Source organism: Oculina patagonica, chromosome 2, assembly GCF_052425735.1.
Source record: "Oculina patagonica isolate OP01 chromosome 2, crgOcupat, whole genome shotgun sequence".
NCBI lineage: Eukaryota > Metazoa > Cnidaria > Anthozoa > Scleractinia > Oculinidae > Oculina > Oculina patagonica.
The window spans coordinates 22,221,329-22,345,784 of NC_135759.1; the positions used below are offsets into that span (position 1 = coordinate 22,221,329).

The following is a 124,456-nucleotide window of genomic DNA, read 5'->3' on the forward strand; positions in this document are numbered from 1 at the left end:
ACACTGAAATGTTTGCAATCCACACCTCGGAAGTCCCCCTTCTCTTCGCTCTTCGTTGGTGAGGAGGAGGGGGGGGGGGGGGGGAGCTAAAACATTTTGAATTGGATTTGGACCCATGACCTTTAGTGCGCATGTCACTTCCTCTCGCAGAGGTCACGGGTTCAAATCCCGTTCAAGCTGGATTTTTTTCAAGCTTTCTTTTCGCAACTGCCTTAGTTGCGTGCATAACTGTAATGGTCATTCGTTGATCGAATTTGAAATTACAAATAAATTAATAAGCGGGGAAGGAGGAGGTAAAACCAGAGTATAAAAAAAGCATCCATTTGGCGCGAAAATATGCACTGATATCTGTACGTGGACATTATCTGTTCAATATTAATATCAAAGGAAAAAATAACCCTGTATATTTTTGAAGCCAAATGGAGGCTATTGTTTTTATTATCCTTCAAATCTTTTTATACAAGGCCGCTTACTTTGGGAGACCTTCTCTGACAGCTTTAAACATTACAAAAAATTCTGTTGGCGCGTTAAAATATTGTTAGACTGTTGATAATGTTTCGTTCTTTTCAATTTAACAATTTTCTCGGGCTGAAAACTGAACGCGCGAACATGAATCCCAAAGTTTGAAAACTGGGGAATATCACTTGGGAAATATCACTCGGATATTCCCCAATTTTATGAGTCGGGACATACTGTGTCACGTGAAGCTTTTTAACCAATTGCGCGGGCGAAAATATTTGATGGGTTATAATCACAGTTGTTGAACCAATAGCTCACCCCAGGTCTCTCGGCTAAGGAGAATCACGTGATTTTTGGTACACTCCCTGACCCTTCGTCTTTGCACGAAGTTCTTAACCACACGTACACAGCATTCATATCAAGTCAGCAGTTCATTATATTTATTCATCATTAAAGAAAATATCTCGCCAGGTAATAAAATAAACATTAAACAAAGCATCATCTTGATAAGTTACGGAGTTCTTTCTGCGAAGCAGCTTAAAATATAACACTGTTTCTACTAAGCTCTTTTCTTGCTCGTCCTAAGTGATAAAGACGCGCCAGTAAAGAGTCTTGCTAAACCAAATATTGGAAGCAAGAAGATAATAAAAGCCATCATGATAACATAATGACTGATGCTTGTTCCGATATCCAGCCAGCTACCGCTATCCTGCACGAGGTAAAAGAAATGCAGTCCCATAAGATCCGTCATGGCAAGAACGACCAACACTAGGCTTTGAACTGGGATCGATAAAACTACGTGTATAGCGTCGAACGCGCACGCTACAATCACAAACGGAATGAGGACTTTACAAAGCAGTAAAGCGCCCATGACAAATGGTGAAAATACTGTTAAGAAGCAGTAAACGGACGCAGGGTCAAAACTGTTAATGCTTGCAATGTTTCCTGTTCCGAAGAACGCCACCACGATGAAGAACACGAAGAAATATGCGCAACGAAGGTCTTCTAAAGTGAGCTTTCTAATGAGCGGGGTGTCGATGCCTTTTGTGAGAACCTTCCAAGCCGGCTGGTGGGTTGTCGTGGCATCTTCGTTGCTAAGTTGCGTTTCTAACAGTGCATTGAGTGTTTTTCCAGATAGTTTATGTTCAGATAACAGCCACGCACCCATCAGCAGTGAGAGAACTAAGAGAAACAGACCCTCATAAGCAGTACTCATCAGCAAATACACCGAGGAAAATGCGATGGCAATGCTTGACAGCCTGATGGTTAAATTACTAGAGTTGATTAGCGGAAGCAAAAACGACGAGAGGAAAATTGTCCAACTTCCAAGTTGGTTCACCACTGGAAGACCAAGTTTACGCTGCAGACTTGATGCAGTGCTGTTTACAATATAAACCGCGAAGCCCGTAAGTAGCGCTTGAGGAAGCAGTATTTTACATGATTTTGTTATTTCCGTCTTGAGCAGTTGTGAAATATTAGAGGCATAAAGCAGCAAAGATGCAAAAGCAAGCAACGTTAAAACTCCTGCAGCGGTCACTAAGAAGTAGTTCGCCTCGCGTCCGACCACGGGAAGAACAGGAAATACAGAGAGAGCGAAGCTAAGAACCATCCAACACACCACCGTCCATTTGCAGTTTGTGTACAGTGGAGTGCTGAACGGCCACAAAGCAAGGCACAAAAGACCAACAGACAGAATCTCTCGCCTGAAGAAGCTCATCACAAGAATCTCTAACGAAAATACACCAAACAAGACCGTAAATAACACTCGACGTTGCAACTGCTTTGCACGGATATAGTCCAACACGGCACGAATCACGTGAAGTCTCTTCGCAATGCGGTTCCAAAACACCAACGGCATCAAGCAGTAACTGTAATACATCCACGGTGCTTTCTGAATCAATAACAAAAGAACAAAAAGAAAAGCGAAGGCACAAGATGTAGTGTCTATTAATGAAGCCTTTACCAAGGGATTGAAGCCTCTTTTGCTGAGTTTAGACGCCTCTTTCATAACGTCGCTGTGCTCTTCAATAATCTGAAGCACAATACAAAATACCCATCCAAGAAAGCCAAGAGTAACCACTAGATTCAAGAACACTCTGTCATAGTTTTGATAGTAATTGAGTCCTTGTAACGCAAGGTTTATTAGATCTCTGCTGAGGCTGTCTGCTTCTTTATACTTCTTGGCTCGCATGAACTCCTTGATGTCACGAATCATTCCTGTTTTCTTTGCACCTAAAGAGTAAACAACAGAAAAACAACGGAAAATTGTCTTAGTTTTGACCACTTTACAGGGCTGACTCACAACAATCATTCCTTTTATTTTCCTTTGCTGTTCGTTTATTTTGCTTGTTCCACCATTCTCTGTAAACTGCTTAATATAATGCAGTCTGGTCTAAGTCCCCCGCAAAGTGTTGTAAAGCGCATTAAGCGTGTGGATTTGCGCCACATAAATACCGTTATTATTATTAATTTTTTTAATATGAGGGGAGTCTAGAGCAGACTAGAAGTGGGAACTACTGTTTTAAGTAACCTTCCCACCCCCCACCTCTCCGCTGAGGCTCCCCTGAGGAGCAGAGAGATCGAAATCGGAGAAAGAGCAAATATGGGAAGAAGATCCCTTGCGCAATTGCTTTTTCTCCCTCCCCAGCCTCCACGGGCTTTATATTTCTCTCTCCCCAATCTCCCTACAATTTAATCTTGAAAGTACGCTTACAAAGAAAACTCTCCTCCATGTATCCCGGTTGGGGGGGGGGGAGGGGGTACTCAAAAAAGTTTTATACGGGGAGGCTCTGCCCCGAGGTCCAGCCCCATACCATTTTCTATACCATTTTAACAGAAAAGGCACTTCTTTCATATACATTTTATTGAAAAAAAGGTACCCCTTTCATATACCTACATGATACGACATACATGTATACTTAAAACAGGACGTTTTCTTGACATTTTTATGTAGCGCTTAAAAAATTAACACGATAGAGCCATAAGTTGCGTCTGTTCGAAATCTTTAATCTAAAGGCCCCTTAAAATATCTTCATGACAGAATTTCCTACCCTTTCATATACCTAAACTTGTGAAATTCCTACCCTTTTATATACCTTATTACATGAAATTTTCGCGACACGTTAATTTCGCGATTTTGAGGTGTGCATATTTCGCGACACTTAAATTGCGCGATTTTGCGACAATTTTGATTTTGAATCACTTAAATTTCGCGTTTTTGGGTAAGACACAATTTACATTTCCTTGGCAATATTAATTAACATGCCCTTGAATTAAATAAAACGACTTCATCAATGGAACAATAACGTCAAAATAAACAAAAACGTAAGGGCGTGACTAAATCTCGGCAATAGCAACAACAGAGCAGTTCTCACAATGTCTACATGTAGGTCATGCTTAATGCATGCTTGTACGTGCATGAGTTATTGTTCTTGAGTCATTGATGACAACATCCATTTACATTGAAAATTCCTCCCTTCAGTGGTACTAAACACCTCCCACCAATGTGGCCCTGGGTTCGATTCCGGTCTGGTGTCATATGTGGGTTGAGTTTGTTGTTGGTTCTCGTCCTTGCTCAGAGGGTTTTTCCCCGGGTCTCCGGTTTTCCTCCCTCCACAAAAAACCAACACTCTAAATTCCAAGCGATCTTCGATCACAATTACAAGTCTTTAATATCACAATTTTTTGAAATCGCGAAATTCGCGAAATAAATGTGTCGCAAAAATTTCATGAAATAAGGGACTTGACGCCTAAAAAAGGTACACCTTTCAGGCAGAGCCTCCCCGTATAGGCCATCATAGGGAGTGCACCCCCCCCCCCCCTTGGCCATGTATCTACTTTAAAATGATACATTTTGAGAGCCCTTTCCTGTGTTTTTTTTTTTCTCGGCAGAGGAGAGACCTCTAAATAAGGTGCAAATACAAACTAGAGTGCAAACATACCTGACAACGAAGTGAAAGGCCGAAACCATAGGGAGGTTTCTTTTCTGAACAATTCTTTGACGTCATATTGAGCAAGAATCTCTTGTGAATTCATAAAGAGGTTTTCTGCAATGTAATGCTCGGTGTTGTTCAGATATTCTGCTGGTAAAATGCCCACAGAGTTCAGGGGGAATGGTACACCTGAGGAACAAAAAAAGTTATTTTTTTTAGCAATAACAAAGTGTAAGCATAAAGAAATGAAAATATTTATTTCAACTCATTTCAACCCTGTCCTGTCTGGGCAGGTGTGGGGTAGAAATTTTCACACCCTTTATCAGAGATGTTGTAACGAGGTTTGTATGGTGCGTAAATCATCCTAAAGTATTTATTTTAAATTACTTGCTGTCGAGTAATATAAATCATATTGTGCCAATTGAAAATGATGTCATACATTTCAGAAATCAGCAATTCGGACTTTTCAATTAAGACTCAAAATCTCCAAAAATTATTTTATTTAAAAAGATAGGCAAAATATAAGGATGCAAACTGTAAAGATTCTATTTTAAAAGTTGCAGCCTATCAGAACATGGTTGCCATGTGTGGAATCTGGTGACTAGTAGTTTAGACCGCGTTGCGCGGAAACAGTGTGAGTTGAAGAACGTGCTACACTGCACAAGACAAGACTGAACCGCCATTGAACGTGTTATGTACTCATTGTGTTGTCGTTACCGCGTTTATTTCTGTCACTGTTAGAAGTTTGATCAAGTATTCGTCGATTAAAGTCAAATAATTCAGTCTTGTGGTTTACACATCATGGTAACATCACGCAATGTTAGATAATTTTTAGGAAAAAATGTGCAATGTAACTGAGTTTGCTTATCATTGCCTCGATGCATTTTAAGTTACAAAGTTGAAAATCAGCACTGGCCAGCACATTCTGTCCCACCCCAGGCAGAAAAGGGTTCAAAAGGGACACTTTTTACAGTAAAACTTTCTGCTGAAGTTCTGTCAAGCCTCAGTCCATTGATGTGAAAGTCGGGGTTCATTTATTTAATACAATAAAAACATAAGAATAACAGCACTGTGCAATTTCAGATTATCTGTCACTTGTTTAGCTGTTATTGCTTGATATTCAACTTTTCCTTTTGCTAAAATCTCTTGCCTCATAGAAAAACTCCAGAAAAAAGGGACTACAGATAATCACACAAACTCACCAATCAGAGAGGTCATCAGTGCTGCAATATCAGCTTGATTGACATCAGTTCTCCTCAGATGAGCAAGGTTCCATTCAAGTGTGTCAGTTGGAATATCAGCTCCATGGATGGGGGCCATGGGTCCCTGTACCCCCGCTCCCCAAGCCACTAAGGGTGTCAGCGTCTCATGGGGATGCCCTGCACCATGCGAGCCCCAGTTGGTCATACCATGATCAGCTGTCATCACATATGCTGTTTGACCATCATGATTATAAAATTCCTCGAATAATTTTTCCATTTCTTTTATTCCCTCATCGACCACAGCAATGTTCCTAAGATATTCTTGTGAGGTTGGTCTGTGGGCATGACCATTGGTGTCAATTCCTGGTTACAAAAAGGCACATTAAGATAGTGTACCTGACATATTCACTGGTCTTAAAATCAATTGATACCTCAAAAATGTAAACAATTACATTTCTTCATAATTATTTTTCTTAATTATATTTATTAGGGAGTCTAAGCAGCCATGATAGCGAGGGTCATGCTGATGACAATGTCAATTAAAAAATAAAATATATTTTACTTATTAAGAATCTTGCGATAATCTAGATCAATCTAGCTTGTCTTTTGATGTTAGAACTATCCACAGGTTGATATGTAAAGGCAGCATCTTATGCTGCCGGAGCTTATCCCGGTTTCTGAAGCATTAAGCGGCTAGGAATATTTATACTCCCCCTTGAATGGGATGCTAGTCCATCGCAAGGTATCCCCCCAGCATTATGTCGCCGGTACCCATTTATACACCTGGGTGGAGAGAGGCACTATAAGAGTAAAGTGTCTTGCCCAAGACACTTTACAGTCAACTCTCGTTAAAGCGGACACGCTCGGGGCATCGTTTAGTGTCCGTAATAGCAGGAGTCATTTCCAGTCAAACCTTATTTGCCGGGGATCTGGATTTTGTCTGTAATAGCGTGCATCCGCAATAGCGGGGTGTCCGCAAGGCAAGAGTTGACTGTAAGTGGTCAACCCAGTGACCCCGGCCAGGGCTCGAACCCAGACTACTCGATCGGGAGTCCAGCGCACTGACCATTAGGCCACTGCGCCTCCCATAGTAACTACAGTACATGTACACAAATTTTGTAAGGTGTCAACACAATTAAAAGTAGTTTAAAAGGTAAGAATCACCCATTATGGTGTGTCCTAGTCCAATGCATAATTTATGAGTATAGACACCAAATCAGTGATTCAAATCTGTGTATTACTAACAAAATCCTTTCACTATTTACTTTTTGGTAGTGCAGTTGTTCGCATGAAAACCCACTAAAAACACTCCATGCCATAGCAACAGAAACAGTTGATTGATATCTAAGAAAAACAAAGTAAGGTCAAGCTACTTTAGATGGATCTAAAATATTCACTCACTGATCTTAGAAACAAATGTCACTTCTTAGTAATAATTGTTTGTCCTAGTGTTGCAGAGGAAAACAAAAGAAATGCTTTCCATTCAAGGCCTTGAATCATCATTGAGGATGCTTCCTGGATTTTAACTTTCTACACAACCCAGTACAGTGGAACCTCGATATAACGAAGGGCCAAGGGACTGGCAAAATATGTTTTCTATAACGAAGTTTCGTTATATCGAGGTTCTTTTCCATATGTTTTTCTATTATTGGGGCTAAGAATATTGTTCATTATATTGAGGACTTCGCTATGTAGAGGTTTGTTAAATCAAGGTTCCACTGTATTAAGAGATCTTACCTAGAAGGTGAAGAAAAAACACTATTTGTCCTTCATGAAGCATCTTCTTCAATGTCTCATTTTTCCCTGCAGTATCAAAGAACCCTCTGACTTCATTAAACACCCAAGTGTCAAGTTTAGCAGCATCTTCATTTCCAAAGTCTTCCTCAACATCTTTATACATGGAAGTGAAGACATGGCCCCCACTGGCCCCCTTGGCAAACATGGGCAGGATATCAGGGCTTCCCCATGCCCATGTGTAGCGACTTTCATTGAAGGTAGAATCAAACTCCACTGGATTTTCTTTCCAACCTAGAAAGAGGGGCATTTGTGAAGAAAAGCGTCCATATTAGACTGTAGGTAAGTTGTCGGCTGACTGTTAGTTGACACATTACCTACATATTACCAACAGTCTACCAACAGGTCAACAACAGTTGGCCCACAGATATCTAACAATCTGATGGTAAAATCGTGGAATTCATGGAAGCTTTCAGCAGACATACTGCAAGATGAGACAATATGAATAAACTAAATTAAAAATCAAGGACTGATCATAAGTTTTTAACCTCAGCACCCTACAGCAAAACTAATCTGAGAGACTCAAAAGATAGGGGAAGCAATGGGACAGATCAATAATATTGACAGTAATTTTTTTCATGATTATTAGCTTCAGTTTATTTCCAGTAAGATGTCAAAGCACAAAACTTGATACAATTTTCTTTACGACCGTAACACCGTTCATTTGTAACACAATACAGTCGAAGCTCTCGTAACCGGGGGACACCCTCGGGACGCAAAAAAAAGTGTCCGTAGCTGGAGCTGACCGCTTACGTGAACTGGTTCTCGTAAGTGGCCACTAGAGGTGTAGGGAAAAGATGGCCACTTACGGAAGCTTGCTCAGCTAACAATAACCGGACGGACGTGGATGACGACAAAACAAACACTGAAATATGGTACTGTAATTACTTTAAAATCATTGTGACGAATGGTGATGTGAAGTTGATTTATAAAAACAACGGGGAGAGTTAAAAAATGGGGAGATTGAAAAAAAAAAAACGTGGGTGGGGGGGGGAGTGTGGCGGGGCAGAAAAAATAGGGACTCCCCCCCCCCACCCACATTTTTTTTTCACTCTCCCCATTTTTTGCTCGCATTCGTAAACCAAGATGGCGGCCCGTCGGACTGAACGATCCATTTCTACGACTTCACGGAAAAATAGGGGACTGTGAACAGTCTATTTCAAGGGAAAATGTGCTGCCATTTCATATAAAAAAAATCTTCTTTCAGACACATGAAACACAGTGATATTTCATGAAACAACAGACATGTAAGGTTAATAAAGGGTATTCTGAAATTTAACCAAACAAAATGCACTGTTTTCAAAAAAAGGATTCATGTTACAGTGTTACTGATCGCACAACACACTTTAGAACAACTCATTATGTATGATGTTATGGTTTAAATCATCTTTGGTTTAAAATTTTTCAAACCAGTTACATTTTTATTTTTCTTTGCCTCATATTCATTACCATAATCTGAGACAGAGGGATATAAAAATCAAATGTAACTGGTTGGAAAAATTTTGAACCATAAATAAAGATAGTCCATAGCATAATATACAGATTTTATCTTTGCCTACAACATGTTAATGACAATTTTGCTTGCTGACATTTCACAGATTCAAACCATTTGCTTAAAACTGTAATTTTCTCACAAGCCTGTTATTTCTGTTAAATTTGTCATTATTTTGTTTGACCACTCTTCTTTCAAATCATTTGCATAGCTTTGTTAATTATGCATCAGCTTGCTATTTTTGTCTTGTGCATTTCAGTTATTTTTTGTTCCCAAGGGGGGTACTTGGGAAAAGCTTCCAGATGGGGATGATCGAATAGGAGCAAAAATCAGGACCCAAAAGAATCCCTAGGGCTTCCAACAAAACCCCAAAAAATCCCTGGACCAAAAATGCATCATCTGAATCCTTTATTTCTCCTCTGGGAGAATAGGGCTTTTGATCGAAAATTAACCCCCCAAAAATCCCATGCTAAATTTCTGACCCTTAAATTTTCAGAAAGGGGGAATGAACACTTGTGTTTGTTTATTCATCGATCATACCATCTGAATTTATCTTTCCCTCATCTGGTTGTCATCCTAACAATGCTAGAGACATCCAAGAAAACTTCTGTTTCAACAATAGCATTATGAATGACTACAAAAAAATACTTGGCAATTTATCCTACCCAAAAAGTCCAAAACAATTCTAGAATCGAAAATTTCTTACCCAAAAATTCCTTCGACCATCCCTGTCACTTCAGGTTTTTGTTTCATTGGTTCCCCTTGGTTTTTGTTTTGTTTCATTGGTGAACTTATCTTCCTTTAATGAATTTGCACAAATACTGTGGAGGGGGACAGGGGGGCGGGAGCCCGGGAGAAAAGGGGCGGGAAGCGGGAGGAGAGAGGGCGGGAAGCGGGATTCTTAAGGTGGCGGGAACCGGGAGAAAACGAGTGAAATTTTGTAACATTTCATTATATTTCGCAATAGACATGGAGCAAACAGGAAAGAACAGCTACGAAAAGGGGCGGGAGGCAGGAGTAGAAGGTACGGGAAGCGGGAGTAAAAGGTACGGGAGGCGGGAGGTTCAGACCCCCCTGTCCCCCCCCCCAATACTATGTAATTTGTTATTTTCATGCAAGTCTCTTATTTTCGTTATATATTTGCTATTTTTCAGTTATTACATCTGGCCCGCCTTTTTCAAGTCATGGAGTCATTTGAATTACTAAAATCCACGAGACCTTATTATTTTCGTTATCTTTGCGATCGTCATACAATTCTGGACATAATTGTCATTTGTTATGTTTGGATGCTTCGTTTTCGAGTCTTTTGTTCGTTTTCAATACTGTCCATGTGGCATGATGTGAGTAACACGGAAATTCAAACAAAGCAAATTCACCAACTTGCTCACCTTTAGCCACAGCGCTAACGTCCTCATAAAATCCAGCGATAAGAGCAACATGTCCAGGGCGAGACTCTGTAGGAACTCGTGTATGTGACACGCCCCAGCTACCTTTTTTCTCGATTATTTCTCTGAAAAACGGCGCGCGCGTCATTCCGTGTTCATAAAATTTGTCCGCTCTCAAACCATCAGCGACGAACAAAACCAGCCTCTTTGCAGGCGGTTTGAGGGTCGATTTAAAAGGAGTCATACCATGAACAAGAGGAGAAGTAAAATAAATATCGAATATAGAGGCTAGATAGATGACATGAACTAATATTCCAAGAACGAACAAGGACAACTTCGCGGCCGCCATATTGAATTCAAAGTATAGCCGCTGAGCTGACATACTCTGACAAGAGGCTCAAAACAAGACCGAGAGAGATTGGTGCCCAAAAACTCGAGACCCACGTGGATTGTGCGAGTTCCTAAAACGGGGACATTCTACTAGAATGTAGCAGCGACCAGTAAACTAAAATAAAAGCAATTTTATTGGCGGAGCGCAATGAAGGTCAATCAAAGATCATTGGTATTAATTAATCAAAATGAAGTCAGCATTTTTTTTAATTTTAGAAATCTGATGTAATGTATTTTTGGGAAAGGGGTATAAAACAGGCCATTTTAACGACGCAGTTAAATTTTGCCGAAACTAAAAGTTTACTCAGCAAGAAGAAAGAAACGAAGATTTTCATCAGAAGCAACCAAAGATGTCAAAGTTAGCTCCCGCAATTGGAATCGACCTTGGAACAACTTATTCCTGTGTTGGAGTATTTCAACATGGCAAAGTTGAAATCATCGCCAACGACCAAGGCAACCGAACGACTCCAAGCTATGTCGCCTTCACCGAGTCGGAACGTTTGATCGGCGACGCTGCCAAGAATCAAGCAACATTAAACCCAAGCAACACGATCTTTGATGCCAAGAGGCTGATTGGGCGGAAGTTCGACGATCCGTCAGTACAATCTGACAGAGAGAACTGGCCTTTCCAAGTCATCAATGAGGCTGGGAAACCTAAGCTCCGCGTGGAGACCAAGGGAGCGTGGAAAACTTTTACCCCCGAGGAAATCAGCTCCATGGTTCTGACCAGGATGAAAGAGACAGCTGAGAATTACCTAGGCGAGACAGTCAAAGATGCAGTGATCACAGTGCCAGCTTACTTCAACGATTCTCAGCGACAGGCCACGAAAGACGCTGGACTGATAGCAGGGCTGAATGTCAAGAGAATCATCAATGAACCAACCGCTGCCGCCCTCGCTTACGGCTTGGAGAAGAACCTCAGCGGAGAAAAGAACGTGTTGATTTTCGACCTCGGTGGAGGAACTTTTGACGTCTCTGTGCTGACAATAGACGAAGGATCGTTCTTTGAAGTACGCTCCACGGCTGGAAACACACATCTCGGCGGTGAAGATTTCGACAGTCGCGTCGTGGATCACTTCGTGGAAGAATTCAAGCGCAAGTACAAGAAGGACCTCAAAAGCAACCCGAGAGCCTTGCGTCGCCTGAGGACCGCTTGTGAACGAGCCAAGAGGACCCTGTCTTCTAGTACTCAGGCCAATATAGAGATCGACTCATTGTCCGACGGAATTGATTTCTACTCCAGGATTACCCGCGCGAAATTTGAAGAACTGTGTATAGATCTCTTCCGTTCATGCCTAGAACCAGTGGAAAACGCACTAAAAGATTCAAAGCTTGAGAAATCTCAAATCCATGAAGTGGTTCTGGTTGGAGGCTCTACAAGAATCCCAAAAGTACAGCAACTGCTAGAAGACTTCTTCAGTGGCAAACAGTTGAGCAAGTCAATCAACCCAGATGAGGCGGTGGCATATGGGGCCGCAATCCAGGCAGCAGTTTTGTCCGGTGATCAGAGTTCCGAAATCAGAGATATCTTGTTGCTCGATGTTACACCGCTAAGCCTCGGGATTGAAACCGCTGGCGGAATGATGACCAATCTAATCGAACGCAATACCCGAATTCCAGCTTCCGTTTCAAAATCAGAGTTCTCAACCTACTCGGATAACCAAACAGCAGTCACCGTTCAGGTGTTTGAAGGCGAGCGGGTCATGACCAAAAACAACAATCTGCTGGGGCGATTTGATCTGACTGGAATCCCCCCTGCACCGCGCGGCGTGCCGAAGATCGAAGTCACCTTCGACATCGATGCTAACGGAATCTTGAACGTTTCCGCCAAGGATGCGAGCACTGGAAAAACCAACACTATCACCATCACCAACGACAAGGGAAGGCTGTCTAAAGCGGACATTGAGCGCATGGTAGCTGATGCTGAGAAGTATAAGGAAGAAGACGAGAGGCAACGTGAGACGATCGCTGCAAGAAACAGCTTGGAGAACTATGCATTCAGCGTCAAACATGCGGTAGAAGATCCAAACGTTGAGGACAAGCTGAATACTGACGATATAGAGATGGCGAAGAGCAAGGCACAAGAAGTGATCGATTGGTTGGACAGGAATTCAATGGCAGACAAAGAAGAATATCAAGAAAAGGAGAGAGACATGCAAAAAGTGTGTTCGCCAATCATGAGCAAGTTACATGGGCAGCAACAGAACACAGACAGCGCTTGCAATGGACCCACGCTTGAAGAAATTGAATAACTGTAAAATTTGGACAGTTTATAGCAATGTTGTAAAGTAAGAAAATATATTATAAATGATTTCATTTTTATTATTGATTACTATTTTATTTATTTTATTTTATCCCTCTTTCTCGGAGAAATTAGCTTTTCTTGTAGCTTCTCTTGTAATCCGAGGTTAAATAAAGGTGGTGTATGTATAATGTATGTAGTTTGAAAGAAATGTCAAAGGCATGAAAAATTTCTTTTTCGTATTATTCATAAGATTATATTTTGGCAAAGTATTTGCAATAACTAAGTAAATAATAAGCTGAGAGTTTAAGCGCACATGAAAAGTGAAATTTTTTACACGATTTACATATCCCTAGTTGTTAGGTAAGATTGTATTTTAGTTACACTTTCGAATGTCCGCGATGTTATCGCTAATTAAAGATTTTGATACCTTAATTCACGCCTGCATTGTGCTTTTGTCGTTTGAATAACCTTATTAGCCAAGCTGATCCAGGTTATATTAGCAAAGTCACTAGGTTTTTTCAAGTTAACCTAAACAGGTTCTTATATAAATGGTATTTAGTGTAAAATTAGGCTTACTAGGTTCTTTATTAGGTTCTTAACTTTTGTTCAAGAAATAAAGTAGAATTTTAAAATGATCTGGTCTTTAATGTCCAATAACTGTATTCTTGGAGGCTTCGGTAAGCAAAATACTATATACTATTTTAATCTGATTCTGTTAAAATCAAACCTATAAACCTTCACTATAATTCCCAACAAAAACTGGAGCTAAGCATAAGCGACATCTCACTTGCGGAATCATGATGTTTAAATATTTTTATTTCTGAAGTGGAACTCATAAAACCCCATGTGGTTGTGTGTGACTTGACGGTCCGGTTGGGATTTATGATTGATCAGACAGTAACATTGAAATCAGCATGATTGGCACATAATTTGTATACTCATAATCGAACGCACCCAGGAGAGAGGTTTGCGTGCAGTCTTCAGAGATAGCAAATCTACATATGAGCAACTACTGAAGAAAGCTAACTTTAAATCCGGCTCTTTATGAAAGAAGGCTACAGGATATAGCCTGTATGATGTTCAAAGTGAAACATGATCTGTGCCCCCCGAACGTCAAAAATTTGTTTTCATTGAAAAGTTCTACTTACAACCTTAGAGGCGCAGATTTCCACATTCCCAGATTTAATACAGTCACCTATGGGTAACACTCGCTAAGATATATCGGGCCTATGCTGTGGAATCGACTCCCAACTAACTTAAAAAACTTACCGTCTCTGCAATCTTTTAAAAGACAGATCACTTTAACTAACCTTTCACTGAAAATTGAACATGGATGTCACAACTGCGTTTTATGTAGTACATGATTTATTTTAAATGCGAATTAACTTATTTTAAAATTGTTATTGAAATTATTTGTAAATAGCGTAGTTAAATTTTAGTCTGTTTTTATTGTAAATATCAATTTTAAGTCTTTTTATTATTATTATTTTTATTTATTTTATGTGTCCCCTATTAGTAGAGAGTGTTTCACTCTCGGCTAGAATTCCTTTGACACATTAATAAAGTTGTTGATTGATTGATTGATCTCGTTCCCACATCTCGCAGGTAGACAAGCCGGACACGAGATCTGGGAACGAGATTAGTATACTCAGTCTGGTACTTATCGCGCAATTCAAAAACGTTCCTGAATATCTCATAGCGACCACCGTTCTTATTCGCAACCGAGTTTTGGACGAATTTTGTGAGCCAATACTTTAAAGACAGACTATCCAGGTCCTCCAACTTCTCTTCGAGACTTTGCACGCGATGAACATGACCAGCCTTGAACACACTTCCCAGGTCACATGAGGTCAAGAAAAAGGAATTTTTGCTCGCGTGCTGATTGGCAAGTACTCAAAACCTCAACGGCTCACTTGTCTTTGTACTGTGTACTTCTACGGTTGGACTGTGCAAGCAAGAAATCTTCTTGCACACTTTTGGGTGGCCGAAACCAGCGAGATTCATCCTCAGCTAACCCGTCCAGGTTTCAAAACTAGCAGGACGCTACTGCATGCAAATTGTGGCGGCTTTAGGTAAACAAGCTTAGTTGTGAAAAACACGGATCTTACATAATCATCACCAAGTATGCGCTAATTAAACTAAAGATGGTACCAATTAAATGTTAACGTGAATAATTTCCTTTGTTTGCAATAAGGCCCCGATTTCAAACTGTACGCCATCCTCGGAGACCCAGGGGCAGTTAGTGGGGGCGGGGGAAAGTCTATACGGGCGAAAAAAGTCAAGAAAACGAAAAGTCAAGAAAAGAAAAGTCAAGAACGAAAACTTGACTTTTCTTCGCTGATTTTTTTTTTCGCCCGTATAGACTTTTCCCCGCCCCCACTAACTGCCCCTGGGTCTCCGAGGATGACTGTACGCTTATTAAACCAAAGAAATCAAGAATTAAGTTTTCGTGAATAATATCTTTTGTTTGCAATAGCACATTTGCACGATGTCGTCATTTGACTACAAATACCAGAATTCATTTCGCCTTTCCTTTGTTATTCAAATTTTGAATTCCCAGTGGGGTTTGAAAAACAATTGCTCTAATTAGAATGACAAAAAGACAAAGCGGAGGATTCTGGTAGTTGTAGTCAAGTGACGCCATCATGCAAATCGCCTATTAGGCGCCGATTGAGAAGCTATTTAAAAAACTCGTGCTTCGTGTTTCATCGGGGTTTCCAAACACTCGAAAACAATAAAAGCACTAGGCCTACGGCCTCGTGCTTTCATCAGTTTTCTCGTGTTTGGAAACCCCGATGAAACACTCGCACTCGTTTTTGAAATGGTATTACGTACAGTACTGGATAGCACCCATGCATAAATTATGGAAACTTCTGGTTGCCAATCTGGAAGGTGCTTTTGTTCTACATGGATGCAGATTTATTTTTGAATCCATGTACTGTGATTTCATAAGGTTCATCTGTTCATCTCAGTTAATAATTATATTCAAGGAGGACAAGTTTTATGTAACTATGCTGTAACAATAATTTGTACAGACTGTGTTATAAACATATTTTTGAGAAGATTTTTTGAATTCTATATTTTTGAGAAGATTATTTTTTCTTTTTTGAAAATAAGAACCTGTTTTAGAATTTTAGCCTAAAACGGTTCTTATGTGAAGGGTGCTTAAAAATGAAATTTTAGCCTAACAGGTTCTTACATGTTAGGTTCTTATACGCGGGTTTTTACTGTATTAAAAGACCTGTTTATATGGAGAAAAGGTGTCGTTTAGGAGGGTTACCCTCATCCCGAGCCATCGCATTTTTATAGCAGAAGTTGTGTTCCTGCTAACGGAGTCAAAACTTTGCCCAATCTCATTCCCAGAGTCCACGGTCAAGGGGAACGTGGACTCTGGGAATGAGATTGAACGACGATTGAACTTTGCCCTCCCGTTTTCGCGCATGCTCGATGTCTCTGGTATGCGATTCAAACAAAGTCCGAACATATCCAAAGTATAAAAACACCCTTTCTATAAACTGGCCTTAAGTTGAAGTTAACACTGACTTAAGAGTTTGAAGGGATGACAACACTAAAATGTGCCCTTTTTGTGGCTGCCGCTTTTTCTTCTAAATTTACCAGGCTTTCTTTGAATCATTTCTACCTTCGTTTTCCAGAAACGAAAATACCATGTTGCGTACAATAATTATTTTTGCTACAAGTTTGTTAATTTTTGCCAGTTTGCAGTTCCCAGGGGGGGTACTCCGACTTGTAAATGACGGGGATGATCGAATGAAGGCAAAACTCAGGACCCAAAAAATCCTTAAGTCTTCCGACATTACCCAAAAAATCCCGGGACCAAAAATAACCCCCCAAAAAAATCCCTTGTCAAATTACCCCAGGAGGGACAATAACGCTCGCGTTTGATTATTCATCATACCATAAATACGCCAAGACCGTGCCAAAGCACTTAAGTTTGTTTCTAATACCCCCAAAAAGCCCTTTTTTGAATCAAGTCACCCCAAAAAATACTTGCCAAATCTTCCTGCCCAAAAAAATCCCAGAATCGATCATCCCCGTCATTTACAAGCCGGAGTACCCCCCCCCCCCCCTGGGTTGCAGTTTCCCAAACCGGAAGTATTGCAATTTTAAAGGTAGCCTGCAGAACAGGCGGTTTATTTTTGTGGGGTTATCGCGACGACCGCGAAGCGTTCTGCAGGCTATTTTAAAGGGTGTAGGTATTGATTATGTTAAATTGAACAAAATGCAAAAGAAAGTGTTGACAAAAAAATGCTTTTATTTATTTCACCAACCACTTCAAAAACAATCATCAACGTAACCTCGTTCGCAAACGTTCACTTTGGCCATGACGCTGTCTTTCGTCAAGAGCCAACATGAGGTTTGCAAGGCAGGGTAGTGTCAAAGGCCGCATACAGCTTGAAATTATAACAGTGCATGTCACCATCTCTTTCCGACAGCCTTCTCTCCTACTGCTTAGCACAAGGGTGCAAGAGGACCAATAGAAGACAAGGGTGTAGGAAAGAGATTGACTGCCGTCTTCATTGTTTAGGTCATCGTTCCTTAATTCCCTCAGTAGTACAAGTTTGTCGAAAATTCAATCAAGCCCGGCAAAATTAAAGAGAAAATAAATTGATAGCAACCGTGCCATTGACAAAGTGTGGCAAATGAAAGAGTGATTCCTTAAAATATAAAACGAAATAACATTACATTTTTTCAGGCTTAGTAGATTTCTAACATTTTCTTTCACACTTGGCGCGATCACTGAATGCTTCTCTTTCTAGTTATAAACGTATATTACCTATTACATATATGATATAACGTATATTACTACGAGAAAAAGACAGAAGTGTAGCAGCTCTCGTAAGCTTGCAATTCTACTGGTGCTCTAGTTTATCAGTTGCTTCTGTTTTCGGGGCTAGGGACATTGTTCCTGTTGTTTGTCCTGTTGTTCTCTCGAAAGGTAGCCAGTCATTCATGCGATACCTTCCGAGAGCTGCTACCCGACCCGAAAAAGAAAGAAAAATAGTGTTATTGCAGTGGTTGACAACTTTATACAGCACTGGAATTTCTGTATTTCTAACCTGCGATCAGGCGTTACTTTCATTTTTTTCTCTTTCCTACCGCCGCAAAAAAAGAACGCCTGATCGCAGGTTACTCCATTTCTTCAAACGTAACCTTTCGTAAAATGTAATAAACGAAATCGAAGACACTTTTTAAACCGATGGTTTGTATAAACTGGCTCAGAAGTCCAGCAGAACTGGTTCAATCGTTTTCATAAGTTTAATTAATATTACCTTTTTTCTCAAAAATGACTACATAAATAATATCTTTTTTTTGGTTCTCAATTTGTCCTGAGCTTCTATCAACTATATTTAAATTGAATTAGGTCACCAGGTCAGTTGTTCACCCGAATATTTCCGCTTTTCTACCGAAAATCTTCGCAGAGTGAGAATTGGGCGCAACTATTGATGAGCAAATTCCCGAGTAGCCTGATCTAGGCTCTCGGTAGTTGGGGGAGAGCAAAAACACGGGAAAACCAGGAAAAAAAACAAGGCGAAAAGCCTTCTTCCCTCCTCGTTTTTCAACGCTCGCCCGCGTTTTCGCTCTACCCAAACTACCGAGAGCCTGGAACAGGCTAATTCCCGAGATATTGGCTGGGTTTTTGTTTACCACGGAGAAGCTCCATTCCCTATTTTCACCGTTCCCATAATACAGCCTGTTAACCCCCCAAACTTTTTGCATAAGCATTGTTTTCAATTTCTCTTGGGATTTGCAGTGACCTACAATCGTCCAAACAGAAATTGAAAAGAATGCCTAAGCAAAAATTTTGGGGGTGAACAAGATGTATTATGGGATCGTGAAAACAGCGAATACAGCCATTCTTGGAGACCAATCATAAAAAAAAAATACAAAATAAGCAGACACTAAACTCACTCATGCATTTTTCTCTGCCTGATTATTAGTCAGTTACACATCATGTACCAGGATCTTCAAACTTAAGTCGGCATGATTTTAAAATCATTAAATTAAATACTTTATACTTTTTTTGTAAAAGAGTAACTTTTTAAAAATTTCTCTCCATGCAAGTCGTGAACGGCATCATTAGATTCGAATCGCTCGAGCAATGACCCGATATTTTTAAAATTTTTCTCTGCCTATTTCCTTTTTTCAATAATACAGTGGACAGTATCTCTTACTGTACAAAACTCAGCACTGCGCTTCTGTAAAACAATAAATTGCCACTTACATAAGCCTAACATTTAACAACGTACAAAATTGGGCTGAACATTATTACTGCAACAAACACGTAAGCAAAACATAAAACAACAAAAAAGGCTTACTAAACCACAACAGCACGTTTTTAACTGACAGTTTTGTACTGAAAACAACGCAATCTTAATCCAGCAAGAAGCCCAACCCTTTAAATACAGCACTGGAGATTCACTAATCTTTATATAAGAAGATCACAGTGATTAACTAGAGGAACATTTGTTTAAAATGTTCTGCCGAAGATGACTGTATCCGGAGGTGCTGGTTCCTTGAGAGGAATATTATAGAATCCTAATTTGGTGTAGAAGTCCAGAGCGTTGTTGTTGGTGGTTGCTATCTCACAGTGCACTCCCGTGCATTCTTCAGCCTTCAGTGCTGACAGAACACAGGCTAACAGCCGGTTGCCAAGCCCAAGGTCCTGTCAGTAAAGCACAGAAATGAACGCATGAACAAACAGGCAAACAAACAAAACATGAACAACAAACAGAGGAACACATCAACAACTAACTTATTTGTAACCACTGAATTAAAATGTGTTTCTTCGTTGATAAGTTCTACAAACAAGTACCTTAACGTGATAACAGCTACAGTGATTGCGCAATGTAGTGTATCAACATTAGCATAAGTAGTTAGCAGTAAGTAAAAATTACATCAAAGTAACACATCCGACATAATGGTAGATGTTTTATTTATTCCAGACAGCACAACCGACGGCTTCAATTTATATCGTGTATAAATTAGCCTGTGTACACCCCCCCCCTTTTCAACGTTTTTTTGGGCGGGGGGGGAAAGAAAAAGGAGAAAAAATGTTATCATTGTATTGTGTTGTCATGCGTTTTATATATGAGTCCCTATATCAGCATGTGAGGGTAACCTCGTCCCACGCATGACGTGAGATTGATTGACCTTACACCTGTTTTACAGGCTGTGAAAGGCTATACATAGGCTATCCACAATCTTATCAACACAAGCCTTCCACCTTTAATCACTAGCTGTGATAAACATTAAAAATAGTGCTTTATTGAAAAACAGTGTATTCAAACCTGTGCACGAGGAAGAAGGTAGATCTGTACATGAGCACTAAACTTTAAAGCCAAGTCTTCAGGGAGAAATATCTTTGGACTGTGAAAACTGCTGGCAAGTTGTTCAGCATAGGTCCACTCTGATGAATTTCCCTTCGGCTTTTGGTATTTCTTGCATACCTAAGAAAACAAATTTAATTTCAAAAAATACATTTCTTACTGACCAAGCATGCAGGCTGTACTGGAGAGTGAAAAGGCAGCAGGGAGACCCAGAACAACCTGGAGGAGGAGAGAATGCAGTTGGGATGGTGTGGCTGGAGTACTAAGAGCGGTAACCTGGCTGAGGAGGAGTGAAACAGAATGTTGCGACATTATGCACCTACAGGCACAAGGGAAAACATTTCGATGATAATGATGATAAACTATAGTACTGCACAAGAGATTTCAAACGGTGTATGTAAAAAATGTAACAGCTCAGATTAGCGTATATATTTGTAATCATATTTAATATTCCGGACAGAATTTCATCACTGCTGTTACAGACATGTCACTCAATAAGTAATTACTTACATGCATATACATATTTCTTACTGACCAAGCATGCTGGCTGTACTGGCCCTAGGTTTTAACAATACGGATATAATGCAGCATGGTCCATACATAAAAGACTTTGGGCCAATATTCTCCCATGGTCCCAAGCAGCTGGTCCAATAGTTGAAGGGCTCGGTGGAAAAAGAGCAGTTGTGATTTTTGGCTGAAAACTAACATCGCCGAAACAACTCCAAATTTCACACGTAGGTTTGTTTACGTCTACAAAACATTGTCCTGTTTTTATTTCCGCTGGGTTTTGCTTATAAATTTTTTTGAGAAATATCGTATGCAAAATACCCGGTTTGTCCAGTCTGCGTCTTTGGAGTTCCTTTGTTAATGGCACTTAAACAAACAGGGCTGCAAATAATTTTTTACACTTGAAAGGAGATATGTCCTACTAAGGCTCCATCTTGATCGGACAAAACAAAATTTTGGTCAGACATCACCAAAAACAAAAGGTTGAATTTTATTCATTGTTGCCGTAAAATGATTTATGATTAAAAAATTGTTTGGACATCATGTCCGATCACACTTGGGATTTTGTCTGACATGAGCAAATTTTGGTCGGCCAATGTCTGATGACCGACTGTTATTTGCAGCCCTGAACAAAGGAATTCCTAAAGATGCAAGTTGCTTGCAAATGTTATTCCTAGGAAATGAAACAGAAGCCAGCAAAAAATAAATATAGTCACATGATTAACACATGTCAACAAACCTGAACGCAAAATTTGGAGTTTCTTTCGAAATGTTCATTTTTTACAATTGCCAAAAATCACTAACACCCTTTTTCCACCAGAATCCTTCAGTTAGAGAATATTGGGCTGGCAATAAAGCATTTTGATTGGCTGATTATAGTCATTCGTTCTCTCAACTGTTTTAGTCAAGTAATAAGTACACTCAATGGCAAGGCTCCAATGTAAGATCAGAATTATGTAAACTACTACTGAAAATCAGTAATAGGTAAGTTTTTTTTGTACAATATACCTCTGGAAGCCAGTGTTTCTTGAACTGCTCATAAAAGTGTTTTGAATCAGGAGCTGCTACTGCATAGCCACAGATGCCATCCCCATCCTCCACCACAAACACATGTTCAGGACAGATCTTCAGATAGGGACCAACAAACCTAAATAATCGATTTATAAACAGTAGACAATCACTAACGTTCTCATCCCCCCCCCCCCCCACCAAAAAAAAAAAGGAAACCTCGAGCCATGCAGCCTAAACTGCCAGAGCTTATCCCTGTTTCTGTAGCATTAAGCAGCTAGGAATATTTCTTGTCCCCCCTGAATGGGATGCTATTCAATCGTAGGGATTCCCCCCCCCAGCATTATGTTGCCGATACCCATTTACACACCTGGGTGGAGAGGGGCACTATGAGAGTTAACTGTCTTGCCCAAAAACACAACACAAGTGACCTTGGCCAGGGTTTGAACCTGGACCGCTCAATCCAGAGTGCAATGCACTAACCATTAGGCCACCATGCCTCCAATTCCCCTCAAAAAGGTAAGCTGTAAATGTTACATGTAATGTACCAAATAGCATGCAGTAGAAACTCAGTTACTGCAGAGTCAGTTATTGATACTAATGACTAACCTGTCTCCTGCCATGTTGAATTGTTTGCAAGGAAATAAGTCATGTCCATCTTCCCAGTCATCACATGTTGAAACACAAATTTCATACAAGGATTTCTGCAAAAAAAAGGCACAAAAACAGGCATGAATGATGATTTGTAGTTCCACTGCTTAAGTTTTGTTTTTCGGGTGATGAGACGATCCTTGCACAATCTACACGTACTTGTGAGTAAGACACCACTGTGCAGAAAAACTTACAGATCATGTAAAAGAAAAGTACTTTCCTAAACAAAGGACACCAACTAGGTGGATAATTGCATACATATTTTACATTACCATCCAAAGTATAGTGACTTATAGTGGCTGTTACAGTGCCAAAAGTTGCTTTTGAACAAAGTACTTCTAGATGTACTTTACTACAAACAATCTGTACCTCGTCTTCTGTTTGGTACGGTCTGATTGTGTAGATACATGTTGTGGGAATTTCAGGAGCTCTTAAGTTGAACACTTCATGCCCTCCATCTATAGGTAAGAGTCTCTGCAAGCACAATACACACTAACAATCAAAACACTTGACAGTGATACATGCACTCACTCTCTCAACATAATTTTTTCAACATTTTGGATGAACTTTCTCAACATCAATCAAGACTAAATTACTTTCACTGATTTTTACTATGGTCACTAATCAACAAGAATGTCTCTAGTGTTCATGTTTTCATGTTTTTAGTTTATAAGAGTGCAGGATAAACAAAATTTAATCTTATAGCTCAGGGCTTATGTTCTTTCTTCCTTAGGGGCACATCCTACACAGATTATCTATTGTAGGAAATTAACACTCCATAAAATTAACATGATTTATTAAAAATTGCGTTTATTTAAGGAAACAATATCCTTCTCTTCTCTATGCACCATTTTTCAGTCTTTAAGATGTAAAAGCCTTAAAGATTGTCATCTGCAATTTTTTCCAGTTTATTCTTGCTTTCAGAAGAGTGGTACAGCAGCGAAAATATCTTTAGAGTCATCACAAATCGTGCTAATTTACTTCATTTAAAGAAATTTTCCCTCCAATTCGCATTAATTTAAGTCGCATTTGTTTCAAAGACCTTAATTTAGGGAAATATAAATCTCTTTTAATAAAGTATAAAATCTAGTAAACAAAACGTTTTCTACAATTCATACTGCAGCAAAACATGCAACATACCTGCAGTTCTCCACATAAACCTCCTCTAAACACCCAAGGTTCTGGATCTTCTGGGAAAAAACTTTGCCCTTTTTGTTTCTTCCTCTTGTTTTTTGTGCTAAGCCAATTCACAAACGTGTCCAGCAACTGCAAGACTTCCTTAACATCCCACACATACGGATAAAGATCATACAACAATGCTCTGTTGGAAGTCTCAGTTAGTCTCACAAACATCTCTCCTACAGACCGACAGATCTCATGGAATTTCTCAGCTCTGTCATTCCACTCGGTTATCTGGAATACAGCAAAATAATAACCTTGATAAGTATGTTTACCATGATCCATCACATCACTGGGAAATTAAATTTTTGTGACCATTTGCTAGCCCAAAAGTCATTTTCACTAGCCCAAAAAATCCTCATAAGCATGATAAATTTCCTCCAAAAAAAAATTCCCGAAGATTTTCACTTGCCCGTCAGGTAAGTGAAGGATAAAAATATTAATACACTAGCTTGACTGCAAAATCCACTAGCCCCGGGCTATCGGACTAATACTTCTTTGCATGCTGCTACAGTACAAGAGACCAGATGTAACTGCACCGTGATGGAGGTGGTTGGATGGTGGTTGGGGAGTAAAAAGGCAGCAGGGATACCCAAAACAACCTTGAGAAGGAGAGAATGCAGGTGGGATGATGTGGCTGGAGTACTAAGAGTGGTAACCTGGCAGAGGAAGAGTGAAACAGAATGTTGTGGCCTTGTGGATCTATTGGCACAAGGAAAAACAGTGATGATAATGATGATGAACTGTAGTGCTGTACAAGAGATTTCAAACGGTGTATGTAAAAAATGTAACAGCTCAGATTAGCGTATATATTTGTAATCATATTTAATATTCCAGAAACAAACTCATCATTGCTATTACAGACACATCACTCACCTAAGTACTTACTAACATGCAAACTAACTTACAAGCTTGGGTCTGAAAGGGTTTGAAACCATACCTTAGATTTCTGCTCTTGTTCAGTAAGTTCCATAAACTCTTGTGAATCCTCTTTGATTGCATTGAACTTGAGCCATTTGAAATCAGATATGATCTGTTTGGCTTTCTGACCATGGTTGTATGGTAGATAGAATAAATCCACCAGCAACAGAAGGTCTTCAACACTCAGTGGTGTCATGGCAGGTTTTTCCTTCAGTTCACTTATCTCCATTGGCATCTCTTGCTCTTTCTTTGCTGTGTTTTCATCTTTCTTTTCTAAAATTGCAAAGAAACTAGTCATCATAATGGTATTTCAATGTACAAGAAAAGTAGTTTTCTGACAAGTTTGTAAAACCAAAACAAAAACAGCCACATCTTGCCCCCAGGGGGGTACTACGGCTTGTAAATGACAACGATGATCAAAGGATTTTTTTGGGTTAGAAATTTTTGATTCTGGGATTTTTTTGGGTAAGAAGATTTGGCAAGTATTTTTTTGGGTGACTTGATTCAAATAGGGGATCTCTTTGGGTATTAAAAACAAACTAAAGTGATTTGGCACGGCCTTGGCATATTTATGGTATGATGAATAAACAAACACGAGCATTATTGCCCCTCCTAGCAATATAGGGGTAATTTGGCAAGGGATTTTTTTAGGAGTTATTTTTGGTCCAGGGATTTTTTGGGGTAATGTCGGAAGAGTTAGGGATTTTTTTGGGACCTGAGTTTTGCCTTCATTCGATCATCCCCGTCATTTACAAGTCGGAGTACCCCCCTGGGATCTTGCCATGCACGACACAAACACAAACTTAAGAAGAATCACTGTTTTGTTGTTTTTGACGCAACAGTTTGTCTGCTCTGACTGGCTATGGCATTTGGCACAATTTCACAATGCAAAACCATAGCAAATAGAATTTAAGTGTGTATAATAATTTTTACTATCAAGTGCATGTACCTCCCTCCCATCTATTCCTTGCCATACCCGTCCCCCTAAAAGAGCTGAATTAGAGCCACTTTCAAAACAGAACTTTAACAAAAACCTGTTTTACAAGTGATCTTTCTTTAACAGCTTTAGTTATTACAATGTTTAACCAGAACTGGCCAATACATGCATGTCTTATGAGCATCATTCTCATATCCTTGGTACTGAATCTGTACATTGTGAGACAGCTCACAAAAATAAAATAAAATCAGCAACTATACCCTGATGCACCACTAAATTCAAAGAAAAACAACAACAAATAAAAGATATGCCTGGCAATTATTAAGGGGCATTTTCAGCTTAAGACCTGTCTAACTGGTGAATATGTAATATGTGAACATATAACTTAGAGTGAGTGACTTCTACCTCTTACCTGAGGATTCAGAAGAAGAGGTACTAAGCTTTTTCCTACTGTTTTCCTTTGCAACCTTTATTGGCGAAGGAGTCACTACAGGTGAACACACAGAGGTAGTGACATTTGTATGTGATGTTCCCATGGGAGCTTGCACAGGAATTGGCATAGCCTCAGGTACCATACTGTAGGCACCACTCTTGGCATAGGTTCTGGATGTAGCATGCTTTACTTTAGAAAATTCTTCCAACCAGGCAGACACAGCCTCTCGCAGTGCATTCTGTGGATTATAGTTTGTGCGAATAGTAGCACTCTTAGATTCACTCAGTGATGCACCACTTTCTGTCTCCATTTCACCTTCGACCTTGACACTTTCACTGTCTGTTTCACTAGACATACTGTCTGGAGAGACTTCTTGATCAGCTTCTTTTGCAGCATTGCTACTACCATTACTCTCAGTACTAGCAAGCAGATCCTCTTCCATGGGCTCACCTGAATTACTTAACTTCTCAGCTTTTAGATCAATGCTCATTGGTTCTTCTACAGTGGTCAGTGAGGAATCTCTTAGCCATGAACCAAGAGTGTGGACAGCAATAAAATTACTTTCAAACTCACAATTAGGGTTTGTCAGCACACCATTTAGCATGGGGAAAAGCTCGCCTGGCCTCCCATCATAAGGCCCCAAGAAGACTCGCCGCTGATCATAGTCATTTGCATGAATGTTGTCCCAAATAACAGGTTTCCGTTTAAGCACAGTTGTTAGGGCCTCAATAGTTTGCGTGGTAATCACTTTGGAGACTACCTTTGGACCTAAAATGAGTGAAGTAGCAACATAAGAATGATGTTGTGTCAAGTGTGACAACACATAGTACACAGACACATGGGCTGCTATATACAGGCACGTCTAGTCTTTCTTTCCCAAAGCCAGCATTTATATTTAACACTCTGTTTTCAAAAAACTGAATTGCTAATTGCCAAGAATAAGAAACTAACCAACTCAATTTAATCCATGCAATCAGAAGTAAAGGATAAATCCAGTGAAGCTTAAGATCACTGTAATATAATTTTCCAAAAGTAGATCTGTTTTCTGTGGCATTGAGAATTGCATAGCCGCAGTGCAGTAAGCGGCTAAAGTGGGCTCTTAACCTTCACTGAACTTAGCCCCTACCCTGCAGATGTTTCAAAAAGGCAAATATCATTTTATTGAATATATTCAAAGTTAGGTCTGTTACAGTACAGTCAATCAATTTTGAGTCTAATCAATAATTTTACATCTCACAATATTCATCAATCAGCAAGGTAGTTTTTGTACAGGAATCATTGCCAAAACTTTTGTTCCATATTAAAGATTGAAAAGGACAAAACCTTTACTCTTTCATAATCTGGATTTCTCTTTTACACAACAGCTAGTTCTTTTCACACAAACATTCACAACACAAAATAAAACATGTTCACTGGTCACTCACTATGACAACAACTACTACTACAATCACAGAAAACACAATTAAGACACACAAAGAGATTTTTATAAGGCCATTTTGCATAATAAATTGACTCTGGCACAAGTGGGTAAATTGACTCTTGTTCAAATTGTTTTCTTCCAAATATCTGTTTTTCCACTTTTCAATTGGGCCGGAGCCTGTTATGATGAGAATGGTCTTATGTAAAAAAATTCTGTTTTCAATAGTATTGTTCTTTCTTTTAAAGTGGAAACTAAACAAAGTTCACAAGAATTTTGAACTTTCCTTGTTTTAGTAATTTTGAGGAGGGTAATTTTAGAATTGCATTTGTCTCTGCAAATTTTTATCCAAGAATACTTTTTGCAAGAGGTGAATTAAACACCTGACTGTATTTCCAACTTTTTTAGAAAGAACAAAAAGTGAAAACAGGATTATGCTGCAGGTTGCTCATAAAACTTAGACAGCCATTCTTTGCCACTAAATAAAACCACTCTATAACAAATTAACTGATAAAAGCATTTTTATAGTGTTTCCACCGATAACCATAGAAACAGTTAATGCTGGAGATCCAGATTCTTCTGTAGCTGTAGCAATAGGTTCTTAAACAGATTATTGCCTTCTTTTTAGGTCAATTGGAGAGTGTTTTAATTCATTGTACCAAGGATATGCCATTTAAATGTTACAAGCAACCAATTTTGACTGTTGATAGTTGTTTCTTTGCAGTAACGTGTTTTTAGAAAAAAAAGAAAAGAAAAGAATCCAAACATTTAGGGCAGCACATATGAAAAGCAGGGGGTGCGAGACTGCAAAGGCGCCAAGACTCAGTCATTACTAACATTAAAGGTGCCAGTAAATGATTTCTCATGGAAACTGCAAAGAACACTGCTCAACAGTTCTTTACGCCGAAATGGATGCAGTGAGCAAGAAACATTTAGGTTTATGTTTCTTGTCGGGAATAATTCATGGAGTTTATTTAGCTGTATAAACCTGACAGAGTTCCAGAAAAAGTGAAGGTTTTGTGCAACAAAGGTATATTGTTACAAACTGTTTTTGTTGTTGTTTTTTTTGCAAAATGGTGATAATGTAAATGCAATGAATTTTCTTATTAGAAAAGATATTGTTCAGTACACGAAAATTTATGTTTTATTTTTCATGACTGCAAAATACAAACCAAACCTGGAATATACAATATTATTGTTCATTGTGCACATTTATCAAGCACATTCACAACATGCTCACAAGATTACATTTCCTGCTATTCAAGGAAAATATTTTGTTATATTTTGACAAACTTGTGGCAAATCTGTTTCTTTCTAGAGTTTCCCGAATTACATTTTCTCTCTCATTTGCACACAATATTTCAAAGGCTGCAGCTGCCCCATGAAAAACTTAAAAAGGTTGTTAACTTGAAATTTTAAATCATTTTTCATGTTTTCACTGCCAATCAAACAATCACTGTTGTTCACATTGATATGCACTCCAGAACTTAATAAAAATCTATTTAACAAAACAGGGGGTTGATCCTGTAAGCACGTTGTAGGTTTAGTAATGTTTATTTTATGAACAAGAATTTTTCTGAGTTGGTTAATTTGTTTACATTTTTAGTTTGATCATATGCTTGAGCTGTTTATTTTGGTGATATTTATAGATCAAACTTCTTCTGATCATCATAATCATCAAGTGTCAGAAGAACTTTGATCTGCTGGATTATGAACCCTACACATGAAACCATGGATATCTGAAGATTGCTCGATCCTGAAAGGCTGGCTGGCTGGCAGGAAAGGAAAAACTAAGATGCAACTGTACCTTCAACCAAGCATAGAAGAAGCAGGCTAGGATTTGTCCCTCACCACACTGCTAAATGAAACAGGACATGTTGACAACAAAACCAGCATTCATCAATGATAAATCAAATCAAAAGTCAAATTCACAAAATAAAAAAATTAAAATAACAATATTTACCTGTCCACATAATGTTTATCTTCGGGTTAAGCTTATTCCCCAAGGTAATAAGGTAGTCTGAAGTCTCTACAGTTGGAACAGCTCTAGTACCACAGTACTCTACACACATGAAAGATCAAATCAGTTTACTAGGTGAAATACCAAAAATGATCTAATAAATGCCCGGGGCATCTATTTAATTTTAGGGGTCCGAGGAGGGGCATTAAATATGAGACGTTTATTAGAGAGAGGCGTTTAATTCACTTTAACTGTAACAACATCAAAGAAACAAATAAGATGTGTAGCTTGCTTGCGGAGTAAAATAGAAAACAGAGTTTGCGAGTAGGAGACTAATCTATTCTTCGCTAATGCAAGAGATGTCGTTCATAGTTAATTGATATCGATGTCTTCATCGTCATCAGGGTCAACCATATTGGCATTGTTGGCGTCTTCAATGTCCGATTCAAGCAAGAAACTAAATAAATTGCGTGATTTTACTCTATGGCTTGGAGCATTGCCTTGGTTTTTGAGGAGATTCTTGGAAGGGGCGTTATTATACACAAGGCGATTATTAGGGGGGGCTAGTACAAACTTAACAGCAAAGAGGGGGCATTTATTAGATACAAGGTGTTTATTTGAGAGTGGGCGTTTATTAGATCATTTACGGTACACTATATTACAAGTAACTGTGGTGCTCAAGGTTGACTAAAACAGGTGTTTCTGTAGCATGACATCTCCTTCCAAGCATTATCTTACATTGCAAAAACCTCTGTTAAAAATGTTTCTATTTGTAACATTATTCAGAGGTGTGTTATATTCAACTACACAAATAAAATACTTATTCTCTATTGTACAAAACAATGACCTTGCAGAATGTGTATAGAAGTACTGCATGGCAAGTTTACAATGAAAGGGAATTTACCTGTTGGACAAAAGAGAAAGCTTGGACATCCCAAGTGTTTGTATACGTTATTGGTGATTTCCACCTGAGCATCGCCAAATGTACTAAATGCTTCAAGATCAGCACCATGTAGCTGTGGATCAATGTCATCAAATAACAAGGCAAATGCCGCACAACCAAGCTTTTGAACCTGAGAAGGGACCATCAAATTAATACAGTTTGCATTCACTGATAGTACTGAGACTGTACAAGCCAAAATAAAAATGCTACACTTCCAGTAGAAATGACCTGCACATAATAATTGTTGATGATAAAAAATTAAGTAATGACTTCTAAAGGACATCGGAACATTTGTGTACATTTTAGTGAATACATGTATATGCGTTGTAGGTCATATTGGTTTTCAAGTTAAATGTTTCTAACCTAAAGAAAACACTCTTTCAAACACTTAATGCAATTTACATTTATTTACTAGGGTTTTCTTTTTAATGAATTCAAATTGTTTTATGTTATTCTTAATGTTTCACCTTCAGATTAAAACATCTTAAACAAAGCTAGAAAACTTGGAAAACAATTTGATCTACAAGTCATGTGAATGAACTACATATATAAACTAATGACTTGATCAGGGTTGTCGCTAAGAGCCGGTTGCTGGCTAATTTCACTGGCTGAAAGAGAACCTAAAATCCGGATAAAATTCACATTAAAACAAAGACTTACCGGTAGGTAAACTTTTAGAGCTGCCAATGCCATAAAGGCCAGCTGGGCTTGTTAATGACCCGGCTCAGCGTTTTCTTACCTACATCCTTGCTTGATTATAGCACAAATTACAATGAAAAAGAAAATATATATATTACCTGGTCCATCTTCTTTTTGAGCAGCTGAATGTCTCTTGAGTTTGAAAACAAAATATCAAGACCAGGAGATAAGGCATAGTAGAATGTTATCCCACATTCCTTTGATGATGCAATAAGCTGCTTCAAATTTTCTGTTGAGATATAAATTAAATAATTCAGAGAAAGTGAGACACTAAATAAGAGGAGTTGTGTCTCACTGCATGGCTTGATTATCAGACCCAAAACACACAGTCAAATGTTTGGCATATATGTACATTTCACAATCATTCTGCAAATCATGTGGAATATCATGCAACACTTAGTAACAAGGGCGCAGGCCGAGTGAGCTAAAATCAGTCGATATTCTGCAAGATTGAACAGGATTATTGTTTCATAATTCAACATATTTTCAACAAAATGCATTTATCAGCTAGATAAACCATGCTTATGCAGCGATTACACAATGTCAGTTCAATCTTGGCAAGCTACATATATCACAGGATACCTATTATGGAGAGATAACACATAACAAGGACATTCTGAGCATACATTGTGAAAATTTATTGAATAATAAGTAAGTTTATTTTTCCTTGCACTGCAAAATGCCTTCATGCATCCATCAGCTACCATAAAGATAGAAAAATGATACCAGAAACCAATAGTCTCTACATTACGTAACCATGTTTCAACATAGAGCAGTTTTCAATTGACACATTTGCTTTGGTTTTGCATTACAACGATTATTGATTGGTTTAAAAATCTTGCGCCACTTTCTTTACCAATCAGGAGTAAAAACATCACACATGTCACATGTTTCCTGCACTTCGCATTGGCTACATGTATTTACTTTGAGTTTAAATTGGAATTTGGTTCACTGAATCATCTGCGTCTTTTGTGATTAGCCAGAATGATTACTTTGGTTTTGGTTTTACGACACTCAAATAAAAACTGCTCTATGAGCTCATAATTAAGGGATTTCACACCAACTTAGTTGGTGATTACTGCAACACCTTGGTCTAATTTACCTGTTTCCTCTGGGCTGTAAAGATCCCTCCACAGAGCTCTGTGTTTGAGATCATCTTTGGGAGCATACAAATAAGTATTCATTCCCAGACTCTTTAACCTAGTACAACGATATGAAAAGTAGTCCTGTTACATAAATCTGGTATACTGAAGCCCCATACTATATGACTTAATTTTTTAATACATTGAAATCCCAGATAAAGAAGTGTCAAGATACTGGAAAAATGCATTCATTATAATGGGGCTGGTTATACTGGGGACCTGTTATAACTTTGGCCAGGCTGAAGAATATCCTTCATTACACTGAGGAGTTCATTATTCATATAGGGGCTCCACTGTAAATAGGGTGGCAAAGGGTTTGTGCGTGACACTTGATGGCCCCTAAATTTAGCAGCGTGATGTGTGATGGAGCCAAAATAAGTCATATGACGTGGGACTGGACATTATAACATGATGTTGGACATTGTAACGTGATGCTTTATTTTACAAGCTTGAGACACTTGATTTAGATTTTTGCAATAAGTGAACTTCCTTTAACTTGCAGAAGAATATCCTTCAAAGTAAAATACAGTCTAAATGGAGGTCAATAAACTGTAGCAGCCCCAACCCCTTTTTCTGGTTTTTCAGGGTACATTCAGTAGCGATTCCAACAAACAGTAAGTTGCGTTAGACGTGTATGTCTAACAAAAACTGTCTGCCGTTTGGGGCAATAAGACAAGTAAAATTAATAATTAACACCCAAACAATCCAAGTTCCCACCAAAAAAGTGAACAGGAAGGTACATACCTATTTTAAAGTGGTGCATGAGTTAATTTGAAACTTCAATGTGATGCATGCCCCCCCCCCCCCCCCCCCCCTTGCCACCCTCTGTAAACAATACCCAACACATTTCTAGGGTTTATTGGCTCAATCAACAGCATATTAAATATGAAAGAAGTTTGAATACTACAGGCTAAACTTGCTGAAACTGGAAAGTGATCTGCAAGATTTTTAAACAACATAAATGTCTTGTCTGATACTTATATCAAATTCTTACGATGACTACAAGAGTCTGGAAAGTAGTCTTCTTGAAAAAAAAAGTTTGTTTCACGACCCATTTGATAAAAATTATTATACAAAAGTATAGTACTTCTATTGTTCATACATGGTACACTTGATTGAAATGGTTTTTATCCTGCGAGACAAACCATGAAAAGGCAAAACACCATAACACAGGTTTGGCCATACATGAACTAAGCTTATTAAGCTTACCTCATCACAAACATAGCTGTGAAAAGCAGATTACTCAAACTCTAGACAAGTAGACAATTAAATTCACGCTTATCTTTTTAAAACCAGTCTATGCGTGTCAAATTGTACCAAAACACATATATTTTATATCTCACTTCTAGAAGTCATTATTGCCCAACAAAACACATCCCCAGGCTTAAAATTAACAACTTATTAACTTATAATAAAATAAAAAAAACCTTGCAAGTATAAGCTTAAGTTTAATTTTGACGTCGACATTAAAGACGACTCAAAATATATAAGCTTGAGCTTGAAGTTAAACTTGAATGTGTAATTTTTTACCTCACAAACAACTCTTTTCGCTGTTCGAACGTCCACGGTCTTCCATAGAAACCTATTACAAACAAAAGTAAAAAGAAAAACCATTTAATCTTCATAAAAACAGCCATCGATATCGGGGAAAATAGCTTGACTCGGCGTAAGAAAGTTGCTGGGCCTTTTCGTTCAAGATCGTTTCATCAACGCACAAAAGAAATCCGTTGACCTTCAACAACTCCGCTGAGAAACTCCTCAGTCTTATCTTTAGACGTATCAGAAGTCATTGCAACTCTTTTCTTGAATCCTACGGGGAGTTTAAGCTTTGAATTCTTGAGAATACGAACTCGACCAGATAACGCCTTCATTGGTACCCGCTCATGAAGACGCTCATGAACTGAGTTGAGAGCAAAATTCGGATTATGCGCAGTTTCACCGCAAATCACGTTTTTCCGGTTTTCACAAATATCCCCGCGAAATACGCGCGTCACGCGAGACCTGTCTAGTGTCTAGTTGAGTTGTTGCTGTCTGCGTTCTGCCTTTGCTCTGCCCGAGTAATATGGTGGCAGTTCAGTACTTCTCGAGTTTTCTGCTTGGTAATGTGTTGGAGATTACTTACAATAGTCGTTGAAGAAAATGTTATAAAGCTGTTTGATTATAAATGTAACCCAAGGTCGCTTCAAGATTTATGCCGAAGTTGTGTTCGGAAAACAATTTGTTCGGGATACCTTGATAAAGTGAACAGCTTGGAAATTCCACATACGTTGAAAAACTACCTTTTGTTCAAATAAACCAAGCCAGAGATTTATTCAACATGTTCAATGCACTTCAAAAAAATTGTGTGAATCTTTCATCACAGCAAGAAGATAGATAGACAGGGACCAGCACATTATAGGGGAAAATGCTCAACTTGATATCTCGGAGCCCACCTGTCAAAATTTGGAAAAGAAAGCTGTCTGTAACAATTTGTTCGGGATACGTTGATAAAGTAAACAGTTTGGAAATTCCATCTATGCTGAAAAATTACCTGTTGTTCAAGTAAACCATGCCAAAAATTCATCTAAAAGAAACTATTAATCACTCATGAAAATGAGAAGGTAGATAAACAGGGACTGGCACAAAAAGGGGTCCAAGACCCACTTTATATCCAGGTGCCTTGTCTAGGATCATTTTATGTGTAAATATAAAAAGGACTTACAGATTGTCATGTGGAATGTAAGAAAAGACATTAACAATTTATTAACAATAGATAACTTATTATCTATTATTAAAAAGCACTCACTAAGAAAATAATAGGAAAGATTTCACCTGGCTGCCAATTTTGTTTTTTTTTGTTTTGGGGAGGAGTTATTTAATACAGGACCAGAGTTGTATGTTAGGGCCTCCAGTCCTTGCATTACCCAGAAGCAAAGCTAGCCGAAGCATCTACCAGTACACTAGTCCCAGCGTATCCAATCGAACAAAATCGAACCAAAAATCAATCGAACCCAATCGAACACCAATCGTTCGATTGGGTTCGGTAATCGAGCAAAATCAAACATCTATTTTGCTGTGAGTTCGATTTTCGAACCAATCGGACGCAATTGAACTCAATCCGATTCGATTTTGTTTGGAATCCGCCTCTTGATAAGTAAATCACGCAGGACTAACTAGGGGGACAGTGCACCGTACAAAATGCCCGCATTATAAACAAACAGGAGTTCGGTAATTGAACCTTCGATTGAGTTCGATTGTCGAATGTTCGGTAATCGAACGTTCGATTTTGTTGGATTGTCGACTGTTTGTTAATCGAACGTTCGATTTTGTTTGATTGACCAAATTTTATTGTGAGTTTTATTATGTTCGATTACCGAACCCAATCGATACAATTGATGTTTGATTAAGTCCGATTACTGAACGTTCGATTGGATACGCCGGGACTAGTACCTAGTATATATTCACACAAACAAGGCCATGATGTTTATCCTCTCTCACTGGTTGAAATTTCAAAAATGGTGTTGTATCATGAAATCATGATGTCATGGCATGAAAGCAAGAAAATGCTTGCCAAGGTACTTGGTGTCCCCCTTTACTTCTTGCATAACAGATAATGTCAAAATAATACCTTATGTGAAAGAGTGATTAATCTCTTCTTTACTACCTATGTTTTACAATTAACTGTCCAGAGGTGGCGGAGCATTTTGAAACATGGGTGGGGGCTCGTACTCCAAGCCAAGCGTATAACCGGCCTGTTGGGGTGGGTCGCATCCCCCTATTTGAATTACCCAAAATGTCTTTAACAGTGTCCGGTGTGTCCGTAATCGTTTTGTGACAATATAACTAGGCAGTTCAGATGATCTTGCTTGATGGTGTTAACTGTACTTATCTGGAACATGTCTCTTTTTTTGCTTAAATACCGGTAGTCGAAAAAATGTTAAACACATACGACAATGCAGCGTGCAAACTAGTACCTAATTTGATTGGCTATCATGGTTATATTTAGCAAATCAAATCGACCGTTTTAAAACCCCTTTGCTGAATTAAGCCTAGGGGGGGGGGGGGGGCACTTCCTATAAATGGGCTAATGGGGATGTGCCGCTGGATGGGGTCGCATTTTCACGACTGGTCTGACTATAATGGGGTCGCCTTTTCAAGCATTTTTTATAGGGTGACTAGAATGGGGTCACACTTTTCCGTGATTTTGAGAGGAAGAAAGTTCTGGCAAGTTTAGTTGTGATTTATAAACGGAAAGATTCCCGAACAAAAATTGACCCAAGTACCCGCCCGAGGCTGTAAGGGATTTTACAATAGTTGATTTGATTGGCTAGTTTTAAATTCTCTTTTTTAAAAATCTAGCCAATCAAATCAATCAAATCATGTGTCCCCAGAGCCACTTGTTACTCGTGCCCCAGGCTCAGTCGGCTATAAAGTGGGACAGCCGGACAGGGGACAGGCGACTCTGGGACGAGAGGATCCTGGGAACAAGGTTACAGAACTCGCACCAGCTCGCCGCGTCTAAAACTATTTAAAATGGCCGAACACGCGAAGGTTATTCCCAACAACTGTGTTTCAGAGATTAAAATCCCAAGAAGTGTGGGAAGAGCACACGGAGTTGATTACAACCCAGTTTTGGACTTGTATGCGACTTTCGATTACGATGAAAGAGTTTCCCTCTGGAATCCTGTGAGTGGATCAGTGGTAGCTGAATTAAGAGGCTTCGGCGCGCTCCATGACCCGTTGTTTGTACCAGGTAATCGTATTGCAGTAAGCTCATCAGATTTATATGCTCAAAGAGATATAAAGATCTTTGACCTTGGACAAGTCATACCTAATTCAGCCGAATTTGTAAAAGGAGACAATGACAGTGACAGAGAGGACGAAGGCGACGAAGAGGAGGACGAGGACGAAGATTCCACACCTGAAATAGTAATAGAAGACAAAGATTTTCTCATGGCGGATATGCCTGGAGCGATTGCTTTGTCACCAGCTCCAGGAAGGAATCTTCTTGTCACAGATACACATGGAGGGTGTGTTTATGAAATATTCATTGACTGGGACACTTTAAAGGTCCTCAAATGGAGAGAAGTTTTTCCAGAAGACGAGGAAGTTGAATGTGGAATTCATCTGCTATGCTGTTCTGCGGATTTCAAGGTTACAATTTTTTCTTTTGACCTGCCCTTTATATCTACTGTAAAAGTGTGCTTGAACTCTGAAGGGAAGGTAGAGTTGCAGGAACAAGAGAAAATCACATATTACATGCTAAATGGTGAGGAAAAACGGATTGACAAGAATGTAACTGGACTTGTTCATGATGGAGAAAACCTGATCATTGCAAATGAAGGTGAAATTGTGTTGCTGGAGTCAACGACAGAAGGCAGCAATGCACATCTGATTGCATCAGATGTTAAACCTACAGGGCAAATAAGACTAAACCATGAGGGCCAGTTAATTGTCTGTGAAGAAAAGGTTATAAAGCTGTTTGAGTATAAATGTAACCCAAGGTCCCTTCAAGATTTATGCCGTTGTCTTGTTCGAAAAGCAATTTGTTCTGGATACATTGATAAAGTAAACAGTTTGGTAATTCCATCCCTTCTAAGAAACTACCTCTTGTTCAAGTAAACCATTCCAAAAATTAATTCAATTAATCTAATAGAAAATATTAAATATATATTACAATGAGAAGGTTGATAGACAGGAACCGGCACAAAAAGGGGTCCAAGGTCCACTATATATCCAGGTGCCTTTTGTAGGATCATAAGACTTCTGGCGTTTTTGACAGATGAATTGGCAGAGCCCTTTTTTGTTTCAAAGATATTGTCTATGTACTAGTAGTACCAACGTATGTATGGTCGGTAAGGGGCATGTCTTAGGGAGTCTTTTTGAAATTTTGTTTAGAAAAGATTGGCATATGAAGGAGCCATCCTTGTACCCATAGCAATGGGTTCAAGAATGGCTCATTGTGTGCTTCATAGACGATATCTTTATGATATGGAGGCTCACAGTACAGGATCTCAACACTTTTATAACTTTTCTCAAAGGCATTCACCCCACCATTAGATTCACTTGTAATCATTCCTGATTGAAGAAAACGTGGCTTGGGAATTGCCAGAGGCCAGCAACTCCCTGAGCCTTCCCCTTCCCTCCCCCTGTGGGGTTTAAAAGAGCCCAGGGACACTGCTAGAAAGCCTCCCGTCACAGCTAACCTTTCAGAGGCCTCAAGGCTGCTGAGCCCAGAGACAACGATTTCAAATAACTTCACTAAACAGCGTCAGAATGGCTTTAAAATCAGCACAAGAGAAAATTACATGACTCATTTGAGGTAGGAAAACTTTATTTTAAATTAGTAGTTATTTACGCAATTTTTTTTACGATTGGTGACTTTCCCGTACAATTCTTTATATACACAAGCGCAGACGCGAATTTTGAGTTTGGGGAGCCTGTAGGCCAATGCACTTTTTGCGAATCCTTTCTCAAAGTGACGCGTGGATCACGAATCCTAAAAATCGGGATTTAGATATCTGATGTCTCCACTTGGAGTGTGGATTCTTCAGATCACTAATCCATGATTAATCCATTTTCATATTAAAGTAAAGAAACGAAAAATCTGTTTTTGGATACAATAATCTGAATCTGGATCTTCCACAAAAAACGCACCCTCAGGCTTTCCCTCGCCCCCACGGGATACAGGACAAATCTCGAACCAGCACACCCCGTTCAAGGATGGGCGGATACAGGTTTTTCAAAACGATACAATATCTATACGATATTTGCCTTTTTTCTCAATATTGATTTTGATATCAATATTATGACGTCATTTCCGTCCTGGCGTCATTGGTTTGTCACGTGAATTGTCTAGGACAGTCCTGGCATCATAAATTTAGCCATGAATGTTGATTTTTGGTTATTTTATTCACTGTTGCATCAGCAACGTGTGGACATCAAATCAAGGAAGAAAAAATTCAAATATTGACAAGAAGATCGATATTTGTTTGAGCAAAATTGCATTTTTAAACCTCAGGTGCTGACCAGAAGACCGCAGGCTCAGGTCACGTGTGCAGTTTCGAAAACGTATCGAAAGTGCGATATTTTTCAAAAGTATGGAGACTTTTCAAAATTGTCAAAATATCGGTGTGTCGAATATTTGGTATCGAATATCGGCCCATCACGGTCTTTTTTCGAGCCGGGTCGAAAATAGAGTCTGAAAAAGATATGGTCAGCGGCCAAATCCTTTATACTTCATGTAGAGAGAAATCAATTGTAGTTCCCATTAACACACGCGTTGTAAAGTCCGAAAATTGCCAAAATATGTCGCCAAATATAAATGAAAGCAATTCTTAAAAGAACTTTGACTGCCCAAATGATTGATACTGCTACAATAAGCAACAGAAGCAGGGAGAAAGGGATCGAGAAATGATTTATACGGTTTGTCGCTTGCTGCGTGACGGAAATATGCATTTCTCTTCCGGTTATCAATAACATCAATCATATTTGGCGCGCTTTTTGCTTGTTTTTAGGCTTTTGTACATTATGCTAGCATTTTTTCGAGCATTTTAGTGACGCAAAAGCATTGAGCATTATTCAAGCATTTTAGTGGCATTTTCCCGGAAAATTGATTTTTTCCCGAGAAAATAAATAAAGAAACTATTTTTTTTTTTAGAGAAAATGAAGACTAAAACTCAAAATTCAACTACAAATAACTTTCTAGGGATAGTCAACTACTTTCTGTACTTCGCCTCGTAGATGATTTCGAGGATTATGTTTTTTTTTTTTTTGCTGTATTTATGAACTTGTATACACTGTAATTGCTACTTACAACAGTTGTACGTTTTTGTAAGTGTTTACAGTTAACACCATGTTAAAAATTTTGAAGTTAATTTAACTGAAAAAACCGTTTGTATAATGAGCATTATCCGAGCATTTTAGTGACTTGTTTGGGGGAGACCGAGCATTTTAGTGGCAAAAATGGAGCATTAAGGTGGAGCATTTTAGTGGGGAAACAAAAGCATAATGTACAAAAGCCTACTTGTTTTTCGCAATGTAAGTGTCGTGTTTTCGCAATGTGGATGTCTTTACCGGCAGATTTGTCATGGAAGAAAGCGAGAACTCTACTTCGTTGAAAGATTTAGAGATCGATTTTTTTAAGCTCAGTAGCTTTTCCGTTGAGGGGCATTATTGTTTTGGATATTTAGATGGAAACAGAGCAGAAGTGGACGATCTTTTGGATTCATTTCAAGCGTTGCCTCCACGTGTTACGTTAGCTTACGTTCTTACAGAGAGTCATTCAAAAGAGAAAAAACACAAAAGATTTTCCCAAACGGGTATGTAATATTTTTTCATTCTTTCATTAATTTAAAGTATAGAGTACCCAGTTTAATATCGGTGATTCTCTTAATCCCGATTCGGGATATTTTATATAAGCAAGGTTATAGGTTAGTTCTCGATTTGATGACTTTGATGTCACACGCAATGTTCGTGGTCAGATATTAGCCAAAAGATTACCGCTAAGTCCTAATAAGTTTTTTTCAAACCAAGCTACCAAGCTGAAAGGCGGATTTGGTCTTAGAGGAGCGGACAGAAGAAGAAAAAAAAGATCTTTGATGTCAAGTTGTATTTGCAGTAAGGGAAAGTTCCCATTGTGACCTTTGCAACTAAACCGGAATTAAGACTTGTTATCTAAAGAGCTCTTCTGTTTTAATTTGCCAGCACCACCTGTATTTGAAAACAATCGTGGAAATGTCCCTATTTTGGCAATCCATTTTCAATTTCAAGCAGTGAAACTCGGCATTGTCTTCAAGGATCTACAAAGGTTGGTTCAAGTGTAAGAATTAAGTATATAAAAAAGTAAATAGACAAATATTAAAATGACAAGCTGACAAAACGGGGAAACAATGACAGCATGACGGGTCAGGCCGCTAAGTATTTACCTACCTATGTCATTTGAAGTAAATTTTTTGAACTTAGGACGTATTAGCCGTTTCGTAAAGTGTGATGGTTCGGGTGAGGGCTGACTGATGTTTCGACAACCTGTCAGTAAGTAGTCTCAGAGTCAAGAGGACGGGTGGTGTCCCCCACCCTGGTGTCCCGGGTGCAGGGTGCGGGACACCTGCCAGATCTCCCAACCTTATTTCCCTGGATCAGAGAAGAACCTGGGAACAAGGTTACAGATCTCGCAGCACAATCAAAATGGCCGAATCGAAGGTTATTCCCAACAACTGTGTTTCAGAGATTAAAATCCCAAATATAGAGGAAAGCGCAGAAGGAGGCGATTACAGCCCAGTTTTGAATTTGTATGCGACTTTCAATAACGATAAAGGAATTTCCGTCTGGAATCCAGTGAGTGGAAAAGTTGTAGCTGAATTCAGAGGCTTCGGCGAGTGCTTCGACGAAATCACCTGCGATGACACGTTATTTGTACCAGGTAGTAATCATATTGCAGTAAGCGTGACTGACTCACATAATGGGGGAATTATACATATCTTAAACCTTGGAAAAATCAAATCTAATTCAGCTGACAGCGAAGACAACGACGACGAAGATGAGGACGATTCCTCAGACGATTCCTCAGAAGATTCCGATTCCTCAGACAATTCCACAGAAGATTCCACAGCTGACATAGAAATAACAAACAAAGATCTTCCAATGTTGACTTACCCTGTAGCGATCGCTTTGTCTCCAGGGGGGAATCTTCTTGTTGCAGATGCATTAAATGGTGGCACGGGTGTTTATGAAATCTTCATAGATTGGGATAATTTAAAGGTCCTCAAATCTAGGAAAATTATTCCCGGAAACGAGGAAGCTGAAACTGGAATTATGCTGCTATGCTGTTCTCCGGATTTCAAGGTTACAACGTTTACTTATCACCCGCCCTGTTTATCAAGTGCAAAAGTTTGCTTGAACTCTGAAGGAGAGGTAGAGATCCAGGAACAAGACAAAATCACATATTACGTACTTAATGGCGAAGAAAAACACATTGACGCTGATGGCATAACTGGACTTGTTCATGATGGAGAAAACCTGATCATTGCAAATGAAGGTGAAATTGTGTTGTTGGAGTCAACAACAGAAGGCAGCAATGCACATCTTATTGCATCAGGGGTAAAATATCCAGGGCAAATTAGACTGAACCATGAAGGCCAGTTAATGGTCATTGAAAAAAAAGTTATAAAGTTGTTTGATTATAAATGTAATCCGAGGTCCCTTAAAGATTTATGCCGAAGTCATGTTCGGAAAACAATTTGTACTGGTTATATTGATAAAGTAAACAGCTTGGAAATTCCATATACATTGAAAAACTACCTGTTGTTTAAGTAAAACCCATCCTCGGAGACCCAGGGGCAGTTTGTGGGGGCGACGGGCAGCTTATCAGGACGACAGGATTTTCGGGCAAAAATTACGCTCTTGTTGTAAACTTTCGCCGAAAATCCTGTCGTCCCGATAAGCTGCCCATTGCCCCCACAAACTGCCCCTAGGTCTCCGAGGATGGTAAAACCAGGTCAGGCTGATAGAAATATTAAAACACATACAACAATAACAGGAAAAACAGAGTGAGAAAAAACCATTAAGTGCCCAAGGCCCTTTTGAGGGTCATTCCTGACTTCTTAGAACAACAACAACAACAACAACAACAATGATAATAATAATAATAATTATAAAAATTAAGTCATAAAATAAAAATTAAGTAATAATAATAATTATAAAAATTAAGTCATATCATAAAAATTAAGTCAGCTCAGAAAGATTCATATTTTAGACAATAATTTTTCGATTGAGATATTGTAGTAATAACTTTTGGATTAACATTGTAGCTTAGCTTAAAGAAGATTTTTAACTTTTAGTACATTTAAGAGGGCCACAAATTTACTAGTTGAAAAACTTTTTCGTGTCACCCTCGTAAAATAAAGTTTTGATTGATTGATTGAAGAGATTTGGTACAGCATAATTATACCTGCAAAAATAACAGTTAAAGGTTGAGGTTTCAGCATCATCTAGACACCATTCTCAAGACTAACAATAAAATGAAATATGTCATGTGGTTAAAGTAACAAAGTTTTTAAATTTGCATAAAGCAAAAATACCTAGATAAATACTTTCGCACAGACAGAGTTTAACAATAATTAAACATCTCAGAAAAATAACAAACATTTTAGGTTTTGAAAACATTTCACAGATATCTCAGTATCCATGATCAGTTCAAGGATGTACAAGAGTAATCAACGAGAAGAATAAATACAATAAAAAATGTGACTATTTAGTCAGCAAGAAAAAATTACATAATACACAGGAATGATTTAAAGAACTTAAAGTAGAAGTGTTAAATTAATATGTAAGTTTTAACAAGGGACGTACCTAGTTGAATGTGATATAGGCTTCTTTAGTCTTTCGTTCCTCATTATTGAACTCCGGAACTTAATTTACTCATTAATAGGAACAAATTGTTTAAAGGAGAACACTCGATAAAATCGGAACCATTCAAAATGGTCCATTCGTTCCTAAAAAGATCAAAACAGAACAAAGAGTTCCCTTTATTCTAAATAAAAAGGAACTTTGTGTTCACATTTATGACAAAAGGAACCCTTTGTTCCCAATTCAGACATGTTGTTCCTATTTTTGATTTCGGCCTAAATAAAAGTTCCTTTAGGTGTATTCACAGTTTGTTCCTAAAGCAATTAGAGGAACAAATAAAACAGTAAACTCGCGGAACAGTACCTTTTACAGAAATCCATTATTATTCGAGTTGCATCAGTTAAAATCATAATTTGAAAACTTGTTTATTTTAAAAACAATGTCAAAACGAGGCAGGCAAAAAAAATTATGACGAAAAACGATGTCTTTAGAGCCAAAAATTCTGCTATCATCGATTTTGGGGAATGTATATGAATATTTACATGACAAATGACCAATGTCATTAAAGTGTATCTAAAAATGACCTAATCTTATTCCTAAAAACGGAAACATTGATGACCTTTCAATCATTATCGGGTAAACCGTGCCATTAACATACCATGTGAAAAAATTAGTGTATGGCGAGGCTTAGCCTAATGGCTGCAAGGTTTAAACCCTTACCCTTTCATATACCATTTTTAACAGAAAAGGTAACCCTTTTGTATACATTTGTTAAGGAAATGGTTCACCTTCACATCCCTACAGAAGGGACACTCCATGATGCACCTCTTTTCTTAATTTTTTACTTGAATGAACCAACAAAATACTTAAATGAATCAACCATTGGTTGGGTCTGTTCGAGATATTTTGAAATATCCTTTCAAATATCTAAAATAGGACTATTGACAAAACGTATGACTCTTGCCAAGGGTAAATGTCATGCAATACGTAGTTAAGGCAGAAAAAGGCACTATAAAAGTAATGGCCCTCCCTAAAATGGCACTTAAAAAATAGTGAAGTGACCCTCTCCTCCCCCGGCCCCCTGCTAAATAATGACAGGTCCCTACCCTTTTGTAACCTCTTACACATGAAATCCCTTCCCTTCAATATATAAGTACAGGCTGTGTACCTCTTTGAGGGTGGAGCCTGTACCCCTCCCCACTCATCTCCTTCCCCTCAACAACCGGCCTCATCACAAATCAAGTTTTTCCAGTTTTCGCAATAGACCCTTCCGCGGTTTCTGACGCCATCTTGGTTGGGGGGCAAACACGGCAAAATTTACAGTAAATGTATGGGACAAGTCGAGAGTTTGATGCTCGATAATTGAAATTCGAGGACCGTTGACATTGATTGATCATTCTGAAACTTTTGTGAATTGCAAACTAAAGATACTAGCTAAAAGAGTTAACCGATTAAATTTAAAGGGGGTCAGTTTACTTAGAAGCGAGAAATCGTACTTTTAGTTTTTCATCAATGCTTCTAAATTTTTCCGCGAACGGCGGCTCCATTTTACAGACAAATATATGAAAAATGAAAATCTTATTTTGCGGCTTTCTTAGTGAGAGTATAAATTCTCCAATTTGAACGGTCAACTCTTTCAGCTAGCATTTTCAGTTTGTAATTCATATGTACATTGAAAAACTACCTGTTGTTCAAATAAACCAAGCCAGGAATTTATTCAAAAACACTCCAAAAATATTGCAGATCTCTTATCTTAATAAGAAGATAGACAGGGACCAGCACGAGTCTTACATATGTGCAAGGCGAAGCAGTGAGGGATTCGAGGCATGCAAGACAGAAACCCCTAACCCTAAACTCCAAATAAAAAAGCTAACCGCAAGTTAACCTAGCTTAGGCTAACAGGAGTGCTATTTAGGCTACCGTAGTACCATTAAGGCTAACCAAAGTGCAATTAAGGCTAACCAGAATAAATGGATCACACTCCTCGCTGCCTCATACTTTGTGACAACCCACCAGCACATTTTATGCGGCAAACGCTCCACTTTATATCTCAGAGCCCACCTCTCAAGAATTGGAAAAGAAAGCTGTCAGTATTGTCTATCCAAAATAGTCGGGTCATCAAGAGAGTAAATTGCAAGAAAATTTAGTGCAACAGGTACCTCTCCTTTAGAGTTGCCTCAGTGTACATGCGCCAATTGTGAATTACAGTGAGGATGCACATACAGGTCAAACAATTAGCGCAAGGGTAAGGGATTTTGAAATGGTTGATTAGGTTGGCTAGATTTTAAAACTCCTGACCTTTTGTTGAAAATCTGGCCCCAGATAACACTATATCCACTGGATAAATTGCTATCCAATGGATTTTAAAATGTTGACAAAACAACTTGAACTACGCTATCCACCGGATAGGGGTTTATCCAGTGTAAGCGCCATGTGTCAGTCAATTCCAAGCAAGATCATCCATCTCCTGGGCATTTGACCCCTATTCTTGCCCAAATGGTGGGGCGAATTTGACGCAAACAACCCAGACGGTCGGGTATTTGACCAACGACTTTATGTTGATCAGCAGTAAAGGTTAAAAAGTGTCTTGTCCTTCACAACATGCATGTCATAACCCCACATGGTCTGTGATCAGGTTAGGTGTATAAATTATTCTGAAGTGTTTGAAAGGACGTAAGGAAAGGTGTTGTGGCGATAGCTCTCAAGGATTTTTTTTCATCAAAAGGTCTTTTTGTTTTTAATAGCGGAAGCACAACGCTCAGCAGGTTTAGTAGTAAAAAGCTATATATTATACTTCAATGCTTTTGCAGATCATTTTGTTAGTCCTTCGTTAGATTAAATGGATAGCTTATGAAACATTTTAAAATTTCTAAGGGTTTATTGTTTACCAAAAATGTAATAATATAAGCGCCAAGAGTATAGTCAAATCAATTATAAGGCTGCATTCATTATGTATCCTACAGGGGGGTGCAGAGGATTTTAGGGGGGGGGGGGTTCTCCAATTTTTAGAGCAAAAATAGGGTGGATGTGAAAATTGTTTATATATTTCCTGGGGGGATGCTTATTTTCTGTAAGATTCTGTCTAGCTTTTGTAATAGTTTTGTAAGCAACAAGGGTACCTCTATTATTCTAAGAGACTATAGTACCTATTTTGAAGTTCTTCAAGTAGTGTGCCTGGCCTGTAGATGTAATGTTTCGATACAGTATAGAAAGTAAAACATCTAAAATGGAAACATTTAATGCAACCTCAGTCTAAGCAGTGCAACTTTATTGAATCAATGAATGCAAACGGAAGACAATGTAATTCAGTGCACAGTTTTATGAAATTGAACAACAAATGTGCACTTAAACGTTCAATGAAAGGATACGAACAATATGACTGGAAAACTACCGCGTCCACGTTTGAAAATATGAACAAGGTATACGTCGAAGAACTTAACAAATATTTAGACCATCATAAACTTTCTCTCCTTGGGAAGAAAAATGATAAGATAAGGATAATAATGGCACATGTCGCACTGGAGAGGAATGATGCTAAATGGCCGGAAAACGAGGGTGAAGAGGATGGCAACAGCGGGGCATATACTAAAACCCGAAACAACGAAACGAAACCACCGAAACGAAATGACCGAAACCGCCGAATTGAAACGAGCGAAACGAAACCGCCGAAACAACCGAAACGGCCGAAACGAGCGAAACGAAACGAAATATCCGAAACAAGCAAAACTTCAAGATTTCCACGCCACCGTTTAGCCTACTATACACTCCTGTTAGCCTACTTCACACTCCCGGTTAGCCTACTATTCACTTAGGTTAATAGCATACTATGCACTCCGGTTAGCTTGTTTACGGTTAGCTCTCAATAATTGTAATGGGTTTTGCTTGTTTCGGTGATTTCGTCTCGTTTCGGCCGTTTCGGTTGTTTCGGCGGTTTCGTTTCGCTCGTTTGGGCGGTTTCGTTCGTTTCGTTTCGGTGGTTTCGTTTCGTTGTTTCGGGTTTTAGTACATGCCCAACAGCGGAGATGAATCCGTGGATGAGTGTGATAGTGAGAGTGATGATGATGATGAGGTTGTTGCTTTTGTCGACGAGAGTGACAGTGAAACGGAGGTTCCTGTCAATACTCCTGGTAGTGCTCGTACACGAGCTGGCAGGCTATCTATACCTAATTTGCGCTACTTAGACTGGCTGGCATAGGTATGACATAAACAGTCAAAGCTCTCTTGATGTTGTTATTAAACATGTCTCTCGAAATTTCAAACATATATAGTGTACTATTATACAGATATTTATTTTGATATTTTTTTTTTGAGGGAGGTATTCATTTTTTGGCTGATTGCTTGGGGGATTATGAAAATTTGTATGGACCTTGGGGGGATATTAAAAAACGAGCCGCTGAAAAAAAAATCCTCTGCCCCCCCCCCCCCCCTGTAACATACATAATGAATGCAGCCTAAAATGCCAGCGAGCGTGTGAAGTTAGTATTTGTTTAAGTTAATGTGACTGAGTAGGTTCAACATATCTCTTCTTATTGTGCAGTTCCAAAAAATATCCATAACCACCTCATGGAAGGTCATTGGAAATTCCAAGGTGGGGGGTCTCAAAAGCCATAATGTAAAAAGGAAAGTATGGGACTTAAGTGGAATTTCCAGAGGGGTGGGGGGATTCAAACCAAAAACCTTCTGTGGGAGGGGTATGGATATTGATTGTTCGTTAATTTTGTAAAGATTTAGTGTAAACACGAAAACTGTGGGGCACCGAGTCCCCCATAGAAAACCCCAACTCACGATGCCATTTAATCCCGGCATTTAAGCCCCGACCAGTGTGGCATGCCTCGTTTGACCATGCAACTGAAAAATAGCGGGGAATTTGACCAGACAATGGTCTCAAATGCCCTGGTTAAGGGGGATTACCTCGCTTAAAATTGACTGATATACTATCTAAACTTTTGTCGGATTACTTTGAACAACGGGAGCCTCAGAGTCTGGCCAATCAAATCATGCGTACCGGCTCATAGCGACAGGCGTCTCCGGGAAAATGCCTAATTCTCAGCGAGGATCCTGGGAACAAGGTTTCGGAACTCGCACCAACTCACTAAGGATGGGCCGATACTGGTTTTTCAAAACGATACGATATCGATACGATATTTGCCTTTTTTCTCGATATCGATCTCGATATCGATATTATGACGTCATTTCCGTCCTGATGTCATTGGTTTGTCACGTGACCATACAAAGGACAGACCTGCCATTATAAATGTTAGCCAAGAATGCTGATTTTGGTCTTTTTGTTTTACTGTTGCATCAGCAATGTGTGGACATAAAGTCAAGGCAAGAAAAATTCAATTATTGACAAGAACATCAATATTTCTTTGAGCAAAATTGTATTTTTCAACCGCAGGTGCTGACCAGAAGACCGCAGGCTCAGGTCACGTGTGCAGTATCGAAATCGTATCGAAAGTGCGATATTTTTCGAAAGTATCGATACTTTTCAAAATTGTCAAAATATCGATGTATCGAATATTTGGTATCGAGTATCGGCCCATCCTTACAACTCACCGCATTTAAAAAAATCAAAATGGCCGCACACACGAAGGTTATTCCCAACAACTGTGTTTCAGAGATTAAAATCCCAAGAAGAGTGGAAAGTGCGAACGGAGTTGATTACAACCCAGTTTTGGATTTGTTTGTGACTTTCAGTTACGATTACGGAGTTTCCCTCTGGAATCCTGTGAGTGGAAAAGTGGTAGCTGAATTCAATGGCTTCGGCGAAAACTTCCGTGACACGATGTTTGTACCAGGTAATCGCATTGCAGTAAGTTCATCAGAAGCACATCATGGGGGAAGTGTAGAAATTTTTAACCTTGGAAAAGACAAATATAATTCAGCTGAATTTGTAAAAGAAGACGAAGACAGCGGCACAGATGACGAAGAAGGCGAAGACGAAGACGAAGACGAAGATTCCACAGCTGATTTTGTAATAGAAGACAAAGATCTTCCGATGACTTACCCTGGAGCGATCGCTTTGTCTCCAGGGGGAAATTTACTTGTGACAGATGCATTTAATGGTGGCGAGGGTGTTTATGAAATTTTCGTAGACTGGGACAATTTAAAGGTCCTCAAATCTAGAGAAATAATGTTTGAAGAAGAGGAAGCTGAAAGTGGAAATATACTGTTATGTTGTTCTCCGGATTTCAAGGTTACAACGTGTACCGATTACCCACCCATTTTATCAAGTGCAAAAGTGTGCTTAAACACTGAAGAGGAGCTACAGATCCAGAAACTAGAGAAAATCACGTACTATATGCTTAATGGGGAAGAAAAACACATTAGTCAGGATAATTGGGGCGTAACTGGACTTGTTCATGATGGACAAAACCTGATCATTGCAAATGAGGATGAAATTGTGTTACTGGAGTCAATGACGGAAGGCAGCATTGCACATCTGATTGCATCAGATGTTAAACCTTCAGGGCAAATACGACTGAACCATGAAGGCCAGTTGATGGTCTGCGAAGAAAAGGTTATAAAGCTGTTTGAGTATAAATGTAACCCAAGGTCCCTTCAAGATTTATGCCGAAGTCATGTTCGGAATACAATTTGTACTGGATACATTGATAAAGTAAACAGCTTGGAAATTCCATCCATGCTGAAAAAATACCTGTTGTTCAAGTAAAGCAAGCCAAAAATTTGTTCAATTCATCATCAAAAAAGGGAGATAGACGGGGACCAGCATAAAAAAGGGGTTTAAGCTCCACTTTATGTCCTGGTGGCCTCCTGTAGGGTCCTTTTGGTGTAAATATAAAAAAGGCTTAACAGATTGTCATGTTAAATGTAGGAAAAGACATTTACAAATAATTAACTAGTAATAATATAATCGTAGATTAGTGGAGTGCGTTCGAGTCAATTTTGTGTGCCTTAAATGGTCTTAAATCTGCCTGCTTTTAATACGCGATTGACCTTCACAATTCGCTTGGCATGTGTCAGAATCACACATGATGTAATGGCGTAAGGGCCACGCACCGAGACTGAAAACAATTCAATAGATTAGTGTGGCAAATGTGGCACACATGCCACCGAGCTAAGCAACTCAGTAGATTTCTTTTGTGGCACAATAATTGCTGCGGAGATAAACAACTCACTATATTTATTTTGTGGCACAATTGTCGCCAAGTTAAACAACTTGGTAGATTTCTTTTGTGGCACACTTGCAGCTAGGCTTTTGTACATTATGCTAGCATTTTTTGGAGCATTTTAGTGAGGCAAAAGCATTGAGCATTATTCGAGCATTTTAGTGGCATTTTCCAGGAAAATTGATTTTTTTTCCCAGAAAATAAAAAAAGAAATTATTTTTTTTTGGAGAAAATGAAGACTAAAACTCAAAATTCAACAACAAATAACTTTCTGGAGATAGTCAACTACTTTCTGTGCTTAGCCTCGTAGATGATTTTGAGGATTATGATTTTTGGCTGTATTTATGAACTTGTATACGTTGTTGTTGTTACTTGCAACACTTGTACATTTTTGTAAGTGTTACAGCAAGACGCCCAAAAGTGTGACCACTTTTAATTTATTCACATTCTTTCGTGCAGATTTAATCCAATCAAAAGCCGTGGATAGCTTGCAGTTGACTTCTGATTGGATTAAATCTGCACGAAAGAATGTGAATAAATTAAAAGTGGTCACACTTTTGGGCGCCTTGCTGTAACAGTTAACACCATGTTAAAAACTTTGAAATTAATTAAAAAAAAACGGTTGTATAATGAGCATTATCCGAGCATTTTAGTGACTTTTTTGTGGGAGTCTGAGCATTTTAGTGGGAAAAATTGAGCATTAAGGTGAAGCATTTTAGTGGGGAAACAAAAGCATAATGTACAAAAGCCTACTTGCAGCCGATATAAACAATTCGGCAGATATGTTTTGAGGCACACTTGCCGCCAACTCGGTAGATTTGTTTTGTGACCACAGGCTGTGACATGGTCATGTAATGACTGTTGACAACAATGGCTGATCAGCACGCGCTTTCTTTGACATGACTCACTGAAACAGCATTAGTCATTGAAGGTGAGAAGGTTGTCAACAAAACGACAATTTGCCATTTGATGCATTAACCAGATGTTGTACACACCTCCCTATTTCCTATTTCCCTATTTTTTCAACAACATTACGAATAAATTGAAAGGAGAGTTACTAAAATTTAATTTGGTAGGGTTTACAAATCATAGCGCCAGTGAAGGTCCACGTTGTTATGTGGGATTTCGTGGGCGCTAAGTCCAATGGTGTACGTGCATTAAATCAAGGTTGATAACATGAAAGCGAGGTATTTTTGCTAACTCCAAAATTCCCCTGGTATATGCAGGACACCCAGTATTGCACAGGACACCACACAAAATAAGGAATGCATTCTCCTTCGTCGAACACAATTAATAATAGGTAATTTATTATCCCTATGTGGCTGAGTAAATAATAAAAATTTATAGTGACCAAAAGCATTACTACCATTTTCGAGCGCCGTGAAAGGCAAACATTTTTTTGCTTTTTTCCGTTTAAACTTTTTTTTTTCTGACTCTCGCTTTTTACTTAACCCTTTATTTTTTAATAAAAAAATACTCAAAAATAAAAAAAAATAATAAAACCCCCCACATCCCCCTGATTTGAAAAAAAGGTATTCGGGGCCTTGAAGGGGTTGTTCCAAAAAAAAAGGAATTCGTAACTAAGATTATAACCAGAAAAAATGACCCTGGCTGGCAGTGTTTATTTTGTTTTGGGGAAGAGTTATTTAAGAAAGGACCAGAGTGTTTTTTCAATTTTTTATTGCAACACACAAACAAAACGGTTCTTACAAAGCCAGACGTTCACTAATAATTACTAAACAAAGCTTTTTCTACTTACAGTACAATACAGTACTTATGCCACTTACAACACAACACCTAAACTATTTACAACAAAATACTTACAATACAGTACCTATGTTACTTGCATTACAATGTTTATAGTCTGCTTCTTACAATGTAATACTTATGCTTATTACTCAGGGGGGGGGGGGGGGGGTACTCCGGCTTGTAAATGACGGGAATGATCGAATGGAGGCAAAACTCAGGACCCAAAAAAATCTCTAAGTCTTCCGACATTACCCAAAAAAATCCCTGGCCCAAAAATAACCCCCCAAAAAATTCCTTGTCAAATTACCCCTAAATTGCCAGGAGGGGCAATAATATAACACAAAGAAAACCATAAAAAATTGAACTCTCATGTTTGTTTATTCATCATACCATAAATACGCCAAGGCCGCGCCAAGTCACTAAAGTTCGTTTTTAATACCCAAAAAAATCCCCTATTTAAATCAAGTCACCAAAAAAAATACTTGCCAAATTTTCAAACCCAAAAAAATCCCGGAATCGAAAATGTCAACCCCAAAAAAATCCTTCGATCATCCCCGTCATTTACAAGCCGGAGTACCCCCCTGGGGCTTATTACAGTGCAAATAATGTACTATTTTTATGCTTTCAATACATGTACAGTACTACAACTACTAAAAATACTAAAATTGCAGTCAGGAGAAGACATTAAAGTTCTTTAAAAGTTCTGACGCTGACTTGTGCTGAACTTAAACAACGCTCATAATAAAGATATGTTTTAATAAGTTTATTATGAGCGTTGTTTTACGTTCAACACAAGTCAGCATCAGAACTTTTAAAGAACTTTAATTACTTATTACTTATTAACAATGAATTAGAAAGAAAATAATGACATATAAAACTGAATCAACTTACGCTATTTTATATGTTGCCGACACTTTTTTCAAAAACTTTCAGCTGTTTGTGTCAGTCATTGAAAGGGGCTTAGAAAAGTGTTGAAGGAATTACCTATATTCCAGGGACCTAAGAGACTTATATGATGCATATATCTGACAAGGGAGGAGACAGGACCAGAGTTGTATGTTAGGGCTTGCAGCTGTTGCATTACCCAGAAGTAAAGCTAGATTTATTTCCGGGCGATGGGTGCTTCTATTTCTAAGATTATACTTCGTTTTTTTCTTATATATAGTGCACACAAACAAGGCCATGATGTTTATCCTCTCTCACTAGCTGACATTTTGAAAATGGTGTCATAGCATGACATCATGATGAAGGAGTACTTGATGAACCCTGTTCTAGAAACAGTTCAATTTTTTAACACCCCATTTCGGCTGCTGATAATTTGAAACTTTCTGCATTCAAAATATCATACCCTCTTCTAGAAATTGTCTGTAAAATGGATACCCCGTTTAAAAGATCCGGAGCCCGAAATCACGACCTGTTGGACGGCACATACCCGCATAAGTATTTTTGGGAGTCGCCCCCCCTCCCCCCCCCCGCCGCACCCCCGGAACAGATCTCCCAGGGACAGGCCTGGGAACAAGGTTACAAAACTCGCACCAGCTCGCCCCGACTTTAAAATGGCCGCACACACGAAGGTTATTCCAAACAATTGCGTTTCAGAAATTAAAGTCCCAAGAATAGTTGAAAGCGCGTACGGAGTTGATTACAACCCAGTGTTGGGTTTGTATGCGACTTTCAATTACGATTTCGATAAAGGAATTTCCGTCTGGGATCCCACGAGTGGGAAAGTAGTGGCTGAAAATATCGGAGGTGTGGGCGAAGCATTCCGTGATGTGTTATTTGTTCCAGGTGATCGTATTCTAGTAAGCTCAGCGCATTTTGGTCAATCGCGATCGGGATCTTTAGAAATCTTTAACCTTGATAAAGACAAATCTGATTCAGCTGAATTTGTAAAAGAAGACGAAGACAAAGACGAAGACGAAGATGAAGGCGGATATAAAGACGAAGGCGTCGTTTTAGCTAACTTTTTAACAGAAAACGAAGATCTAGATCTTCCCTCGCCTTGCCCCGGTGCGTTGGCTTGGTCTCCTGCAAGGAATCTTCTTCTCGCAGGTGAACATAATAAATATAGTGGCGGGGGTGTTTATGAAATCTTCATAGACTGGGATAATTTAAAGGTCCTGAAATCTAGAGAAATTATTCCCGAAGTCGAGGACGATGATAGTAACATTATATTGCTATGCTGTTCTCCGGATTACAAGGTTACAACGTTTTCTTATGATCAGGCCATTTTATCAAGTGCAAAGGTGTCTTTCAACTCTGAAGGGGAGGCTGAGATCCAGGCACAAGAGAAAATCACGTACTACGTGCTTAATGGGGAAGAAAAACACATTGGTGAGGGTTTAGCTGGACTTGTTCATGATGGAAAAAACCTGATCATTGCAAATGAGGATGAAATTGTGTTACTGGAGTCAATGACGGAAGGCAGCATTGCACATCTGATTGCATCAGGGGTAAAATATCCAGGGCAAATTAGACTGAACCATGAAGGCCAGTTAATGGTTTGCGAAGGAGAAGTTATAAAGCTGTTTGATTATAAATGTAACCTGAGGTCGCTTCAAGATATATGCCGGTGCCATATCAGGAAAACAATTCATGCAGATTATATGGATAAAGTTAATGGCTTGGAAATTCCATCCATGCTGAAAAATTACCTATTGTTCAAGTATTGACCCAGGCCAGAAATTCATAAAATTCTAGTTCAGTCCAAAAAATAGATACAAATATCACACGTAAGAGGATCGACAGAGGGGTACAGCTGTAAAGTACCCAAGGCACCTTTTAAGGGTCACTGCCTGTTTGCAGTAAAAAAGACATTAAAAAATAATAATAACAAAACAATAGGCTCTGCAAATGTTTCTTAAAGTCGTCAATCATACATAATGTAAAGTAAAGTCTGCATACAACCCTAGTAGCCCATCAGGCCAGAGCTTATCGTGGTTTCGATAGCATGAGGCGACTAGGTATATTGCTAGTCTCCCCTGGATGGGATGCCAGCATTAAATTTGCTTGCACCCTCTTATACGTGTGGGTGAAGAGAGGCAAAAGAACACAACACAGTGCTCTGGCCAGGACTCGAACCCAGACTGCTCAATCTGGAGTCCAGCACACTAACCATTAGGCCACAGTGCCTCACAACAATAAAATATGTGACCCCAATAATCCGATTGCAATAATAGAAAGTTTGTAAACCATTTTGCATCACAAACCAGCTCCCCTGGCACCTGAATCATATGATATATGAAGGTGCAATAAGCTTTGAATATAAATTAGTTTGGTTTCCTGGAAACACTAGTCCCACAGAAAGAATCTCCCAAGTCATGGCAATAGAATACACTGGATTGCCATGTCTTGGAATGTATAAAGTGGCAAGACTTAGGATATCTATACAGCAGAATCCTAATTTCTCAACAGCGGTGGTATTTTGTGGAATGCAGAACGCAGAATGATGGTGACGGAACGGCAATAGTATAGTGCCCTAACCAACTAATAAAAGCTACCCGCAAGCAAACCGGCGTGAAAGCTAACTGCAAGCAAACCAGGATGAAGCTAGATACAAGCAAACTGGAGCAAAAGCTAACTGCGAGCAACTGGCTGACCATCATTCTGCAACCTGCAGTCTGCATTCTAGCTGAAAAATTCCCCTCCTGATTTCTCAAACCCTTAATTTCTTGAACCTCCTAAAACAATAGTTGTTTCCCTTGGATTGTCGAATGCTGTAATTTTATTCCAGCTTTCTTGAACTCCTTGTTTTCTTGAACCAATTTTCATTTCGCTTGGAGGTTTGAGTAATTGGGTTTCCAGTGTATAAATGAAGATTAGCTATAGAATTATAGAGTTTAAGCTGAGGGTTGAACAATAGGCTACTTCCCAGTTTTCACTTTTACTGAATCCAAGCACAAAGGACCTCTTATTGCAATCACATAACAAAGACCAACTAAGTAAAGTGACTTTCTTCAAAGGAACTTTTACAAAGAAGGGCATTAAAAAAATATTTATTTTTAATTAATGATTTTTAGGTTATAATAGGTCCACATCAGCTGTATTGTTGCCATAGTTTGACCTGCGTACGTATCAAATAAAACAGCAACTGGTTGTTCAAGGAGTATTTATCCAGTAGTTGAATCTTGGGTGCAGGGTTATGGGGGAAGGGGTGCTCAACAAAGCTAAATTCTTTGTGGAGGCACATTTAGGCAAAATCGTGAGAACCAGTCGTCAAGCAAAGCAAGCTGGCAGGTAGCCAGCCAGATAGTGCACTTCCTTGCTGGCTCCCTGCTGGCTTGCTTTGCTTGCTGACTTGTTCTTGTGGCTTCGCCACTCATGTGTGTGACCCGAAAGGCTATGTCCCTTTTACAGCAAGGCGCCCAAAAGTGTGACCACCTTTAATTAATTCACATTCTTCCGTGCAGATTTAATCCAATCAGAAGTCAACTGAGACCTGTCCTTGGCTTCTGATTGGATGGTGGTTGCACGAAAGAATGTGAATTAATTAAAGGTGGTCACACTTTTGGGCGCCTTGCTGTAAATACCATATTTGCCAGAAATAGAGATAACCCTTTCCTATACCTTCCATTGAAAATGGTACCCCTTTCACAAAACCATAGTGTAGATATAATTGCATTCATCTTCTAAACTTTTCCTTAAAATGTTTTGATCAATACCACAAGCTAAGGTTCATCTTTCTGAAATGTTCTGAAAGACCGTTTTAAATACCCAGACGTCACTTTTTCCTTCTTTTTCCAATACTTTCCAATCAGCCTTAACTTTATTTTTACTTCAACTGATGAACCTCTTACTTGGTATACTTCCAGCCTGAAAAAAGTATTGCTTTGGGCCATAGCCTTCCTGTATAGTCCATAATAGGGAGTGCCCTCCCCCTCCCCCCCCCCCCAAAAGGGAAAAACCTGTCCCACATATAACATGGGCATGTTTAAGCAACAAAAGATATTTGACCCTGCAGCGAGGCTTGGAGGGCCATTTGCATGGGGTGTCTACAAAACGAAGACCAAGCCTGGAATTTGAAAGGCCTAAAATTAATGAAGTTTCATTTTTCTGTCTTCCATCTCGGTTTCCGTTCATCGGTCTTAAGTCTTCGGTCTTCATTTTGCAAACAACCTTCACAAAAGAATAACAAGTAGGCTACAAAAGGTCTATTCCCCTGTCAGACCTTGACTTCCCTACCCAACCCCACTCCCCGAGAAAAAACAAACCTCCCGCTTTTTTTTTTCTACACGTAGGCTAGATCTAGAGGCTTAATAAAAAAGACATACGTACAAGACGGTTTTTAGTGAATCTCTACATTTCAACAGAGCTATCGCGGTTTGTTTCATGTAGGGCTACATGCCTTTCAGTCTCCAGATTTCTCAGATTTCTTCTTCCTTGCTTTTATTCAAGCGGTACTTTGAATAATCCATCACCGTGGTGACGTCACTAGCGCTAATTATGCTTGCGGCTGCCAAGCCAATATGGCGACAAGAGAAAGAAGGCCTCTTCATGAGAGCCATAGTAGCCATAGCTTTGATGCGGAAACAAGCGAAGGGGGAAGAGAACTGTTCGAGGCTTGTAGAAATGGCGACGTTACAAAAGTTCGAAGAATAGTAAACGTTAATTCTAATGTAAATCTGAGAGATACCGCCGGCAGAAAGTCATCTCCGCTTCACTTTGCAGCAGGTAAGCTAACTCGATAAAAACAAAAATTATACAAATGGCGCTGTCGATGTCAACATTTGTGAAAGAAAGTCAGTCGTTTTCCTCAAGTATGGAACTTGTACTTTTATGTTTTTCGATCTAAAATTTCCTGCTCTGTTAAACCCTTGTTAAATTGAAGATACTCGTGTTGTAAATATCGAGTTCTACAAATGTCAAGAGTGTTGACAATGTACACCATTTCCTCGATCTGTGCTGAAGAACTCGTTCTTTTCACTGATTCTTATCTTCTTTTTTACGTAAAAAATTTCATTGTAGGCTTCTTCGCCTAAAGAGTAACCTTTTATTTCGTATTTCCCTGTTTGCTCTAAAAAACTAAGAAATACAAGTAGAAAATCGCATCTTTAACAAGCTTAAACTGTGATAGCACTGCGTGAGATATGTGGCTAAAATTTTACGAGATCCTCAAATGTTTTCCCAAGCCAGTCGCATTTCTGAAGACGTGTCTTAATTGCAAAACTTTGCTGTTAACCTTTCATTGATTCTACAGTTTTTCAGATATCACCATAAACTAGGACTTGAGACTCGTTTAATAATTGTATTGAATGCATGCGAGCACTTTTTAAAGCACCACCATTGTGACTTTAAAACACGAAATCAAACAATACATCGCTTATATATCCCGCTGAGAGAGACATTTCACATGGCAAAATCAACACTAGATTCCTAGTGCAATGTAGTAGTTTGCCCTTATATGATTCATGATCAGAAGCCCTCAAGGAAGTAGAGTGTTTCCACTGGTATTTTTAAAATACTGTCAAGATTAAAGTTAGGCTAATGGTCCACATATATACACCTACGTTTTAAGTGTTTTTATGATTTCTTACATACAGCTAATTCGAGAAAGGTTGTCGGAAAAAAGCACAAAATTGGACGCGACAAGACCGAAAGGTGGTCTGGGTATTCAATGGAATTTTGCATATTGGCCTAGAGGAAATGTACAAGTTTCTCAGTATTTTTGCAAGTGAAGATTTTGTTTTTCCAATCAGGAGACCTTTTTCTGTAGCTTTACTTTTACTGCCGCATGTCTTTGAGTTTTGAAAATTCTTCTAAAATTCAGGGGTCTAAAAGTACCTTGTGTCGACATGTCTGAGGATAAAGAAAATGTACTGAAATTCGCGTTTGTCATGTCGCCATCTTATTATTATTCAGCATGTGCAGTAGCTCTCTACTTCTACACATACTGCCTCTCGGTCTTGTCGCATGCACTTTTGTGCTTTTTTTCCGACAACCTTTCTCGAATTAGCTGTACATCGTTCTCCTGTGGACAGGCATATTAAAGCAATCAGTAAACAATCGCCCAATTCATGGGGACAAATAATTTTTATAAAGCTGATCCTTTCCTCTCCTCATAAATCAGGCTTTGGTAGAAAAGAGGTTGTAGAATACTTGCTGCAATATGGAGCTGATGTCCATGCTAAAGACGATGGTGAGATTTTGTTATTTTTCCCTAAGAAAAAAATTAGTTACTTCTATGTTGTGCTCAAGAACAGTATAATCCATATGATACTGGTTCCCCATATGAAAGGGACAGGAATGCTTCAAATTTTCCGATGAGCATCACCATCTCTTCCTGGGGAGTACCCAAAAAAGTTTTGTACCAGGAGGCTCTGCCCCGAGCTCTTACCCCTTACCCTTTTATATACCATTTTGCCAGAAATTGTACCCCTTTCGTATACCTTTTAATGAAAAAGGGTACCCCTTTCACATACCTGAAAGTCATGATATACACTTAAAACATGATATTTTCTTGTCATTTTCAAGTAGCGCTTAATAAATTGAAATAATACAGCCATAAATTGGATCTGATCGAAATATTTTAATTACAGCAAGGCGCCCAAAGTGTGACCACCAAATTCACATTCCGGCAACCACCACCAACAGAAGCCAAGGACAGGTCCAGTGACCTGATGGAAAACGCACGGAAGAAGGAAAAAAGTGGTCACCGGGCGCCGCTGTAAAGGCCCTTTCAAAAACCTAAATGACAGATTCCCATACCCTTCTATATACCTAAACTTGTGAAATCCCTGCTCTTTTATATACCTGAAGCCTAAAAAAGGTACCCCTTTTGGGTGGAGCCTCCCCGTATAGGCCAATATAGGGAGTACCCCCCCCCCGGCATCTCTTTCACATGAGAGTCCCCTCCTACCTCCTGGGCCCTGTCTATACTAAAGCTACATTGAGCAAATAGATGTTCCAATTATCCCCAGCAAAATTTTTTAAACTATTTTTGGATTTGATTTTTTGTCATTTTCCAACTAGCAAGTTGGCTCTTTTACATTCATACTTTCGATTAATCTGGCAGTGCTAATGAGGCCCTGTTAGGGGAAAATTCCGATGGGCGACATGGCTCTGAAACGGCGACATGAAGAAGCTGAAATGACGACGAACACAAGGTTCTCCCGTGAAATTACAACAGCGACAAAGAAAAAAGCAAAATCAACAGCAACATTGGCACTCTTTTAAGCGGCTTTTAGGCCAAATAGCCTTTGCCAATTTACCCTTTTGTGTGAACTCCCATCTTGTACATTGTAAAAACCATTCTCATGCATTGAACGGATGCAATCTTACGCTCTAACAGTTCATTTTTGAGGTAGAAAATTGCTGCTTTAGTTGAGTAATACAAAATGATCCATCATTCTGAAAAATTCTCGCCATGTTCTCTTTGTACCTGCTCAGAATAAAGGAAAACACTTCTTAGCTACTTCAGTTTTCCAAAATCTTCTGAGGCAGCCTATGGATGAATTCGAAACTCCAACAGTGGCATGCGAACCTTTTGAAAAAGTGATGTGGAAAGATTTGAAATTCTGACGGGGGACATAAAGACTCCCCCTAACAGGACCTCGCTAATGATATTCTGTTATCCAGACTGTCTTAGTTTGGTGACATGACAAATTGAACCAACATCACTTTTAAAATTGCCATCCATCCTTTTTTTAGGAGGCTTAATTCCACTACATAATGCCTGTTCCTTTGGCCATGCGGAAGTTGTCAGATTACTGTTGCGGCAGGGTGCTGACCCTAATTCAAGAGACAACTGGAATTATACCCCTTTACATGAGGCTGCAGTAAAAGGGAAAGTGGATGTTTGTGTTGGTAAGTAGCTCTCTCGGTTGTACCATATCACTTGTTGCAAATCATTTTGTAGATTTGGCCTTTCTGTCTGGTCTCTATGGTGATATGAGTCCATGCATGTGCATGCTCTTCATGATTGAAGTTATTAAATTTACTGAATTTAAGAAAAAATGTAAGGAAAAGTCTATACATGTACATGTTTCAGTAGCCCACAAATTTGGGCTTATCCTTGTTTCTGTAAAGGGAGGCGCGGTGGCCTAATGGTTAGAGCGCCAGACTCCGGATCGAGCGGTCCGAGTTCGAGCCCCGGCCGGGGTCACTGGTGTTGTGTTCTTGGGCAAGACACTTTACTCTCATAGTGCCTCTCTCTACCCAGGTGTATAAATGGGTACTGGTGACATAATGCTGGGGGGGAACCCTGCAATGGACTAGCATCCCATTCAGGGGGGAGTAGAAATATTCCTAGCCGCTTAATGCTACAGATACCGGGATAAGCTCCGGCAGTGTGGGCCACTTGGCTCGTGGCTTCTCCTTTTGTTTCTGTAACATGTAAAGGAATTACTGGTACTACTCCTCTTTAGATTGGATACACTATACATGTAGTCCTTCTCATATTATCCCAAGAACATGTATAACACATTAACTATTACACCTTGTAGTACACATTAGTTTTGACCAAAAAACAAAAAAACAAAAAAATAGTACTTTTAAAGTGTTTTAAGTACAATGATATTGAATTCATTAATAATATTTACCTTATTTATAGCTTCATCGTATTGGTTTATTATCTTTGAGTTTCTTTTACTTTTACTCTTCAGTTTTGTGTCTTGTAGCTCTCCAATTTATTTTGGTACAATTTTTCAATTTCCTTTACGGTAGTCCTTCTGCAACATGGTGCGGACCCTAACATTCGAAATACAGATGGGAAGACAGCATTAGATGTTGCTGAAACATCTGCTAAATTAGTTTTAACAGGTAGGAGTTCTCACAAAACATTTAATTCTTGTTTTATGGCTTGAAAGTGCCTTACGTTGTAGGCTGAGTGGGGGGGGGGGGGGGCACTCCCTTGTACGAGCTATGTACTGCTGTTAAGGGTATGGTTTTCAAGCAGTTTATTCTGGGATATGGTATAGAAATCAGAGAGTTTGGGTCTAGAATAGGGTATCATTTGTCAGGAAACTGATAACTCGAAATGTTGTTGACAGATGGTTTTCCATTTAAAGCACTATTTAGTGATACAGTTCTAAAAAAAGCAAGTCTGAGATAGGGTAGCGGTTTTTGGTGTCTAGTCTAGTATACGGTGGCAAAATCAGCTGAACATTGTCTGGTTCAGGCTTAGGGTTTCAGAGTCCCAGCCGCACACCCCCACCTACCAACTATCACCCAATATCCTTTATACTGTCTACTAGAACAATTACAATATTACAATTAAAGTACATCGTATACTAGTAGCTGTTAATATTCCCTGTTGATACAAATTTGGCTTTCATAATCTCTTTCAGGGGAGTACAAGAAGGATGAGTTACTGGAGGCAGCAAGGTATTCTTGGTTTTCATGTGACGTCATCAAAATTCTAAAATCCAGAATCGCAAGGCCCCTGAGTTTTTATCCTTCACTGGCTATTAGAAGTCCTTAATACATATCTTGTTGAAGGTTTTTAGCTCGATAGCATCCGCCTTCTTCAAGATAGAGCATTTTGAATTTCGGAGTTTCACGCCACACGACATCAAGATGGCCGCCAGAAGGCTGTCACGTATGCTTGAAAAAAAAATGCCTAATCCTGTTATTTTTAACAATCTGAACAGTTGAGGTTTTGCGAGAAGTGTTCATCTGAATGTTTACTTGTTCATGATGGTGATTTGACCGCTTTTTGTAGCCGAAGCGAATGCCAGATGTTTTCGTTGATTTCCGGCCGCCATGTTGGAGCCCAAGCAGTTGGGCTCCAACATGGCGTCTCCATACTGTGCTCTCAAAATTTGCGTGAAGCATTTTGATGGATAACTCGAGTACGGAATACCATACAGACATGAGACTTAGACAAGTACTTGATATAGTAGTTTTCTACAACCTGTAATATTCTTGATTTTTTTTTTTGACTCAATAGTTTTAGATTTATTTTTTCGCGGCGTGACAGTGAAAACCACCTATACAGTCACTGAGTTGGTTTTACATGTAACTGTCAAGAATTGAGACATTTTGAGGATTGAAACATTTATAAATTATTGTCTTATTGCAATGCAAGTTTTAATTTGCTTTATTATACTGGTAATTTGTTTTTGTAGAAGCGGCAATGAAGAAAAGCTTATGTCACTTCTTACTCCTTTGAATGTGAATTGCCATGCGAGTGATGGAAGAAAGGTTGGTTTAAAGCCTAAAAGAAAAAAATCCTTATAAATTACTTTTTGAAAGGAAATGAGCATTTTGTGTGCAATTATATAAATCATTTCTAATTTGATTTTGTTTACTGTCAGTCAACTCCACTGCACCTAGCTGCTGGATACAACAGAGTCAGAGTGGTTCAGCTATTATTACAGCATGGTGCAGATGTACATGCTAAAGACAAAGGGTAAGTGATCAGTGCATGAAGTGAACATTTTTGCCTACTGTTTAGCACTAGTTAACAGGGTCGTTACCAGACTTTTGACATCATAGACAAGGCAAAAGTTGTGAGTGTCAAAGGCACGAGCCGCAACCGGTGCCTGGAAAGAAAATTTTGAAATCTAAAAGCTCTGAAACACTGTATTCAGCATTTTTCATGAGGTATTTCTTTAGAAAAATCAATCAAAAGACAGTCAAATGGGGATTATTTTCCCACCTTAACGTACGGTATGTTTTGGGAAAAAATCTAGACCAGGCAAGTGCCTCCTCTTGCCTCTTACTAACTACGGCCCTAGTGTATTTAAATGTATTCTTGATCAGTCTGATCTCAGCATTTTATTGTTGAGGAAGGTGGCAAAGAGGTTTTGCATGGCACATGAAAACCAGTGTGTGACTTGTTTGGAAGAAGAGGGGTTACACTTGTTTGTGTACATGTATGTGAAACAAGATCAAGGACCTTTTCTTCTCCCCTCCTTTGCCACTATTATCAATTGGCAACACATTATCACATGATCGTGGCCTGATATTTGATTAAATGTGCATTATTTGGTTTTGTTTCAGGGGTTTGGTCCCACTACACAATGCTTGCTCATATGGGCATTACGATGTCACAGAATTGTTGATAAAGGTAATGAACTGAAACAGGAACCATTCATGTTTTGGTTAATTAATCAGAAGCATAAATGAATGTCAACCTTAGCCCTGGCTTCCTTAAGACTATCTTTTGTATATGTTGTGGTTTAATTTTATATTATCTTTGAAAAATGTCTGGTGGCTATTTGATATTGAGGAGTTTGTTTGAGAGCTAATCTAAAAGAAAGTATTTTATTTTTCTCTGTAGCATGGTGCAAGTGTAAATGCCATGGACTTATGGCAGTTCACCCCTCTTCACGAGGCAGCTTCCAAAGCGAGGTGAATTTAATTACTTATCAGATTAAACCTACAAAAGAACAGCATTAATTGGAGCCAAGGAATTCTGTGTTCTCATGGAATTCTGTAGACAATACCATCTTGTTTGTCTGGTTTTAGGGCATCTTTCAGTCGCACCAAGTAAGACCGAAGAGTTGTGTCAAACAGGCAAACAAGACGGCAAAGAAAATGCGGCAAAGTATATATAGGGGAAACAGGGAGAGCGATACAAGACAGGTTAAAAGAACACGACAAAGACATACGGCTTGCTCATGACAGAGACATACGGCTTGTACATACACAAACCTCCGCATTTTCCTGGCATGCAATCAAGTCAAGTTTATCAGTTGTGTCTCTCACCGATACCCATGCAGGGTCGAAGAGGCTATCCAAATAAGACTTCATCCTAATAACATCAATAGAGACAGCAGAATTGAAATTCCTGAAGCGTGGATACCTACAATCAGAAAATGCAACAGCCGTTCAACTACAAGTTGGACCTCTGAGGGAACAACATCTGTTAGTCCAAATAATAATGGGGATCGAAATGCACCAATAGCAGCAAACCAACGTGCATAAATGGTGACACACAAACAATCGACCTCATCGCCTGATGAAGACTAGCAGTATTGCAGTCGAAACGTCGCAATCAACATCATATAGCGATTCTATCATGAGACAAATGAATAAACGTTCATTCCTAATTAAAAATTTTCACTATAAATTAATGTCTGAATAATTCACAACACCCTTGCATTGAATGGCAGTTAACATGTACCTGTTGATCAAAACATACAAAGTACTAGGCTGTTCTCCTGTCATGGAAGCAGCATTACACTCCACATAGTGAATACCGGTAGATTGCTGGTGCGATTAAGCAATGTTTCATTTTTTCTCTTACACCAGGGTGGAGGTGTGTTCATTGCTACTGGCTCATGGTGCTGATCCCACATTACTCAACTGTCATTCCAAAGCTGCTGTTGATGCTGCTCCTACAAGAGAACTTCAGGATAAGCTTTCCTGTATGTACAAACAGAAAAAAATAATGTAAAAAATGTCTTGTGTAGCTGTCTTTAAAAGATGAGAAAATGTTTTCTGGTAATATTATTATTTTCAACCCCTACATGTACTAGATGTCTGAGAGCTTATTGATGATATCCATTGCTATTATTGTTTTTATATTTTACTTTTCTTTCTTATCAGTTGAGTTTAAGGGCCATCAATTGTTGGAAGCAGCCAAATCATGCGACTGCACAAAACTGAAGAAGCATATCACACCAGACATCATTAACTTCCAGCACCCCCTTACTTTGGAAAGTTCAATGGTATGCAGTGCTTGTTAATTGTAGCAGATCATTCAAACTGATTGTGACAACATTTTTTGGTCATTTTAATTACTTGAACTTGCAGTTGCAGCATTGGTTTTTTTTGCAACTAAGATTTTTACATGGCCAACCCAAACTCAAATTCAAATGTGTGCACAGTTGAATAAATTATGTACCATTATTTTTGTCTAAATTTATCTTTAATTTAGATATACCAAATTAACACTCCTGACAGTAATTTGGACAGTTTCACGCAAAATATAGACTGTATATCCATTCAAGTGAGAGTTTTTTGAGCAGTACTTTTGTGTAGTGTTGTTTCATTTTAAATATCTTATAATTATTCTTTCCCATGAACCCTGAGTTCAGTCTGCATACAGTCATTGTTAATCAATGATTGAACTTGTTTCTCTTTTTTTTTAAATATTTACCAATTAAAATTGAAAAATTCACATGCTGCGTCTGACACTATCAAGTATTAATGAAATCTAAAAGTGGCAATTTTGATTTAATAATGCACATTTCTCTTGTCATTAGCACCTTGCAGTGAGTTCTGTTTGTCAAAAGAGGAAAGCTGCCATTGAATTACTGCTAAAGAAAGGAGCAGATACCAACTTACAAAATAAAGAGTAAGAACTTGACTAACAATATACAGTATTCTTTTACTCCAAAAATACCACATCTGACATCTGTTAGTAATGGTGTTTTTCAATTTATTGCAGTTCCCTGACACCACTTCATATTGCCTCAGAAAAAGCACATCTTGATGCAATGGAACTGTTAATCAAAAGTGGAGCCAAAGTAGGGGGTATTCTGTAACTTGGTTTATATGATTTCTCACTTAGTATGCTGAGTTATTTTGAGTTCTATGGGTTCTATTTAAACTCAAATTTCATATAAGAGAAAACCTTAGCAATCACCTTGTATAATGTGTCTAGTGTTCTTTTGTTGTTGGGACCATGATTCTCTGTCCTCTACAGTATATAGCAGGTGCCTCTTACATAAGGTATTTTAAAGCAGAGGTTTTAATTTGACTAGTAGAAATTGAGCAGCGTTTAATTTATTTTTTGGAGTCTGTGACTGTGGTATAACAGTTATTCTTTCAGTTTTCAGTGATCTGTGAACTCTGAAATTCAATCCTCAATCCTCCAACAGTTTACACTTTTGTATAAATGGGTACCGGCGAATTTACTGCTGGGGGGTAACCCTGCGATGGACTAGCATCCCATCCAGGGGGGAGTAGCAATACTCCTAGTCGCTTAATGCTACGGAAACCGGGATAAGCTCCGGCCTGTATGGGCCACTAGGCTCGAAGCAGACTTTTCCTACCACTTGAAGTGAATTCGGGAAAGACTTAGAGAAATATACAACCAGGTCAACTCTATGCGGGTGTATTGGACAACCTTCATCACTGATATGGCAAGCTACCTGGGTTTGAAATTAATTAATTTATAAATGTTTTTAATTCTATTTTACTACAGGTCAATGCTTTGGATGCATTAGGGGAGACAGCATTACATCGCTCTGCAGCAGCTGGGCAGGTTTCAGCTTGTCGTGTTCTGCTTGCACATGGAGCAGACATTACTTTGCGATCATTTCAAGGCCACACTGCAGCAGAAATGGCATCTGAACCTGTTCAAAAAATTCTGCAAGGTACCTAGGAACTGCATTTTTTCCAGTTAGTTAGTGGAAGATAACTTGCAAGTAGTGGGGAGGGGGGGGGGGTGCATGGCTTCCCTTTCATTTCTCCCCCTGTTGTCTTGGTTGGAGTACCTTACGATAAGATATGACATAACTCAAATATTTGTCTGTCACTGACTAATACCAAATGTTTTAAACAACGTTTGTTTGAAACTCTTATAAAGACGTTTCGGCCAAGAATCTTCGGCCTTCCTCGGTTTTGAAAAAAAGCCAACGGCTTACAACGGTTACATTATGCGCGTGCGAGAGTGTCTCACAGAACACGCGTGACATGGTGAAAGCACGCGATCACTGCGCGAGACTTTAAATGTCACACTAGCGACTTGTAAATGTCGGGAATGTCAATTTGTTCATTTCCCGCGTTCTGGTCCCTTAGAGAATGCCATGCCTCAAGGAAGAGCCTCTTGTGATAGTCCGTCATCCTAGCCACGATGGTTGCCTGGTCGAAATCCATGTTGTGGTTGAATTCATTCGCGTGTTGGGCCACTTTTGAGTTGCTGTCACAAACATTTAGACATTTTAAAATTATTATCAACTAACTACCAACCTAATTACAAGTATAACAATAAAATTCAAAACAGTAGACACTGCTTTTCTTAGCTTGGAGGCCATGTTTACACGTTTTTCTTAAAACTGTGGTGACTCAGTTGCTGTAAAATGGCTTAAAGAAGTTGCTTGCCGTAATTCTGGGGGTTAGTTGTCCTGCAACTGAGCTCCACTCCATGAAAAACTCCTCTTTAGATAATCAATGCTTGGTTGTGGAAGAGCTAGTTTGTTTTCAGTGTCCCTTAAACAATAAGCATTCAGGTTGTTGCCAAAAACAAATCTGGAGTACTCAAGTTCAGGCATTTTTCTTGCAGAGGATCCACCGTCAACGGGTTCTGATGTGGAGAAGCAGTTGCTTGAGGCTGCAAGAGCTGGAGATATGGAAGTTGTCAAGGTAAAAGGCAATGATCTTGCGACATGCATGCGACCAGCTTTTGTTAAATCTGAAACTCGTCAAAAGCATGGGCAATCTTTTCAGTGTATGTTTATTCAGCCGTTTGTTTTTTTCATCTTTGTTACAGAAACTGTGCACACCACAGACAGTGAACTGTAGGGATCTTGAGGGACGGCATAGCACACCTCTTCATTTTGCTGCAGGTTACAACAGAGTTGCAGTTGTAGAGTACTTACTGCAGAATGGAGCTGATGTACATGCCAAGGACAAGGGGTATTAAACTGCTTATTATTTTTTAAAATTATAGAACAATTAACCCCAGTCTTCTAATTATCACTTGTGTAGGTGTGTAGAAATGAGCTGAGCATCTTCCGACCAGAATTTTTCCTTTAAACTCTGCTTGTTGATGCAAATATTTGATAGTACAGCATAAAATATTTGTAAAGTTAAATTTTGTGCTTTAAAATTTGACACTCATGGAAGTTATACTTCACAAGTAATGCTTAGTCTGAAAGCAAACTTTACCCAGGATCGACACCAAAAATACCAAACATATTTCTTTCTCTTTGTTGTGTCATCATTATCTGTTCTTCAAGTTGTTTTTGTTGTTGTTATCAGTATGGAATGCAAAATTGCTTTAATTTGTTGTTGTTTTTTTTCAGAGGATTGGTTCCTCTTCATAATGCCTGTTCGTATGGTCATTATGAAGTTGCTGAACTTCTTGTAAAGGTAATGCAATGAAGCCTGTTGTTTAGAGATGTGCCTGGAGCAGTAACCACTGATTTTTTTCAGCAACTCCAGGGTCATTGTTTACTGACAAATTGCTACCTAGTTTGTCTATCTTCGACACCTTTATAAGCTTACGCTTATAAATGGAGGGGCTTATATCCAGGAGGGCGGGCTTTTAAGCGGAATGAAAAAAAAAAATGTTTCAAAACGAGCCATGGCAGTGTTGACCAAAATAGGTTTTTAAGTTAAAAAGTCATAATAAAGCAACATGTAGAACTGTTCAGTGCTGTCATCCAGTAGAGGGGGGCTTATATCCTAAGGAGCTTATAAGATGTTTTTTTTTTATTCCAGTTTATTTTGTTTCCTTAAAATTGTTGTAAAGGTATTGTAGTATAATAAGCTTCATGTTGCAAGTAGTTCTGAAAATTATAAATGTAAATTATAAATGATTTTAAAGATTAGTAAACAAATTTTGCATTTTACAATATTTATAGCATGGTGCTGTGGTAAATGTAGCTGATCTGTGGAAATTCACTCCACTTCATGAAGCCTCGGCAAAAGGAAAGTTTGAAATCTGCCGGCTTTTACTGAAGGTGGGTAGCGTTGTTGCCTGTTTTATTTATGAATATTGAAGATACCCTGTTAAAATTGTTCTGTTAACTTTTTAGATTGTTTAATAGTTTTATTTTTATCTTTCCTTTTGTTTTATTATTCATTTGTTTTCTTATTTGTGGGCTTCCTGTAAAGTAGCTTTTAGCTAAGTGGAGTGCCACGTTAAATAAAGTTCTTTTATTACACGACTAAGGCGGTCCGAGGGCCAATAACTGAATCAACCAATCAGATTGCTTTATTTCCAGTCCCGCGAGGGCCAATATTTTCCAAGTATCGGACCGGGTTTTGTCCCGGATGATCCCGCGATAATTCCAGCGTGATTAAGCGCAAGATTTTTTTTTGCAAGATTTTGTTGGAGTGTTTACTGCTTTGAAAATGAAATGACTTTAAACACAGAAATAAATTATAACTTCTATTTAATAGCGCGCGGAAAAGTTTTACCGCACATTGTTTTCCAGGACATCTACCGGGTAGCAATTGTCACTACACAAAGTTTCCAGTCGTGTAATAAATCTCTTATTAACCAAGCATGCTCGGGACCGTACTGGGCGAATATTGGCCTTCGGCCTTTTTTGTACGGACCTCGCTGCGCTCAATCCGTACTGTCAAGACCTCGGGCCAATATTCGCCCAGTACGGCCCTCGCGGTTAACAAGATATATATCTTTTCTTATCTTATCTTCAGCAGAACACCAAATCATATCCTGATAACATATTCTTAGTTTCCCCTTGCCTTATACTCATTCAAGTGATCATTAATGACGTCCTTGTAACTGACTTCATCTCAGTGTCTTCCTCTGGGGCTTTACCACTAAATTTCTTTAATTCTGATTGGTTTAAATTGATCACGTGACACAAGAGTGTTCATCGGTGGAGGGCACAATTAGCCCGTAGTGCCTGTGCAAGTAAAATACCCGGATGGATAGTATGCGTCTGTAAAAGTTTTTGGTAAACAAGCTGGCCTACAGACAGAAAAACCCCACTAAAATTCACTGCATTTATTGGGTTTCCTCTCTGTTCTTTTTTTTTTGTTTGATAAATTTCGGCTTTCAAACCTTTCATCTAAGGGTAAAAAATAATTCAAGATGCTTGTTTTTGAATTGGCATGCAGAAGAAAATTTGGCGGTGAACAATAAAAACGATAGCTTGTTTTTGTCTCATTTACTATCGGTCTGAAAGGTGCTCCTTGGAAGTTTGACGTTCTTAAAAACTAGCATATTAGCCCTGGAAGAATACATTGTTTCAAGAACATCAAATATCCGCAGGGCAATTATCAGCTGATAGTTCCTCAACAGAAACGCTCAACTGTTAAAATAGTAACATCAGTTTAAGCTGGTATGACAATGAGAGGAGGTGATTGTTCTTGTTCAAGAAGTGTAATACAGTCAACTCTCTCTTAACGGACACCAATAGAAGACGGACACTTCTTTAAGATGGACACCTTGTGTTGGTCCCGTCCCTGCCATTTGTCAGTCATTTTACTGTCACTAAACTCCCTATAAGACGGACACCTCTCTAAAACGGATAGTTGGAGCCGGTACCGACCATTTTAGAGAGAGTTGACTGTACCCTGTTATTCGAGGAAGGGATTTCTTGCGCAGAAATACAGTGTACAAACAGTTTGTGCCACTGCCTAACTTTTCTTGTTTGGATTTCTGCAGCATGGAGCTGATCCTCTGAAGAAGACTCGTGATGGTCAAACTCCCTTGGATCTTGTGAAGGAAGGAGATAATGATGTAGCAGACTTACTGAGAGGTTATTTTTTTTAAATGTACTACGGATATTGGTGTCCAAAAGTATACAATCTGTGCCTCACTTCGGAACTCAAGGTTGTCACTCAATAATTTCCAATTTGTTCATTTTAAATTATTTTGAAATGTTTGTTCTTTGGTAGGCGACGCTGCTTTACTTGATGCAGCAAAGAAGGGCAATTTAACTAGGGTAAGTTGTAGATACCAACTGGTGTATACTGATTTTCATAAAATTTCCCACTATATTCTAGTGAGATTTGAATAATTAATGAAAAGAGGCAATGATTTACTTCCTACAGGTCATGAAACTGTCCACACCAGAAAACATCAACTGTAGAGATACACAAGGACGCAACTCAACTCCCTTGCATCTTGCTGGTGAGTGACAATAATAATATTGGCCAGTATTAGAGCGATTTTCGATTAAGTCTCGTTAAACCAAAACCAAAGCTATCGGTCTGACCAACGATAACAAAGGATGCGGACAATCCAGTAAACCAAACAAAACTTGAAGCAAATACTTGTAGCCATGTGAAGCACAGGAAAACATATGTGAGCGAATCACGATTGGTTTTGTTTTTACTTCTGATTGGCTGGGAAAGTGGCTCGAGTTTTTTAAACAAGTCACTAAGCATAGTAATGCAAAACCAAAGTAAACGCGAATTACTTTTGACACTCAAGTGAAAATCGCACTTTAAGCACGCAGTGCACGTACCTCTTTGAAAAGGTAATCAAATACATGTAAGGTAACTTCCTGTGTATTCTCTAAAGGCATATTGACAGTATGTGACATAACTTTGTATCTTTAGTTAGTGAGTTGTCAGGCTGTTTAAGAGCCTTTACAAACAAGGCAGAAGAGCCTCTAGAAGGTTATTAGTCAAATAAAGTTGTTAAAATGCAAGTGGCTGATTATTATTTCGTTATATGCAGCTGGTTATAACCATTTTGAAGTAGCTGAGCATCTGTTGGAGAATGGAGCTGATGTGAATGCCCAGGATAAAGGAGGATTAATTCCATTACACAATGCATCCTCATATGGGGTAAGTGTATTGTTGTATTCTTTTGTAGCTTGTTCCAGACGTTCGGTTTGCTGGGGAGCAGTGCAGCATGAAAAACAGGATTAGCGCGAAGAACGGCAAGTGGAAAAATGGCAAGGGGTTTGGGGCCATTCTCAACGAGTCCATGGTCCTTCTTTTCTGGGCCAGGGATTGAGAGCTTTGGCCGGCTCCAACACCGGAAGTCCACGGTTCACAGATTTATTGTCGAATCTGATAAATCTAATTGGCTAAAAACACAGAACGAGTACTCTGCGCATGGTCACAAATTGGGACCAGCCAGAGGTCTCGATCCCTGGCGCAGACCAGAAGGATCATAGACTCTGAGGACGAGAATGGGTATTAGCATATGTTTTGCTAGGGGCCTAGCCAGCCCCCGTCAGCTCCGAGGGTAAATAAATTTTATTGATTGATTGATTGATTGGGGCCAAACACCCCTCCCCTTGTTCATGTTTTTTGCACTGCTCTCTAACTAACCGAACGCCCGGAACAAGCTAATTCTTTTGCAACCATTATAACCAGGTTGGGTTTGTTTGGGTTTTCGTGTTTTATTGGTAATCGTCGATTTTTCTTTATTTAATCATTTCGTTGGTCAACTTTTTTGGCTGACTTCAAATTCAGGTCAAGTTATCAACGTTGAAGGCATTGTTTATTTGTTATCAACTGTTGAAACCGAAAAAACTGTTACGATCGTCTTCTATTGGGACACTCCAACTTAATTTGCGTCTTGGCATAAAACCAATAATTTTGTTATGAACTGACTTTGGGAAACGATATTTTGTTTAATTTTCTTTGCTTTCTGCGCGGGAAGTCTGATTAGTTGTCATCCATCTTCATGTTTATTTTAGCACGTGGATATTGCATCTCTTCTGATAAAGCACAACACAGATGTAAATGCCACAGACCGTTGGCTCTTCACACCATTACATGAAGCTGCTCAGAAGGGAAGAACTCAGCTATGTGCTCTACTGGTTAGTATACTTGACGATTCCAATTAAGTTTGACTTCTTCTTTAGTGTAAAATTGACTTGTGTTGGACATATGGCACGCCACGCAAAAAGGACAGCGAATGAACCAACACATTGGCAGCCCAGATCCAGAAAACGCATTGGGGCCTACAATCTACCGAGATGGATGGGTTATATTGCAAAGTTTGAGGGAGCAAAATCTGGAAAAAAAATCGCCAGGAAATGACATATTGCGGGTGCTTGAAGAGGGCTTCATCTTGCAGTGGTTGGACATTGAAAAAAATGTTTTTTATTTAAGAGTTCTTGTCAGATATTTAGACTGGGCAGTTGCTAAATTCTCATAATGCGCATACCTGATTTGTATTGTTATTTTGATAAATTTTGTGTTGATCACCAGACGTTTTTTTGTCTTCTCAGCTGGCTCATGGTGCAGATCCTACTATGAAGAATCAGGAAGCACAGACAGCACTGGATCTCGCTACTGTAAGGAACTACAAAACATATTATAACTAACGAGTCACTCTGCTCTTGCAGTAATGTCAAATCCTCTATGACCTTTTACCCATCCTCACACCATAGGCAGACCACCCTATGTGTTCGTGGTTAATTATTGTTGTTGACATGAGACGAACAAAGGAAATTTTGAAATCTATGAGGGTTACTGAAATAAAGTTCTGGAAATGACATATCTAAACTACATTTCGCTCTAAATATCTCAATAAAGTTTAATGAAACGTTTATCGACTCATGTGTTGTATTTCTTCGCCTGCGCGGGCCGTTTTAAGCGCCTTTGTTACAAAACGGCCCGCGCAGGCGAAGAAATACGTTTCATTAAACTTTATCGAGATATTTAGAGCGAAATGTAGTTTAGGTATGTCATTTCCAGAGCTTTATTTCAGTAACCCTTATAGATTTCAAAATTTCCTTTGTTCGTCTCATGTCAACAACAATAATTAACCACGAACACATAGGGTGGTCTGCCTGTGCTCACACTTAATATACCGTGCCATTCGTATGTAGTTGTGTTCCAACAACGTTGTTTTTCCACTATTTTCAAAGAGGTGCAAACATATCGCCAAACACAGTGTTTATGTATAGGAATCCGTTGTCCAAATTTTTCGGGATGTCGCTTTCAATTTTCGGGATGTTGTTTTCAATTTTCAGAACTTCTGTCTGTAGTCTGTCCAGTTTGGCTAATGCGCGTAATTTTGGGTTAGAAAGGCCTCATTGGCCTTTCAATTAAAGTTAAGCGCCGGCTAAACGATCAACAATTTCATCCAACATCATGTTGGAAGAGCATGTTTGACCGTTTAGCCACCTCTCTCAACATTGCATTTAAATGGTTTCCCATGTTTGGTCAAGATCAAACATTATCATCCAACATTTTGCTTCACGCGCAAAAGTTTGATCGTTTAGCCACCTCTGCAAACAAAGCAAGCCTTAGCGGGAAAAAGTAACCAATCAGAAACCGAATCTATGTGACGTCGCGACATAATTTCAGCGGTAATACGCACAAAGCGTTATGTGGGCTCACTTTGGTAAATGTTTGATCAAACATTGTTTGCTCATTTAGCCACTCCATGTTGTGTGAGAGAAACACGATGTTGGACGAAAATGTTTGATCGTTTAGCCGAGGCTTTACAGGACCTAATCACAATGTTTTTGTTTTCATTCACAGGCTGAGGACGTGAAATGTTTATTGAGTGACGCCATGCTGGCGCATACAGCTAACAACCCGCCCAGTGCTCCAGCCACACCGTCCAGCAGCAGTGCATCACCTTCTTCTCCAAATAACAGCTCCAGCTTGCCACTGTCTCAAGCCAATGCTAGTCTGCTGGCCAACAGCCCTGCGGGTTCAGGCGATGGAGCCGTCAATAAGAGATCTATAACAGAAGCTCAGGGATCTGGGGAGACAAGGTTTATGGTGCCAGGTAAGGAGCACTGAGGAGCAGTTGCGAGTACGCTGTTTAATGATTGGAGAGTTATTATTTTGTAGTGCTTTCGTAAAGATTTACCAGAAACGGCAATTGCCCCCCCCCCCTCCCAGTAAGACCTGTAGCGGGAACCCGGAGGGAGAAGATGCGCCGTCGAGTGGTAATCGCGGGGAAAGTTGTGTTAGGCTCGAGCCAAATGAGTGCGAGAGCTGCGAAAAGTTAAATAGCACGTGGAAGTTTTCTTTAATTCGCAGTGACCATTATCAGCCCGAGCCAAGCGTCTCAACAACTTTGAAGGAAAATTTTGAGCAGGTTCAAATTCGATGAGAGCGTACGAGAGTCGCCGAGAGCGCACGAGCGTCACCGAGAGGGCACGAGAATCGCGAGGGCGCATGAGAGTTTCAGGCGAAACGAGAGCGAGTGTTTTCATTCTCCTTTGTCGTGGGCTTGAGGTAAACTGCGCCAGGTTTCGTTTTGTATCTGGTTAAAAAAAGATTGGCTTGATTGCGTGGTGGTCCAAACTTGTCACTATTAAAGCGCGTTAAACATTAAGAGTGCGAGTACATTGAGTGATACGCTCTCCAGACGGTCTCCAATTATCGCTAACGTTTTTGTTTTTTTCAAGGCCACCCTGGTTTGGATCTTGATGTGGGAGAGTTCCTTGACAGTTTGCAGCTCAATAATCTCAAGGACATATTTGAAAAGGAGCAGGTTAGAGACTGTGAAAAGTATTCTAGATAGACGGTGAATATTTAGCGTGGGAAAGTATTGTTTATCCTTATCGTTTGTAACATATTTTTACCCAGATCTCTTGGGATGTGCTGGTCGATATGGGCCACGAAGAGTTGAAAGAGATTGGAATTCACGCCTTTGGGCATAGGCACAAAATCCTGAAGGCCGTAAAGGAAAAAATATCAGGTCTACCGGAACTTGGTGAGTTGCTCATTCAGGTCGCGGTATACAGTGGAACCCCCATATAACGATCCTCGATATAACGATATTCCCGGTATAACGATGAATACCGTAGAATTCCGGTTATAAGCCCTGGGCTTATACAACTTCGTAAGGGGTTTTGGGTGGGCTTATAAACGGAGGGGCTTATATCCGGGAGGGCTTATAAGCGGAATAAAAAAAAACGTTTCAAAACGAGCCAAGGGAGTGTTGATGACAATACGTTTTTAAGTTAAAAGCACATAATAAAGCAACATTTAGCCCTATTCAGTACTGTCATCTGGTAGAGGGGGGCTTATATCCGGGCGGGCTTATAACCGGATGTATTTTTTTGTTTCCAGGATGATGGGCCTATAACCGGGGGGGGCCTATAAGCGGGGGGGCTTATATCCGGAATTCTACGGTATTCTATGTCCCGGCAAAAGTTACAGTAAAAAGACTTAGACATATCTATATATGACGAGCTTAAGCCGAGTCGTAGGGGGCTAAGCCAGTGGGAAAATCTTCACTTTTGAGCTCTTAAATACTAACAGTGGTCGCTTTCCAAATTTTCTTCAAATGACTTTTCGCCCTGGGACAAAGAATAAACATATCATCAGGATTTTCCCTGATTTGTCTTGTAACTCAGCTTTTATTTGGAATAATACCGTATTTATTCGATTTAGCGCCCACCCCCACCTCCCACTTGACTAAGAGGCTTACGCAAAGAACAAGTTTTCTTAGTATCTTACAACCCCCCCCAACGAACTGTTAAAGTCTTGCTTTGGTTCATCTTTGCGTTTTATTGTTATTCATTGTTCACTACAAAATAAACTAACTACTTGCTAAAAACGGTGAAAATGTAAAAAGGGCCCAGGGTCGAGAAAGCGCCCACCTCGAATAAGCGCCCACTCTCAAGGTCCAAAAATTTAATAAGCGCCTGGGGCGCTTAATCGAATAAATACGGTACTTCCAAGTAGTTGGCACTAGTAAAGTGTTTGTGTAGGTTTGGTTCGGCTAGCGTTTAAAATATATGGAAATAAGTTTGGTTCAAGGCCAACCAGTTCTACTACGAGAGAAAAGTATGGGTTCCTCCAACAGAATCTGTAAGGTAGTTAACATCAACAGTTGTGCTACGGTTAGTGATTTTAGTGCGTTATTTAATTTTAATGTTGTACTCTTTTGTTTCAGGTGGTGGTCCCTTCACCTTCTCTAACCAACAGGGAACAGTTGTCCATGACCTGTCTGTGGATGATAAAGACTACATTTCCGTAGCAGAGGAGGTAATGTAGTAATCATGCAATGGGGCAGTATTTAGTGAGGTGTCGAAACTACTCTCGAATTGCTACGGTTTTGTTAACTTCCTCTTGTGATTGATGTCGTCATACCTATTTGACCAATCAAACGTCGTGCTACCTTTTGAACCAATCAGATGTAAAAAGCCAAACCAGTCGCAACGTGGTCAAGTGCATTTTCCCGCGCTTGGCGCTGGTCACGTGTATGTTGTGAGCAAACGCGTATTTGTGTATCTGGGTGCAGATGTGCTAAACTACATCCGTGTTTCATCCTAGTCTACTTGTAGTTAGAACTGACTTGTTTTATTGTTAGTTATTCGTTGTTATATTTCTCTTGCTTGCAGATGCTGAGTACTGTTGTGAAACACAAGAAGGATGGCGGGCAGTCTGGGGGAGTCTTTGATTCTTACAATATTATCAGGGTAAGGGCTAGTTAAAAGTTAAGGCGATACAACAGGTTTTTGGGAAAGGATCAAAGACGTAACGTCAGGCATTCAGACTATTGTCTTATGAGTGAACTGTATTGCAAAAAGTTTCTAAGAAGTAGCATAATGTATACGAGAAACTTTCTCATGTACAAGAAAGTATTCCGTGTAAGGTGATCGTCCGTAAAGCCTATGGTCAGGTGGTGACTGAAACTTGACCGGTTTGGGAAAATACTACTTTGTCGCTTTCATTAAAATAGTTACACATTAGGATTTCATTTACAGAGTCAAAAGTTACAATCATTGTATGGCCTGAGGTTTGACCCTAAAAGGAAAAGACGTACTTGGCTTTGTTGTTGTTGTTGTTTTGACAATAATAAGCATGTTCACGTTTCTTTTGTTTAGATTCAGAGGGTTATAAACAAAAAACTGTGGGATAAATACGTCTACAGGAGGAGAGAGGTGAGAACTGTCTTATGCATTTAAATAGCTGTGTACTTTATGCTCTTTAGTTCAGAGTTGGTCCTAATTTGTTGATCGACTCTTTACAGGTTGCCGAAGCCAATCACAACCACAGCAACGAGAGAATGCTATTTCATGGTATGTACTGTAAACAATTATACATTCAATTTATTGGCTGATTATTCGAACGTAGATGGTTTATGGCTGGATGTCAAGGTTTGCATGGGTCTTCGTTAACCGCTCGAAGGCAGAGGCTTCCTACAAGGTGGATAAGCCGCAGATCATCAAGATTATCAAGTGTAGCTATTGGTTTAGACCGTGAATATCTTAAGCACTGTCTAAAGAAAAGGAAATAGTGCGTACCTCTATTCTGATCCTGCTAGTTTTGTTCAAGCTTATGTGATCACGTTTTTCGATTGTACAGCTAAAATTAAAATTATCGGGTCCGGTGGGTTTTACACGAGAATTCGTTCAAAGAATCGATGACCCACATTCCCACAGGCGTTTAATAGTCCAGAAACTCGACCGCGCAAGCGCTCATGGGATCGTTCGGGCAGACGCGTCAAACGATCCCAGATATCCCCGCGCGCTTAGCTGGTGCTCATTCTCCCCGACGTTGAACAAATAACATTATCACGTTGAGTACATAATCCTCGTGTTCTTTTTTGTGTACAGGTTCGGCATTTATTCACGCTATTCTACAGAAGGGATTCGACGAGCGCCATGCTTATATCGGAGGAATGTTTGGAGCTGGTAAGTTTTCTGTCGATATCACCCAGTTAAGGTGTACTATCATGTGAGCCGTAAAATATTAAAGAAAACACAACAAATGGCGAGGAAGGGTCATACAAACACGTGGTCTTTATCAAGCGCAGGAAAAGGGGCGTCACTAAATCACCATGACCTTTATAATATTTGTCACCTGATTGGCTCGTAAAGTACCGTCTTCGCTCGGAGTGGATAGAACTTGTTCCACAGGTTACCTCAACAAGTTAACGGATGAACAACTGACCACCTAGGGAAAAAAAGCTGGGTGTAAAGACAAAGTGTTGCAGGAGTAGAGGAACGCCAATGGATAAACATGCCCTAGTTAGTTCTGAAAAGGATTGTCGGTGTTCTCTTTGTCCTCGCAGTCATGCCTAAAATCTATGACAGTATATGCGTCTTCATTAAACAAACTAACACTGCCATCTGTACAGGTATTTACTTTGCTGAAAACTCTTCCAAGAGCAATCAATATGTATACGGCATTGGTGGAGGATCTGGCTGTGCGCTGCACAAGGACAAGTCTTGCTACTTGTGCGAAAGGTAACTGTGGATCTCATTTGTTTGTGTCTCTTAATGGTCTCTTGTATAAAGTGCCAGCTCTCGGTCGCCTCGGAGCTCGTCACGCAATCCTTTCTCGGAAAATTGCGTGACTCGTCACGCATTCTTTTCGAAAGATTGCGTGACGAGGTAAACGAGCGACCGACTGAGGAGGCTGAGCTCTCGGTAGCATGTGCACAAGCTCGTCAAGGCAATGTAGAGATTGTCACTGATAGAGGAGGCTCGACGGCTTAAAATCTAATAAATTGTTTTTATTTAAATTCCCAGGCAACTGCTGTTATGTCGCGTGGCCCTTGGTAAGCCGTTTTACCAGTTCTCCGCGGTGAAGATGGCACATTCCCCACCGGGACACCACTCAGTAATCGGTCGCCCCAGCTCAGAAGGGCTGTCATTTGCTGAATATGTGGTGTACAGAGGAGAACAAGTAAGCCACCATGCCTTCAGGCTTATAACCTTTTGCCTCGTTGGCACTAATACGTTTTCTGCCGAAAAAGCAACTTTTTGTTATGTATTATCGCGAATGCGCAACTTTTTGTTACGATTTTCCGTGTTTAAATAAAGTTTTACATTACATTACATTACATTACATTACATTACATAACATTTTTTCAACTTCTTGTATTTTTGCCCAACTACAATGGTTTGAATCCAGGTCGGATTGACCGCGAGAACTTTGACTCATGCCAAATTGCAGGCTCCATCCAACGTTTTCTTTCCGGTGTCGCTACGAAATCGCTATAGTATAGTCTCAAGTATTTTGCTATGTTTTCGGCCAAATGAATGTATTAGTTCATGTGACGTTTACTGAATTTCAACTTGATTTTCACTAAACTGACATTTTCCTTGATATACCTGCCAATATATTTGCTGTTTTTTCTTTCTGTTTGCAGGCTTATCCAGAGTACCTGATTACTTATAGGATCGTCAAATCCTCGGGCGGTGAAGGCTCCCCGTAGTCAACAAAGCGTGTAAATAGCGACTAGAAATCTTACAGTGTACAGAAAACTATCAACTGTAGTATCACGAAAGGAACTGAATGAAGTCAAGCAATTATTTTAGAGGATTGGCAATAACAGGGAGACGGAGAACGTATTTAACGGACGAGCGAAGGCCGTTACCCATCAAGTCGACTGGGAAGAAAGTGTACAACGCAATAATATAGTCTACAGTACAGTGTAATAAAAATTTTTAATATATCTTACATGAAGTAGAGCATGAAGCTGTCCGTGGCTATAGAGACAAAGCACATTTCATTCCGACCAATTTATTTTAGCAGCATTCCTAAGGCGTGACGAACAATGAGTCCGTGTATCGAAGTTTTGCATTGAGAACTTCAGCATTTTACGCAGAGTAGAAAAAAAGTTGTTTGTATTCTTGTTGACCTTTAAAGTATTTTCAGAGCATTGCCAGAGACCCTCAGAATGCGTGGCGAAGGTAAATTTTTGCTAAACAAAGGCTTTAGGGTGTTGTGCCGTGCTCTATGATTTGTAATTTAGATATTTGCCAATTGTGGGCTCTATATCACCTTCGTCTCGTCCTTTCTGAGTCATCCTTATACGCCACCGTTGCCCACAGTACTGTTCATAAAATAAGTGTAAAGTTAGACGCGTAAAATATCATACCAAATGTTACTATAGAATAAATGTTGACGTGAGGACAATGTGTGCATCACATCGCTTTTTCTTTTCCGTTTTTATAAATTATTATTAGAACTTGTTGTAAATAACTTAGATCTGTAGTAATATAACCAATTCAACTCAGTGCAGTGTCGTACAAATTTTTTCAACCAAATTTTTAATTACAGTCGAACTTACCGACAACCTCGTTTCCAGGGTCCCCCCCCCCCCCCCCGAGCTTTGGGGAGCGGGGAGAGCGAGACCCTGGGCACGAGGTTGACTTCCCGAAAGCACTGAGACACCTAGAGCAGGTGTTACTCCATGGGAAAATGATCCAAAAATGTCATATTGCTTTCCCGTGAGCTTAAAGTCGGTTCTCGGAACTCACCCGAAGAACGTCGCATTACTAGGCTATCAAATTCTATAAGCTGTAATATAGACGTTCCTGCTCGCGATTGTAAGCAAACGATAGACTTGTTAAATAAATGTTATTTTTTTGTTTATATGAAGTTTATTGCCCTGGAAGTGATACGCTTCTTTTTTGTTTTGCGGGTCAGCGTCACAGCCCTCGCTCTATTCCCAGTCCTCTGAACCCTTTGAATATAACTAATACCTGTCGTATTGGCTCCGGAGCTCTTGCTCTCTCTCAAATCCGGAGTCGCCTCGTTCCCATAACATAACTCCCTCTTTGAATTCATGTTTTTTTTTAAAAAAAAATTGAATTTGAATAAACATGTACTATAGCGTAACAAAAGCCGGGTGGTTGAGAGTGAGGGCTCCGGTGGAAATTAGTTACAATTCTTGGTGAGGGAACTGCGGATTTTGTCCGCCGTTGATTTGGTCTCCCTAAACCAAATCCGCTAGAAGATTTTGGACGAAGGATCATATCCGCTAGGGAGTCTGGTGTGGGGAGACCACATAATCCGCGGAGGGACCAAATCCACTATACTGTGCCAAATTTTTAAGTTTTTGCCGGCGAGGAAATACAGGAGAAGGGGGATGTGAGGGGAGGCTATTTAATAGGGAACGTTTGACTGGAGACCCTACAACTTCGAAAAACCCGTTCGCCCATGAACAGGTCTTCTTATTGGCGCAGCGTGGTAATTTTGATTGACAAGTATATCAAATTTGCGAAAATGATTTGCTAAATTATTATTATATTTGGTTGAACCCTAAAGTAATGGGTGTTCTCGCTCGTTAGTTGGCACACGAGCCAGGAGCCATATCTAGTATATGGGCCACCGTAGCCGAGACAGAAATCATTTCTTGACAACTACCAGTTCTTGTTTCTTTGTTGTTTTTTTTTGGGGGGGGGAGGGGTAGGGTTTCTTTCTCCTGCTGGAGGGAGAAATGTAATTGAGAGCGAAGGAACTGGGAACGAAAGTGAAGTTCTCGGTGAAGGCTGGGACCGAGATTAGAGCGAAAGGCGCTCAAATTACAAAATGGAGAAAATGTCAGATGAATTGGAACCTTCTTACTCGATTGTAAACAAACAACTTCAAGACGTAATACGGTTCCAGCACACAGCTTTAGCCAGAACGAAAGCCAAGGTAAGAGAGAGCATTAGTTTCTCCTATAAATACAAGTTCTCCTAGGAATACAGCTATCATCATTTAATGGATAAAGCTTTGGGTTCCATCAAAATACAGTTAAACACTTAGCTTGAAGACTTTTTGTTTTGTTGGAGAATTTATTGTTTGGAGGGCATTTTAGCTATTACGATGGCGTGGCTGATTAGTTTATGAAGAAATGAGTAAACAGTGGAACAACTTTCCCGTGTTCAGACAATTTCTTGTTTTTGTATTAAAACTTTAACATCAAGATACTGAAAACAGAGAATCAAGTTTTCATGTCTTTGTTTTTTATTCAATGACATGCAAATAAGTGGCTCTGTATTCTGTAGTTTAGCCAAAGTTTATTATAAGCTTATAAGCGTACTAAATAATTCAGTTTAATTTCGTTCAGATGATAGTAGAACTGCTAAAATGAAATTTTGGAGTTTTTATGGAATTTTGAAATCAGGACTATGTAGTTAATGTTTATTATACACCTTTTGTAAAATATATTGTCTCAGATGTCAAGGACAGATGACCGTGTGCCACGTGAAGAGTATGAGAAGTTGGTCAGGGAACTTGAGGTTGTATTCCTTTTCAATTGTTGATCATTTCATTTTTTGTAACCAACCTTAATTAATACAGTGGTTGTTATAATACAGCCAGGTTTGTCACAAAGTTTTGAAGTGTATGTGGCTTTGTTGTTGGAGTAGGTAGCCAATTTTACCATCTTTTTCTAAAGGCTAAGGCACACCAGGTGACAAGTCTCTGCAACATGACGCTTGGTGTGACATGGTTCATTTTGTGGAAATCTTTGTCACTACGACAGAACAAGTTTGTAGCCATGAACAGTTGCAGGAATTTAAACTACATGTAGTTTGAATTTATGCGACTGATCACAGCGACAAAATGAGCGAAAGCAACAAAATATAAAATTAATCAATTAGAGATCGTCATATATCTTCCCACGATCCCTTAGAAACTCATTCAAGATGGCTTCTGAACATGTGGCAGATGAAAAATCTGAGCAATCCAAGGACTTTTCCCTGTCAGCATGGAATGTAACCAGAACTTAACTGCTAAATAATCCAGTTCTATAAAGAAAAAAGTCCGTAGGAGAAAGCTACTCCAAATTCGCTGAGTGTGCACTGAACAACTCAACAAGCATTCTGTCGCGGCAACTTGTTTTGGAAGCAGTACACACAGGTGACTTGCCGCAAAGTCCTGTCACTGCGACCTGTCATCTAGTGTGCCCAGGTCTTAAAGAATCAGAAGAAGAACCCAGCAGAGTAGTTGGCCAAGATAACAAAGTAGATGGTGATTTTGGCCTGCTACCGGCTACTTTTATCAACCCTGTACAGTGCAACCCCTTTATGTGAAGTCCCATATATAACAAATGCAGACCTCTCAAGTCTCACGATTTTGGCGTGAGACTCACGTAGCTCAATCTCACGGTCTCACGATGAGACTAAAAAATCTCACGATAAACTGAGTCACGCGCTGTAAGGATACAATTTCCATGTGTAATGTTATTTTTGGCTTACTAAGGCGATTGTCTTGTGCCAATTTTGTTTAAATCCGTAGTCAGTAAAGGTATTTCATTAGTTTGTTCGCTAGACACATTACCGAAAACCATATATAGAAGACACAAGCCGCAAAAATAACGTTAGTTTTTGTGCTGGTATAACAGGAAACAAACACTTTCTCTTGATAAGCACCTGGTCAGCCTGATTTTAGTTTTTTTTGTCAGTCAGTTGATCAATCTCCCGGATTTTACTGAAATCTCCCGATTTTTTGGCCTCGATCTCCAGATTTCCGGTTCTTTGAGGTTGAGAGGTCTGCAAATGGTATTCTTCATCTCAGATGGGACTTTTTTCAAGCCCTGTTTGTTATTAACCCAGTGACACAAGGTTCAACTTTTGTTGAGCAACAAATGTTGCGATTTCTGTTAAACAAATGTTGAACAGTGTATCATGATGTTAAAATTTGCTATTTAACATGTTGAACGTTGTTGAATAGAATCGTTCCTGGCTCTATTCCATTCAACAAGCTGTCGCAACATTATTTTTGTTGCTCAACAAATAATGAACTTTGTATCATTGGCTTAACTGTTTTTTGATTTTTCTCTTTGTCTTGTTCATTATTATTCTTAGGAAGAAAAACTTGAACATGTGAGAACAAAAGCAAAACTTGCCAGTGAGAGTGAAAAATTACAGTTTGCATTGGGAGAAATAGACATTTTAAACAAGCAGCTTCAGAGAGAAAAGTTATCATTTGAAAATGCGTATGTATGCTTACATGAACTATTTTACAGGCTGATGATAACTAACAGTCTTACTGTGTGTCCTAGTGATATTTTTTTGTTGTGATTGTTTTGCAATATTGTTTAAAATGAAACTTTCTTTGACTGAGAGTAAAGTTATTATGAGTCAAATGAGTCAATGAGTTGTGAGTCAAAGAGTCAGTGATTCAAATCTTTAATTAGAGTTATAAATTTGAAAATAGTGCTACCCTTACTAACAAACTAATGCTAACTGCAAGCAATCCAGAGTGAAACTAACCACAAGCAAACCGGAGTGGAACTAACCGCAAGCAAACCAAACCTTTTTCAGGACACATGGAATCCTACTTTGTGTAAAAATCAGCTTGACTAATGACTCATGACTCATTTGACTCATAAAACAGGGGACCTTTGACTACAGTCAACTCTCTCTTAACAGCACCTCTATAAAACGGACACCTCTGTAAGACGGACACATGGTGTTGGTCCCGTCTCTACCATTTTTCAGTCACTTTACTGTAACTAAACTCCCTATAAGACGGACACCTTCTAAGACGGAAACTTGTAGCTGGTCCCAATGGTGTCCGTCTTTGAGAGAGTTGACTGTATTCAGATATCATTTGATTGAAGATCACAATCTGTCATACCCGTCCACAATAATTCTACATCCATATAATATAAGTAAAGAGTTACATGCACATGGGACTCTTCATCATTTGTTTTCAAGGTGTCTTGCTTGAGACCTTTAACGTGAGGCACATAACGACAACAAAACCAAGTATTTTGAAGGGTTAATTACTGATAAGTGAAAAGGTTAATAACAGTTTCAAGGGAACCATTTTGCAATGATGGTATATGAAAGGGTTACCAGAGGGCGATGCGCATCATTTTTCCGTTTTTTAGGTATGAAGAAGCGCTCGACAAGGCAAGTCTAGTATCTCTGTCAGGTCGAGGACAAGCCCTGACGGACAAATTGTGTAACAATATTTTAGAGAACACTGACAGTAGGCTGAGGAATTTACTGCCCCCACAGAATTTTAGTAGTTGTAATCTCAGAAAGTCACTCCAGTTTAACCCTGTTTTTAAGACTAATAGATTTAGAAATAGTTTTATTGTCTCTGATGTACTTAAGTTTGGATTTTAATCACTCTTGTATAGTTCTTAAATATTTTTAACTGCGCTGCGCAGTTCTTGCTCTGCACGGAGTTTATTATTATTATTTTTCGTTTTGTCGGTGACCTGTCCCAAGCCTCCACTCGGTCAAGCTCATGTCACGCGATGTTTAGAAGCTACAAATCAGTAACAAATGGAAATTTTTTTCTTATTTTTGTCTTTACAAAGAATGTTTTGTGTGAGATATTCGACTTTAAAGCATTTGACTCATGGAAAATACTAAATTTCCACGCTTTTAAAGAGAAATATAATTCAGTGGGCCAGAATCTGTAAATAAATGCCATTACGTTGGTGTCAAAGAATGTGCTGACATGACAAGTTTCACTTTCGATCGGCTAGACCTCGAGTCATGTAATTTTTCAAAGCTATTATCAGCTACCTTTCAAATCGTTGCAAATCCTTTGGTCTTTAGTTAAAAAATTCAGTGTGAAGTATTTTGAAGCGTTTGAATCGAAGAAAATACTACAATTTCATGCTTTAAAAGAAAAATTCGCTTAAGCGGGCAAGAATTTACATTTATTTACATTACGTTTGTGTCCTGGAATGTGCTGGCGTTAGCAAATTGTTACTTTCACAAGGCACTGATCGGTAAGAATCACGCAATGCTCTGAAAGCTTTAAATCTGCTACAAATGGAAACTAAACAAATCCTTTGAACTTAACCTAGCATGTTAAGTGTGAAATGTTCGATTTTTTAGCGTTACGTATTTTTGGAGCTGTGTCATATAGAGGATTTCTGAAATCTGATGGAAAACCACTGAGACAAACATGCCCTGAATTGCAAGGGTTACGTCATTGGTAAATTAATTCCCCGGGGAATTCCCATTCAGCAAAACAAAGGTCTAGTGTTCTTCTCAAATTTGATTTAATTATTTGCTCCAATATTCCATTTTCGGAGCTGGTTATTCAATCTTTAAACGGTAATTCAAGAGGGTCGCCCACTAACCCTCGGAACGAGTTAATTCATTGGTTCTTAAAACAATAGATAACAGGTGACAACAATGCCCCTAGCCCTGAATAACAATAGAGGTAGTGTTTACAGCGGGCGAATGAAAATAGAGGTTCCAGAGAGGTAGTGTCTTACTGATTCAAGACAACACTGGATGCTGGTTTAAAAGATTTTTTTGTCTCACGGATCAAGATCGTGGGAATTAAATTTGGCCACCATTAGCATAAAAGAAAAATGTTTAATTTCGCATGGAACTAGTCAACCATGAAATGTCACGCAAGGTGTTTTGTTACCATCTTGTTTATCAGTCGCAACATTGTTCGACGCAGGTAAAGGGGATAACGGGAGGGGGTGCATTTTTTGTTCCCCCCACATGGCTCCCCTAAAGTGCTCACGAGACCAGCGCAGTTGTAAGCTCTAAGAGCTCTTGTTACATTTTATCGTATTTACGTTAGTTTTTATCGCTTTATAAAATATTTGTAAATATGACATAATTCAACCTTTTAGGTTGGTCCCGAAGTTGTATTAATAAACTATCTATCTATCTATCCTTTTCTGTTAAAAATGGTAAACTAAATGGGAAAGGGTTTGTACTGAGAGGTGGAGCCTCCAGGCTGCAAAAAACTTTGTTAAGTTACCCTCCCTCCCAGGTTTAGTCACAACAAAAACTTTTATTAATAAATCAATTTTGTGCCAACTTTCTGCTGCAGGTATGGGCAGGTTAAAAACAAAGCCCTGGAAGAAAGCCAGGAGAAGAAACAGATCCAAACAAAGTGTCAAGGTCAGAATTATTCCACTGTTATTTACCTTTTTGCCTGCTGCCGACTAACATAGGTCGATTTTTGTCACAACTGACAAATGCTGTCACTTGAACAAAGTCCAACTTGAGGGTTAATGTTAGTTATATGAAATAAAAATTGACCAATTTTGAGTCCAGTCACAGTTATTTACCTAGCATTCTGATATTTCGTTATTTCTTGACTTACATTTAGCAATGGAGGAGCTCTGTACTAAGCAGGATGATATTTTAACAACAAAAGATGCAAAAATAAAGGAATTAAAACTTCGACTGGTACGGCAAAAACAAGTTCACCAACAACAGCTTTCTGACCTGGACATTCATCGGCAACAAGAACAATACATCAATTACACTACACAGAAGTCTCAAGAGAAAAACAAAAGGACTCGTCAGAAACGGGTGTCTTTCAGATGACCCATGCCTGCATCCTGAAATTTATCATAGCCTGACTGGTTAAAATCCTGCATAGGAATCTGTAGGCCTTGTAGGATCCTTTAGGCTCTTATAGAATTGTTTATGATTCTAAATTAGAATGGGATCTTGTCTCAGGATCCTACAAGAATGTACCCGGGTAGCTTGCGTAGCAGTTGTTTCCTTTCCAAGTGCTCTTCCCTGGTGCGCTCGTTCACCTACGGTTTCCTTTGTTTGCGTTGCGCCCTTGGAAAGGAAATGACTGCTATGCAGGGCCGGGGAGATGACGCCGGAAGAGATCGGTTCCTGAGGGCCAAGCTTGAGTGAGATGGTCGAGGGGAGAAATAACAGAAACCCCGAAAAATTGATATTCACGCTAATCCGGAAGCTACGTGTTTGAACAACCGGGCCCAGGCTAACAAGAGTGTATCGCTATCATCTTTTCCTTTTTCCTCACTGGAAAAGAGAGAGAAGTTTGGGTACAAGGCTAATAATCATCGCATCACATAAAGCATACACCACTTTCATAATGGCGGCCAATTTATTTATTCTTTTATATGTATGTTGATTAGCCCTACTGACCTCGTCAGCATGTGAAAAATTCAAAAGAATTTTTACTCTAAAACGAGGCCAGTTGGGCTAATTAACATACATATAAAAGAATAAATAAATTGGCCGCCATTATGAAAGTGGTGTATAGTTCATTACGAAAAACCTTACAATTCCAACTCAAAAGAAAATGCATGATGGAGTCATATGTTCTATGTTTGTCATGTTCTACAATGTAGTTTGGGGTTTAAGTTTAAGCTATTTTGTATGATGTATTCTATTATGTATTTTGTATGGGGGGGGGGGGTTGGGTAGGTTGGGGGTGGTTTACTTCATAGTTTCATTCATACCCCGGACATCAAAAGTGTTTTTACTCTCTTGCTGTGGTATTTATTTATGACTTGTTAAGAAGGTCAACCATATTTCGTAAGTAGCAATTTATTGAAACTGATCAGTAAGGTATATCAATGTACGAATACTCTCATGCAATTGTGTGATATGAAATTGTAAAAACAAGAAAACATTTGAGTGGCGTTATTTAAAGTAATGAAGTGTATTCTTTACTATATATGAAAGTGGTATACAGCCAGCCTGTAGAGATGAGTTAGTTTATCCAAAGTGGCCACCAGTCAGAAGGAGAGCAAACATTTTAAGATGGTGGATCCTGGTTTTACAGTAGGGCTGGAATGGGTATTGACATTCTCCAAGGCACTGGGTAGTTAGTTCGAACAACAGTAAACAGAGCAGCAAAGTCGGGGTGACGAAGCTATACAAGAATAACGTTACTATGACCTCCCAGGAAAATTACTTAGTCTTTGATTGGGCACAAAATTCAGTTTAAATTTGTGGCATTGTATACACGTCGCAGGGTTAAATGTTTTTGCCATATAGCACTAAACTTGTACATTGAAGAAAGTGCTGGAAAATATGCATCAAAGCCCAATAAAAAAGCTAATTTTAGCAGGGCCACAACGAAAAGTGGCAATTGTATCTGGTTTTGTTTAATATGGTATGTTCTAACAGCCGTATGGTTGGTGAAGTGTCATCTGTTATGCTTTAAAGGAGATACGTCACGGTCAACTCAACTTGAAAAAAATGGCAAATTTTTTCAAGTTTGTTGCTCATAATCCGTCTTGATCTTCGTCAGTCGAAACCATCCTTGTTTATTTTTGAGTTTTTATTACTACGTTGCTGTTTTTCTACCTTATTTTGAGTTTTCCTTCAATTTGAAACAAATCAGAAAAATCGCTTAAATACCGTGACATAGCCCCTTTACCTTTTAAGAATAAATGGGAGAGCTACACTTAGTAACAATCAATGAGAAGGTTATGCCTTCTTAATAAGATTGTTATGCTTTGTAACCAAAGTGATTTATCATTTAATGCTAATGAGATTGATCTAAAGCATTCACAGTTGCTTTTTCTTGACATTTGAAAGAAATAAAAGACTAGTAAAAGTGGCCACTAAAAAAAACATTTATGGCCTGCATAGCAAGCGTTCCAGCATTTTGGGTACATGAACATTGAAGTGAGGACAAAGAGAATAACAGGTGGGGAGGGGGGGGGGAGAGGAGAGTTCCTGGCCCTCTCCCCTCCTCTTATTTTTTGTCCTTGCCCCATTTTTTCCTGCAACCAAAACGTGGAAAACTATTCATTCTTACGGGAATGCTTATTACACAGGCTAAAACATTGCTAGTAGGCAATACTGACATATTCAAGACAAACGGGTCATCCCTTTTATATCATCAATTCTCAATTTCCCCCAAAAATCTGAGCCACTTTTGATCTCAATTGGCACATCTTTGAGCAGTTTTTTTCCCTTTTCCTCCTCTGAAAATCATTATTAGATAATTTATATTCTTTGGATAGCTGTGCACAAAATAATTTAATAAACATTTTAACTTTCCTTTTAACATATATTGCAAATGTCCTTTTACTTTTACAGATATGTATATACTACTACTTGTACTACTACCACTTAATTTTATAAATAATTTTGGGCATATCAATTCTTGGCTTGCAACCAAGTGACAAGGCCGCCATGTTGGTGGACAAAACAATAACAAATGTTTTTGCGGAATTTGCACGAAAAGAGTTTAGTTCCCAGCGGAAACTCTTTGTTCTTGTCCACCAGCACAGCCACCTTGACGTCATTTCTTTGGCCAATCACAAAGGATGCTGGCAATCCAGTGAACCAATCAAAACTCGAAGTTAATACATGAAGCCAGCACAAAGTGCAGGAAAACGTGTGTAAGTAAGTCACAATTGGTTTTGGTTTAACTTCTGATTGGTTGAGAAAGTGGCACAGGTTTTTTTTAAACAAATAAGTAAGCGTAGTAATGCAAAACCAAGGCAAATGCGAATTACTTTGGATAGTCAAGTGATCTCTTTAAAACTTGTTCATCTAAAACTAACTTATTGAAGTTAATACATATACAGCCTTTGATATAAAACAATAAGTGTCAATTGGCAAATAATAATTTATGTTTCCTTCCATTTACACCATAATAATGTTACAGTTTACCAAAGGGGAACAATCTCTTTGTGTATGTTATTCTTGAATTCTGTGTAAGCTGTTATCCAGATCATCATTTATAATCACATTATGGAAATTGCCAGGCACCTCAGCATATGCAAGTTCTTCCTTTGCAATATTCAATCTCCTTGACAATGACTCTTCTGTTTCTGTACCTCGGGCACGAAGCCGCCTCTCTAGCTCCTCTATTGAAGGTGTCTTCACAAAAATATAATAACAGTCCATGTCGGTTTTCTTCAAACTGATAACTCCCTGCATATCGATGTCAAGTAAACAGACTTTGCCTGCATCCAAAACATCTTGCACTGCCTTTTTACTTGTTCCATAAAGATTCTGATTGTAAACTGCTGACTCGATAAATTCACCAGCATCAATAGCCTTCTGCATAAGCTCACGGTTGGTGAAGTGATATTCTTTCCCATTTGTTTCGCCTGGACGTGGACTTCGGGTGGTGTGTGAAACTGAGAAGCCAAACTTTTCCGGGTATTCTTTCAAGAGACGATTTTTCAGTGTACTCTTGCCACAGCCGCTTGGGCCAAACAACACCAGTGGTCTAGCTTTCATAACAGACATGGCAAATCCTCTGAGGAATGAAAAGCTATAAAAACCCGCCAGCGAGTACTATATCCTTCGTGACTCTTGCCGGCTTTCGTGATCGAAGAAAAGGAAATTTACTCTTACTCCAGTAGCAAAGTGCGCGGGGAGCGATGGGTAGGGAAAGGCCGGAGTCCCTTGCGGGCTTACAGGAGCTACGTCACGGACAACATAACAAATTTGAATAAAAAATTGGCAAAGTTTTTCAAATAATTTGTCGTTTGAAATTTGTCCTAATCGTTATCAGTCGAAACTATTCTTGGTTATTTCCGCCTTTTATTACTCTTTTGTTGTGTTTCTATGTTGCACTAGATATAGAAAAGTAAATACTTTCCCTCCCTTCTCCCAACACACGACACCCCCCCCCCCCTCGCATGAAGTGTTTTTAATCACTCTACAATCAAAAATAATGCAACTAACTGGTTCTATGTGTACGAGTATAAAATAAAAGGCCCTTCAGACATGACATGACAAAACAAAGGGCGAAAAAAAAAACACATTCATTCTTCTACCGGAAGTAAAGTTGCATTCTGATTATCTTCGCCATTGTCCAGTCCGATGCAGGACCACAGATATTACAAATATACCACAAATATTCAGGGTATACAGTATATCCATCGTACCTAATGAGAGCCACAATTTATTGTTATTAGCCCTTCACAGGCTTGATACTCCCCTTGACTCGATGGAAAACACGCACTGCAATGTTGACCGGAAATAGGATTGAGACCGGAAGTTGTTGTGACGGCAAACGCAAGAGCGCATGGACAAAGAAACAAAACGCTGACTAAGAATGACCAATGACGTGCCGTCTGATTTGCGAAAAATGGCGCTGGGAATGAAATGACTTCCTTTGTAGAATAGTATAAGCTTACTGTTATGGCAAAAGTGGAGTTTCCTTTTTACGGTCTGTTCTATCTATAGCTGTTTTTGGGAGGCAAAGAGAGAACTACCTGCAAAGAAAGTCATGAACAAGCCCGGGAGCCGGGTAAGTGGAACAGCGCCATTGTTGTTGGGATGTTGCCAGTTTTATTGCATGTACAATTTCTGAACTAAGTTTTAAAAGTAAGTTTTTATTTCTTTTTATAAGTTGCAAGATAACGAGTCATTGTATAAAAGATGTAAGCTTACTGTTAGTTATATTACGAGTTTCCGTGTTCCAGCCTTCCGACTTAAGTTCTTAATAGACTGAAGTTAAAATCAATTAAGCTTGAGCAATTATCTTTGTTGTATTTCAGTTAAATGCCAATATTAGTTTACGACAACTGGTCTTCACTGTTGTCTTATACACCAACTTTAATTTATTTTTTGTTTATTTTTTCCGCTGTTTGGTTTTTCATAATTGCAACTTTACAAAGTAACCATACTTTTAAGGTTGAACTGTTTGCAATGAAATAATAATTTCGTGTTGTACTTCTAATGATAATAGGACCGGTGTCTGACTGCAGACTTAGAGTATATATTGTGTTACCATTACCATTACTGAGAGCTAATGCACCAGTCATTTGAAACCCCCGCCTCCCCCCCCCCCTCGGGCATGAGCCGGGCATTCACTTTTTTGGCAAGTGAAAGGAAATGTAGTCCCCGGCCCCCGGGAGAAAAGTGAATGGTGAACTCCCCCGCCCCTTTATATGATCCACACTTGTTATAGCCAAGCACAACAAGGGATGACAGTAAGGGATGATAAAAACGTTGGTAGCCGTGAAATGAACACATTGATTTCAGAGCAGCTAGGAATACATTTGCAAAGGCTCCCCGATGGACAAGGAAGAAGACAACTATTTGAAATTTCCACTCAACTATATATGGAAATGCAGGATGATATTACAATATGCTCTGTGTTGTTTGAACAGCTGGCTCTCTGTTATTAAATGGATCTCTAAAACTAGAAACTTCCTATTACCGGTACATTGTATTCTAACTCAACTTAATTAAACTATCATAAATGAATGTTTTCAAACTGACATTTAACGTAAAAGGAATTTCTCAAATCGTGCGGACAGTTTTTAGTTGTATTTCACTCAGTATTAGTAATTCATTCATCTTGAGCGAGTGGACATAAATAATGTATGCAAAATTACCATGCGGCACGAAAATGCAAACCGCTGACCATGGAGTGAGTGCCCCGGTTATTCCCTCGGCCCGGGATGCGAAGACCGTGATTTCTGGTGCATCACCCGCATAGTGGGAGACCAAAATGGAGTGAATCTGAAGTGAAAGTCCCGCTTTTTCCCCACTCATGCCCGAGGGGGGGGGGGGGGGGGTCGGGGATTTCAAATGACTGGTGCATAACCGTGAACAGGCTTACCAAAGTGCTATTCAGGCTAACCAGAGTGAATAGATGCTTGTTTTCACTTGATACTGGCATTGCATTGGTGACAGCACAATATTATTTTCATCGTGAAAATGTGTAGCCGCATAGCCACCTTTTTGTCTGACATTATTTCTTCTGTTTAAAAGAATAAAATGCTGAAGCTTTTGATCAAGTAAGCTTTGTGTTTTGGGAAACAACTAAAAGTGACAAGTAATAATAATAATTATTATTACTTGTCACTTTGATTTATTGTAATTGTAAATTTATAAACTGTTTTTTTCAGGGACGCAAACGAAAGAGGAGAGTAAATGTAACTCGTCCTTTGGATGAGCCATCTACTTTGTTGTCACACCCTGAGGATGAAGAGTTACCTTTGCCAAGTAATACACAGGAAGAAGCAACAACTCCACAGGTAATGAGACTTGTAAGTGTACTTTAGAACCAGGAACTTGCAGGGGAGAGTCCTGGTGGGTTTTTCTAGACACAAGCTTTATAAGAATGTGTTTCTGTTCTATTTTTTAAAGTGCTACTATGATCAAATTTTCACCCCTTGTTTTTTTTTGCATTTCATAGAGTATTTAATGAGAGATTTAAAAATGCCATTTTCAGTGTTCAATTATGTTTTTAGTTCCAGAAATATTAAACTTAAAATAATTGTAAAATATGCAAATTAAGGGACTGATGATGTCATCGACTCTACCCATATTTATGTCAGGTACAAAAATTGAGTTATCTCGGCCATTTTTCTGCACAGACCAATGAAACTTTGCATACTAATACTTCTACAGGAGACACATGTAAAGTTATAATTAAATTATGTTACCGTGGCAACTCACTCTTTTCCAATCTCCACCAATATGTTTTAATTTTTTTAGAATTTTTCAGTTCGGAAAAATGAAACCCAGCCAAGACGTCTCCCTAATCCATTTATATGCTTATAATGGACTTGCTTTAACCTCTGACATCTGTGTCAAAAATAGTCATCCATATCTGTCTCACCTTTGGCACGAGTCAAAAGTGGACAAATCCAACTTTTCATGCCATGTTATTTATAAAGATGTCTTTCTTCTGGACAGGAGGAATGTCTTTCGCAGGAAAGCAAAAGAAGTAGAATAGATGGTGAGACTGAAGAGAGTGTTGCAGAGAACACTGTTGACAGTGATACAGTTACTGCCGAGTCGCACACTGCAGAAAGTAGAACAGACAGTGAGCCAATTCCTATAGAGTCACACACTGCAGAAAATAGACTAGACAGTGAAGTTCCAATTACTATAGAGTCACCTACAATATCACGCTCTCAAGAAGATGTGATGATTGTTGGTGATGTGCAAGTTGGAAGGCCAGAAGTAATAGATTTGGAAAGACTTCCCACCATTAGACAAGGTACAGTACATGCAAGTCATAAGACTCTACCTCTCTGGAATCTTGATTTTTATTTCCCTGTTGTAAATGCTACCCCTGTTGTTTTCTAGGACTAGGGGTATTGTCATGACTTGTTATCTATTGTTTTAAGAACCGATGAAGTAACCATTTAGAGAGGTAGGGGGCAGGCCAGAGCTTATCCTAGTTTCTGTAGCACTTCTACTCCCCCTGAAGTAACTGAAGTAATTTTGTGTCTTCGATAATTCCTATGGCAAGAACTGAGGTTAAAATTTTACCAATTAAAACAAAGCACATCATCTTCTGTACGCAAACACTATGCTTTGCTACGCAAACGCGGGCGCTGTCCCTGAGGACCTCCTCAGTTGTTTCAAAGTGCTAAAGAAATGCAAGAACAAATTTGACTGCCTTGTCAACGAGATGCTTTACATCAGCAATTAACACCGAGTCCGCGTCGGTTTCGTCTTTTTTTGCCCCTTTTTTTTTTTTAATATTTTTTTCTCAATTTACCCTTGATAATGGCGTCAAGATGTCGCCGAAACGTCGGGAAATAATATTGTTTGTGTTTACCTGTTTGTGTATAACTAAATCACTGTTAATACGAAAACAATAATTATTTGGTTTTATTTCATTTCCACTTGTTAGATACATGGCAATCATAATTAACCAACTTGCACTATGCACTTGTTGGTTATATATCACCTCATATCCAATGTGCCCTTGTGAGAGAATTGTTAAAAACTGGTAATACTAGCTGCCATCTTTGTTATTTTTTTCAGGTGGCTCAGTTGTTGTTGACCTTACCAATGATTCAAGTTTCCATGACAGTAATGTAGTGGATTTAACCAGGGAAAACCCTGCAGATTCTTCAATTGATTCCAGCCCTGTTATTGTGGTAGGTTTTTAAGCTAATTAACGTAAAATCTCTATTATACAATCATACTTTCTGTGGTAACACATAAAATTATTTGGAAAAGATATTCAGTCCGTTGGTCAATAATTATTTGTGGTTGGTACATCAAGAATGTGTTTATCACAACATAAACAGGTTGAAAAGAGTGCACAAATGCATGTTATATTTTTTTAATCTTTTGTTTACAATTAAATAAATAATAATATTTAATAAATAACACAATGTGTAAATTGTCTTTCAGTGTGTAAATAGAATATACCGTGGAGATCCCATCAGACAGTTACCGTCATGTCGTTTTGCTCGACCTGGTATGCCGAGCAGACAATTATCTGATTCAGATGTTGAAATACAGGAGGTAGTTAACAGTGATACAACAAGTGAACAAAGCGCGAGTGTAGTCAAGGCTTCAACTTCCAGCAGTGATGATTCAGTTTCTACGACCCCTCATAAGAAAATAAGCTGCCCTATTTGCTGGGATGATGAACAAACTGTAAGTACAACATTAAGACGGTTTCTGCTGAAAATTCGGACGGGGATACCGTAAAAACCCGCAGATAAACCGCACCTTTTTTCCAAACATTTTGGCTCGAAATCTGTGGGGTGCGGCTTATCTGAGGGAATTTTCGGAAAAAAGGTGCCGTAAATTTTCGTGAACTGAAACTAATTTATGGAAAATTATGTAAATTAATATAACATAAAACTACAAGAGAGTACCAGTCATTACTTTTGCAAGTTTGACAGCTCCTATACTGTTTCCAGAGTCGACAATGGCCTATAACTTTAACAGTAATATTGATACTTTACGAGCGAGAAAATATTGTTTACCCCTTTCCTCAGTCCCAAACTTAATATACTAAAAGAATTCTACATTCTTATTGCCATACACTTTGTTTGAAAATTTCAGTTGGTGGCTCATTTAGCTAAGTAATACATATCCAAACACCGAGAAGAGAGTTGAAAATACCATGTGCAGCCATGTATTTTTGACGAAATTTGAGGTGTTTCAATAGCCGAGGAAACACTGTCTCAAGTGTTTGTTATTTACCTGGTGAATAAATCTATGCTAATTAAGACCAGGTATCCAAACATCCTTCGAGGTTATGATCTTTGTTTGAACTTAATAATTTATTAATTAGTTTAAGAAGCTCAAGGCAAAAACCGTGTTCAAACCTAGGTTGCCCATATGGCTTGTGCTAATCTTCAGTTTTAATAGTAGAATAAAGCGACTAGGAGCATTTGCCCCCCCCCCCCCCCTGATGGGATGGTATTCCATCTCTAGATTTACTGTGACTGTATCTTGTCCAAGAACACAACACAATGACCCCAGCCAGGGCCCAAACCCACATCACTCGATCTGAAATCCAGTGCACTAACCACAGTAGGCCAACACACCTCACACTGAGCATGGCAAGGTTTGTGCAAAATAACCAAAAGCTAAAGCCAAAGCAAAAAGTAGACAAACTGAACTAAAAAGAAATTATGAACTTTGTTTTTCAGATTAAGAGAAGAAAGCGGAAGTTAACGTCAACAACTTGTGGACACGTTTTTTGTGATCAGTGTATAAGAAGCGCAGTGCAGATGCAAAGCAAATGTCCAACATGCAGAAAGAAACTTACTTTGAGACAATTACACCCAATATTTCTTTAATACTAAATTGACCCAGCAATGCCAATGCCATGCCCCCTCCACCCCCTCCCCCCACCCCCTGCAGTCTTTCTTTGGGCTTGTCATGTGCTTCTTACTTAAGGAGCATGTTCCCTTTCCTGTTAATAGTACAATCTTAGTCTTTGATGAATTGTCATCTTGAATGAAATAATAATTTAATTATTGTTGTTTATCAATAAATATTGTGCTTGTCATTTTTCAATGATGCCAATGCACATGAAAGCACTAAAATGTTTCGCAAGCTTGTGTAAATGGATAGCTGTAAATAGCCAGCCAAATTAGGCTGCCTCACTTTAGCTGGTAGCTTGTGTGAGTGATAGTAGAGAACTTTATGATGCCGTGTATTACAATATAACATTAATTTAACAAGCCTTGACAAAACAACACGTTATAGAAGGGCATATACAGTGAAATAGGGAAAACACAAAGAGGCAACTTCCCTGATGCTGAGTTTCTCCGCAGTGGGAAAATTTGTGGCAAAAGGTGAAGACGGCTCTCTTATAGAGAAGTTTGGTTATTGTTTAGTGATGTACAGAATTTTATAAACAATACCTGTTTAATCAAACAATGTTGCAGTTACTGATAAGATATTTAAGTTATTAAAATCATAATGTTCAAAGGTCATCAGCAGATAAAAAAGTTCCACTTGCACGGGGTAAAAAGTCACCACCCAAAGTGCCTTTCCGCTGTTCCACCTTTTTTCAACACAAATGGCTTGTTGCAGTTAAAGGTGTCTGATGTATCCTGCTGTGCCAAATAAAAGTATTTTAATTTCTGTTCTTTGTCCATGTGCATGTAGTATGTCCAACCTGAGTAAACTTTGTTTCTTAGAAGGTGTACGACAAATGTGGGTAATTAAAACATTTCATTAGGAAAAACATAGGCATGCAGAGCAGGCACGAGTTAGTGCCTATGAAATGAAATTTTCGACCCCTTACGCCTTTTGTTATTGCAGAAAATTAAAGTGCATGTTTCACTGATTTGTAATTTGTCAATTTAAAAATATAATGAAGCGCGTGGTCTACTAGTTTTCTTGTCTTGAAGTTGGCCATTTCGAACCAAAAACGTGCGACATGTGGCGCGCGACGGCCAAAACATGCAAATTAGATCTCAAAATTGTTTTACTGCAGTGCCAGCTTGCAAGCGACAGTTGTCAGCTTATTAACACCTAAACGCTTACAAGGAAACTGACGTTTGAGGATTGGCTCTTCCATGGGACAAATCAGAGATTTGATGTCAAATGAGGCTTTTTTCTCAGCATAGTGTTCCTTCCTGGGGAGAAGGAAAAGTGAAGTACGCGTACTTTGCTCTCGTTACAGTTTTGCATAGTTCCGTGTCACGTTACGTTGGTGACACGCGTACATTGTTATGTGCTTGGTTCGGACGTTAGCGCATGCAAGGTTATGCTTTTCGTTAATACATTCAGCTGGGGACTCACCCACACAGTTAATCAGTATTATGTTTGATTATTGCTTAAGTGACTCACCAACCTTTTATGTTTATTAGAGTGACTTACTTTAGTGACACACTCTTGGTTTATGTTCGATTATTACGTTAGTGACTCGCGCACTCTGTTTTGTGTTTGATTGCTACGTTAGTGGATCGTGCACTGTGTTTTGTGTTTGATTGTTACGTTAGTGGCTCGTGCACTCTGTTTTGTTTTGATTGTTACGTTAGTCTCGCGCACTCTGTTTTGTGTTTGATTGTTACGTTAGAAACTCGCACACTCTGTTTTGTGTTTGATTGTTACGTTAGTGGCTCGTGCACTCTGTTTTGTGTTTGATTGTTACGTTAGTGACTCGCGCACTCTGTTTTGTGTTTGATTGTTACGTTAGAAACTCGCGCACTCTGTTTTGTGTTTGATTGTTACGTTAGTGACTCGCGCACTCTGTTTAGTGTTTGATTGTCACGTTAGAAACTCGCGCACTCTGTTTTGTGTTTGATTGTTACGTTAGAAACTCGCACACTCTGTTTTGTGTTTGATTGTTACGTTAGTGGCTCGTGCACTCTGTTTTGTGTTTGATTGTTACGTTAATGACTCGCGCACTCTGTTTGTGTTTGATTGTTACGTTAGAAACTCGCGCACTCTGTTTTGTGTTTGATTGTTACGTTAGTGACTCGCGCGCTCTGTTTAGTGTTTGATTGTCACGTTAGAAACTCGCGCACTCTGTTTTGTGTTTGATTGTTACGTTAGAAACTCGCGCACTCTGTTTTGTGTTTGATTGTTACGTTAATGGCTCGTGCACTCTGTTTTGTGTTTGATTGTTACCTTAGAAACTCGCGCACTCTGTTTTGTGTGTGATTGTTACGTTAGTGACTCGCGCACTCTGTTTAGTGTTTGATTGTTACGTTAGTGACTCGCGCACTCAGTTTTGTGTTTGATTGTTACGTTAGGAACTCGCGCACTCTGTTTTGTGTTTGATTGTTACGTTAGTGACTCGCGCACTCTGTTTTGTGTTTGATTGTTACGTTAGTGACTCGCGCACTCAGTTTTGTGTTTGATTGTTACGTTAGTAACTCGCGCACTCTGTTTTGTGTTTGATTGTTACGTTAATGACTCGCGCACTCTTGTGTTTGATTGTTACGTTAGAAACTCGCGCACTCTGTTTTGTGTTTGATTGTTACGTTAGTGACTCGCGCACTCTGTTTAGTGTTTGATTGTTACGTTAGTGACTCGCGCACTCTGTTTTGTGTTTGATTGTTACGTTAGAAACTCGCGCACTCTGTTTTATGTTTGATTGCTACGTTAATGGCTCGTGCACTCTGTTTTGTGTTTGATTGTTACGTTAGTGACTCGCGCACTCAGTTTTGTGTTTGATTGTTACGTTAGAAACTCGCGCACTCAGTTTTGTGTTTGATTGTTACGTTAGAAACTCGCGCACTCTGTTTTGTGTTTGATTGTTACGTTAGTGACTCGCGCACTCTGTTTAGTGTTTGATTGTTACGTTAGTGACTCGCGCACTCTGTTTTGTGTTTGATTGTTACGTTGGAAACTCGCGCACTCTGTGTTTGATTGTTACGTTAGAAACTCGCGCACTCTGTTTTATGTTTGATTGCTACGTTAATGGCTCGTGCACTCTGTTTTGTGTTTGATTGTTACGTTAGTGACTCGCGCGCTCAGTTTTGTGTTTGATTGTTACGTTAGAAACTCGCGCACTCAGTTTTGTGTTTGATTGTTACGTTAGAAACTCGCGCACTCTGTTTTGTGTTTGATTGTTACGTTAGTGACTCGCGCACTCTGTTTAGTGTTTGATTGTTACGTTAGTGACTCGCGCACTCTGTTTTGTGTTTGATTGTTACGTTGGAAACTCGCGCACTCTGTGTTTGATTGTTACGTTAGAAACTCGCGCACTCTGTTTTATGTTTGATTGCTACGTTAATGGCTCGTGCACTCTGTTTTGTGTTTGATTGTTACGTTAGAAACTTGCGCACTCTGTTTTGTGTTTGATTGTTACGTTAGTGACTCGCGCACTCTGTTTTATGTTTGATTGTTACGTTAGTAACTCGTGCACTCTGTTTTGTGTTTGATTGTTACGTTAGTGGCTCGTGCACTCTGTTTTCTGTTTGATTGTTCCGTTAGAAACTCGCGCACTCTGTTTTATGTTTGATTGTTACGTTAGTGTCTCGTGCACTCTGTTTTGTGTTTGATTGTTACGTTAGTGACTCGTGCACTCTGTTTTGTGTTTGATTGTTACGTTAGTGACTCACGCACTCTGTTTTGTGTTTGATTGTTACGTTAGTGACTCGCGCACTCTGTTTTGTGTTTGATTGTTACGTTAGCGACTTGCGCACTTAGTTTTGTCAGGGCGAGAGAAGCCTTCTCCCGCCCTGGTTTTGTTTGTAACGTTAGTGACTCGCGCACAGCGTTTTGTTTTTTAGTCTTCCGCTTTTTAACTGGTCAGCAATAAGGAGGAGTGAAGGCTCTGAGAAAGTAATGAATAGCAAAAGTCGTGTTTGCTCTCGTACTCCAATCTGAGTGTCGCTATTACTAACTCGCCGGGTCGCTCTTGTTGGAATCCTTACTTAGGGCGCTTTCCATTACTCAGAACTGGCCGGCCGGTCCCGGTGGTTGCGAATGTAAAATGGGCCTTTTCCACGAGTTTTTCCCACAAAACCACCACAACGGTGTATAATATATTTATGCATTGGATGATTTGACAAGACAAATCTGACAAACAGAATTCTGCTCTCGAATATACCGGTCTGTTCGGCCAGTTCTGACTAGTGGAAAGCGCCCTTAGAGACGCGCGCAGTGCACTCGTGCTAATAGCTTGTATCATTCCCAGGGTCTTTTAGGCGCCCAATTATGATTCCTGCGGGGGAGACAACTGTGGAAACGAGGCTATTTAGCCATATAAAGCAAGAAACATACAGAAACATAGAGAAACATACACTTGATGGCCAATCCCGTGGCTGAAATTGTGACTTTGGGTTGCAATCCTCCCTCCCGAAAATATGGTTCCCATTTTCCTTGCTGTTCTTTCCCAAATCTGACTACAGTCAACTTTCTCTTAACAGACACCTCTATAAGACGGACACCTGATGTTTGTCACGTCCCTGCCGTTTTTCAGTCATTTTACTGTAACTAAACTCCCTATAAGACGGGCACCTCTCTAAGACGGACAGTTGGAGCCGGTCCCGAGGATGTCCGTTTTAGAGAGAGTTGACTGTAGTGAAAATATAATAATTAGAGTCGACAACAAGAATTAGGAAAAACAGTTTATTTACATTCCTTGCAAGCAAAATACTATTCATATATTCAAGTCTCATCTTTGAGGTCCATGTGACCCACACAAAAATAAATACAATACATCAAGGTAAAAAATCACAAGCTTCATTCAGTATACTACAAAATGTACAAAAATAGCCTTGTGTTCTAGAAAAAATACTACAAAGTTGTGTCTAAAAAATATTTCACATCTCTGCAATAGGATCAACAAACAGTGATAAACTCGAAAGTTACACACTTTATCAACAGTAGAACTTGTCAAAAAGGCTAACTATAAGTATAATGTCCTGCAATAATATTTTCAATATAACATTAACTAGCAAAATTCTTTTGGTCTTGCTTATAACGAAGAAGGGGAATAAAAATTGTCACCCTTAAGGGCCCGACAAAGGGAAGGGCAAACAGGGGGGGAGACACACCAGGGCAAACAAGGCAAACTGGGGAGAAGAGAGCAGGCCGGCCAACTGTGCCGTGCACGCGCACACCCGACGAGGCCACGGGCCAAAGTTTGTCGGTGAAGGCCGCTTTACAGCAGATAATCGGAGATAAGACATTTTATCTGAATCAGCTTTAAACCTAAAGTGTTCTTGTAGATGTCCATATTTAACAACAAGTTTGCTTTTGGTATCAAGAAATCATGCACATCAGAACGAATCAATAAATAATCGATTAATAATTAATACAATCTATCACCCTAACTAAGATCAACACATCATTACTTGTTAGGTGACAAGAGAAGAATTCTTTCTCACAACAAAAACAAATGCTCGCGGGCACTATTTCACACGCATCAAAACAAAACCTTTTTAGTTATTCACAAAATTTACAGTGGAATTGAGGGCATATACAAAAAACTTGTAACAAAAGGCAAGTACTGTTAAGTATAGAGTTTCTAATAGATGACAAAAACCTGAAAGTATTTTCTAGAGGTTACCTTATGGTAAACGCTATAAGTTGTTTACACACTCTCAAGGAGAGTGATGAGCTCTGAATGCCAAAAATAAATATATATTACAGTGATAGCAATTATGAGGTTGCTCACTACAACTTTAAACTCCCAAGCCTGTTCAATATGAATGTGCCGAAAAAAAAAAAAATAAAACGAAAAAATTGCAAACATTCTGACACAAGCTTAAGTGCCAGAATTCCCAGCAAACCTACAGGTATATGCCATATCCAGGTTTATACGAATATTGTGACTGTCTGTTTTATAAGAGGTGTCATGTTTAATAAACATGAATATGCTCCTCTAACTAAGGGAATGATAGTCAGACCAGCTGACTATGTGACAAGTAAATGCACAAAATGTTTAGTTCTACAGAAGAGGAATAGTGACACCAAACGTTAGTTTTCATGGCTCACCCTAAGGTTAACTCACTTTAGAACAACTTATGGTCTTCTGACCCTTGCAGGATGTTTGTGAAATATCACCCATTCATTGGCTAGCAATTAGAAATATGTTTACAAAAGTGCAGCAAATAGTTAATATCTTGGATTTTGATTTTAAAAACGTGATCTGTGGCACTCTTCAGAGTGAAAGAGTTAAAGGGTGACTATTTAACATGTCATCCTGCAAGGGACCCTAAGCAAATATAATTACTTCCTTTCCACACAGTCAATCTCGTAGGAGTTTGTTACAGTTAGTATTAGTTAAGATACAGGGTACAAAAATAGACATCTACCAAAAAGACTATTCATGTGAAGGAGTATAGAGGATAACCCGTTCCATCTGGTGTCCTTGAGCTGGATGTGCAGGGATATGATGATGCCATCAAACAGTGTGGGTGAATGTGCAGTTGATCATCTGTCCCAGCTATTAGAGGAGGAGCACCCATGGGAGCCATGCTCATGTGATAAGGAGGGCTGAAAATCTGGGCTGTGGGAATGAAGATCCTCGATGGAGTACACATGTGACTGGCCAGTGTGTCTGGTGGTGCTTGAAGATGCGCAGGATGTGAGATATAGAGATCAGGGTGATCTGCTACCATGGAGGGACTCCACAGTGCAGGAAATGGTAGATCCTCTTCATAGTGTTCTTTCTTTGGCTTTGGTGGAGGGACTGCTGTAATAATTTCATCTTTTCTATTTGTTGGTAAAGAGCATGAGCAGTCTGGAGCACAGATGTCTTCCGAGATGTAGCCATATCTGAACTGGCCAAGCTCTGGATTAGCCGACTGTATGTGATGACTGACATTGGATTTGGGTCGGCGGTGTTGCACAGTGGACTGCCTTCGAAGCCATTCAGCAAAATGCTCATCGACACTGTCAGATGAGGGAGAGTGCGTATATCGCCCTTCAAAGTTTTCCACGCGTGCCTGTTGATGCCTCTTTTTATCATGTTTTGGAAGGACTGTCTCTTGCTTTATAGGTGGATAGCCTTCATCCTTGCCCTTTTTGGTCATTGAACCCGACAAGCTATCTTTAACTTGAGTTGGAACTTTACTGTTATTGAATGGTTGAACACTGTAGGTCGGCATATCATAAACTGGCGACAACTGTCCACTTGGCTGCACTTCCCTAATGGGATGTTGCCTTGAACTGCCGTCATGATATTCCTGCCTAATTTGTGATTTCTGTGCATGTCTTCGCCCCTCAGAGTCTCCACCACCAACTGGTTTCTGCTCTTTAGACAATTCCTGTGCATTCCCCTGAGACCCTATATCGTGTGGCACAGAGTAGCTCTTTGAATGCAACCCTGGAGGACTGTCGTCTGACGTTAGATCAATAATCTCTCTTCCCTTGCTTACAGGATTTAAAAGCTGTGATGGAGAAGACATCGGTGCAACAGCATCATCATGAACTGGTCTAGTAACTCTCTGAAGTGGAGCAACCTGGACAGATTGCTTCAGGTTGGTGTTCACAGCAGTTGTATTTTTAGCATATACTGTGTTGGTTCTTGCACTTGCTTCTTCATCATTCCGAATGATTTTTATATAGTTTCTATTCTGCTGACTGGTGTCTACATCTTGTGGAAGTTGTTCTGTTGGTATATCTCTAATTCTCTTTTCCATCGATGAGGTGATGGCTGGTGCTGCACCTATCTTTGACTTGTTACTCCAAGTTTTGGGCTCTTGGTATTCTTGTTTGATGGATCGGACAGCAACTGGTGGCATTCCTGGTTTAAAGGAAGCCTTGTTAACAGATGACGCTGTGACAGAGTACACCTGACTTGAGTCACTTGTTTTAGCTGCTTTCCCCTTTGCGTCACTTGTGGTATTCATTCTGTAAGTTGATGATGGCAGTGACGACACAGCAGTACTGTCCTGTTGAGGTCTTGGTGTAATAGCTCTTACAGTACCCTGATTCTGCTTCAGTGCTGCAGTCTTGTCTGTCTCAATGCCAGGTTTTGTGTTAGAAACTGTTAAACCTTGCTTCTTCTCTGGTTTGTTAAGAGGCAATTTCTGTGCAAGGCTATTGACAGTAGAGGGATTTTTCTCATCCATCTGCTTTTTGAGTTGGTTTCTTACATACCTCTCATAAGGCAACAGTAACCTAGAAACAAAAAGAACAGCATTTAGTGGGTCTTGCTGTCTTAACAAAAAAATCATTGGAAACCACAATAAAATGCCAATAAAAGACAAAGAGGTTGAAAAAATGGGGAATTACTCAGGGTTGCAGAAACCACCAGTTGTGTGTATTGCTTATTGTCTATTGTCTTATTGTCTATCAGGTTGTTTATTCTTGTTTGCTTAGCAGTGATGCAACAACAAACCCAGCAACTACAAGTTAGAGTGTATATACTAAATATCAAGAAGTCATGCTTATTTCATCCCTGACATAGACAGCTGTTTATTCAGGCTACCGCTATAGAAATAGATGACACAATAATATTTAACCTAAGCATGTCCTGTTCACTCACCTTTCATAATGCCTCCTGGTGTACGTGGCAGCACTAGTTATTGTTGTACTCCCTCCAAGTGAGTCATAAACACGTCGCCACAAACGCTTGCTTGTTACCTAGAATCATATTCAGGACTAATAAGTAACTGCTTGTGAATTAAAACACCTTAATTAATGCACGTTTGTAGGTTAGGATGGCTTTTTGTTGTTGTTGTTTCCAGACCTGCTGGAGTGGGTCTAATACTTGCCATATTTACCCCCCCCCCCCCCACCACATACACACACCTCCACTGGTGCACACCACATTTGCTTTGTGTATTTATGAAATATTTTTTTGCAAATTTTTCAACAAGCCAATTTTAGGATATTAGCACGAATAAAGCACTTCTTCATAAAATAAGTTACCGGTAATTAATCACTCCACAAAGACTGGTCTCAGACATGACCAGGAGTCACCTATATATTTTCCTAAAAATAATAGTCTTGAAATAATTATTAAACAAGTAACATGATACTCACTGCATCATAACCTCCAAATCTCTGTGCAGTGCTGTACATGGTCCACAGATTCACTGCAAAAATCAAACAAAAAAAGTGTTAAAACTACAGTTGGATCTCTCCTAGGTGACAGCTCCCATAAGCAGACACTTAGTCATGGCAGGGTTGCCACTCATTTTTTCCCTGACTTTTTACTGACCTCAAAACAATTTTCACTGCCCTTGCATTAGGTGACTTATCAAATAAGCCAAATCCAATATGACATTTGCTTCAGCTTCTTCTGCAGACCATCAATATTATTGTTCTCTTCATTTTCGATCTCTTTACCTTTTTTACGGGATATTAAATGCAAGGCATTTGAATCCACTGACTTCGACAAGAACTAAGATTTTTCCTGACTTTTTGCAAAATTCTCTGATTTATCCCTGACCTTGAAAGGTTTATGGCAACCCTGCATGGTCCCAGCCAGATACAAACATACATCACATAGTTTACATTCAAACACTTCAACTAAGAGGCACCTCTCCTAAGCAGACACTTTTTCTTGTCAGAAGGGTGTCTGCTTGTGGGAGGTTTGACAGTACTAATCAAAAAACGTCAAATGCCAATGAGCCCTGAATTATTACCGGTAAGTTGTGAGTCATACCTTTCTTAAAGCCCAAGGCAGGAAGCTTGCCTAGCGGTTGGTTAGTCTTTCTCATGAAGTCACGCAAGGCTTGCATGAAGTCCTTCTCATCGTCACCGTCATACTCCTATTTAATGTTACAAACAAGAGGTACATTTAACTGGCATATCTCCAGGAAATTCATATTCATGAGTGCGATTATAATCACAAAGGAAAAAAGAATATAGATAAGTCCCGTTCAACTGAAGTTTTGGGAACAAGAATTAAAAATATTTACCAGCTAGGGCAAATTTATTTGAGCGTTGAAAACAATAACCCAAACAGCACAAATTTGAAGGAAATGCATTCTTTCAGGACTTTCATGTAATAATTTAAATTTTTGTTCTCATTTGAAGGACCTTTACATGTAAGTTTAATTTGGGACAATGGTGGTCAGCAGTTCCCTGCAAAGGATGTCTAGCAGTTGTCTCATTTTGCAGGGATCCCTTATGGTTTACAGTTCTCCTGTTGATGTCAGGTCATTTTACGGTTGTTTTCACATGTTTATAGCCTTTAAAGTTTTTGCCCCCTTGTGGAAAGTATGTGGAAAATCAAGTATGCATTTTTAACTGATCTTCAGTGTGATAGTTCCTAGTGATTGCCGCTCACAAGGTTCTCATGAATTGAATTGCTTGAGTTGTACTGAGGCTCCACCAACATTTCAAGCACCATCTCCCATAACCTTAACTAACTGATTGTTGAGTTTAAGTTAAAAGCCTACACTGCAGACACTTGGAGCACCTACCTCATCCTTGACACTGCCAGGCATTCGTAGTCTTTTCTTTTTCTTTTTCCACACAACAGATTCCTCTTTTTGTTCTATTTCGTTCTCTTTCTTCTCCTCTGAAACACATGGTGGTCTCACTTGCCTCTCTTCATTCTCCTTACTTGGCTTGGACCTCACAGGCATGCCACCACTTGCCATCACGGCATTTGCAGTGTTCACTGAAGATGAAACAGACCCTGTGAAGGGTGTCACAACCTGTTGAGGTTTAGGAGCAACTGCTTGGAAACTAGTGACAGGCTGCTGCAGAGATGCTACAGGTTGACTGCGTACTACGGGACTTGTGGATGTTGCCAGCTGAGTGCTGACAGTTCCCTGTGTTGTCATCACTGGTCGACTGTTTGTGGCAGCATGCGAGGACACACTAGCCTGGACAGTTGGGACTGTTCTTGCACCCTCTACACTGTGGGTGTATGTAACAGTTGTCCCAGCTGGGTGGTTTGAAGGTTTCTTGTTTTCCACTGATGAATTCGATATTTTACCAGTTTTGCTCTCCAAAGAAGGGCTTGGACTTGGAACAGGTGCAGTGTTCATTTTTGCCTGGATTCTATCAGCTAAACGTGGCTTGATCAACAAAACAGTGTTATTGTTGTTGTTAACTCTTTCATTGTCTCTTATCTTTGCATTGGTGGAATAAATCGCCTTTTGAATTGGTGTTGTTCTTGAACACTCAGTAATGTTCTCATTTATTTGCTTGTGGCTGGTTTGAAGTGGCTGTGAAGTAGGCACAGCTTCTACCTTTATCATATTAGATGGAATAAGAGGCGGAGGAACCTTGGCACTTTCCCCTCTCGACATTGGCACATCTTGAGCAGCAACTTTGGAAATCACAGCTGTTTCTGTCTTGTCTGGAATTGTAACATGCACTCTAGGCTTTACCAGTGGTGGGGGGCCAGTGCTTTGAACTTTGCGCCCCACTTGAGGAGGTGCCTTGATTCTCTCCAACACTCCTTCTGACACGTCTGACCCTGTGCTCTCCTCTTCCTCTGACAGCTTGCATCGCTTTGCCGCAGGTGAATTTGCAAGATGATTTTGAATGTCTGCCACAAATCTTTTCTTCTTAAGAACACTATTCTGTGCTGCATTGAGCCTCTTTTTCTTTCTTGGCCTGCCTTTCAGAACTGGTGCTGGTGATAGAATAGAAAATAGATTATAGTATACCACTTGCCAATGCTGTTGATTAATAATGTTTATATTTTTCTGTTAGGTTTCACCATTGTCTTAGATTAGGAAAAAGCCAACAGTCACACGGAGTCTGTCGAGTAAATGTTTCATTGGCTTACAGGCCATTTTGAGGCTCTCAACCAAATCAAATTTGTATTTAGACTGAACAAAATCATAACTTAGACATGTAATTCATACTTTTAACCTGTCAAACTACAAGAGTGATTAGTGCCATAATCGCTCTCAAAATTAGAGTGGCTGGATTTAAAAGTTTTGAATGTTGAATTACCTGTCTGAGAAAGATAAATCGTCTGAGATGAAAACTAACATAATTGTTAAATCCAGTTATAGATAATAAGGAACTGTAATCTGTCTGGAATTAGTCTCAAGTTACTTGATCAGGTAGATAATCTATCACAATATTTACCTTTAGACCAAAATGACTTTTATTTGCTGTTCTAAAACTTATTAATATTTTGACATCAAATTAAAACAAGGGAAATCATAGCCTGTGACAGCAGTTTGGATATATCATCTTAATTTAGCAAAGATTTTTTTTATGAATTTATTTTTCATATACTCCTTAGTTTTAGTATTTGAAAACGATTCGAAACAGTGTTTTATTGCATTTCCAAACACCTCAAAGCTCATCTGTAATATTCCGCTGTGCCTCATATTTTCAATTTCCTTCTTAACGTGCATGGAAATGTGCTAAAAAACTCTCTCATACATGTTCTGATTGCAATTGTCACATATTTCATAAGAGAAGGGGGCAGGTATCTATAGGGCCCTTAGGGGTTATTGGTCCTAAAATCCCACTTCCCAGACCTTCACTTCTGAATGTATATCAATTCTGGACATGTAATGACATGTGTGACATATGCAGGATTCTCATTAGAAGGTGGGATCCGGGACCAGCCAGGATATTCAAGAGTTAGGAAGTTTGCTTCATTGTGTTCTTTTCTGCCCACCTACTCTCCCTTTGCTGCCTTCCGCCTTCCTACTTCAAAACTTAATGAAACCCCTGCATACATACCTTTGTTATCACCAGATAGTTCAAACTTGTCCAAGTATGGGTGATGAAAACTGTCTCTACAGAATAGCACACGGATACTTCTGTGTTCTGCAATGACTCCACCCAGGGCAACTAGTTGAGCTCTTGTCAAGGACATACCAGACAAAAGCCTCTTTTTAAGAGCTCCATAACGACAATAGGCTGGAAATGTGAGGATCTGAAGGCTACGAGGATGATCTCCTTTCATCCATGCCTCATTGGCATTTTGTAATGTTTCTTTTTCCCTATCAGCATAGTTGCTGTTCAAATAGTATTTGTCGTCAACACAGACAAAGTCACTTTCACATAAAGGCACCATTCCAGAGTTCCACTGGAGACCTGTGTCCTGCCAGACAGCCATGTCATGGCACTTGATAACAATCTTCTGGTCAGCATAAAGTAGCTCATCCTATGTACAAACAAAGCCAGTTCATAATAATATTACAGGTATCTGTCTATTTATGGTTGGACTTCCATAGACTGCTGTCTAATTTGTTTCCTGTTTTTGAGACTTCCACTGGGTTACCAGATAAATTATCAGTCTAACAACAAATCTGTCTAGACCAGGCTTTAGCCAGGTGGGAGTCCAGGAGTCCTATGGACGGCAACTTTTCAGAGAAAATTAATATGAATAAGACGTTTTTTGGCAAATTTGGACATCTTTAGATACCTTTGCACTTATAACTGTAGAAAAACACCTTGCATACTCATCAGGCCCTCTTATGGGGACAAAGTCATGCCTTGTAAAAATGTTGGACTCCCACTTTTTAAATCCTGCTTGTAAAATTCATTAAATATTCATGTGGGTGCAAACCAATCCCAGTACCATATTCAGATCACATGTACACAGCTGTAAACCCCAATACAAATCAAACAATAGAATTAACTTTTGATACAGACTCCTGCTCAGCTAATTAGTATTCATTAACTTTTGATACAGATCTGTACTGATCGCATAATAATTTGCATTCAATTTATTGTTTTCATTTCACAAGTAGAATAAATTGCGTCCGATCTGTATGGCCGTTTACAATGGTTCGCCTATCGGCTCGCCATTGTAAACACCCATACAGATCTCCCGTTCATATTTTATCTACTACCTAAAAGCCTGGTCTAGACAGACCATTATTCTTTAATTATTCCCTTTACTTGAGCATGGTGTACAGTTCACGCACTCAAGGATTGACAAACACCAAGAACTACTTGACAAGGTACATACTACAGTGTCACAAAATTTATCATTCTTAAAATTAGATTCAGGACTGTGCTAAAGATCCTCCTCCCTTACTATACAGTGAACTGCTTAGCCTAGAGAATAAAAAAATATTGTTGAATTCTTACAATTACAAGGGCATATTAAGATTGTCAGAAAGAAGAACAGCAAACAGTTGCATTTTGTTAAACTTAAACAGCTAGCAAAATGGATAAACCCTGTGGAATAATCTCAAGAAAAATTTTCTACCCAACATTTTGGGTATTCCACATTGAATTTCACTTGAAAAACTTTTAATGCAAACATTAATCTACTATTTGTGTAATTTTTTTTTCGCATTAAATTTAGTGTGGAATTCCTTTGTCAGATAATGAATTTTTTTCCTACATTTTGTATAGAATCTACTCAATATTCTTTTACAGTCATAAGCAAACAATAATTTGAAACGTTTTTAAAACAAACTCCTAACAAACCAAAGACAAGAGTTGTAACTCAAAGGAGGCTATTGCAGTTTAATAAAACTTCCATTTTAAGTTACTATCTATTAAGATCTGGCTCAATAACCAATAACGTCAGGGGGCTGATGATGCTGTTGATAATTTGGCGGAAGCTTAGATTTTTTTAGTATACAATTTTTACAGTAGTGTTAGGCCACATTTGTACTTTAGTTTATAGTTTTAAATATATCATTTTTCAATTGACATCATGTTGGATGAACACATCTGTGATGGTTCAACCATTCCTAATAAAAATGTTTTCATCCAACTTTTTAAGTGAGGAACAGTGCTTAGGGACTTACAACCAAAGCTGATGGTACATTTATACATGACATTTTTTTTTTCACAAACACTGGAAAAGATATTGCTAATTAATTCAGCCTTTTGTTGCACGCACATGTGCTAGCCTAAGTTCACCTTTGGTGATAAAGGTACATAAGAGCTAAATAGCAGGCATTCACTCAACATTTATCAAGTACTTACAACAATTAAATATAAGTTGCTCATATGTAGTTATGGACTTCAAAAAAAAAATATTCCATGGATAAAAAGATAGAGAGCCCAAGTACCGTGTATAAACAGGAATAAAAATGTGTTGTATTAAATGTATCAAATAATAGTCACAACGGTAAACAAAGCTGATAAGCTGAATACAAAAAAATCATGTCATTTTTATGAGTGGTTTTCAATTATCTGAGAGTGTAGAACCTGGTGCAATTATTAAACAAGAAAGAAGAAATGAGACACTCTTGAACGTGACAGAACACATTACATTTAGGAAGAAGTGGTAGAATTAGTTTGAGCTATTTCTTAACCCTTCACCCTTAGTGATATTAAATTATCCTTCATTCCAGTGATATTGAATTATATTGAAGCATTCAATTTTCCAGAGTTTGTCTTGTGACAAGATGTGGTTTTATGCAAAACCTTGGAATGACAGGTCATTTTTAAGTGACAAAAAAGATACAATTAATTTGCATAACACAATTCTTAAAATTATTATAAGTTTTTACCCTTCCAAACCAATTTATAATTACAGATTTAGATTTTTGTTTTTAAAGAAGCTTGACTAGTATTGGTGATATGAATATCAGAATAAACTATTACATCAATCTTATACAAAAATCACATTACATTTTCGTTTATGGACTCAAGATATTTTAACAATGGAAATTGACAAAGGAAATCACTGAACAATTAATTATCAAAACAGAATACCATTTGGAGCACGGTTAATAAAAACATGGCCTATTTTTGAAGAAAATTTGCCTAAAACATACTCCCAAAGATCTAGAATGAACATTGAATAAAAACAATAGTAAAATTCAATTGATCTCACCCTTAATCCTGAATAAACGATAATGTAATACAAAACGTATTAAGTAACTAGTGAAATTTACAACTGAATGCGAGGTTGTTTTGAAATAGACATCAGTCTGTTCGTATATATTATCAACACTCTATCGATCATTTAGCAATTTTAACATCGAAACGTAGTCCATTAACCAATATTTTACTAAAAACAATCCATAGATTTTAATTCCAATTAATATCAAGACCATGTGGTAATTTGTTTACCCGCATCGATCTCTGTTCAAAATCTCCATTAGAAACGTAGAAACTCGCGGAATCACCATGAAAAGGAAATCAAATATTTCATGGGTCAAAAAAGTTATCTAAAACGGGTAGATAGGACGAGAAGAAAAATCCGATTAAGATAATTTCTTAAAGCTAAAAGGCTGGTTATTATTTTTATTCAAATATTTTCTATTGTGTTGTCTTAATACGCATCTGTCGTGGGCACAGAGGTGCTACCTTTCATCAAATACAATGTCAATTTCTGCTTGAAATCGCGCCACCAAAACGGGCGTTTTCTTGCTTGAATTTCTATTTGTAAAATCGAATAAGTGAAAACAAAATAATCGCCAAAAATAAAATTCCTCAGCAAACTGAAATACAATCTCTCGACCGGAAACATTGCGAGTGAATTCTACTTGCGGTGTTGAAAATGCAAATCAATGTCTTTTGTTTAAGCCAAAACACCGCTTGGTGTTTTATAGCTTAAATTGTCGTTCTCAAATAAACTCTTCATTTCTCGATTGAAATCTTTATGAAATTTAAATTTAATTTGCACCCCAAACGAGAAAAAAAATGGAAATAACTGTAAACACCGTACGGAACGCGCGATGAATAAAACGTTGTTTACCGATATGACCTCATGAATATAAATTGCGTGGTGTTGTAAAAAGTTCATTACATGAAACCGTCGTGCTGTTGCTGATAAAATACTACGGAGCGTTCCAGGTTCGCCAATAAACTGTCAGTTTGATTCCGTAAACTATTGAATTTCCAAACAGCTTATCCAGGCAATTAAGAGACCATAAAATCAGTTCGGACATTATTAAAATTAAGAAATGAAATTTAATGAAGTTCAGCACATGGGAATTCTTTCACTTCCTCGCGGCGCGCTATAGAAACAAAAGACGAAATCTCAGTTTGTCGATCCGTTTTGCAGAAAGTGTTACACTTACGAGTGGAGGGTCTTCAGATCACTACTAAAAAAACAAAATATTTTAGGCACATTATTTTTTCCTAGTTCTAATAAATATTCATCTAAATATAGGACATACAAGTGGCGGACAGATACAAAAGCGTGCTCTACCGAGCTTAAATAGTCCGTTTTAATGCGTCGTGATTTCTTTCTCAGCAGCTAATGTTTTTAAGTTTTTTATCAATACGAAATTAAATGAAAGATAATTTGATTTATTTTTCCGATCGGTTTAGAAATAAAAAGATAAAATGAACTAGAGTTTCAGCGCCAATTTCTAACGACGTCTTCACAAAATCAATGAAGCATTATAACTTCAACAAACAAATTTTTAGTGTTTTAAGATTTGTTAAGCATGGCCTTTTTACGGACTCCAAAACGGCAAATCTAAGCGCGAAAAATGAAGTAAAATCCCTTGGAAATAATTTTATAAATAACTGACCTGTCCGTGGTTTGCAAGACGTCCTGCGGGAGTATCTTCGGGTCTGAAATAAACTCTCGCGGAAGCAAGCTGGCTGTCAGTACTCGCATCGTGCCAAACTAATTGTAGCTCAGCTATGCATATCGGTTGGTTTATGGAATTCCTCACAAAATAAAACTCTCCGAGACAGAAATTTTTCACCACTCCATCGACAATTAATCTGAAACCTCTGTAGAAGGTATAAGAGCTGTGCCGTCCACAACTGGCCCCGATCCACTGAAAATAAAAATCAATAATTTAAAGTCAGTTAGGCAGTAATTCTGTCATGGTATGCTACAAATTGAAATGAATTGAACACGTCCAAAATTGTCGATTGACGCGTCAGTTTTAACTGAAAAATATTCCTCAAAGCTTTAAAAAATAAAAGGCTACATCGGGGGAAAATTTTGGCGGCGAAAAGCGAAAACAAATCAAAAATACCTGTACTTGAGTTACGGGCATTGTAGATGAAGTTGACTTTGACATCGCCACACATAACAAATGAGGTTTAAAGTTTGGAGAGGACACGTGACTTCGCAAACGTCACAGATCGATCACTTTTATCTGACATAACAACATGCTTGGAACATGCGGTTCAAATCTCCTTGAATTGATCGTTTTTTTAAAATAAATTGTAAAAAAACGCCAACGGAAGACGTGACTGTAATAGCTAAAACTAAATAAAACCGGAACTTCTAAAACAGCGGTGTTGTTCGACCGACGAATGTATTTCCTTGTTTCAAAGCCCATTGATCATTTCCTGTTGTTTATATTTTTAATGTATTTCTTGCATATTTCAGCGGAAATTATTTTAACCCACGATCTAACAACTTCCTCCCCACCCATCGAAGAAGATTGTGATACTAGGCACATATTAACTTAAATGTTTGTTTTTCTTAAAAGCAGGGGATTCTAAATAGCTGAATAAAAAATGTATCATAGAAAATTATATAAAAATGTGTACTCTTAAAAATTTTCATATGTCAAACTGAGATTTATGGCAAAAGGTTATGCTTAGTCATATCTAATTTTAAACGTATAATTCCAATCACTTGCAAATAAAAAATTATAATTTTCATGCAACACTGCATTACAATATATATTTCTTAACATGAGTCCTGAGACATTGTTATTATTTGAAATAATAACAATAGCAAAAAACTGTTAACTTTGATAAAAATTTTGGTTAGCTGCAGAAGCTCTTGAATGTGATAAGGCAAAATTAACAAAGATCAGTATCTAATTTCTCATTTTGACATGAATACATAATGAGAAATAAGGAAATGATAAAAGTAATAAATTATGTCTTCAAGTTGACCTTTAAATAAAATCTCCCAACTGCCGTGCTACGTGCATGTAGTCATGACCATAACGCATGTTCGCTGCACCGAATCGCATGCCATTCTTGTGGATTTTAAATTTTCCAATTTTAATTAGTGTCATAAGTCATTGATAAAAAAATATTACTGCAGCAAAAATAACTGATTTCCCACAAAAAATAAAATTTGACAAATTTACAATGATTATATTTTGCTCTTTTTCAGATCACACAAAAAAATAGTTTTGTTCTGCAAATCTGTTAACAGCCAAAATGGGTCATGAGCATTCCTGCCAATAACAAACGTAATACATAAATTCACTACTGGTAAAAAAATTTTTTTTTATATTCCATTTTTTGATTCAAAAGTTGAATGTCGAATACCTTGTGTACTCATTTCCAAAATGAAATATTGCAATAGAAATAAAATAATATGTCCATTAGTGAATTCTTTACGTCATTATCGGCAGGAATGTTTATATCTATGTACGGAAAAAAATAACCAATTAATTAAATTCAATGTAAACTGTTTCCAGAGGAAAATTTAGGGTTTATTTAAGGCAACATATAGCCCCTTTTTTGATGACACCAGGAACTCCTTGCTCTTTTCCTATCAAAATTAATAATGCCATGGTTCCTTTAATGTCCCCTTTTGTGTCTTTTTTGTAATTCTTTCAGATTTATAAACTGAAGGGTTCGGTGCAAAAAGGATGGAAGTGATTTTGGACTAAAAAGAACATCAAGACAAAATGACTCCAAATTTTGCATGTGGGTTTGGTTACGTATATGAAACATTGTATTGTATTTATTTTCCCTGGGTTTGGCTGCGTTTTAAAGGAATAACATATGCCAAAAGCTTTTAAAGTTTCGTTGTTCCATTTTACTAATGAAACAACTTAAGATGCCAACTGGAAAAAACATTGTTTTTTTGCATAGGTATGATATTTCTCGGAAACAGAGCAAAAGCCAGCAAAAAATAAATTTATTACAAATTATGTACTTTCACTTATGTCAACAAACCCACACACGGATTTTGGAGTTGTGGTCTTTTAGCAATGTTCATTTCAAGCCCAAATCACTTTTGCCCATTTTTGCACTGAGCCCTTCAACTGTGGGACCTAGAGTAATTTATTCTTTTCCTTTCATCTTGCCACACAATAATCTATTCCTGAAATATATATACTTTTGCATAAATAATCAGAGTTTAACATGTTTCACTGTAACTTGGGAGATTTAATTATGATAATACACTGATCATCAGTAACTTAATACAGCTTGGTTTACTAGAATATTTATTCCAGTGATTAAATGAATTTAAACTAGGCAGCCAGTATTTTGTCTGTGTAATATATTGTGCACAATTCCATGATTCTAGTTACTTCTTAAAAGCAGAATTTTGAAGGGATGTATTTTTGCATCAACAATGAGAAGAGTTTTATCTGTATATGTAGCGTAAATGATCAGCAAAAACATTTTGACAAAATGCCACAATGAACACTTCTTTTACATAGTGTTCACCTCTTTTGGTTTAATTCATTTCTATACTTATAATAAGTTGTATTCAATATTAGTGTAGCCAATTTGTTACTCAATTTTCCAACTAACAAAAAAATTATTACTTCTCACTTCTTTAATTTGTTAGCCTCATTTTTGCTGGAGACAAACTCTATCGTCAGCATAGTGTTATTGACATGGAGATCAACCAAACAAAATGCGAATCTACAGTACTGGCACTGAACACAATCTTTGTTTTTTAAACTTGACCTTAAGTTAAAGTGAACCACACATATATTAAACAGACATGTATTAATCTAGTGTTCCTAAGCAAAAGTTCTACAATATCAAACAATTAAGCATATTTAAACAGATATTGATATTAACAGCTAACTTGTAAGGGAACTGTAATATCAATATTGGAACAAAATGCTCTCATTTTTCCCTCAACAGTTTTATCGAAAGTTTAAAAACTAACTAATTAAATTTACACATTGTAGCTTGGTATCTCTTGCTTCTGTAATCAATTTTTGTTAAGTGATTAATAATATTATAATAATGACAATGATAAATTAATATATATTTTAAGTTACTTATGTGAGCAATTTAATGGTTTACTTAATATTTGAATACGAGTTGTTATTGTTTTAGAAAATATAAATTTTTATATTGTAGTCTTTAGTTTAGTCTCTAAACCTTCAATCTATATAATAACCAAGATACTGCGTGCACGAAGTCATGTATTCCAATTGGCCAATGATTAAGATTTGAAGCCAGGTAATTGACCTTTGTTCTGTAAACATCAAGAACCTGAGTGTTTACATTTTGCAGTGACAGTTACTACTTTACTGTACTTCTCGGAAAGAAATTCAAGGCTGTTGGCAAGTGGTTTAGAGGGGGGGTAATTGTCATGGTATCTTAGGTAATTTTATTTATTTTCATTATTTAAGAGCTCTAAACTCCAAGTTGGCAGAGCAAAAGTCTTTTATTGGCAAAATCCTGGCCACATAACAAACAAGGATGATTTTTTAAGCATTGTAAATAACACTTTCATACAAGTTGAGATAAATTTGAAAAAAGTCGGGCCGACGTTTTTCAAATTTACCCGAACGCAATCTGTTTTAATCTTTGCGAATTTTGCCCATCCATGCCCCTTTTTGGCCTTTATGTGTTTCTTTTGAGTTCTGCTACAGTTTTAAGCCGTTATTGTGATATTTCAGTTAATTCTATGACCAGTTGATCAGTGCCGAAATTGCCTTAAATTGTGTGACATAGCCCCTTTAAATTAAGTGAGTTTGAATAATGTAAACTTCCTGGAAACCCTGCAACCTGTACTGTAAATTTACTGCCAACAATGGTAGACCAGAGTGAAACATTAAGAGACAATAATTATTTTAATTGTATGAATAAGTATTAGAACCATTTTAAGTGTAACACATAATGCAACTCATTTATGAAAGTACCGGTATTTTACATTTCATTCCCATATAAAGTCACAAAGTCGCTGTGCAAATGACATGTGCATAATTATTACACACTTGTCATGTGCACTGGGACTTTGTCTTCCTCAGAAATTGGCAGCAAAAACTGACATCAAGGTCTATGGTTAGTGTGCTGGACACAGGATCATTGCATTGTATTCTCAGTTAGTTGCATGTTCACATGACACATCAAGATTCCTTTTTCTAGTGAAAACAACTGTAAAGAGTAGTGGCTGCAGAATAAAGTTGATTTATCACCAGTACACTTGGGTGAATGATTGACAGGCAAATGATGTTTTGAAAATTAACCGGGGTCTACACACTGTACTAAAAAAGGCTCTAAAATTGACTTGTTATTAAGACAGTGGAAATAACTGCTGCTATGTCAAACTGATCTACATGTATTACCTGTAGATGACCCTTATTCCAAAGGCAATATATTACTCTGTTCTGTTGTAATAATTATATTAAATTATTTTCAACAAGATTTTGTTGAAAATAATTTCATCTCTACATATATTCAAAAAATTTTATTTATTGCAGTTTTCAGTGATATGCGAACTCTGAAATTCATAATCCAACTAACGATTATAGTGTTTTCGCTGCCGTCAATCATAATTATGCTGACAGCCAACGAACCATGAAAAACAAAAACAAACGAAATGGATCAAAATCTACCAATCACAACTGACAGACGTGACCTTTTGACCCGGTTGGAGTGAACTAAGATGATTGACGGCATCAAAAAGCATAAACCATTGGTCGAGGATTTAATTTCAGAGTTGGCATATCACTGAAAACTGCAATTATTATAATTAACATGCATCGGCCAACATATCGTACCCGTTTTGGTTACTCAAAAAAAGCAAATCCTCGCAAGTTGCAACCCGTCCTCCACTGAAAGTAGTGATAGAAAAAGTATACATGTACCTTATTCTTACTAATTTTCGCATGTACTTAATTTCACGAAAACTCGGGAGCCGAATTTCGCTAGTATTAATTTTTGCGGCTGCAAGAAACATTAGAGCAAAAGTGTATTAAATTTCGCAATTTTGTCAGTGTTTTCTGGATAAGTCGTCAATGACTAAGGAACTACTGGAAAAATACAAAGGGCTGGTTAAATGTAACTAGAAGGAGTCTGCAAAAGGAAACTTTAGTGTCTGTACTAAAGAGTTCCTGGCGGATTTACAAGCTGAAGAAAACGGTAATCAGAGGAAGGGCGTGAGTCGAAAACAAAATGGAAAGATATTTTCAAGGGGGGATAGTTGCAGTTCCAAACATTTCAAATTTTTATTGTTTTGATACAAAATATGGTACCTTTTGGATCATTTTGCAATTTGCCAATCACACAGGAATGGATATCATTTAGCAAGCACCCTCATTATCAAGGCTCTAGATCTGTATAAAACAAACAATGGAAGTAGTGTGTGATTTGTTGACAACCTGTAAATTAAACAATGACATGATCCTCAATGTGGGCCAAACCAAGAGGGTAGCAAATTGGAAGGGAGGGGGGGGGGGGTCACAATCGTGTTTCATGCACAAATATTTATAGCAAAATTCATGTGTCACGCGTACTTTAGACAACAGATTTAGTCAAAAATTCACGAATCACATTTTTCTTCGAGCTATTTTCATACACCACTGTCTAGTTTAATTTTGCCCCTATCACAGGTCACGCATAAACCCTTTGCTACATTCAACCAATTTATGCCACCAGGGAAAATAAGCCTAAAAAAAATTCATGACTTCAACAGGATTCAAACCCATGACTTTGCAATATGGCTGCATTGCTCTACCAAAATAATGTGCTATGAAGACACGCATTGGGAGCCAGGTCCTTATAGTGTGTATAATATTTGTGTATTGACTGATTTGACAGGACAAATCTGACTAACAACGGAAATTTGTTTTCGAATGTACTGGACTGGTCGGACAGTTCTGACAAATGGAAAGGGCGCTAATATTAATGGACCACAACTTGACCTGCACCCACACCCAAGTGAAGTGTTGTGACACATATCTGGAAGTACTGGTGGTTGCTGGAAAGTCCCACTATTTTTTTTTACTTGGGCACTACCAAAGAGTTATATTAAATTAGAGCCTGGCTTAATATTTAGGAGGTGCAGTGACCTAATGGTTAAAGCATGCTGCACTCCAGATAGAGCAGTACGTCGATTTGGATCATGTATCCTATCAGGTGCTTTGATAAATATATCACCCGACGTTTTGGTCCATATGCCGGTCCTTACTCGATCAACACTAGACCAACATGCGATAGATATACTGCTCTGCTGCTGACCGATAGTCCACCGCTAGCTTACAAATATATAGGTGGAGCATCCCCCGATGTGGACCAATATATAGACCATGATATCATTGGTAGCTTATCGGTCAACTACTACTGTCATTCCTGTATCAGTCGATAATCAAGCAAAAATTGACTACTTGCCCACCCATATACTAGACTCTCCACTGTCAATCAATGAACATCCATCGATGCGTTACCGATATTTCAGTCACATATTATTGCTACTTGATAGACTCTTGGCTGACAAGCGATCCACATATCGGGCATTATTTGATTGACACTTGATCTAGTCAATATGCCACTGAGTATTGATAAATTGGTAACATGGAGGTAATGCAATGGGTTTTAAAAAAATGTTGGCGTGTCAGCATGTTAGCGGTCAACTCTAGCTTGACTCTTGCTTGGCTCTTGGTTGATAGCCAAGCTGCATATCAGTCACCTGTTGGTCAAGTGTTGATTGACTAATGACCGATACAGCTGTATGTCAATCGCTTGACAGTCAATGGTCTATAGAGTCACAGTCAATATATCGATCACTAATGATAGAAAGCTGAACAAGTGTCGATAATATGTCGGTGAAATGTTGGTAATCCAGGGATCAAAAAAAGTGTTGTCTGGTCATCCAGGATGAGTAACTTTTCCTGCTGGGCAAGTAACTTTTCATTCTAGCTTGCCTAGTGGGCAAGGGCCTAGGTAAGTCGTCTGCTCACAATGCCCAAAAAGGCAAACTAACTGACTAAGACAAGCATGCCACTGCCCCGGGCAAGCAAAAATTGAGAGCTACTTATCCAAACAGCAAGCTGGAATTCAAGTTGTTTTTGAGGCCTGTAATATATTAGTGGGAGTTTTCATTGATACAGTCAATTGTCTATATCAGTAGGCTAGCAGTCGACTCTTGGTCGATTGCTGAGCGACATATCTGCCGCATGTCAGTCGAGTGCCAATCAAGCAACCACTGACATCGAACGATACATCAGTTATGTTGATCGAGACACCCTATAACACACATGATTCGTAGAGTTTTGAATGCTGGCCGCGGTCATTGGGTTGTGTTCTCAGGCAAGGCACTTAACCCTCACAGTGCCTCTGTCTTCACCCAGCTTGATAAATGGGTACAAGTGAATTTATTGCTGGGGGGTACCTAACCCTGCAATGGACTAGCATCCCATCCGGGGGGGGGGGGAGTGGAAATACTCCTAGTTGCTTTATGATACCGAAACCAGTATAAGCTCTTGCGCCCTTTGGCGATGCAGACTTAACCTTTACATTAGCTCCGCTTAAATGCTTGTTACACATGTGAAAAAAGAACAGGAAAACCTCTGTCATATATAAGACTTAATGAGAGCAGGACAGCAAGGCCAGTTGGCTAGCTATCAGCAACAATTTCACTGGATACTGACATGCCCTGCTGATAAAGTTGGCGACTTTCGTAATTCGTAACCAATACAGTAAGGTGATCTTTCCAAAATGACAACGAGTAATAATCCTCATTTCGCTGGTCTGATGTAAAATCTTCTTGCAAATTCACACCGCCCTTCAAGATCGCAGAATGAATGAAGCAGTCAAAAGTCACATCCCGGAAAGTGAAAATCGGCTAAACAAAGCTGACACAGCCGAGAGGTTAAGAACTTCAGGGTAGATTTAAAAGTACAAAATCTCTACCCAGACGTCTAAAACTACG

General features: G+C 38.8%; 11 protein-coding genes, 1 non-coding gene and 1 pseudogene across 13 annotated transcripts; 8 read left to right on the plus strand and 5 right to left on the minus strand.

Annotated features, from left to right (window-relative positions):
- Positions 1-878: 878 nt before the first annotated feature.
- LOC144643477 (GPI ethanolamine phosphate transferase 1-like) lies at positions 879-10,613 on the minus strand. The gene is made up of 5 exons (XM_078502740.1): positions 10,268-10,613; positions 7,331-7,621; positions 5,594-5,956; positions 4,401-4,580; positions 879-2,691 (listed from the first exon to the last, which is right to left on the minus strand). Exons 1-5 carry the CDS (start codon positions 10,611-10,613, stop codon positions 1,019-1,021), a joined length of 2,853 nt encoding a protein of 950 aa, XP_078358866.1. The 3' UTR covers positions 879-1,018.
- A 310-nt stretch (positions 10,614-10,923) lies between these two features.
- On the plus strand, positions 10,924-13,331 carry LOC144643478 (heat shock protein 70 A1-like). Its single transcript, XM_078502741.1, has one exon. It carries the CDS (start codon positions 11,005-11,007, stop codon positions 12,904-12,906), a length of 1,902 nt encoding a protein of 633 aa, XP_078358867.1. The 5' UTR covers positions 10,924-11,004; the 3' UTR covers positions 12,907-13,331.
- A 3,823-nt stretch (positions 13,332-17,154) lies between these two features.
- On the minus strand, positions 17,155-33,950 carry LOC144643479 (protein O-GlcNAcase-like). Its single transcript, XM_078502742.1, has 14 exons — positions 33,778-33,950; positions 33,576-33,627; positions 32,006-32,103; positions 31,002-31,132; positions 30,166-30,334; positions 29,265-29,363; positions 25,864-26,652; positions 24,534-24,787; positions 23,555-23,827; positions 22,784-22,888; positions 22,373-22,467; positions 21,764-21,902; positions 20,210-20,368; positions 17,155-19,584 (listed from the first exon to the last, which is right to left on the minus strand). Exons 1-14 carry the CDS (start codon positions 33,914-33,916, stop codon positions 19,390-19,392), a joined length of 2,697 nt encoding a protein of 898 aa, XP_078358868.1. The 5' UTR covers positions 33,917-33,950; the 3' UTR covers positions 17,155-19,389.
- On the minus strand, positions 24,382-24,450 carry LOC144644957 (small nucleolar RNA U54). The gene has a single exon (XR_013569222.1). It is a non-coding gene; the product is annotated as a small nucleolar RNA U54 (small nucleolar RNA).
- A 2,600-nt stretch (positions 33,951-36,550) lies between the features above and the next one.
- Positions 36,551-39,748, plus strand: LOC144643482 (uncharacterized). Its single transcript, XM_078502746.1, has 2 exons — positions 36,551-36,777; positions 36,880-39,748. The coding sequence occupies exons 1-2, from the start codon at positions 36,558-36,560 to the stop codon at positions 37,644-37,646; spliced, it is 987 nt and encodes a 328-aa protein (XP_078358872.1). The 5' UTR covers positions 36,551-36,557; the 3' UTR covers positions 37,647-39,748.
- A 4-nt stretch (positions 39,749-39,752) lies between these two features.
- Positions 39,753-40,905, plus strand: LOC144643483 (uncharacterized; annotated as a pseudogene).
- Positions 40,906-48,924: 8,019 nt separating this feature from the next.
- On the plus strand, positions 48,925-51,856 carry LOC144643481 (uncharacterized). The gene has a single exon (XM_078502745.1). It carries the CDS (start codon positions 48,946-48,948, stop codon positions 50,041-50,043), a length of 1,098 nt encoding a protein of 365 aa, XP_078358871.1. The 5' UTR covers positions 48,925-48,945; the 3' UTR covers positions 50,044-51,856.
- Positions 51,857-52,083: 227 nt separating this feature from the next.
- Positions 52,084-55,411, plus strand: LOC144643480 (uncharacterized). The gene has a single exon (XM_078502744.1). It carries the CDS (start codon positions 53,806-53,808, stop codon positions 54,919-54,921), a length of 1,116 nt encoding a protein of 371 aa, XP_078358870.1. The 5' UTR covers positions 52,084-53,805; the 3' UTR covers positions 54,922-55,411.
- Positions 55,412-57,702: 2,291 nt separating this feature from the next.
- On the plus strand, positions 57,703-82,108 carry LOC144643499 (poly [ADP-ribose] polymerase tankyrase-1-like). Its single transcript, XM_078502771.1, has 35 exons — positions 57,703-57,919; positions 59,316-59,384; positions 60,896-61,051; positions 61,910-62,005; positions 62,533-62,569; positions 63,313-63,388; positions 63,502-63,596; positions 64,190-64,256; positions 64,470-64,540; positions 65,444-65,559; positions 65,741-65,862; positions 66,400-66,491; positions 66,585-66,663; positions 67,344-67,515; positions 68,424-68,503; positions 68,631-68,776; positions 69,166-69,232; positions 69,727-69,825; positions 71,505-71,598; positions 71,738-71,784; positions 71,894-71,972; positions 72,525-72,634; positions 73,498-73,620; positions 74,035-74,100; positions 75,296-75,548; positions 76,177-76,262; positions 76,358-76,484; positions 77,673-77,764; positions 78,121-78,198; positions 78,607-78,663; positions 78,753-78,801; positions 79,339-79,416; positions 79,863-79,971; positions 80,257-80,413; positions 80,880-82,108. The coding sequence occupies exons 1-35, from the start codon at positions 57,715-57,717 to the stop codon at positions 80,943-80,945; spliced, it is 3,516 nt and encodes a 1,171-aa protein (XP_078358897.1). The 5' UTR covers positions 57,703-57,714; the 3' UTR covers positions 80,946-82,108.
- A 927-nt stretch (positions 82,109-83,035) lies between these two features.
- Positions 83,036-89,038, plus strand: LOC144643484 (spermatogenesis-associated protein 24-like). The gene is made up of 5 exons (XM_078502747.1): positions 83,036-83,155; positions 83,680-83,742; positions 85,312-85,442; positions 88,271-88,341; positions 88,553-89,038. The coding sequence occupies exons 1-5, from the start codon at positions 83,048-83,050 to the stop codon at positions 88,771-88,773; spliced, it is 594 nt and encodes a 197-aa protein (XP_078358873.1). The 5' UTR covers positions 83,036-83,047; the 3' UTR covers positions 88,774-89,038.
- A 2,148-nt stretch (positions 89,039-91,186) lies between these two features.
- On the minus strand, positions 91,187-92,529 carry LOC144643485 (guanylate kinase-like). The gene is given in 2 exon segments (XM_078502748.1): positions 91,187-91,895; positions 91,897-92,529. Coding segments are annotated over 2 exon segments (588 nt in total). The 5' UTR covers positions 92,428-92,529; the 3' UTR covers positions 91,187-91,838.
- A 718-nt stretch (positions 92,530-93,247) lies between these two features.
- Positions 93,248-99,495, plus strand: LOC144643486 (uncharacterized). 2 transcript variants are annotated; one of them, XM_078502749.1, is made up of 6 exons: positions 93,248-93,436; positions 95,046-95,186; positions 95,839-96,145; positions 96,922-97,037; positions 97,297-97,545; positions 98,553-99,495. In XM_078502749.1, exons 1-6 carry the CDS (start codon positions 93,416-93,418, stop codon positions 98,700-98,702), a joined length of 984 nt encoding a protein of 327 aa, XP_078358875.1. In that variant the 5' UTR covers positions 93,248-93,415; the 3' UTR covers positions 98,703-99,495. The 2 variants fall into 2 exon arrangements, with proteins under 2 accessions (XP_078358875.1, XP_078358876.1); XM_078502750.1 differs by having other exon boundaries at positions 95,046-95,174.
- Positions 99,496-103,981: 4,486 nt separating this feature from the next.
- Positions 103,982-116,905, minus strand: LOC144643488 (uncharacterized). Its single transcript, XM_078502751.1, has 8 exons — positions 116,613-116,905; positions 116,154-116,408; positions 111,436-111,862; positions 109,197-110,362; positions 108,434-108,539; positions 107,809-107,861; positions 107,309-107,406; positions 103,982-106,941 (listed from the first exon to the last, which is right to left on the minus strand). Exons 1-8 carry the CDS (start codon positions 116,655-116,657, stop codon positions 105,144-105,146), a joined length of 3,948 nt encoding a protein of 1,315 aa, XP_078358877.1. The 5' UTR covers positions 116,658-116,905; the 3' UTR covers positions 103,982-105,143.
- Between the last annotated feature and the right edge of the window lie 7,551 nt (positions 116,906-124,456).

What these genes read in the sequence shown, in the direction of transcription:
- LOC144643477 (XM_078502740.1), bottom strand. Translation starts at nt 10,613, where the DNA reads ATGGCGGCCGCGAAGTTGTCCTTGTTCGTTCTTGGAATATTAGTTCAT. An exon ending in GTTTTTTCTTCACCTTCTAG is followed by an intron (nt 5,957 to 7,330) that starts GTAAGATCTCTT and finishes TTTTGTAACCAG; the next exon opens with GAATTGACACCAATGGTCAT. An exon ending in ACTGATGACCTCTCTGATTG is followed by an intron (nt 4,581 to 5,593) that starts GTGAGTTTGTGT and finishes TTTGTTCCTCAG; the next exon opens with GTGTACCATTCCCCCTGAAC.
- LOC144643480 (XM_078502744.1), top strand. Translation starts at nt 53,806, where the DNA reads ATGGCCGCACACACGAAGGTTATTCCAAACAATTGCGTTTCAGAAATT.
- LOC144643499 (XM_078502771.1), top strand. Translation starts at nt 57,715, where the DNA reads ATGGCGACAAGAGAAAGAAGGCCTCTTCATGAGAGCCATAGTAGCCAT. An exon ending in GAGATATGGAAGTTGTCAAG is followed by an intron (nt 68,504 to 68,630) that starts GTAAAAGGCAAT and finishes TCTTTGTTACAG; the next exon opens with AAACTGTGCACACCACAGAC. An exon ending in ATTCTTACAATATTATCAGG is followed by an intron (nt 78,199 to 78,606) that starts GTAAGGGCTAGT and finishes TCTTTTGTTTAG; the next exon opens with ATTCAGAGGGTTATAAACAA.
- LOC144643486 (XM_078502749.1), top strand. Translation starts at nt 93,416, where the DNA reads ATGAACAAGCCCGGGAGCCGG. An exon ending in ACTTCCCACCATTAGACAAG is followed by an intron (nt 96,146 to 96,921) that starts GTACAGTACATG and finishes TATTTTTTTCAG; the next exon opens with GTGGCTCAGTTGTTGTTGAC. An exon ending in ATTCCAGCCCTGTTATTGTG is followed by an intron (nt 97,038 to 97,296) that starts GTAGGTTTTTAA and finishes ATTGTCTTTCAG; the next exon opens with TGTGTAAATAGAATATACCG.
- LOC144643484 (XM_078502747.1), top strand. Translation starts at nt 83,048, where the DNA reads ATGGAGAAAATGTCAGATGAATTGGAACCTTCTTACTCGATTGTAAAC. An exon ending in AGTTGGTCAGGGAACTTGAG is followed by an intron (nt 83,743 to 85,311) that starts GTTGTATTCCTT and finishes TATTATTCTTAG; the next exon opens with GAAGAAAAACTTGAACATGT. An exon ending in AAGTTATCATTTGAAAATGC is followed by an intron (nt 85,443 to 88,270) that starts GTATGTATGCTT and finishes TTTCTGCTGCAG; the next exon opens with GTATGGGCAGGTTAAAAACA.
- LOC144643488 (XM_078502751.1), bottom strand. Translation starts at nt 116,657, where the DNA reads ATGTCAAAGTCAACTTCATCTACAATGCCCGTAACTCAAGTACAG. An exon ending in CTGGCAGTGTCAAGGATGAG is followed by an intron (nt 108,540 to 109,196) that starts GTAGGTGCTCCA and finishes AACATTAAATAG; the next exon opens with GAGTATGACGGTGACGATGA. An exon ending in ACCAGGAGGCATTATGAAAG is followed by an intron (nt 106,942 to 107,308) that starts GTGAGTGAACAG and finishes TTTTGTTTCTAG; the next exon opens with GTTACTGTTGCCTTATGAGA.
- LOC144643482 (XM_078502746.1), top strand. Translation starts at nt 36,558, where the DNA reads ATGGCCGAACACGCGAAGGTTATTCCCAACAACTGTGTTTCAGAGATT. An exon ending in TGACCCGTTGTTTGTACCAG is followed by an intron (nt 36,778 to 36,879) that starts GTAATCGTATTG and finishes AATTTGTAAAAG; the next exon opens with GAGACAATGACAGTGACAGA.
- LOC144643479 (XM_078502742.1), bottom strand. Translation starts at nt 33,916, where the DNA reads ATGAAGGCGTTATCTGGTCGAGTTCGTATTCTCAAGAATTCAAAGCTT. An exon ending in TTACAGCCCAGAGGAAACAG is followed by an intron (nt 31,133 to 32,005) that starts GTAAATTAGACC and finishes ATATCTCAACAG; the next exon opens with AAAATTTGAAGCAGCTTATT. An exon ending in AACAAGAGCAGAAATCTAAG is followed by an intron (nt 23,828 to 24,533) that starts GTATGGTTTCAA and finishes GCTGTATTCCAG; the next exon opens with ATAACCGAGTGGAATGACAG.
- LOC144643481 (XM_078502745.1), top strand. Translation starts at nt 48,946, where the DNA reads ATGGCCGCACACACGAAGGTTATTCCCAACAACTGTGTTTCAGAGATT.
- LOC144643478 (XM_078502741.1), top strand. Translation starts at nt 11,005, where the DNA reads ATGTCAAAGTTAGCTCCCGCAATTGGAATCGACCTTGGAACAACTTAT.